Source organism: Bufo bufo, chromosome 4 (assembly GCF_905171765.1).
Source record: "Bufo bufo chromosome 4, aBufBuf1.1, whole genome shotgun sequence".
NCBI classification, from domain to species: domain Eukaryota; kingdom Metazoa; phylum Chordata; class Amphibia; order Anura; family Bufonidae; genus Bufo; species Bufo bufo.
Window position 1 is genome coordinate 15,924,125 of NC_053392.1, and position 144,179 is coordinate 16,068,303.

General features: G+C 45.4%; 1 protein-coding gene across 1 annotated transcript; it reads left to right on the forward strand.

Annotated features, from left to right (window-relative positions):
- Positions 1 to 45,392: 45,392 nt before the first annotated feature.
- On the forward strand, positions 45,393 to 115,021 carry LOC120997743 (vomeronasal type-2 receptor 26-like). The gene is made up of 6 exons (XM_040428009.1): positions 45,393 to 45,512; positions 50,017 to 50,838; positions 73,246 to 73,461; positions 107,012 to 107,135; positions 113,706 to 114,601; positions 114,941 to 115,021. Exons 1-6 carry the CDS (start codon positions 45,393 to 45,395, stop codon positions 115,019 to 115,021), a joined length of 2,259 nt encoding a protein of 752 aa, XP_040283943.1.
- The last annotated feature ends 29,158 nt before the right edge of the window (positions 115,022 to 144,179 follow it).

A 144,179-nucleotide genomic window follows, 5' to 3' on the forward strand; every position in this document is an offset into this window, starting at 1 on the left:
GTGACCTACCTATATTTTGGGTAGAAAAAACGCTGTACTTGCCATCGTCAAAAGGATATACACTCACCTAAAGAATTATTAGGAACACCTGTTCTATTTCTCATTAATGCAATTATCTAGTCAACCAATCACATGGCAGTTGCTTCAATGCATTTAGGGGGGTGGATATGTAGAGAGAATCTCTAAATCGCACATCCTCATACCTATGCTTCTGATATACAACTGTTTTCAATTATCAGCATTTCTTATGATAAAACATGGCTATACAGCGATGCTATCAATCATTTGCTGTGCACTATATAGAGGCAATTAGTATACAGTTTGATCAAAGCGCATAGGCCCACTTACCGCGACAAGGATGCCTCTTGTTTAAGTGGGAACCTACTCTAACCATGGCGCAGAGCCGTGCGGCGACCGACACGCCTCCACACCGCTCCAGCAGGCAATGGGATCCAGCAGCCGCACAGCGACCCCACTGTACAGTGAGGCCACATGGGCCCCGGGTCCCATCACTCCACCAGCACGGCACAGAAGCAGAGACGGCCGCCGTCCAGCGCCGCATGTGAACTGGTGCAAATGGCTCACCTGTTCACAGCCTCTCAGGAACTCCAACTGAGATGTGGTAGGAATATATAAACCCTTTGCAGACTTCTGCTAATTAAAAAGCACCTGAGCCACATGGGGAGGAGTGCTGATTCAGGGGAGGGGGGAAAAAGAAGTTTATAGCATAAATTGTGTGGATATGTAGAGAGAATCTCTAAATCGCACATCCTCATACCTATGCTTCTGATATACAACTGTTTTCAATTATCAGCATTTCTTATGATAAAACATGGCTATACAGCGATGCTATCAATCATTTGCTGTGCACTATATAGAGGCAATTAGTATACAGTTTGATCAAAGCGCATAGGCCCACTTACCGCGACAAGGATGCCTCTTGTTTAAGTGGGAACCTACTCTAACCATGGCGCAGAGCCGTGCGGCGACCGACACGCCTCCACACCGCTCCAGCAGGCAATGGGATCCAGCAGCCGCACAGCGACCCCACTGTACAGTGAGGCCACATGGGCCCCGGGTCCCATCACTCCACCAGCACGGCACAGAAGCAGAGACGGCCGCCGTCCAGCGCCGCATGTGAACTGGTGCAAATGGCTCACCTGTTCACAGCCTCTCAGGAACTCCAACTGAGATGTGGTAGGAATATATAAACCCTTTGCAGACTTCTGCTAATTAAAAAGCACCTGAGCCACATGGGGAGGAGTGCTGATTCAGGGGAGGGGGGAAAAAGAAGTTTATAGCATAAATTGTGTGGATATGTAGAGAGAATCTCTAAATCGCACATCCTCATACCTATGCTTCTGATATACAACTGTTTTCAATTATCAGCATTTCTTATGATAAAACATGGCTATACAGCGATGCTATCAATCATTTGCTGTGCACTATATAGAGGCAATTAGTATACAGTTTGATCAAAGCGCATAGGCCCACTTACCGCGACAAGGATGCCTCTTGTTTAAGTGGGAACCTACTCTAACCATGGCGCAGAGCCGTGCGGCGACCGACACGCCTCCACACCGCTCCAGCAGGCAATGGGATCCAGCAGCCGCACAGCGACCCCACTGTACAGTGAGGCCACATGGGCCCCGGGTCCCATCACTCCACCAGCACGGCACAGAAGCAGAGACGGCCGCCGTCCAGCGCCGCATGTGAACTGGTGCAAATGGCTCACCTGTTCACAGCCTCTCAGGAACTCCAACTGAGATGTGGTAGGAATATATAAACCCTTTGCAGACTTCTGCTAATTAAAAAGCACCTGAGCCACATGGGGAGGAGTGCTGATTCAGGGGAGGGGGGAAAAAGAAGTTTATAGCATAAATTGTGTGGATATGTAGAGAGAATCTCTAAATCGCACATCCTCATACCTATGCTTCTGATATACAACTGTTTTCAATTATCAGCATTTCTTATGATAAAACATGGCTATACAGCGATGCTATCAATCATTTGCTGTGCACTATATAGAGGCAATTAGTATACAGTTTGATCAAAGCGCATAGGCCCACTTACCGCGACAAGGATGCCTCTTGTTTAAGTGGGAACCTACTCTAACCATGGCGCAGAGCCGTGCGGCGACCGACACGCCTCCACACCGCTCCAGCAGGCAATGGGATCCAGCAGCCGCACAGCGACCCCACTGTACAGTGAGGCCACATGGGCCCCGGGTCCCATCACTCCACCAGCACGGCACAGAAGCAGAGACGGCCGCCGTCCAGCGCCGCATGTGAACTGGTGCAAATGGCTCACCTGTTCACAGCCTCTCAGGAACTCCAACTGAGATGTGGTAGGAATATATAAACCCTTTGCAGACTTCTGCTAATTAAAAAGCACCTGAGCCACATGGGGAGGAGTGCTGATTCAGGGGAGGGGGGAAAAAGAAGTTTATAGCATAAATTGTATGGATATGTAGAGAGAATCTCTAAATCGCACATCCTCATACCTATGCTTCTGATATACAACTGTTTTCAATTATCAGCATTTCTTATGATAAAACATGGCTATACAGCGATGCTATCAATCATTTGCTGTGCACTATATAGAGGCAATTAGTATACAGTTTGATCAAAGCGCATAGGCCCACTTACCGCGACAAGGATGCCTCTTGTTTAAGTGGGAACCTACTCTAACCATGGCGCAGAGCCGTGCGGCGACCGACACGCCTCCACACCGCTCCAGCAGGCAATGGGATCCAGCAGCCGCACAGCGACCCCACTGTACAGTGAGGCCACATGGGCCCCGGGTCCCATCACTCCACCAGCACGGCACAGAAGCAGAGACGGCCGCCGTCCAGCGCCGCATGTGAACTGGTGCAAATGGCTCACCTGTTCACAGCCTCTCAGGAACTCCAACTGAGATGTGGTAGGAATATATAAACCCTTTGCAGACTTCTGCTAATTAAAAAGCACCTGAGCCACATGGGGAGGAGTGCTGATTCAGGGGAGGGGGGAAAAAGAAGTTTATAGCATAAATTGTGTGGATATGTAGAGAGAATCTCTAAATCGCACATCCTCATACCTATGCTTCTGATATACAACTGTTTTCAATTATCAGCATTTCTTATGATAAAACATGGCTATACAGCGATGCTATCAATCATTTGCTGTGCACTATATAGAGGCAATTAGTATACAGTTTGATCAAAGCGCATAGGCCCACTTACCGCGACAAGGATGCCTCTTGTTTAAGTGGGAACCTACTCTAACCATGGCGCAGAGCCGTGCGGCGACCGACACGCCTCCACACCGCTCCAGCAGGCAATGGGATCCAGCAGCCGCACAGCGACCCCACTGTACAGTGAGGCCACATGGGCCCCGGGTCCCATCACTCCACCAGCACGGCACAGAAGCAGAGACGGCCGCCGTCCAGCGCCGCATGTGAACTGGTGCAAATGGCTCACCTGTTCACAGCCTCTCAGGAACTCCAACTGAGATGTGGTAGGAATATATAAACCCTTTGCAGACTTCTGCTAATTAAAAAGCACCTGAGCCACATGGGGAGGAGTGCTGATTCAGGGGAGGGGGGAAAAAGAAGTTTATAGCATAAATTGTGTGGATATGTAGAGAGAATCTCTAAATCGCACATCCTCATACCTATGCTTCTGATATACAACTGTTTTCAATTATCAGCATTTCTTATGATAAAACATGGCTATACAGCGATGCTATCAATCATTTGCTGTGCACTATATAGAGGCAATTAGTATACAGTTTGATCAAAGCGCATAGGCCCACTTACCGCGACAAGGATGCCTCTTGTTTAAGTGGGAACCTACTCTAACCATGGCGCAGAGCCGTGCGGCGACCGACACGCCTCCACACCGCTCCAGCAGGCAATGGGATCCAGCAGCCGCACAGCGACCCCACTGTACAGTGAGGCCACATGGGCCCCGGGTCCCATCACTCCACCAGCACGGCACAGAAGCAGAGACGGCCGCCGTCCAGCGCCGCATGTGAACTGGTGCAAATGGGGGGGTGCTCCTAGTCAAGACAATCTCCTGAACTCCAAACTGAATGTCAGAATGGGAAAGAAAGGTGATTTAAGCAATTTTGAGCGTGGCATGGTTGTTGGTGCCAGACGGGCCGGTCTGAGTATTTCACAATCTGCTCAGTTACTAGGATTTTCACGCACAACCATTTCTAGGGTTTACAAAGAATGGTGTGAAAAGGGAAAAACATGCAGTATGCGGCAGTCCTGTGGGCGAAAATGCCTTGTGGATGCTAGAGGTCAGAGGAGAATGGGCCGACTGATTCAAGCTGATAGAAGAGCAACGTTGACTGAAATAACCACTCGTTACAACCAAGATATGCAGCAAAGCATTTGTGAAGCCACAATACGCACAACCTTGAGGCGGATGGGCTACAACAGCAGAAGACCCCACCAGGTACCACTCATCTCCACTACAAATAGGAAAAAGAGGCTACAATTTGTATGAGCTCACCAAAATTGGACTGTTGAAGACTGGAAAAATGTTGCCTGGTCTGATGAGTCTCGATTTCTGTTGAGACATTCAAATGGTAGAGTCCAAATTTGGCGTAAACAGAATGAGAACATGTATCCATCCTCTGATGGCTACTTCCAGCAGGATAATGCACCATGTCACAAAGCTCGAATCATTTCACATTGGTTTCTTGAACATGACAATGAGTTCACTGTACTAAAATGGCCCCCACAGTCACCAGATCTCAACCCAATAGAGCATCTTTGGGATGTGGTGGAACGGGAGCTTCGTGCCCTGGATGTGCATCCCTCAAATCTCCATCAACTGCAAGATGCTATCCTATCAATATGGGCCAACATTTCTAAAGAATGCTATCAGCACCTTGTTGAATCAATGCCACGTAGAATTAAGGCAGTTCTGAAGGCAAAAGGGGGTCCAACACCGTATTAGTATGGGGGCACTAATAATTCTTTAGGTGAGTGTATAACAGTTATTCAGCCAGTTAATTGGGTCGGTATGACCTACCTATATTTTGGTTTGAAAAAACACTGTACTTGCCACCGTCACAGGGATATATAATAGTTATTCAGCCGGTTAATTTGGTCAGTGTGACCTACCTTTTTTTGGGGGGTTGAAAATACAATGTACTTGCCACCATCAAAGGGAATATATAATAGTTATTCAGACGGTTAATTGGGTTGGTGTGTCCTACCTATTATTTTTTTTCCAAACACCTCTTTTGTATCTGTGACATGGATATACAGGGAGTGCAGAATTATTAGGCAAGTTGTATTTTTGAGGATTAATTTTATTATTGAACAACAACCATGTTCTCAATGAACCCAAAAAACTCATTAATATCAAAGCTGAATATTTTTGGAAGTAGTTTTTTGTTTGTTTTTAGTTTTAGCTATTTTAGGGGGATATCTGTGTGTGCAGGTGACTATTACTGTGCATAATTATTAGGCAACTTAACAAAAAACAAATATATACCCATTTCAATTATTTATTTTTACCAGTGAAACAAATATAACATCTCAACATTCACAAATATACATTTCTGACATTCAAAAACAAAACAAAAACAAATCAGTGACCAATATAGCCACCTTTCTTTGTAAGGACACTCAAAAGCCTGCCATCCATGGATTCTGTCAGTGTTTTGATCTGTTCACCATCAACATTGTGTGCAGCAGCAACCACAGCCTCCCAGACACTGTTCAGAGAGGTGTACTGTTTTCCCTCCTTGTAAATCTCACATTTGATGATGGACCACAGGTTCTCAATGGGGTTCAGATCAGGTGAACAAGGAGGCCATGTCATTAGATTTTCTTCTTTTATACCCTTTCTTGCCAGCCACGCTGTGGAGTACTTGGACGCGTGTGATGGAGCATTGTCCTGCATGAAAATCATGTTTTTCTTGAAGGATGCAGACTTCTTCCTGTACCACTGCTTGAAGAAGGTGTCTTCCAGAAACTGGCAGTAGGACTGGGAGTTGAGCTTGACTACATCCTCAACCCGAAAAGGCCCCACAAGCTCATCTTTGATGATACCAGCCCAAACCAGTACTCCCCCTCCACCTTGCTGGCGTCTGAGTCGGACTGTAGCTCTCTGCCCTTTACCAATCCAGCCACGTGCCCATCCATCTGGCCCATCAAGAGTCACTCTCATTTCATCAGTCCATAAAACCTTAGAAAAATCAGTCTTGAGATATTTCTTGGCCCAGTCTTGACGTTTCAGCTTGTGTGTCTTGTTCAGTGGTGGTCGTCTTTCAGCCTTTCTTACCTTGGCCATGTCTCTGAGTATTGCGCACCTTGAGCTTTTGGGCACTCCAGTGATGTTGCAGCTCTGAAATATGGCCAAACTGGTGTCAAGTGGCATCTTGGCAGCTGCACGCTTGACTTTTCTCAGTTCATGGGCAGTTATTTTGCGCCTTGGTTTTTCCACACGCTTCTTGCGACCCTGTTGACTATTTTGAATGAAACGCTTGATTGTTCGATGATCACGCTTCAGAAGCTTTGCAATTTTAAGAGTGCTGCATGCCTCTGCAAGATATCTCACTATTTTTGACTTTTATGAGCCTGTCAAGTCCTTCTTTTGACCCATTTTGCCAAAGGAAAGGAAGTTGCCTAATAATTATGCACACCTAATATAGGGTGTTGATGTCATTAGACCACACCCCTTCTCATTACAGAGATGCACATCACCTAATATGCTTAATTGGTAGTAGGCTTTCGAGCCTATACAGCTTGGAGTAAGACAACATGCATAAAGAGGATGATGTGGTCAAAATACTCATTTGCCTAATAATTCTGCATGCAGTGTACAATTGTTCATCTGTCAGGCAATTTTGTGGGTGACTGTAACAAAATGAGGAGAGCATCAACTAGGGGACATGGTGCCGGAATATTTATACTGTCTCCGATTAACAGTCTATATTATTTATGTAAATAAATTAGAATCTGTAATGAAGGAGATTCTTATCTATTATCATAAATACCAAGCTAAAACGAGCTCGTGATCTGCGCTAAGTTAGACGACAAAAAGAAGGCGGTGGTAAATCAAAATATATATTTATTAAATAACAATAATACGGTGCAAACTAATATATATGAGAAAATTGGTGACAATTGAAATTCAATCAATGAAATGCAAAATTTTAAGAAAGTCTAAATAATCTAGAGTATATATATATATATATATATATATATATATCCACTACTATGCCTTATTATGACAATTCCCTTCAATAATGTTTTTAAATCAATTTGATACCTAATTTCTCTCAGCCGACAAATGTCTGATTAAATCCAAATCTGGTCTATTTCAGATTTCCTCTTTTATTGATACAAATATATATATATATACATAATTAACTATACCGGCCTAGAACTGAATTCAGTACTTTGGAGATGATACCGTGTTTCCAACAGTACATATAAATCAGATCAAGTTTTAGGATGATGCAGCAGGTACACCCACAATCTTATTCAAAAACAGATACTATACACAAAGTATGGTTAATTGAATATATATAGATATATACTATATTAATTAATTTTCCTATAAAATATAGGTAAGGTTATACTATAATAAATTGTCAGCTAGCAGAAATCAGTTTCAGTGGTTCTAAGGTGGCTGCCTCCAATGGCTGAAAAGATGGTCAAGTGGCTGGATCCGATGGATCAAGATATCTTCAGGTCTCAAGATGTTTCAAGATGTTTTCTTCAAGATGACCATCCCAAGCGGATTCAAGAAGATCATCCTCATTGTTAGTTCACCCAACCTTTTTAACCCATCTAAAATGGGACTGGCCTGGTTCGATCATTTACTTAGTGACATCACTTTATAACTAATAGGACCTCCCCTAGTGATTTCACAATTTAAGCTTTAATTTTATCCTAACACTAGGTGGCATTAAGGCTCTATATAAAAGTCTTAGCAATTAATTCGTATTTTACTTATTAACAGATTTTCAAAACAGGATTTGGAATGTCTAACAGGGAAACAATAGAATGTTGACTCATACCAACCAATCATATATACACTTTTTTAACTTCCAGTCTAGTCACACAATCCAAAGTCCTACTCTATTCACACAGACACCTTAGTATACAACTCCACCAGACATCCATTCTATTTCTAAATCCAGGATTAAACCTTATCTAATTAAGGCCTCATGCACACGACAGTATTTTTTCACGGTCCGCAAAACGGGGTTCCGTTGGTCCGTGACCTATGACCGTTTTTTCGTTCATGGGCCTTCCGTGATTTTTGGAGGATCCACGGACATGAAAAAAACTTCGTTTTGGTGTCCGCCTGGCCGTGCGGAGCCAAACGGATCCGTCCTGAATTACAATGCAAGTCAATGGGGACGGATCCGTTGGACGTTGACACAATATGGTGCAATTGCAAACGGATCCGTCCCCCATTGACTTTCAATGTAAAGTCAGGAGTCCCTATTATACCATCGGATCGGAGTTTTCTCCAATCCGATGGTATATTTTAACTTGAAGCGTCCCCATCACCATGGGAACGCCTCTATGTTAGAATATACCATCGGATTTGAGTTACATCGTGAAAACTCATATCCGACAGTATATTCTAACACAGAGGCGTTCCCATGGTGATGGGGACGCTTCAAGTTAGAATATACTCTGAACTGTGTACATGACTGCCCCCTGCTGCCTGGCAGCACCCGATCTCTTACAGGGGGCTGTGATAAGCACAATTAACCCCTCAGGTGCCGCACCTGAAGGCGTTAATTGTGCGTATCATAGCCCCCTGTAAGAGATCAGGTGACCCCCTTCCCTCCCCAGTTTGAATATCATTGGTGGCCAGTGTGCGCCCCCCCGGCCCCCCCCTCTATTGTATTATCATTGGTGGCCAGTGTGCGGCCCCCCCTCCCTCCCTCTATTGTATTATCATTGGTGGCCAGTGTGCGGCCCCCCCGGCCCCCCCTCCCTCCCTCTATTGTATTATCATTGGTGGCCAGTGTGCGCCCCCGCCCCCCCCTCCCTCCCTCTATTGTATTATCATTGGTGGCCAGTGTGCGCCCCCCTCGGGCCCCCCCTCTATTGTATTAATATCATTGGTGGCCAGTGTGCGGCCTCCCCCCCCGCCCCCCCGATCATTGGTGGCAGCGGAGAGTTCCGATCGGAGTCCCAGTTTAATCGCTGGGGCTCCGATCGGTAACCATGGCTACCAGGACGCTACTGCAGTCCTGGTTGCCATGGTTACTTAGCAATATTAGAAGCATCATACTTACCTGCTGTGCTGTCTGTGACCGGCCGGGAGCTCCTCCTACTGGTAAGTGACAGGTCTGTGCGGCGCATTGCTTAATGATTTGTCACTTACCAGTAGGAGCAGGTGGAAAAAAGGCCCCTATTTTGGACCGCTAGTGCTGGTCTAACAAGGTGGAGAGCCAGTAGTCATCCCTCTTCTGAATGGTGATAATGCGGCAATCACTACACAAGTAACTCAGCATTGTATATCACTCTATTTTGTGCATATCACATTGTATATATGTATTTATTGATCTAATAATCATATATATGCCATCATATATATGCCGCCATGACAGATTCTTTGTATAATGGTGAACGTAATAACTATTAGAATCCAGTTTTTCCCCCCTAGTATTTGGGTTGTACCTGATTTCCACGCATACATATGAATAGGTGAGATGTGCTGGTGTTGTCTGTCCGCCGGCCGCTTGTATGTGGTTGCCTGGCAACCGTGGGCGCTGGGCTTGGGTCACGCGGTTAGCAGGGGAGCGTCCTGCCCGCTTCCGGTCACGCGCCCGGCCTTCTGTGCAGGTCTGGTGTGACGCGGGCCGGGGGCGGGGCTGGCTTATCCCCGTGACTGGTGATCCAGCCAATGCGCGCGGGCGGCTATGACGGCGCGCATGCTGGGGGCTGGCGGAGGGACAACGTCAGCATTCTGCAGGTGCGGCACGTTAGGTGGGATGTCCGCACCTGATTGGGTTAGAGAGTGAGGGCTTGGATATAAGGGTTGGGACGTATGGCAGGCTCATTGTGCCCTGTGAAAAAGCCAGAGAGCCAGTGGCGTAACTACCGGGGAAGCAGGGGAAGCAGCTGCTTCGGGGCCCGGGCTGCCAAGGGGGCCCGGCGTCGGCAGCGTGTGTGTGTTTATTTTCAAGTTCTATCGATGTCTTAACTGTTCAGGGCCCCTTCACAGCAGCTGACCAGGCTCCCTCGCTAATATGATCTAATCTTTCTCCTAAAGTCTGCTGATGTGTCTGGGATTCGAACCCACAACCTCCAAAGTTTGAGTGTATCAGAGGCAAAGCATTAACCCTCACAACCATAAAGGCTGCATTACAACTGACTGAAAAAAAATGAGACTTCTACTGTTATAGCTGGCTAAGTGTACAGCTATACACATGACAGCTGCCCCAACACACCCAGCACTGCTATATCTCTATATGACAGCTGTCCCAGCACACTCAGCTCTGCTATATCTCTATAAATGAGCAGCTGTCATGTGTATAGATGTACACTTAGCCAGCTATAACAGTAGAAGTCTCAAATTTTTTTCAGTCAGCAGTAAGGTGTCTCCTATGGTCTAGTGGTTAGATGCTTTGCCTCTGATACAGAAGGTTGTGGGTTCGAATCCCAGCAGAAACCTTTTCTGAAATATAAGCACTGTCTCCATATATGGACATACAGGGCGGGACACAATACAGAGCGGGACACAGGAAGAGGCTGCATCGCATCGCTGACATGGAGGAGGTAAGTAGAAGTGTTTATTTTATTTTTTTTAATACCCGACTGTTACTGCCATGGGGGGAGCGGGGGGGCACTTGATACTGGCACATGGGGGAAGGGGGGGGGGGGGGGAAAGAGGCACCTGACACTGGCACCTGGGGGGGAGGGGGGGTTGGCACCTGATACTGGCACATGGGGGGAGGCACCTGATACTGGCACCTGGGGGGGAGGAGGGGGGGGGTTGGCACCTGATACTGGCACCTGGGGGGAGGGGGGGGGTTGGCACCTGATACCGGCACATGGGGGGGGAGAGAGGCACCTGATACTGGCACCTGGGGGGGGGGGGGAGAGGGGTTGGCACCTGATACTGGCACCTGGGGGGGGGGGGTTGGCATCTGATACTGGCACATGGGGGGGGGGAAGAGAGGCACCTGATACTGGCACATGGGGGGGGGAGAGGGGTTGGCACCTGATACTGGCACCTGGGGGGGGAGGGGGGGTTGGCACCTGATACTGGCACATGGGGGGGAGAGAGGCACCTGATACTGGCACCTGGGGGGGGGAGAGAGGCACCTGATACTGGCACATGGGGGGGGGGGGGGGAGAGGGGTTGGCACCTGATACTGGCACCTGGGGGGGGAAAGGGGGTTGGCACCTGATACTGGCACATGGGGGGATGCACCTGATGCTGGCACATGGGGGGAGGCACCTGATACTGGCACCTGGGGGGGGAGGGGGGGGTTGGCACCTGATACTGGCACATGGGGGGGGGAGAGGCATCTGATACTGGCACATGGGGGGGAGAGGGGTTGGCACCTGATACTGGCACCTGGGGGGGAAGGGGGGGTTAGCACCTGATACTGGCACATGGGGGGGGGGGGGAGAGGCACTTGATACTGGCACTTTTTTTGTGGGGGGGGGAGATGGCACTATGATACTGGGACATGTGGGGGGGGGGAGAGGCACTTGATACTGGCACATGATGGGGGGGCATTATGGGGGACACTAGGCCGGCAGCCTATCAGAGGCCGGACACTGAGGGGCATCTACTGGGGCCCTATATATGGGGCATTTTATACTGGTACATTATGGGGGGCACTAGCAGGAAGGGGGGAGAGGAGCACTAAGGGGCATTTACTGGGGGAACTATATAGGGGTATTTTATACTGGGACATTATGGGGGCACTATGGGGACATTAGCTCAACTGGGGGCATTACAAGGGGGTATTTTTTGCACTGTCACATTATAAGGAGAATTATTACTACTGGGGGGGGGCATTATGGTGGGCTTTATTACTCCCACATGGTATGACCCCCTAGTAGCAGCACCAGCCTCTCCCTGCTCTGCTATCCCTCTGCCCCTTCTCCAAATCCTTATTATGAAATCTTTCTCATTAGGATAAAACAACATCAGCCCCACCGAGCCCCTGGCCAAAGTGTTGAAGTGGCGTCCGAGATCCCCAAGGGCCAAGCCAAGTAACTGTAAGTTTTCATGTGAAATATGTTTGTTATACACATATTGCCTACACTGTGCCACACAATTTACAGTATACCGCTACACTGTGCCCCACAATATACAGTATACCGCTACACTGTGCCACACAATATACAGTATACCTCTACACTGTGCCCCACAATATACAGTATACCGCTACACTGTGCCCCACAATATACAGTATACCGCTACACTGTGCCCCACAATATACAGTATACCGCTACACTGTGCCCCACAATATACCGCTACACTGTGCCCCACAATATACAGTATACCGCTACACTGTGCCCCACAATATACAGTATACCGCTACACTGTGCCCCACAATATACAGTATACCTCTACACTGTGCCACACAATATACAGTATACCGCTACACTGTGCCCCACAATATACAGTATACCGCTACACTGTGCCCCACAATATACAGTATACCGCTACACTGTGCCCCACAATATACAGTATACCGCTACACTGTGCCACACAATATACATTATACCTCTACACTGTGCCCCACAATATACAGTATACCTCTACACTGTGCCAAAGGAGTGGGGTTTACACAGGAGGAGGAAGGTGCGAAGCGCGCTGGGGGGGGGGGGGGCCCTTACAAATATTTGCTGTGGGGCCCAGTCACTTCTAGTTACGCCCCTGCAGAGAGCGAAACGGTCGTTGGGTTGTTCCCCCTAGCCAGGTTGGTTACTGCACTGTCATGTACTTTATATGCCTCTAATCCTGTTTGTGAGGCCGCCAGGTGCCCTAACTCTGCTGCATATTATCTATGCTCCAGGGTCTCCTCAGCCTCCCAGATTGATATTCCTTACCTGGGATAAGATGATGTCTCCACTGAGGTGATCCAATTTGGAGTTCCTTGACATTTTTGATATGCTTACTGACATATTTATTGATATATTTATTATTTATTTTTATATATTTTCTTGATTGGATTGTTTGCAATCTGCAGCATGCTTGTTACGGTCTCCGGTGCACCACACGAGCAGTGGCAATTTGTTACAATTATGCATTGATATATATATTTATTGTATTGTATTTTCTGCATATATGTTTAATAAAATATTTTTGTATGAACATCACCGCTGGCATTCTGTGCATCTATAGCAGTTGTAAATTTGTGGCCGTGCGGTGCACATTTTGGCTGGCGACAGCTATTTTTTGGAGCTCAATGGCATGCATCTGGCCATTTTTGCACGGGATTTAGAGGGACTTCCTGCCTCCATCTCCACTGCATACGGCCATCTTGTGTCAGTGCCATCTGCCTGGCCTTCATCATCACCCTCCAGCTCCTCATGCTCCTTCTGCTCCTTTCCTGTCACTTGTGTAAATAAAACACCCATTTCTGTATACATTTATTGTGCGTGAATGTCCTCCTCCTCTGCCAGTTCAGCCCCCACAGGGCTCAGGTGGCCGAGAGATGTAGGCAACATGTCTCCTGTTCCCTGGCCAGTCAGATTTATCACCATCTACTCCAGGACGTGAAGGAGTGGAATGACGTTGTTCATCCCGCAGTCCTGGCACCACAGTCCTGGCAACTGAAGTGGCCTCCGCAAAGGGCCTGAGAAAACGGCAGGTGTCATGGATAAGCTGCCACTGGCTAACGTCAAAGTTACACAGGGGAGTGCTCCTGTCTACCTGCATCATCAACAAATTGTTCACAGCGTTCCTCTGCTCATATAGTTGGTCTAACATGTGGAGGGTGGAGTTCCAATGGGTGGAAACATCGCATATGAGGTGATGTTAGGGAACACTATTCTGCCTTGGCAGCTTAAAAAGGGCGTGTTTTGAAGTGTATGAGTGGCTGAAGTGCATGAACAGTTTACTGCCCATTTTTAAGATGTCTTGCAGTTGGGTGGAAGACTTCAAGAACCACTTTACAACCAGATTAAAGGGGTTATCCAAAAGTATAAAAATCTCGGGGTAAGTATATTCACTGTGAGGAGCCCGGCATATAGGGGACATTTTTATAGTATAGAAACAAAGAAACATAGAATGTGTCGGCAGATAAGAACCATTTGGCCCATCTAGTCTGCCCAATATATCTGAATCCTATGAATAGTACCTGGCCCTATCTTATATGAAGGATAGCCTTATGCCTATCCCATGCATGCTTAAACCCCTTCACTGTATTTGCAGCTACCACTTCTGCAGGAAGGCTATTCCATGCATCCACTACTCTCTCAGTAAAGTAATACTTCCTTATATTACTTTTAAACCTTTGCCCCTCTAATTTAAAACTGTGTCCTCTTGTGGTAGTTTTTCTTCTTTTAAATATGCTCTCCTCCTTTACCGAGTTGATTCCCTTTATGTATTTAAAAGTTTCTATCATATCCCCTCTGTCTCTTCTTTCTTCCAAGCAGCGATGGACTGGCCATCGGGAGTACCGGGAGAATCCCGGTGGGCCGATCGAATTATGGGCCGGCCAGGGCCGCCATCAGGGGGCCCTGGCCGCACGACCCCCCTGCACGCACAGTACACTCAGCGGCGGCATCACTACCAGACGGGGGCGGGGCGGTTATCAGCGAGGCCCTGATAGACTGAAGAGAGATGTTAGCCCCGCCCCCGGCTCAGCTGAATAGATGGATGTGAGCCCCGCCTCCTGCTTCGCCCTCCAGCGCAGCTGAATGAATGTGAGCCCCTCCCCTACTGCTGCTCCGCCCCCCGTTTAGCAGAATGGATGGCTGTGAGCACCGCCACCACCCCTCCTGCCGCTCCGCCCCCGGCTCTGCTGAATGGATGGATGTGAGCCACGCCTCTCTTGTTTCCCCACCCCTCTATTTGCTCCGCCCCCGGCTCTGCTGAATGGATGTATGTGAGCCCCGCCCCTTTATTTGCTCCGCCCCCGGTGGGCCGGTCAGTGGGCCGGTCTGGCTGAAGTCCAGGGCCACTTTATTGTCCCAGTCCATCCCTGCTTCCAAGCTATACATATTAAGGTCCTTTAACCTTTCCTGGTAAGTTTTATCCTGCAATCCATGTACTAGTTTAGTAGCTCTTCTCTGAACTCTCTCTAGAGTATCTATATCCTTCTGGAGATATGGCCTCCAGTACTGCGCACAATACTCCAAGTGAGGTCTCACCAGTGTTCTGTACAGCGGCATAAGCACTTCACTCTTTCTACTGCTTATACCTCTCCCTATACATCCAAGCATTCTGCTGGCATTTCGTGCTGCTCTATTACATTGTCTTCCCACCTTTAAGTCTTCTGAAATAATTACTCCTAAATCCCTTTCCTCAGATACTGAGGTCAGGACTGTGTCAAATATTCTATATTCTGCCCTTGGGTTTTTACGCCCCAGGTGCATTATCTTGCACTTATCCACATTAAATTTCAGTTGCCAGAGTTCTGACCATTCTTCTAGTTTTCCTAAATCCTTTTCCATTTGGCGTTTCCCTCCAGGAACATCAACCCTGTTACATATCTTTGTGTCATCAGCAAAAAGACAAACCTTACCATCGAGGCCTTTTACAATATCACTTATGAAGATATTAAACAAAATTGGTCCCAGTACAGATCCCTGTGGAACCCCACTGGTAACATGACCTTGTTTTGAATGTTCTCCATTGACTACAACCCTCTGTTGTCTGTCACTCAGCCACTGCCTAATCCACTCAACAATATGGGAGTCCATGCTCAATGACTGCAGTTTATTGATAAGTCTTCTATGTGGGACAGTGACAAAAGCCTTACTAAAATCTAGATATGCGATGTCTACTGCACCTCAACCGTCTATTATTTTAGTCACCCAGTCAAAAAAATCTATAAGATTTGTTTGACATGATCTCCCTGAAGTAAACCCATGTTGTTTTTCATCTTGCAATCCATGGGATTTTAGATGTTCCACAATCCTATCCTTTAATAGGGTTTCCATTAATTTGCCTACTATTGATGTCAGACTCACTGGTCTATAGTTGCTCGATTCCTCCCTACTACCTTTCTTGTGAATGGGCACGACATTTGCCAATTTCCAATCTTCCGGGACGACTCCTGTTACTAATGATTGGTTAAATAAATCTGTTAACTGTTTTGCCAGCTCACCACTAAGCTCTTTTAATAATTTTGGGTGTATCTCATCAGGCCCCTGTGACTTATTTGTCTTCACCTTAGACAGCAAACTTAGAACATCTTCCTCTGTAAAGATACATGCATCAAATGATTTATTAGTCATCCTTTCTAGTGGAGGTCCTTCTCCTTTTTCTTTTGTAAAAACTGAACAGAAGTATTCATTAAGGCAGTCGGCTAGCCCTTTATTCTCTTATACATACCTTCCGTCCTTTGTTTTTAATTTAGTTATTCCTTGTTTTAATTTCCTTTTTTCATTTATATATCTGAAGAATGTCTTATCCCCTTTTTTCATAGACTGAGCTAGTTTTTCTTCTGCCTGCGCTTTAGAAGTTCTTATAACTTGCTTGGCCTCTCTCTGCCTAATCTTGTAGATTTCCTTATCTTCATTGCGCTGTTTTTTTTTATAATTACATAATGCTAGCTTTTTATTTTTAATGATTTGGGCCACTTCTGCTGAGTACCACAGTGGTCTCTTCTTTTTTTTGCTTTTACTGACAAGTCTAATGCAATTTTCTGTTGCCTTCAATAATGCACCTTTTAAGTAGTCTCATTTCTCCTGGACTCCATGTAATCCGTTCCAGTCTGATAAGGACTCATTTATGACTAATTTCATTTTTGAAAAGTCTGTTTTTCTAAAATCTAAAACTTTTGTTTTTGTGTGGTGGGACTCTTTCACAGTTCTTATATTAAACCACACTGACTGGTGATCACTAGATCCCAAGGTTTCGCCTACAATGACATCATATACCGAATCCCCATTTGTGAATACCAAATCCAAAATGGCCTCCCTCCGGGTTGGCTCCTCAACCACTTGTTGTAGAGATAACCCCAGTAGGGAATTTAGAATATCTGTACTCCTGGTAGAACTTGCTATTTTGGTTTTCCAGTTTATATCTGGAAGATTGAAATCTCCCATAATGATAACTTCTCCTTTCATTGTCATTTTAGCTATTTCTTCAACTAGTAGATCATCTAGTTCTTTAACTTGACCAGGTGGTCTATATATCACACCTACACGAGTTACTGCATGGTTAGCAAATTGCAACGTAACCCAAACTGACTCTATGTTGGCCTCACCAACTTGTATTAGGTTAGATTTAATGCTATCTTTCACATACAGGGCCACTCCTCCTCCTTTCTTGCCTTCTCTGTCTCTTCTGTATAAAGAGTACCCTGGTATGGTTATGTCCCAGTCATTTCTTTCCTTAAACCATGTCTCTGTAACAGCCACTAAATCTACATTCTCAGATGCCATTATTGACCCAAGTTCATTGATTTTTTTACCTAAACTGCGAGCATTTGTAGACAGGACTCTGAGCTTATCATTTCTTAACCTCTGTGCTTCTGACCTGTTATGGCATTGTTTCGGGGGGCCATTGGACTCTTTTATTTTCACTCTTTTGCCCCCCCTTCCTAGTTTAAATACTCTTTCGCAAATTCTGACACCACCCCCCTGTTAAAGATGTTCACCATGCAGGGTGCATGGGTCAGTCCTTCTTGACGCAGGGCCGACAGAATGTTCTTCCTGTTATCGGTGACCATGGTTTCAATCTTCAGTTGGTGAGGAGATAGCCAGCATTCGATTTCCTATTGAAGGACGCGGAGCAGTTCCTCTCCAGTCTGACTCAGTTCGCCCAAATAAACTAGGTGCAGAACAGCATGACAACGCCATGCTCTGCATAGGTGGTATGCTGGAGGAGCACTCTGAATTGTGCATGCAGTGGAGGCTGAGGACAGGGTGGAGGATAAGGAAGCAGGGGAGGACGGTGGCGCAGGACTCAACTTGAGAATGCAGAGGCGGCATTGCCATCACCTGGCCAAGTTGCTGGTTTGGCTGGGCAGGAACCACATTTACCCAGTGGGCCGTAAAGGACATATATTGTCCTTGACAATAGTTAGAGCTACACACATTGGCGCTGCCTTGAACCTTCTGCTCAACGTATGTGTGCAGGGCTGGTACAGCCTTTTTGGAGAAGTAATGACAGTTTGGGCCTCTCCACCTTGGCTTGACACAAGCCATCAGTTCTCTGAAAGGTGCAAAGTCCACCACATGGACTTTGGCCACCACATGGCCAGGAGCATGTTCAGTTTCTGTGCCGTTGGATGAATGCACACATACTGTTGTGTTTTTGCAATCACCTCAATGATCAATTGCTGGCAAAATGAGTGACAAGGAGTAGGAGGGACATCAGGACCAGTAGATGATGGGAAGGAATCACAGCTCCCTTCTGCTGAGGTGGTGGAGCCTTGACTGCTGGTGAAGAGGTACGGGCCACTGGAAGATGCAGGGGTTGCTATGTCAGGCTGTACAACAACATTAGCACCACGTTTTTCCCAGGCTATTTTATGGTGATGCTGCATGTGTTGATGCATGGCCATGGTTCCAACATTAGCATCCTGGCCATGCTTCACCTTCTGCTCACAGATTCTACACACAGCCATGCTGGCGTCCTCCGGCGACTTAGTGAAAAATACTTAAACCTCCCAGTTTGGCATTTTCCCTCCACCGCTAGTTGTTCCTGGACATGTAGGCTCCTGAGTAGCAAATGGTTTACACCAGGCACGTTTAGCTCCAGACCTCACACTGCTGCCACCCTGTTAACTCACTGCCACGCTACCACCCTGCTGGCTCAGGTGCTGTCTCATTGGCAGGCTGTTACCCTCATCCCTGACTCTCATCAGTCTCAGGGCCACATGCTTGACCTCTCGAAACACCTGCTCCAACCCAACTCTCATTGTCGCTACTTGCCCGCTTACAGGAGGAAGCAACAGATTTCTCCTCTACCTTTTGGCTGGACAGTAGCTGCTGACTGTCCTCAATAAGCTTGTCCTCACTGAAAAGCGGAGCAGAGCCGACGGCATACAATACTTCCTAAGCAGAAGGATCAGAAAATGAAAGAGGCAGTTTCAGGATAGCTGGGGGCACAGAGTTTGTTCCTGGGCCATGTCAACTAAGCGTGGTGTCAGAGGAACCCACAACTCCTGGCTGGGGGTGTCTGGTATTAGTTGAGATGATGTTGAATACCGAGTCATCCATTCATGGACAGCTGGGTTACTGGTCAAAACACAACCGCTGGATGTAGTGTTGAGCGAGCACCAAAGTGCTCGTGTGCTCTGGCCGAACACATCGGTATGCTCGTGTGTTCTACCGAGCACCCGAGCACAATGGAAGTCAATCGGAGAACCCCCAGGCACCCCTGCTCGTAAGTGAAGAGGGTGTCTGGTTCATAAAAAAAGATTAGAAATTGATGGAAACCCCATCAAAATGGTTTGGAAACATTTGGATCATTTTGAAAATGACATTTTATTTTTTGGGGACGTTAGAAGGCTTAGAAGTTTGGAAGCAAATCTTGAAATTTTTCCGGAAATTTCCAAAACCCACTTTTTAAGGACCAGTTCAGGTCTGAAGTCACTTTGTGAGGCTTACATAATAGAAACCACCCAAAAATGACCCCATTTTAGAAACTACATCCCTCAAGGTATACAAAACTGATTTTACAAACTTTCTTAACCCTTTATGTGTTCCACAAGAATTAATGGAAAATGGAGATTAAATTTCCGAATTTCACTTTTTTGGCAGATTTTACATTATAATCCATTTTTTCCAGTAGCAAAGCAAGGGTTAACAGCCAAATAAAACTCAATATTTATTACCCTGATTCTGCGGTTTACAGAAACACCCCACATGTGATCGTAAACTGCTGTACGGGCACACTGCAGGGCACAGTAGGAAAGGAACGCCATATGGTTTTTGGAAGGCAAATTTAGCTGAACTGGTTTTTAGATGCCATGTCCCATTTGAAGCCCCCCTGATGCCCCCCTACAGTAGAAACTCATTTCCATTTTGGAAACTACAGGATAAGGTGCCAGTTTTATTGGTACTATTTTGGGGGTACATATGATTTTTAATTGCTCTATATTAAGTTTTTTGTGAGGCAAGGTAACTAAAAAATTTATGTTTTGCCACCATTTTTATTTTTAATTTTACAGTGTTTACCTGAGAGATTAGGTCATGTGACTTATTTATAGAGTAGATCGTTACACACGTGGCAATACTTAATATGTCTACTTTTTCTTATTTATTTAAGTTTTACACAATAATAGCATCTTTGAAACCGAAATAATGATATTTTAGTGTCTCCATAGTCTGAGAGCCATAGCTTTTTTATTTCTTGACCAATTCTCTTAGGTAGGGTCTCATTTTTCGAGGGATAAGGTGATGGTCTGATTGGTACTATTTTGGGGGGCATATGCCTTTTTGATCACTTGCTGTTGCAATTTTTGTGATATAATGTGACAAAAATGGCTTTTTTTTTACAGTGTTCATCTGAGTGGTTAGGTCATGTGATATTTTTATAGAGCTGGTTGTTACGGACGTGGCGATACCTAATATGTATTTTTTTTTTATGTGTTTCACTTTAGCACAATAATAGCAGTTTTAGTGTCTCCATGTTCTGAGAGCTATAGTTTTTTTTATTTTTTGGGCGATTGTCTTAGGTATGGCTCATTTTTTGCGGGATGAGGTGACAGTTTTATTGATACCATTTTGTGGGACATACGCCTTTTTGATCGCTTGGTGTTGCACTTTTTGTGATGTAAGGTGACAAAAATTGCTTTTTTTTTACACTGTTTTTATTTTTTATTTTTATGGTGTTTATCGGACAGGGTGGATCATGTGATATATTTATAGAGCCAATCATTACGGACGCGGTGATACCTAATATGTGTGGATTTTTTTTTCTTTTCTGTTTTTTATTATAAAATAAAGGGAAAGGGGCGTTTTTTTCTTTTTTACTTTATTAATTTTATTACTTTATGAATTTTATTAAAAACACTTTTTTTAAACTTTTTTTCTTTACCTTATTTATGATGTTCACTTTTGGGGGTCTGATCCCCTCTGTAATGCATTACAATACATCTGTATTGTAATGCCTCGCCTATTCGTGTACTACAGTGAGTAGTACACAAACAGGTTGCCTAGGAAACCCAGCCTGATGCTGGATCTCCTCAGCACCCGTAGAAGGCAGTTCCTGATGCCGTGCAAGGCATTGGACAGCCTCTGCACGGCATCGGGCTGCCTTGTGACGCATTGGGTCCCCGCCACAGCAGTGCTGGGACTCAATGCGATAACTCACCCGACACAAACCCCTTTTATGTCGCGGTCAGCGCGGCATAGAAGGAGTTAATCCGCCGGCATTGGCTTTTACAGCGATGCCGGCGGATACAGCAGGGGCCCGGCTACCAGGGACTGCCGGACCCCTGCAGTGTTCGCGGAACGCAGTGGTTCCCATTACGTAGTAGTGCGTCATAGGTCAGGAAGGGGTTAAGAGGATAGCTGGATGTGTCTTGAGCTCCTATTATGTATGACATACAATAGACAACCACACAAAGGCTATAGGCCAAAAGCCAGGTATGTGGAAGCTAACAATCTATCCATGAGACAGATAACAGCCAGCATACCTTACAATGGCAGCCTTGTGCACTATGAGATATTCCAAACCACCTCTCATCTGACTGAGAACCAGTAAACCTCAAAGTTATTTTGCATCTGTTGGATGGCTTGGGTGGACCTTATCAATATCATTAGGGTGACAAAAAAACGGATTGTCCTAACATAATATTCAATAACCTTTCTATACAGTTTTGTCATGTAAAAACTCATTTGCATAAACATGGGCATATGGGAAAGACATGCAAATGTGCAGAATCTGCCTTGTTTTTCAGCTGTCATAAGACTATGAAAACCAATAGATGGCGCTATTGAGTTATAAACACCGCCATCTATTGGTTTCACAGTCTTATCACAAGAGTAGACTAATAGTTTTGTCCAAAGACTGTGAAACCAATAGATGGCGCTGTTCACAACTCAATAGCGCCATCTATTGGTTTCCTAGTCTTCTGACAAGAATATTAGACTATAAGTCTTATGACAAGCTTATTAGTGTAACCTTTTGCCTGGAAAATTCGCAATAAAAATTTGCGATTAGAATATTCGCGATCTCCACTGAGTTATTACCCAGCTTTCCCAGTGTCAGATATCTTCACTGAGTTATTACCCAACTTTCCCAGTGTCAGATTTTATCACTAAGTTATTACACAGCTATCCCGGTGTCAGATTTTATCCCTGAGTTATTACCCAGCTTTTACAGTGTCAGATTTTATCACTGAGTTATTACCCAGCTTTCCCATTGTCAGATATCATCCTAGTGTAGATCGCGAATATTCTAATCGTAATTATTATTTTTTTCTGACCTTTTTTATGAACCAGACACCCTCTTCTCTTCCGAGCAGGGGGTGCCTGGGGTTCTCCCATTGACTTCCATTGTATTAAATTGTACTCGGTCACCCGAAGTATTCGACCAAGCACTCGGATCTGCCGAGCATAGAGATGCCTAAGCCGAACAGCAGTTCGGCCGAGCATGCTCGCTCAACACTAGCTGGATGACACTGGCAGCTCTGGCCTGTTGCTGTGACATTTGCTACCACCCCCCCCCATTCTTCTGTTGCTACTTCTGCCAGCTCTACAAACATTTCTGCCACTGCCTGTTCTCTTAGAAGGCCTTGGCACCTGTCTGTCACACATATTGTACTGTAACAGTAACTGTAAATGTAAGGGTAAAGTAGCAGATATATCAAGCTGCAATTTCACACCAGAATTAAGGATGAATGGATTTACTTATGTATTAAAGCAGTGGTGCCCAACCATTTTTCGTCTGAGGGCCGCACTAGACTTGGTATAAATTTTGCGGGCCGGAACCAGGTAGCTTTGCCAGAAAGAAATGCAAATGCTGTGAGGGGGCACGTCTGAGCATTACTACTGTGAAGAGGGCACATATCTGGCATAACTACTGTGAGGTGGCACATATCTGGGCATAACTACTGTGAGGGGGCACATATCAAGGCATAACTACTGTGAGGAGGGCACATATTAGGGCATAACTACTGTGAGGAGGGCACATATCAGGGCATAACTACTGTGAAGAGGGCACATATCTGGGCATAACTACTGTGAGGGGGCACATATCTGGGCATAACTACTGTGAGGGGGCATGTGCGAGCATTACATCTGTGAAGAGGGCACATATCTTGGCATTATTACTGTGATGGGGCACATATCTGGGCATAACTACTGTGAGGAGGGCACATATTAGGGCATAACTACTGTGAATAGGGCACATATCAGGGCATAACTACTGTGAGGGCACGAGTGAGCATTACTACTGTGAAGAGGGCACATATCTTGGCATTATTACTGTGAGGGGGCACATATCTGGGCATAACTACTGTGAGGGGGCATGTGTGAGCATTATGTCTGTGAAGAGGGCACATATCTGGGCATAACTACTGTGATGGGGCATGTGTGAGCATTACTACTGTGAAGAGGGCACATAACTTGGCCTTATTACTGTGAGGGGGCATGTGATGTATACATGTGTGTAATGTATGTAGTGCAGTATGTGATGATCACACACTGCACTACATACATTACACACATGTATACATCACATACTGCGCTGTCACCTTCTTCTGCAGGTCTACCTTGATGTCTGATCTTTAGGCTTCAGTCAGATCCTCCACCGCCATGCTTGCGCTGTGTGCCCGACATCACCAGGAGCTGGCCCCTCCTCCTTTCATCTCCCGCCAGCTTCTCCTACAGCAGGGTGCTCTATCGCTCCAGTGCCCGCCCAATCTTACCAATCAGGGGCGCAGCTAGAAATGACTGGGCCCTATAGCAAAAAAAATTATGGGCCCCCCCTCCCGGATCTCCCACCCCCACATACCCATCGGACCTCCCACCCCTTCCAGAGCTCCCACCCCAACATCCCCACACCCCTCCCTAGATCCCCCTCAGTGTCATCCACAGATACACCCCCCCTCAGTGTCATCCACAGATACACCCCCCCTCAGTGTCATCCACAGATATCCCCCCCTCAGTGTCATCCACAGATCCCCCCCTCAGTGTCATCCACAGATCCCCCCCTCAGTGTCATCCACAGATATCCCCCCCTCAGTGTCATCCACAGATCTCCTCCCCACCCAGAACCGCTTCCTAGCTAATTTATTCACTGCACTTGCCTCTGTGAAATTGAAGAGAAGCGCCGTAATCTTGCACAGGCGCACTGGCAGAGGCCAGGAAGACGGTGCATGCGCACTTCAATGCCTCTGCCAGTGCGCCTGTGCAAGATTACGGCGCTTCTCTTCAATTTCACAGAGGCAAGTGCAGTGAATAAATTAGCTAGGAGGCGGCGCTGGGCGGGGAGATTGCAGGCACAGGCAGCATCGCTTTGCTGCCTGTGCCGTTCGCAGCGCTCCCTGCGCTGATAAAGTCCGGTCACTGCGCGGCATTTGGCCCGCGGGCCGTAGGTTGGGCATCACTGTATTAAAGAAAGTGAACCCCAAAATTTTAGGTATCAGGTCGCAATTTCACCCTATTTACACAATTAAGGATTAACAGATTTACTTATGTATAAAAAATGTGATTACCCTAAAATCTGTAGTAATACATCAATTTTTTACTCCAATTAGTGCAGCAAGGTGTAATAGAATCGCTCCTATCACCCAGGCTTTACCCTCCCCTATTGGTCTCTGCTCTATCTGCATAGTGTAGATGATGCCTCCCTATCCTTTTCCTACACTATCGTTTTTTTTTTTATAAAATATTTCCTAATCACTGTCCCTAGCGCCTGTCATGTCTCTCCCTGCACTAAGTTCACTGTAAAATGGTGGAGACCGGCAGGAGGAGGCTTTTTATAGTTTTGTGACCTCACAGGGGCTGGCTATCTGCTGATTGGCTGGCTGCACAGCATTATGGGTGATCCCTCATTCCCAGGCTTCTGACTTCCTCTTTGCAATATGTGCAGCTGCCATTTTAGAAAATATCTGATTCGTTACCACGAAAGGCGAGGAAATTTGGCTTTGTGACAAACCGAATATATCGTGAAATTTGGATCGAATTCCACTTTGAACTCAACTTTGATTGGCTTAATATTACTTTAAGTAACATAGACTTGGATTATATAGATATAGGAAGGCGTAACCTTCCTGGAGGAGTGTCAGCTTTTGAAACAACCCTTAATGGTGGCAGTGTTGAGGTATTGCTGGAGAATATTAAAGGGGTTGTTCGGGTTCAGAGCTGAACCCGGACATAACCTTATTTTCACCAAGGCAGCCCCCCCTGAGGCTAGCATCAGAGCATCTCATGCTCCGATGCGCTTCCTTGCCCTGCGCTAGATCGCACAGGGCATGGGCTTTTTTTGCTTATCATAACATACTTCCGCCCGGCAGTGTGTTCGGTGATGTCACCGGCTCTGATGGGCGGGCTTTAGCGCTGCCCCAGCTGTTTTACTGGCTAGGGCAGCGCTAAATCCCGCCCATCAGTGCCGGTTACGTCACCGGGCTTCCTTGCAGCCCCATGGAGAGCCCTGGTACGTCACCGGATCTCCAAAAAATGTGTGATTTAGCGCAGGGCAAAGGAGAGCATCAGAGCATGAACTGCTCCGATGCTCAAGTCAGGGGGGCTGCCGGGGTGAAAATGGAGGTATGTCCGGGTTCAGCTCTGAACCCGGACAACCCCTTTAATAATTTGGATAGATTCATTGTTTTTGTATTGGCGGTCCAATCACACCTACACATCGGAACACCGTATATCTACTCATTACATCCTCAACTTTTTTATACAGCTCTGTGCATCCTTTGTACATTTGCCGTCCAGTTGTGATGGATGTTAACAAACTTTTATTTTAAATCTAGAAAGTAAAGATTTATTTTGCATTTTTAAAAATAAATGAGAAAGGAGGTAATTGCTGCTCTCCTGGAGATGATCTGTATTTTAAGACCACGAGGAACGTGTCAGTCAGAGAACAGCTGAGCCTCCAGCTAAATCCAGAGCACATTGAGATGTATGACACTGAACTGTATAAAGGAGGGGGAGATGCTGACATCTAGTGCATTGTCCTCTGTCTACACCATGCCTCATGACCCTGAGCTCTACAGCCACCTGATCCTGCTCTGTCTTATATTGGGGTGCACAGCCTTATCTGGGGGAGCCATGCAGAGACCTCTACTCTCAGCACACACCTGGACGGCCCTGTTACTTGTCCTGATTCTGTGTGTGACACATTGTAGATCCCAGAAGCCACCACCGCTCTGTCATTTGAATTTTATTAAGTTTTTGGAGGATTATGAATATTTCCAGGATGGAGAAGCCATTATTGGAGGAGTTTTCACTGTTAATTATTTTATGAATCAGCTTATGTTTTATAGGAGTGAAACTACTTACATTTGTTTGAGGTAAGTGTGAAGGTCTCGGGGTCAATGTCGAGGAGCTTTCAGGTCCACATCTCCATGGCTTGGTCAGATGTTTTGTCCCCACTGACATGAGGCTTCCTCATGGAGTTTACAGGTCATGTCAGGTCTACATGTGATGTTGATCATGAATTCTTTTTTTATTGAGGTCTTCTTTACAATGTCAGCAGTGACAGTTCTTCCTACTGTGTGTGGTGGTTGGGGCTATTATATTCTTATAGAGTGTTCTTCTCTATGTATCAGTGTCTCTTGGAGAGTGAATCGTGGCTGGAAACACAGAATTGACATTATCCATCCATAGATCCCAGTCCTAATGAATTATCTGTAACTGACTCTAGAAATATTAACCTCCCGGACTTTATCTTTTATAATGTACGAGCAGTGGATTCAGTACCCAATATACATTACATCTATACAACCAAATATAATACAGGGTGGATTCATGTCCAACAAGAAAGGGATGTAAATGAGCTTTTAACAAGTTCTGCCTCTGATGCCACCAGATGTAAGGCAGCAATCCTATAAGTCAGCGTTCGATCCTTTAACCCCTTCAAGACCAAGCCAGTTTTCACCATAAGGACCAAGCCACATTTTTCAAATCTGACATGTTTCACTTTATGTGGTAAAGACTCTGGAACGCTTCTACTTATCCAAGCCATTCTGAGACATATTGTACTTGTATGTTAGGGTGGGTTCACACTAGCGTTAGGGATTCCGTTATGGCTTTCCGTTATGATATGGTTCTAACGGAATAAAACAGAATCCATAAGATGGAAGGACGGATCCGTTCTTCTGCCCATAGACTTGCATTATGACGGAATGCAAAACGGAAGCCTTTAAAAGGCATTCCTTTTGCTTTCCATCCTAATAGAAGTCTATGGGAAAGCATAACGGATCCGTCTGGGTCCCGTTATGCAAGACGGATAACAAAGTCCTGTCGACAGTCTGTCATAATACAAGTCTGTGGGCAGAAGAACGGATCCGTACTTCCGTCTTATAGATTCCGTTATTTTCCGTTATAACGGAAAGCCATAACGGAATCCCAAACGCTAGTGTGAATCCACCCTTAGTTGAGTCAATATGTTACATCTTTAGGCCCCTTTCACACAAGCGAGTTTTTAGCGCAGGTGCAATGCATGAATCCGGACCCATTTATTTTCAATGATTCTGTGTACATCAGTGTTGTTTTTCACGCAACACTTGTGCGTTGCGTGAAAATCACAGCATGTTCTATATTCTGCGTTTTTCACGCGAGGGAAAAACGCATCAATGCGCATTGCACACGCGTAAAAAAAACTGAACAACTGAACGCAATCGCGGACAAAACTGACTGAACTTGCTTTGCGAAATCGTGCATTTTTCACTGAACGCATCCAGAACGCATCCGGACCTAATCCGCCACGCTCGTCTGCAAGGGGCCTTATTTATGAAAAATTCCAAAATTTACTGAAAATTTGGAAAAAATTCTCAATTTTTGAAAATTTCATGTCTCTTCTTTTAAAGCAGATTGTGACCTCATAAAATAGTTATTACTTTACATTTCACAGATGTCTGCTTCATGTTGGCATCATTTTGAAAATGTCATTTTATTTTTCAGGAAGTTATAAGGCTTAGAATTTTAAAAGCAATTCTTAAAATTTTTAAGAAAATTTTAAAAACCCACTTTTCAAGGGCCAGTTCAGTTATGAAATCACTTTTTAGGGCTTACATAGAAGAAATCCCCCCATAAAGGACCCTAGTTTAGAACTACACCCTTCAAGTTATTCAAAACTGATTTTACAAACTTTGTTAACCCTTTAGGTGTTCCACAAGAATGAAAGGAAAATGGAGGTGAAATTTCAAAATGTCACAAATTTTTGCAGATTTTCCATTTTATTCTATTTTTCTCTGTAACACAGCAAGGGTTAACAGCTAAAGAAAACTCAATATTTATTTACAGGATAACCCCACATGTGGCCGTAAACTGCTGTACGGGCACACGGCAGGGCGCAGAAGGGAAGGAGCAACATATGGTTTTGGGAGGGCAGATTTCACTGGGATAATTTTAAGTTGCCATGTCACATTTGAAGACCCCCTGATGCACCCGTAGAGTAGAAACTCCCAAAAAGTGACCCCATTTTGTAAACTATGGAATGAAGTGATAGTTTTATTGGTACTATTTTGGGTTACATATGATTTTTGATTGCTCTATATTATGCTTTTTGTGAGGTATTGGGTAAGATAACAAAAAATGGCTGTTGTGGCACAGGTTTCATTTTAGTTTTTTATGGCGTTCTCCTGACAGGACAGGTCATGTGTTATTTTTATAGAGCAGGTTGATACGGATGCGACAATACCAAACATGTGTATTTTTGTTGTTGTTTCAGTTTTACATAATAAAGCATTTTTGATAACAAAAATAATGTTTTTGCGTCTTAATCTTCTGAAAGCTACATTTCTTTTATTTTTCTGCCGATTGTCTTGTGCAGAGGCTCTTTTTCTGCAGGAAGAGCTGACATTTGTATTGGTACTATTTTAAGGTACATAGGATTTTTTGATCATTCAATACAAAAAATTTTGGGGTCAAGGTGACCAAAAAATTGCTATTTTGGCACACTTGTTATTAATTTATTTTTAACAGCGTTCACCTGAGGGGGTAGATCAGGTGATATTTTTTATAGAGCAGATCATTACGGACGTAGCAATACCTAATATGTCTATTTTTTATTTTTTATTTCAGTTTTATACAATAAAAGCATTTGTGTGTCGCAATGGAAATCATATTAACTCCCACATAAGCTTCTTATACTAAGAATGTTCTTCGTTGGCTATAGCAACCGATCAGAGCTCGTATTAATGACCTGTAGTAAAATAGAAGCTGAGCTGTGATTGGTTGCTATATGCAACCTGATGAATATCCAGGCTAACTGCCACAACAGCCAACAGACAATGGCTCCCGGAGTTCGTCGGTTAGGTTACTAAGCCTATTTTTTGGCAAATAATTGGGAAGCGTGGGGTTAAAATTTCCACTCAAAACATAGTCTATGACGTTTCCCGAGTCACAGGAGGCGGCTGTGCAAAATTTCGTGATTGCAAATGCGAAGGTGTGGATTAGCGGACATACATACTGTGAGGATTCGCTCTGGTAGTTTGTACTGCGCCCGCTTATCCTGAGGCAAAATACAAGTTCGTAATTCAAACTTCAGTGTTTATTCACACATGGTGCCAAAAACAAAACATCACTTTTGCAGTGTCGGTGTTTCTTCACACCCAATATAACAAAAAGTCACCTTGGTGGCAGTTCTGCCTCAGAAAGTCCAAATACAGGCTTTAGGCGGCCTGTTCCCCTGACACACGGGTCTCAGCTCTCCAGCCCCTGCACAGGCCTCAGATCCCAGCACACAGACATGATTTCTGAGCCCAGCTGCCAATTTAAGGACAGCCAGGTGCTGCCAAAACCTTGACCGGCACTTAAAATCCGGTCCGGTATTTGACCTCACCTGGCTGTAAATCAGCCCAGCAGCACATGCTGGGAGGAAAATACCTGTTTTCCCAAACCAAACCTTTCACTGTGTCACAATACACACACACACATACACACACATACACACATACATACATCCAGCTTTATAGATCTACTAAATACACCCCAAAACTGTTTGTATCAGACTGCACTTTCACCCCAATAACAGAAGCAAGGATTACTGGAATTACTGATGGATCAAAGAATGCAAACAGCCTAAATTCTGTAGTAATAGATCACTTTTAGTAACCCCAATTAGTGCGGCAAGGTGTAATAGAATAGCTACCCAAGCTTTACCCTCTCCTATTGGTCCCTGCTCTCTCCCTATAGTGTGGATAATGCCTCCCTATTATATCCCTACACTATGAATAATCTTTCCCTGAACCTCTCAATAGTTTTATTTGGGGGGAAAAAAGTCCCTAATCACTGTCCCTAGCGCCTGTTATGTCTCTCCCTGCACTAAGTTCACTGTAAAATGGCTGAGACTGGGCAGGAGGAGACTTTTTAGAGGGCTGTGACATCACAGGGGCTGGCTATCTGCTGATTCACTAGCTGCATGGCATTATGGGTGCTCCCTCATTCTCGGGCTTCTTGTTTCCTCATTCTAACATGTGCAGCAGCCATTTTAGAAAAAAAATGTGCTTCGTTACCACGAAGTGTGAGGAAATTTGACTTCGGGACGAATCAAATTTTTCCTGAAATTCTGATCGAATTCCACTTCATCAACTTCTATTCACTCATCTCTACTTGTAATGGGTGTTTTGGGCGGTGATGGGTCCCAAAGAAACATTGATCGCATGGCTAACAACTCAAATACCCCTATTATGATCCATTATTGGTCACCATGTAATTTACCATATTTTGTATTGAAAACAGGGAAACAAATCTTTGCCAGGTGAACCCCCCCCCCCAAAAAAAAAAAACATGATTTCCCCCACTGTGGATTAAAAATGAGTTGACAAGATTATTCTTCGGATCATACAATTACAGCGATGCCAAATTTATGTAGATTTCATTATGTTTACTATTAAACAAATAAAAAGCTTGAAACAATAAAAATTGGTTTGCATCACCATAATCTGTCACCCATACATTTTTTTTATGTTCTTGACTGCAGAGAGTGTAGGGGTGATTTCAGTTTTCAATATGTAGTCTTCTAATCAATTGTACCATAGTCGGCATAGAATACTATTGCAGTCTATGGTATTTTGTAGCTGTCTGTCAAGCCCTGCCACAGACACATGTTAACAGGCAGGTTAGATGTAGCATGCTTGGTAGCCTTCACGAGACCTAAGGCTGCCATAGCAACCAATCGAAGGAGAGAGGGAGTACCCTTAATCTCTCTGACTGTTCAGATGCGCTGGTGCTATTGTCCATAGCATATGAGAGATTGAATTACTATATATATAGTGACACTCTTACTGCTAAATGACTAATGTTGCTGCAGGAATGTTACCCATGTCTGTTATTTTAATGCTATTTTATGCTGTGATTTATGAACTCTGTCATCCATTAAGGCCATGTATGGGAGAAAATAGTTAACTGGCAGCCCTGGTTTCAGTTGCTAGGTGGTGGGCTGGTCCTACCTCCTGGTTAACAATCTTCTGGTGAACCAGGCAGAGAGAAAAGCGGTATGTGCATACTACTGCCTTGTGCAGGGAAACACTATCCCTATCAGATAGCACATTACAAAAAGGCAACTGACCTCTAAGGGAAAGCAGAACACACATTTACAGATGGTTGAGGACCATTAAAGTCATGCTGGACTGGACAGTAGACTGTACGTGGTCTGGTTTAATTTCTTCTGGTGCCCACCACACTTCTGAGATGGACTGGCAATCGGATCTAGGTCTACTCTGCACTCTGAAACCGAGAACTGCAAAAAGTATATTGAGAGTTTGCATACTGCACCTGTGGTCATTTGGAAATATTGCATGGGATGTTTAGAAAGAGACTTAGAGGGGATTATTACACTGCTGACCCCTAATACAGAATCTTCTGAAGAATTACTGCCTTGTGAAATATTTAAAACAGTGTCTATTACTTATATCTGTACTGCAACCCTCATCATTAATTCAGTAAAGAGGGATGTTATCTATTGTAATTGTGGGCCTGGTCATTGCCTCCACCATTTTACTTGCTCCTGTCTTCCTCCCTTGCACTCTGCCAACCATCCACCATCAATTTCCTTCAGCCACCACTAGGCAGGAGCCCCAAGCCAAGGGTGTACCCTGAGGGGAAGAAGGATTATGCCCCTCATTCACTGCCCACACAACCTGGGAGAGCACTAGAGCCGGGGTTAACCACTGTGAGGACTACAACCACCTTTGTTACCTCACCACCCTTCCTGCATCTCACCCCCACTGGCCAGCATCTGGCATATATATGTACGTGTCTGTGTGAAATTAGGGTTTTTGTATTTTTAATCTTTTGTTTCTTTTTTCAGTTATTTTTGAAAACTTTATTCAAGAGTTTTTCACAATTTTTAGTCTTTTTAGGGAAGTCCAATCTGCGATCGTTTGACCACTTGTACAGTACACTATAATACTTCTTCTGTGTTCTGGGAGGCTTCAGAAGGTCAATGACTGCCATGACAAGTACTTGACATCCCACCCATTGCATTTGCAGGAGGACAGAGGGAGCTTTGTTAACCCGTAAGATGCAGCAGTTGCTAATTAATCTTAATAAAATTTGTGGAAAGGTAAGGGCAGACACATCTGTACTTATATCTGCTGCTAAATGTTTTATTGTCCCTCCTACAGTACATTGCTCACCTTCCCGAGCTTCATTTTGGGTGTGGAGAGATACAAGGGGAAGCTGCGTGGTACAGAGGCCGTTGCAGCCATATAATGGCTGGGGGGAATTCAAGTTTAAAGTTGTTGAGAAATTAATTGAACAGAAAATTGTGAGCACACACAGGGGACACTTAGATCTCAGAAGACTGGGTAGTGAGTTCTAGGCTCAAAAGGAAAACTCAAAAAGATACTGCAAGGTATGTCTGGTCAGGTTTGGCTATTATTTGAAGAAACTGCAAAGGTTTTTTTAAATAAAAAATGCACAATTGAGCAGAGTCCAAGTGCAGTTAGTGCATAATAACAGGTCAGCCAGTGCATTCATGCATTTTTGGGATGTAAATTGGGCTGCTAGCTGGCTCCTACACAATAAAATTGACTTCTGTAGCTTTAAATATTGCTGTGCAGTGCAGAATCCTCACTACATACATTAGATAACTGGCAGCCTTGGTTTCCGTTGCTAGGTGGTGGGCTGGTCCTACCTGCTGGTTAACAATCTTCTGATGAACCAGGCAGAGAGAAAAGCGGTATGTGCATACTACTGCCTTGTGCAGGGAAACACTATCCCTATCAGATAGCACATTACAAAAAGGCAACTGACCTCTAAGGGAAAGCAGAACACACATTTACAGATGGTTGAGGACCATTAAAGTCATGCTGGACTAGACAGTAGACTGTACGTGGTCTGGTTTAATTTCTTCTGGTGCCCACCACACTTCTGAGATGGACTGGCAATCTTAACTTAACTGACCCAATCCTGTCCCCTAATCCTTTCTCTCTATTTATGAATTTCTCTCTATTTATGAATTCAATCTATCTATAATCTTCCCTAACACTGTCTCTGAGGCTAAACCAACTGTATTGAGAGTCTTTGCTCTCTCTTTCTGACAGAGATCCTATCTCACGCATGTACAAGCTCAGAAATTAAGATAGATTGCCTGGTTGGGATTTATATGGTGCCTATTACACGGGCACACACATGGCAGCTATAGTCCCACATTATTGTCTGACTTCCAAGGCATTGTGGGTAAGCTCATTGGCCACAGACACCTTCCAGAGTCATGTGATTTTCCCTTTTCATCTTCCCTGTGACTGTGTTTTGATGTTTAAAATGGCGGACAGCATTTTCAGCAATTTTTCCAAATTGAATCTGTCGGGGATATAAAGCAAATGCTTTATATAAAAGAAAGGTACAAAGGAAAAATTTCAAAGGGAATTGATCCTAGAGTTGGATATATAAAACACCTCAAAAAGAGTTAGTCATTAATTTTATTATATTGTGCAATCAGTAAAACATTGTACAAGCGTCTATGCAAAAATATAAATGATTTATTATACAATAACTTAAAATACAATCAAAGTTTAATCAATAGAAAAAACTCAATAATATGCAATAATATACAGTTATATGCAGTGCCCTAAATTCACCACTAGATGGCTCTAACACAAATACCAGCGTTTCTTATTACTTCTCAAACATAAGAATGTAATACAACGTCCCGACCACAATGATGAGATATAAAACTCAATAGTGATAAGGACAGATACGAACCCTTGAATATTCCAATCAGAGAGTTTCTACGATATCAATATTAGATCTTTTATTCAGTAATATGCATCTTTACTGAATAGTGATAATATTGATGTAGCACTTTTAACATTATACATCCGCATTAAAATAGGGAGTTACTAAATATCAGGCCAATTAATTCAATCAATACTACACATAATAAAGTTATACGTTACCCGAGAATGCAGATGATATGCAGAGTCTAAGGGAAGTCAGCTCTAAAGTCCGTTTTGACCATTGGGATTTTTCTCCTGGGGTCTCTCTTTTCTTTATTTGTTTTTCTGTGTTCCCCTTCTTTCCATGTGTGTGTTGTTTATGATCACAAACTTATAAGTTAGACACACTTTCCTAACTTGGAGTTTTTCAATCATTTTCGGTTAGGCGTGTACATATGATAATGACTGTGAAGTCACTATATCACCCAGAATGCATTTCAACTGTTGGCGCAATTTTACCTATTCATACCTAGGTGTCACTATTGCATAAGCTAATAGCATCATACTAGTAAAGGGTTTAATGTCCAGGTCTGACTTCATCTTACATTCCATACACATAACATGTGGAATCCTAAATCAGAGCTAAGGGATTATCTTTGACACATATACCAATTAAAGCATAGACGTTTAGGTACCATTTGAGACATTTCCCAAGCTACCAAATTTATGGTACCAATAAGAATACAATAAACCTTGTACTCTCACAGACATGTGTGTCTCCTCTGTTACTCCAACGGTTGATTGATTGTTAGTTAAAATAACACTTATCTTACTAACAAAGTTTACACTTAAAATTCTTCATCATATTTTAGGAGTACATGCGTTCCTAGTGAGAAATATATAAGATAATAGATGCATTGACGTCCTTTATAATATTTAACATAAATAAAATGATACATATGTCCTTTTTATCATCTTATACAAAAAAAACTAAGGTTCATTATACATGTATACAGATATCACAGATTTTCTGCTTCATCAATAGACATTAAACCGTAGGGATAATTAGTACCAGATGCGTCTAGAGAATATCCTTATCTCAGTCATAAATCTATAAGGAGACAAGAATGACTCTTCTCAGACTGGTACATCTGCAGAGAAGAAATTATATGAACTGTTTCCTCTCCATGAACCTCTTTCGGCCTACTTTAAAATACATACAAAATGGTTAATATGTCACAATATGGCCTCTTATATATAATCAAATCCACTATAATGATGATATTTAGATATAAATGTTATATACCTAGAAAAAAAAGCACAACAAATTGCAAAAGATTTGTTTGGAAACCAAATTTTTATGAAATTCAAATTGAATTTGATTTGTTTAGAATTGATTCGCTCATCTCTAGTAGTTACACTATAAGTCAATGTCCAACATTTTATACAGGCCTTAATATAACAGGATTATAGCTAAACCTAAACCCCATGTCAGACAATAATTTCAGGTTGATTGTGAGCATGCCCAGGAGAGCAGAGCGCATAGGAGGAGACAATAATTTCAGGTCGATTGTGAGCATGAAAGCAAGGAGGAGACAATAATTTCAGGTCGATTGTGAGCATGCCCAGGAGAGCGGAGAGGATGGGAGAGATAGTAACAATGATGGTGGCTAGGCTTGAGTGAATCGAGCTTCGGATCATAGACCCGAAATCAATTCCTTCAAACACTTCGTTTTAATGCTGTACAGAGACCTGTCTCCGTAAGGCATTAAAATGTATTGCCTCTGTGGAGGCAAAATTAATTTCACCTGAAGTTGCGCAAGACTTCGGTGAATGAATTCGGTATTCATTTCTACATCTTTAATAAACATTTCAAGTTCGGAACCTGAAGTCGAGTTTGGAACCGGCTGGTACCTTGGCCCCAAACCTGACTTCAGATTGCTAATTTGAAATGTTTTAAAGTTGTATAAATTAATTCCGAATTCACTCACCGAAGTCTTGTGTGACTTCGGGTGAAACAAATTATACCTCCACGGAGGCAATACATTTTAATACTGTACAGAGACAGGTCTCCATACGGCATCTGAAGCTCGATTTGCTCAACACTAATGGTGGCCATAGTAGTTGCTCCCTCCAATGCTCCTCTGGGATGTGAAGTGATGTAAGGGTGTACCCTTTCTTACGTCGGGGCACACTCTCATTTTGTGGCCTTTTCCTGATGGTAGTGGAAGGGGTTTGTGGGTGCAAGGCAGGGGTCCCATGGACAGGCTGGTACCACAGTCTGTTGGTGATGTAGACGGCAGCGTGGTACAATAAGAAGGTAGCATTTTAGTGCCACAGGTTTGCTGTACTTTACTTCACACAGTTACTGAATATGTTGGTGCAGCTACTGTCACATAATAATACAGAGGATAAATGGGAGAGCTTTAAATCCACATTGAGTAATTGCGCTAAAAATGTATTCCTTTAGGTAACAAGTTTAAACGACTAAAATTAAACCCCCCATGGCTTATAGCTACTGTAAAAAGGGCAATAAAAGACAAAAAAGGGCATTTAAAAAATAAAAATATGAGGGGTCAGCTGTAGCGTTTGAAGATTACAAAGGGCTTATTAAAATCTGTAAAAAGGAGATAAAATTAGCAAAAATACAAAACGAACAGCAGGTAGCAAAAGAAAGCAAAACAAATCCCCAAAAAATCTTTGAATATATAGATGCTAAAAAATGTAGCTCTGAGCAGGTAGGAGCCCTAAATAATAGTAAAGGTGGAGGGGGGGGGTAGTCACTGAAGATAAGGAAAAGGCAGAGTTACTAAATGGTTTTTAGCTCAGTATATACACTGCGTCCAGAATTATTAGGCAAATGAGTATTTTGACCACATCATCCTCTTTATGCATGTTGTCTTACTCCAAGCTGTATAGGCTCGAAAGCCTTCTACCAATTAAGCATATTAGGTGATGTGCATCTCTGTAATGAGAAGGGGTGTGGTCTAATGACATCAACACCCTATATTAGGTGTGCATAATTATTAGGCAACTTCCTTTCCTTTGGCAAAATGGGTCAAAAGAAGGACTTGACAGGCTCAGAAAAGTCAAAAATAGTGAGATATCTTGCAGAGGGATGCAGCACTCTTAAAATTGCAAAGCTTCTGAAGCGTGATCATCGAACAATCAAGCGTTTCATTCAAAATAGTCAACAGGGTCGCAAGAAGCGTGTGGAAAAACCAAGGCGCAAAATAACTGCCCATGAACTGAGAAAAGTCAAGCGTGCAGCTGCCAAGATGCCACTTGCCACCAGTTTGGCCATATTTCAGAGCTGCAACATCACTGGAGTGCCCAAAAGCACAAGGTGTGCAATACTCAGAGACATGGCCAAGGTAAGAAATGCTGAAAGACGACCACCACTGAACAAGACACACAAGCTGAAACATCAAGACTGGGCCAAGAAATATCTCAAGACTGATTTTTCTAAGGTTTTATGGACTGATGAAATGAGAGTGAGTCTTGATGGGACAGATGGATGGGCCCTTGGCTGGATTGGTAAAGGGCAGAGAGCTCCAGTCCGACTCAGACGCCAGCAAGGTGGAGGTGGAGTACTGGTTTGGGCTGGTATCATCAAAGATGAGCTTGTTGGGCCTTTTCGGGTTGAGGATGGAGTCAAGCTCAACTCCCAGTCCTACTGCCAGTTTCTGGAAGACACCTTCTTCAAGCAGTGGTACAGGAAGAAGTCTGCATCCTTTAAGAAAAACATGATTTTCATGCAGGACAATGCTCCATCACACGCGTCCAAGTACTCCACAGCGTGGCGGCAAGAAAGGGTATAAAAGAAGAAAATCTAATGACATGGCCTCCTTGTTCACCTGATCTGAACCCCATTGAGAACCTGTGGTCCATCATCAAATGTGAGATTTACAAGGAGGGAAAACAGTACACCTCTCTGAACAGTGTCTGGGAGGCTGTGGTTGCTGCTGCACGCAATGTTGATGGTGAACAGATCAAAACACTGACAGAATCCATGGATGGCAGGCTTTTGAGTGTCCTTGCAAAGAAAGGTGGCTATATTGGTCACTGATTTGTTTTTGTTTTGTTTTTGAATGTCAGAAATGTATATTTGTGAATGTTGAGATGTTATATTGGGTTCACTGGTAAAAATAAATAATTGAAATGGGTATATATTTGTTTTTTGTTAAGTTGCCTAATAATTATGCACAGTAATAGTCACCTGCACATACAGATATCCCCCTAAAATAGCTAAAACTAAAAACAAACTAAAAACTACTTCCAAAAATATTCAGCTTTGATATTAATGAGTTTTTTGGGTTCATTGAGAACATGGTTGTTGTTCAATAATAAAATTAATCCTCAAAAATACAACTTGCCTAATAATTATGCACTCCCTGTACAAAAGAAGAGAAAGGATCTGATATCTGTGGTGCTGGGGCTGTTAGTACATCCAGTAATATACTCACTTGGCTAACGGTATATATGGTCCAAGACAAGTTAAATAGGGTAAATGTGAACAAGGCTCTGGGTCCAGATGGATTTCACCCAAGAGTGCTTAAAGAGCTCAGTTCAGTTACTGCTTTGCCCCTGTTTATATTTTTTAAAGATACTCTAGGTACTGGTACAGTGCCAAGTTAGGGTCCATTCACATGTCAGTAGTGTATTTTGCGGACCGCACTAATAGAATATGCCTATTCTTGTCCGCAATTGCGGACAAGAATAGGACATGTTCTATTTTTTTCGGGATCGGAAATGTGGACCCGGAAATGCGGAATGAAATTGCGGATGTGTGAATGGGGCCTTAGTTTAACTTCTGTTGTGGGAAAAATGTTTGAAGGACTCTTAAGGGACTATATACAGGAGTATGTGACTATAAATAATATTATATGTGATAACCAGCATGGGTTTACCAAGGACAGAAGTTGTCAGACTAACCTGATTTGTTTTTATGAGGAGGTGAGTAGTAGCCTGGACAGAGGGGTAGCTGTGGATGTAGTGTTTCTGGATTTTGCAAAGGCTTTTGATACTGTCCCTCATAGATGTTTAATAGGTAAAGAAAGGTCTTGTCACGGATGTAATAGGGGAGAACACCAAAAGACAACAAGGAGGAAGGGAAAAGACACTAGGCCTCACCGCTAGGGAAGGAAAAGGCTCACCACCTATAAAACCCTGCTCCTGGCCCTAACTTCTATCTGTATGGGCACCTCTCGATGGTAGAGATGCCCATACACAGGAACCTAGAAAACCCTGATGGCCCTCGAATGCCCTAAAGGTAATGACAGGGCATAGACAACCCGCTCCTTCCCTGGTGAAGGAACCAGCGTCTCGCTGAGGCCTAGTAAACAACAAAGGGGGAGGGGGGAATACAAAACACAACAAGTGTAACACTTAACTTCTAAGGATGATGGACGATCAGGACTTCAACAAGAACCACACTCCAGCTCTTCCCAAGCCAAATTAAGCTATCCAGAGCAAGGAGTGATGGGTAAAGTCAGACTAAATAGGGGGAGGTAAAGGTCACATGATCCACACCTGAACAGGAGGTGTGAACATACAAGCAACACACAGACAACGTGAAACCAAAAGAGGCTGTCAGATAACTAATGTGCAGATAATCTTTCAGACCTTCTAAAACCTGTCACCGGTGTGACAGGTCTATAGGCTTTGAAAGTAGAGTTTGTAATTGGATTTAAAACTGGCTGAAGGACCGTGTCCAGAGAGTTGTGGTCAATGATTCCTATTCAGAATGGTCCCGGGTTATAAGTGGTGTACTGCAAGGTTCAGTGCTGGGCCCTTTATTATTTAATTTATTTATTAATGATATTGGGGACGGGATTAATAGCACCATATCTATTTTTGCAGATGACACTAAGCTGTGTAGTACTGTGCAGTCTATGGAAGATGTCCACAAACTACAAGCTGATTTGAACACTCAACTTGGCAAATGAGGTTCAATGTGGACAAATGTAAAGTTCTGCATCTTGGTAGTAATAATCTCCATGCTTCATATGTCCTAGGTGATGTAACACTGGGAGAGTCACTTATAGAGAAGGATTTGGGTGTCCTTGTAGATGGTAGATTAAATTACAGCATACAATGTCAATCAGCTGCTTCTAAGGCCACCAGGATATTGTCATGCATTAAATGAGGCATAGACTCGTGGGGCAGGGATGTAATATTACCACTTTACAAAGTGTTGGTTTAACCTTATCTGGAATACGCAGTCCATTTCTCGGCACCAGTCCATAGAAAGGATGCCCTGGAGCTGGAGAGAGTACAGAGGAGAGCGACTAAACTGATAAGGGGAATGGAGGGTCTTAGTTATGAAGAAAGATTAAAATAATTGAATTTATTTAGTCTTTAGAAGAGACGTCTAAGGGGGACATGATTAACCTATACAAATATATAAATGGGCCATACAAAAAATACGGTGAAATGCTGTTCCATGTAAAATGCGCTCAAAACACAAGGGGGCGCTGCCTCCGACTGGAGAGGAAAAAGTTCAGTCTCCAGAAGCATCAAAGCTTCTTTACTGTAAGAACTGTGAATCTGTGGAATAGACTTCCTCAGGACGTGGTCACAGCAGGAACAGTGGGCAGTTCTAAAAAGGGTTTAGATGATTTCTTAAAAGTAAACAACATTAATGCTTATGAAAACGTGTAGAAATCACTTCTTTCTGGGATTCACGTCCCCACCGATCCCTTGGTTGAACTTGATGGACTTATGTCTTTTTTCAACCGTATTAACTATGTTACTCTGTCAGGCACAGCTTTTTCAGTCACCATGTACAGTTTCCCAAGACTATGTATAGGAGGCAGGGGGTTAAGTCTATTTCTTATTATCTTAGTCTTCCCAGAGTGACTAAGAGTTTCAACTTGATTATCTCACTATTACAGTACTCTAACTCTCACCGCCTATAAACAGGTGATCAGGAGGTTCCCTTAGTATGATGGGGGACTTGAAGCCTATTAGATCTCACAAACATGCAGGGAAGTCAGAAGCCAAGATGCAGACACTCTAACTTGTGGAATCACCACACTCTCTTTATAACCCAATAACTTCTTCCCTGAAGAGCTTGCACATATACTGTCAATTTGCTTCCTTTTGCAATCTATAGGGTAAGAGTATTCCCTGTACAGTTCTCTTCCTAGTTGTTTACACACTCACTATCTACATCAGGCCAACCTCATTTACTGCAGAGGAAGAGGTGGTGCCAGCCCATGCCTAGCAATAGTAACTAGGACCCACCAGTCTCTCCATACACAGCCTATGAGACATACTGTACATAAAGTACAATCACAGTGACACTTGCTGTGGAGATACTGCAATTGCCCTTACATAGAGAACTAGCTTAGCTGGGTGAGATACCTTTATAAGGAATCAGGAAGTACTATCTGTCCTTGTGAAGAGCATTTAGTAGGTGTTAGGACTGCTATAGATCATACAATGCTCCTCTTGGATAAAAAAGTATGCAAAAATGCTGTATTTTGCAATTGATTTGCCCTGTATCTGACACAACCCCCAAAAGCTTAATTTGGCTTTATTGTATTTAATCATCTTTCTGAAATTGGATTTTATGTTGAATTAATTAGTAGCTTTTTAGAGGAATTGCAGGAAAAAGTCCTTTTTGTTTATCCTCTACATTGCACCTTCTTTCCACCATTGGATCCTGTCAAGCTCCTTGTCACCGCCACTTCTGTGAGAAGGTCTGACAGACGTCCTTTTCTACCTCTTGCATGATGTTCTTCGCTTTGGTTTCACTTTGTCATCTCATTTCCTTCTCCCAGGTGTCACCTATTTAGACTAATCCTCTTTCCTTTATATTCCCTCCCATACTGCCTCACTTTGTGGTTTATACTACTTCCTGGATTGAAGTGTTCACTGCTGGAGACTTCTGTTGCTGCTTGTTCAGATAAGTCCTTTCATGTATTGTGTTTTCCTTGCTGGCTTGATTCTAGGTGACCCTGACTCCCTCCGTATTAAGTGCAGGGAGCCGGTGGTCGTGTCCCCTCACTATTATAGGGTTTTCAGGTGTCACACAGTCTAGGTACGAGGGCATGCAATCGTCTACCTCTGAGACCCTTGTATGTGCTTAGCAGTCAGGGTGAGCTCTAAGGCCTCTTTCACACGGGCGTTGCAGGAAAAGGTGCGGGTGCGTTGCGTGAACACCCAAAATTTTTCCGCGCGAGTGCAAAACATTGTAATGCGTTTTGCACTCGCGTGAGAAAAATCACGCATGTTTGGTACCCAAACTATCGGCTAGGACCTGTGGTGACGTCAGATCACATGCTCCAATCACATGGTCCATCACCACGGTGATGTACCATGTGATTGGAGCATGTGATCTGACGTCACCAAAGGTCCTTTAGCCGATAGTTCATCTTTTGAGAAGTAAAGAAGAGACCGGGAGCTACGCGAACAAGAGGAGAAGGTGAGTTAATTTTTTTTATTTTTTTTTAACCCTCAATTGATCACCTACTATGCATTCTGTATTCAGAATGCTATTATTTTCCCTTATAACCATGTTATAAGGGAAAATAATACAGTTTATAGCAACCATGCGTGAAAATCGCACCGCATCCGCACTTGCTTGCGGATGCTTGCGATTTTCACGCAACCCCATTCACTTCTATGGGGCCTGCGTTGCGTGAAAAACGCAGAATATAGAGCATGCTGCGATTTTCACGCAACGCATAAGTGATGCGTGAAAATCACCGCTCATCTGAACAGCCCCATAGAAATGAATGGGTCGGGATTCAGTGTGGGTGCAATGCGTTCACCTCACGCATCGCATCCGCGTGGAATACTCGCCCGTGTGAAAGGGGCCTTAGGGTTTTATTGGGGTCACCTTTATGCTCCTTAGTTTGGTATCAAGCCAGTCGGATGTTTATCCATAACTTCCAGCTATCTGCAACATCATCCGTGACACTCCTCCTATGATGTGGATGACCAAGTCCAGATAGCAAGCCTCACACGTCATGCTACAGTATATAGTATATGTGCCTTATGGGTGTTGGGACCAATCATGACACAAGTAGGTGAGTGACCTATTGTCTTCTCAAATTCTATGTATGTTCACCCTATATTTGCACTCTAACTTTTTTAAGTAATGGTAAAGAGACAGACGCGCTTGGCTGGCCCTTAGGGCGCTTCAGAACAGCCGCGGATCATGTGTCCTCCAATGCCACTTCCAGATTTGCTGTCCTCGAGCTTTGTTGGAAAAACAAGCATCTTTGAGTCAGAAGTCCAGTGTAGTTTTAGATTTCGTAAAGATTGACCATTATATGTATTGAATTGCCTTGTATGTTATCTACTGTCTTAAATACTGTATGTGTGGGACCTTTTCACATATGTTTTAGTCTTACTGGTCATGGATGTGTAACGCCACTAGAGGTGCATTACCACCTTCTACACCTTCCCACTGTCTCCCATGGTTCATCTAGTGTCATTCCTTGTATTTATTTCTAAGGCCTGCAAATTGTGTATTTGTATTTCTTGTTTTGTGACTGTTTAAGTGTAATGTACCTGGTTAACCAGCAGGTGGCAGCGAGCTTGGCAGAGCTATGTTAGCTAGGATGGAACCTTCTTGCCATTCCAGCTCCCTCTCTAGAGAGGGAGGAGGTTATTTAGCGAGGAGGGAGTTGAGAGTACCCCCTCAAAGGGAAAGGAAGCAGGCCCTCGTCCCTGCTGGACGAGCCCTGAAAAAGCCAGCCAGAGCACCATCAGCTCTGCTAGATTAGGAGGCCAAAGCTGAGAGCCTCGGCAACCAGGAGTAAAAGTCCCCTGGATAAAGATAAAGACAGACCAGACTACAGAAAGCTAAGTTCAGTAGAAAGGAAAAGTTTCAATTGAATCCTGTTAGCACAGCAGAGCCAGAGAGCAATAGATGTAGAAGAGCCTAGTGTGTTTGGCTGCCATAATTAATGCCAAAGCCTACTGGTAACCAAGACAAAGTAGAAAGATTGTTTCCTGAGGAAAGTTTCTTCAAGTAAAGCTGTTATCAACTTCAATACATGCCTGGACTCAATTTATTTCATCATCCCCTTCACCAACTATTTCTCCTATTTGCTCTGCTTCGCCCGACGACGACTGGGGTTCCAGCGTATCCAGGTAGGAGCACCATGACACTAGCACAGCCACATCTAAAAGGACATTATAGGCTACCTTACCCTACTCTGGCATTCCTACACCTGGGTACCCCCAACACCATCTATTTAAGGGGACTCTGTCTCTTGTTGCTTCAATGCAACTGGCGTCACGACCAATTTACTTAAAAACAACCCCAGTAGCAAAAATCGAACAGGAAAAATCCAGCTTCCCAGGAATAAAATAATCTAGCCAGGTGAGCACTGCAATCTGACTTTGTTTAAAAACAACCCCAGACGCATGTCGGCCGCTGCAGATGTAGTTTACACTAATATGGGTCAATGTAAGTTGGGGTGCAAGAATATAGTTACAGGTGAGTGTGAAAGCAGCAGAGAACAGCTGGCCTACACAGTCCGCACAGCCAGGGGCCATGTAGGTGTTCTGCCCGGGCACAAACAACCTCTGACTCTCTGTCTGGACAGATATTTTAAACTGAGGGAAGTGCCAGTAATTGGGGACTGACTGAATCTTGGACAAATGTTGGTCATGGAGTTGAGTAATCAGAGAAGCCTCTGGGTTCAAGGTCATGTGGTGATTTGCCAGGATTTAGCTGCACTGTAAAGTCCATGTCTAGGTGTCTGTGGTCATTTCTACTGTTCTACAATCAGTGTGTCAAAGCTTCTCTAATTTACATTATTTCATCACCAATGAAAATGTATCCACAGACCCGTGCCTCAGTATTACAAGGACCTTCTGACTTTCCGTTTTGCCATTGAGGAAATTAACCGAGATCAGACAATTTTACCTAATGTCTCTCTGGGATATCATGTATATGACTCGTGCTCCGACAGTAACAAAGCTGTGAGAAGTGTCCTACAGATTCTATCAGGACCAGGAATGACCGTCCCCAATTATTCCTGTAGAGGAATGAGGAACGTGGCTGGTTTTATTGGAGATCAGAGTTCATCAACCACAGTGTCCATCGCTGAGGTCCTGGCATTATACCGATACTCACAAGTAGGCGGCATTCTCTTATTGACTATAATAACCAGTAGTCACACATTTGTTGATACTAAGGGCCTCGTTTAATCAAAAACTGATTAAATAGCTGAAGTGTGAACAATGTTAGTGTCAGGTATAATGGACTTAACCGTGCAGTGGCCCAAGATTGTATTACAGTGCCTTGCAAAAGTATTCACCCCCCTTGACCTTTTCATGTTGTGGTGCCTCACAACCTGGAATTAACATGGGTTGTTTGAGGACTTGAATAATTTAATTTACAGAACATGCCCACAACTTTTAAGATGTTTTTTTTTTATTATTGTGAAGCAAACAACAAATAGGACAAAATAACAGAAAAAGTCAATGTGCATAACTATTCACCCCCCTAAAGTCAATACTTAGTAGAGCCACCTTTTGCGGCAATCACAGCCGCAAGTCGTTTTGGATAAGTCTCTATGAGCTCGCCACATCTTACCACTGGGATTTTTGCCCATTCCTCCTTGCAGAACTGCTCCAGCTCCTTCAGGTTGGATGAGTTGCGCTTGTGAACAGCAATCTCTAAGTCTGACCACAGGTCTTCTATTGGATTGAGATCTGGGCTGTGACTCGGCCATTACAACACATTTACATGTTTCCCCTTAAACCCCTCAAGTGTAGCTTTAGCAGTGTGTTTGGGGTCATTGTCCTGCTGGAAGGTGAACCTCCGTCCTAGCCTCAGATCACGCACAGAGTGGGACAGGTTCTGCTGAAGAATATCCCTGTATTTAGCACCATCCATCTTTCCCTCAACTCTGACCAGTTTCCGAGTCCCATCTCCCCAGTATGATGCTGCCACCACCATGTCTCACTGTGGGGATGGTGTTCTTTGGGTGATGTGATGTGTTGGGTTTGCGCCAGACATAGCGTTTCTTTGATGGCTGAAAAGTTCAATTTTAGTCTCATCAGACCAGAGCACCTTCCTCCATACATTTTGGGAGTCGCCCACATGCCTTTTTACAAACTCATAACGTGCCTTTTTGTTTTTAGCTGAAAGTAATGGCTTTCTTCTGGCCACTGCCATAAAGCCCAACTCTTTGGAGCGTACAGCTGATTGTCGTCCTATGTACAGATACTCCAGTCTCTGCTGTGGAAATCTGCAGCTCCTCCAGGGTTACCTTAGGTCTCTGTGCAGCCTCTCTGGTTATTGCCCTCCTTGCCCGGTCCTTGAGTTTTGGTGGGCAGCCGTCTCTTGGCAGGTTTGCTGTTGCGCCATGTTCTTTCCATTTGGTTATGGTAGATTTGATGGTGCCCCTGGGGATCATCAAAGATTTGGATATTATTCTATAACCTAACCCTGACTTGTACTTCTCAACAACATTGTCCCTTACTTGTTTGGAGAGTTCCTTGGTCTTCATGGCATTGTTTGGTTAGGTGTTGCAGCCTCTGGGTCCTTTAAAAAAAGGTGTGTATATGTAATGACAGATCATGTGACACTTAGATTGCACACAGGTGGGCATTATTACACTAATTATGTGACTTCTGAAGGTAATTGGTTGCACCAGAGCTTTTTATGGGCTTCCTAACAAAGGGGGTGAATACATACACACATGCCAATTTTCTGTTTTCTATTTCTAAACAATAGTTTTATTTATATCTTTTTCTCATTTCACTTCACCGACTTAGACTATTGTGTTCTGATCCATCACATAAAATTCAGATTAACAAAACATTGAACTTAAGGCTGTAATGTAACAAAACATGAAAAAAGTCAAGGGGGTGAATACTTTTGCAAGGCACTGTATAGAGTGAAAGAGCGCACTCCTTTTACACCATCTGCTGATTACACATAGATTGCTAGAGAACATGTTCTGGTACACACTGATCCAGGTAGTGGCCCATGACAGAGTGTCAGCAATAAATTTGTGTTGACATCACTGTTTATTTTGCCCTTCTTCTGGTCCATCAGAAGATTAACCGCAAAACAAACGGATCCTGTCTTTTGAGCATCTGCCTTCACACGGTCAGTATTTGGTCAGTAATTGATCAGTATTAGTAAGGCCCAAAACTGTAGTCGGTCCAAAACAGAGATGACACGTGATTGGAATGTTTGCATGTCTTCTGTGTTTTGGACCGACTCTTGCTTCCAAATCATGATCAAATCCTGATGCAAAATGCTGACCTGCGATAGAGGTCTCAAGCTCAATTTGCATGAGTTTTTGCAATTTACCTCTCAAAATCGGTTTTATTCAGATGGAAAAAAAAGTCCTGCATGCAGGACTATAATGGCCTATATCACACAGTCAGTATTTGGTCAGTTTCTTGCACCAGTATTTCATCAGTATTGGTAAGACAAAAACAGGAGAATAAAGGCCAAATGGAACTGCTTAACTGTGAAATCAGGTGGACACCACTATAATGGTTATATTACACAGGATATTTACTCCAATTTGAGAATCAAGGTGTAATAGAATTGATTATCTATTAAACAAGGTGGACACTGTTCAATTATATAGTTCTGTGCCCTCGACAGGGAATTGATGCAAACGGCGCTGTCTCCTATCAAGGATCCCCTTTAGCTTACAGAGCCTGCACTGTCCCTGTAGTCTCCCTATGCTCTCCCTACAGTGTCTAAAAACTCCCTACACTGATCCTATCCCAGATTATACTATCAAACGTTCTGTAAAACACTTTCTATCTGCTGACTGGCTGGCTGCACGGCATTATGGGTGATCCCTCGTTCCCGTGCTTCTTACTTTTCCTTCCTAATATGTGCAGCAGCCATTTTTGAAAAAATCCTATTTGTTACTACGAAGCGCAAGGACTTGATTTCTTTTTGTGGCGGATCAAATTTTTCCTGAAATTCTGATCGGATTTCACTTTTATAGCTTCGATTCGCTCAACACTACTGAAGATTCATGAAGTAACGCTGTTTCCACTGTGTGTCACTGAACAGATTTGACATATGGCTACTCTTAAGAGCATTGTCTAGGTGGACTTCACCTAGACTCTGATGTAGGGGAGCAATCGTGTCTTTACATCTTGCAGCAGGGTCTGTTCAATGACAGCTGACACAGGTGGGTTAAGAGACAGTGGTGTGTAGCACCAAGGTACCATACAAGAGCGAGGACAGGTGATAACCCGAGGTCAGGGTAGACAGAGTTACTGTAGTAAAGACCCATAAATAGGGAGAAGGTCAGCACAGGCTCAGTATGGAAATCAGGTAGAAGACAGGGCAGGCAGCACAGGGTCAATCCGGTAAACAGGCAAAGGTTGGGCACTTGACAGGAGCTCAGGACAAAGCAATGACTTTGCAGGACTAGACAAGTTAAAAACCTTTTGCTCAGACAATTCTCCATAGGGAAAGACACCTTAAAGAGGTTATGCCACACATGTTACCAGAGATCAACCCAATCATTGCTCCAGTTGTCTGGTAGATTTATTTCAGGCTGGCAGCTTGGGGGGCATATCCTTTCTCAGGGATGTGTCCTTTCTGCTGTAGATCTTACCCTGTAACTGCCACAGCTTCTAATAGACAATATGGTTGGTGAAAGCTGAAGATTTAAACTAACTGCTTGCGACCACCTCCGTGAGGTGGACAAAAAATAAGGAAAATAACAAACAGTAGTTGGCAATTGCAATTACAAAAGTATTCAGATAAAGGTGCAGATCTAAAAAATGTGTAATATTTTTTATGCACAACCCCTTAAAGGGGTTATCAAATACTATAAGCTGCCCCCCCTATATGCCGGGCCCCTCACTGGGAATATACTTACCCCACTCCCTGCTTCACTCCTGGTCCCCGCACCGCCACTACTTCTTCTCCTTGTGTGCTGATTAAAACATCCAGTGTCGGGGGCGCGCAAGCCAATGGCAGGCAGGGACGAGAACGAGCCTCCCTAGCATCACCCGCAATGCAAGAAAGGCTCGTCCCCCTCCCTGCCTACCATTGGCTGCTCCCCCCCCCCCCCGACACTGGATGTTTTAATCAGCGCACAGGGAGAAGTAGTGCGGGTGCATGGACCAGGAGTGGCGCAGGAAGTGGGGTAAGTATATTCCCAGGGAGGGGCCCGGCATATGGGGGGGAAGTTTATAGTATTGGATAACCCCTTTAAAATAAACCACATTATGTAGCCATTGGCTAGGGAAACATCAGGAGTGAAAGAACATTAAGAGCCTGGGAGAGTATGCAAGCCTTAGACAGCAGAGCAGGAACTGGCAGGTAGTGATGGCCTGGAGAAGCCTAGAATGTGGAAAAAGACTCCAGCAGCTATGCCCGCCAGGGGAGGGAAGCGAGACACAGGCAGCCTTGATCCGCCAGGAACACAGAGCTGCAGGAGGGGTGATTGCTCTGGTGCATCTAGGATTAGAGAAATGATCTGCATCTAGTCTGATAAGGGGTCATTACAAGATTTCATTTATTAGAACCCTTTACCATTTAGAAATTCTGTTTTTTCTTCTAAGTTTTTTCAAAATATAATTTAGATGTTGTATAAGATAAGATAATTTTACTTGTTTTCTATTGTTATCTCTATTTTTGTAGATCAGCTACGGTGCTACAAGTTCTGTTTTGAACAATCGGAATCGCTACCCAACATTTTACCGCACTAGTCAAAGTGTCAAAATCAGTTATTTGGTGTTATCCAAGATGATCAAGTTCTTTAGATGGACGTGGGTTGGGATTTTATCTTCAGATGATGAGAGTGGGAATGAGGAGGTTCAAATTTTGACACAGTATCTGACCATGAATGAAATCTGTGTGGCCTACACCATAAAAATAAAGTATGTTCCCCTACGTTTTCTGGATGCCATTGAAAAAATGAACTCTGAGATCATCAGAAAGTCCTCAGCCCAGGTTATAATACTCTGTGGGACATATTCTACATTCCTTGGAGATCAGCTAAACATAATACAAGATGTGCTCCATGATAAGACCCTGGTCCTCGGTCCTGCATTTGCATCAATCACTAGTCTTATGGAGCATCACAAAGAAACATTTAATGGGAGTCTGGCTCTTGAACCTTCTGAATTTCCTGTACCAGACATGACAAGTTTCTATGAAAGGTTCCAGACGATAAATCATCCAGAAGACATGTTACTGGCTCATATTTGGTTGGCATACCAGAACTGTTTATCAAGAGATCATCGTATGAATGAGTTCCATCAGTTCGCATACAACAAAACTCTACATAACTGTACCGGGACAGAACGGGTCACCGATTTTTACAACTTTAAAGGCATAGGACTCTCTGACCGAGTGTATAAAGCTGTTTACTTATTGGCTCAGGCTCTACATGATCTGCACATGTCTACAGACAGATGGTCTACTGATAAGACTGCTCTTCTTCATAGCTATAGACATCAGGTAATTACATTGATGGACAACTTGCAAAATGATTGTTTTGAAAAGTGATACCATTAATGAGCACAACCCTCGATGTTCTCAATAGGATCTGTGGCATCTAAGTGGTTAGACAGGAGGAAGGGGCCCCTTTGGTGCTCCATGATGCCCTTGTGTTCTTTTGGTAGCTGTGTGCCTAATGAAGGCCCCAAGGTCTACCATCTTTGTACACCTATTAGGCCCTGCCAAAGTCCTTTATTATGAGTAGAGATGAGCAAAGTTTTCAAAAATTCAATTCGGACGCTTTGCCAAATTTTTCCCCAAAAATTGCATTGATCCAAATTAATTCATTACAAAGCACATAAAAAATCATCTATTTTCCATCCTGCAGGGAACATGTATCTCGGTGTACATCTGTCAGAGGTAATGGGGAGGGGAAAACACCAGATAAAACACAGAAGGAAATAGACCGGAGTCTAGGCCTCATAGCTAAGGGAGAGGGATGGTCACCTCCTAGGAATCCCTAGACCTCTCCATGACTTCTGCCAATATGAGTAGACCCTGAATGTGGAAATACTAATACACTGTAATCTTAGCCCTGGAGACCCTAGAAAGCTCTAAGAGTGGTGACAGGGGATGAGACTACTGTTTACTTCCTAGATGAAGGAACCAGCGTCTCCCTGAGGCCTAGAAAATAACAAACACAAGCGAACAACAAAATGCAAAACAAAATGCACTTAGTTCAAAGAAGAATGGAGGAGCGGGAGATCCAAAGGAACAACACACCAGCTCAACCAACTCCAGCGGGAAATATCAACCGCATGGTAAGCAGTGCGAGTCAGAACTAAATAGAGCCTCAGTAATGACCACAAGCTGCACCTGACAAGAGGTGTGGTCATTACCAAACAACAATGCTGCAAGGAGAAAACAGAAAGACTGTCAGATACCCTCACGTGCCGCCAGTCTCTCAGATCTTCTCACCTCTGTCATGGGAGGGACCGTGACAGTACTCTTCCCCCTATACAGGTTACCTCCGGACACCCAGGGGCTACTTTATCAGGATGCGCCCTGTGAAAGTCCTTCACAAGACGACTGGAATTAACGTCGGTCGCAGGAACCCACATTCTTTCCTCTGGACAGTAACCTTTCCAGTGCACAAGATACTGAAGAGATCGACAGAGAATTCGTGAGTTTCAGATTTCTGCAAATCTGAAATTCAATATTACCGTCCACCAAGACAGGAGCAGAAAGTAAGGAGGAGCAGGTTCGACATATCTTTTCAGTAATGATTTGTGAAAAACATTATGAATTTTTAAAGCCTGCAAAGTTCAAGACGAAAAGCAACCAGATTAATAATGGCAGAGATCTTCTATGGCCCAATAAACCTTGGCCCCAACTTCCAAGAAGGTGCCTTCAACTTAATGTTTCTTGTGGACAGCCACACAGAATCACCCACTCTTAGGTCCGGACCACTCATACGTCTCTTGTCAGCCATAGGTTTATACTTTTTGCCCATTTTTTTAAATTGTTTTGAATTTTCCGCCAAATAGATGACAACGAAGAGGAAATTCTTTCCTCTTCCGGTATACCAGAAGTCTCAGTACCAGAAAATGTGCCAAACTGCGGATGGAACCAATATGCTTCGAAAATGGTGACTTATCAGTGGATTCCTGCCTACGGTTATATATGGCAAACTCGGCCAACGACAAAAATGAAGACCACTCCTCCTGATTCTCCGAGACAAAACATCTCAAATAAGTCTCCAGATTCTGGTTAGTGCACTCAGTCTGTCTGTTCGACTAAGGATGAAAAGCCGAAGAGAAGGACAATTTGACCTCCAGGCGAGTACAGAACGCCTTCCAGAATCTGGAAACAAACTAAATCCCCCTATCAGACACCACATCAGAGGGGATACCGTGCAGTTTCACGAAATTATCAACAAACACTTGTGCAAGAGTTTTAGCATTAGGTGGACCTGATAATGCGACATCTTGCTGAAGCGATCAACAACCACCAGAATCACAGTCCTCCCTGAGAAATTAGGTAAATCTGTGATAAAGTCCATGGACAAATGAGTCAACGGTCGGGAGGGGATAGACAAGGGAAGTAGAGATCCTGAAGGCCGAGTATGTGTCACCTTGGCACGTGCACAAGTCTCACAAGCTGACACATAGCCCTCAATACATTTACTCAATCCTGGCCACCAGAATCTCCGGGAAATAAGATCAACCGTGGATCTGCTCCCAGGGTGTCCCATAAGAACAGTACTGTGATGTTCTTGAAACACCTTGTGCCGTAGTTCCGAAGAAACAAACAACTTCCCTGGAGGACAAGAATCAGGTGCATCTCCATGGGCGTCCAACACCTCTGACTCAAGTTCAGGATAAAGGGCAGATACAACACCCCATCAGCTAATATTGGGCCAGAATCCTCCGAATCACCCCCCCCAGGAAATCTATGCGACAAAGCACCCAATCCCCTCCCTCCCGTTGACTCATTTGTCCATGGAATTTATCACAGATTTACCTAATTTCTCAGGGAGGACTGTGATTCTGGTGGTTGTTGATCGCTTCAGCAAGATGTCGCTCTTAACCCCAGGGCGATAGGTGACAACGAAATTAAATCTGATAAAAGACAACGACCATCTGGCCTGCCTTGGGTTATGTCACGGCTGAGGATGGGGGAAACCCTCAGCCGTGCGATGCCAGAAGATGTTTGGTCGCTGCTTGGCCAGGACCACAGGATCAGGGAGCAGGTCACCTCCTATCGCGTCCCTAATACTGACCCTGACTCCTAGCTGTATGAGCCGACCCTGATGGTAGGAGGGCTCATACTCCGTAACCTTGGGGTCCCTACTAGACCTCAGGGTGGCCCTGAACTAGGAGCAGGGTAAGACGACCTGTTCCTCCTAGGCACGGACGAACAGGAGTCTCACTGGCCAAGCTGCAAGAAGATGGGGAACCTAAACAGACATATGGATATGACAGGTGAACCAAGCAGTTAAACAACAACCTGCCACAGCCTTGCTGAGTGGAACCCGTGCTCAAATACGCTGTCCACACAAACACAAGGGAGACAGCACACACATCAGAACACACAAGTAACCAGGACATCCATAGCTGCAATAAATATCAAGAGTAGAGTTGAGCGAACACCTGGATGTTCGGGTTCGAGAAGTTCGGCCGAACTTCCCGGAAATGTTCGGGTTCGGGATCCGAACCCGACCCGAACTTCGTCCCGAACCCGAACCCCATTGAAGTCAATGGGGACCCAAACTTTTCGGCACTAAAAAGGCTGTAAAACAGCCCAGGAAAGAGCTAGAGGGCTGCAAAAGGCAGCAACATGTAGGTAAATCCCCTGCAAACAAATGTGGATAGGGAAATGAATAAAAAAAAAAATAACCAATATCAATTGGACAGAGGTCCCATAGCAGAGAATCGGGCTTCACGTCAGCAGAGAATCAGTCTCTTCATGCCATAGCAGAGAATCTGGCTTCATGTCAGCAGAGAATCAGTCTTCAAGTCATAGCAGAGAATCAGGCTTCACGTCACCCACCACTGGAACAGGCCACTGTCACATATTTAGGCCCCGGCACCCACGCAGAGGAGAGAGGTCCCATAACAGAGATTCAGGCTTCATGTCAGCACAGAATCAGTCTTCATGTCATAGCAGAGAATCAGGCTTCACGTCACCCACCACTGGAACAGGCCACTGTCACATATTTAGGCCCCGGCACCCACGAAGAGGAGAGAGGTCCCATAACAGAGATTCAGGCTTCATGTCAGCACAGAATCAGTCTTCATGTCATAGCAGAGAATAAGGCTTCACGTCACCCACCACTGGAAGAGGCCACTGTCACATATTTAGGCCCAGGCACCCAGGCAGAGGAGAGAGGTCCCATAACAGAGATTCAGGCTTCATGTCAGCACAGAATCAGTCTTCATGTCATAGCAGAGAATCAGGCTTCACATCACCCACCACTGGAACAGGCCACTGTCACATATTTAGGCCCCGGCACCCAGACAGAGGAGAGAGGTCCCATAACAGAGATTCAGGCTTCATGTCAGCACAGAATCAGTCTTCATGTCATAGCAGAGAATCAGGCTTCACGTCACCCACCACTGGAACAGGCCACTGTCACATATTTAGGCCCAGGCACCCAGGCAGAGGAGAGAGGTCCCATAACAGAGATTCAGGCTTCATGTCAGCACAGAATCAGTCTTCATGTCATAGCAGAGAATTAGGCTTCACGTCACCCACCACTGGAACAGGCCACTGTCACATATTTAGGCCCAGGCACCCAGGCAGAGGAGAGAGGTCCCATAACAGAGATTCAGGCTTCATGTCAGCACAGAATCAGTCTTCATGTCATAACAGAGAATAAGGCTTCACGTCACCCACCATAGGAACAGGCCACTGTCACATATTTAGGCCCCGGCACCCAGACAGAGGAGAGAGGTCCCGTAACAGAGATTCAGGCTTCATGTCAGCAGAGAATCAGTCTTCATGTCATAGCAGAGAATCAGGCTTCACGTAACCCACCACAGGAACAGGCCACTGTCACATATTTAGGCCCCGGCACCCAGACAGAGGAGAGAGGTCCCGTAACAGAGATTCAGGCTTCATGTCAGCACAGAATCAGTTTTCATGTCATAGCAGAGAATCAGGCTTCACGTCACCCACCACTGGAACAGGCCACTGTCACATATTTAGGCCCAGGCACCCAGGCAGAGGAGAGAGGTCCCATAACAGAGATTCAGGCTTCATGTCAGCACAGAATCAGTCTTCATTTCATAGCAGAGAATTAGGCTTCACGTCACCCACCACTGGAACAGGCCACTGTCACATATTTAGGCCCAGGCACCCAGGCAGAGGAGAGAGGTCCCATAACAGAGATTCAGGCTTCATGTCAGCACAGAATCAGTCTTCATGTCATAACAGAGAATAAGGCTTCACGTAACCCACCACAGGAACAGGCCACTGTCACATATTTAGGCCCAGGCACCCAGACAGAGGAGAGAGGTCCCATAACAGAGATTCAGGCTTCATGTCAGCAGAGAATCAGTCTTCATGTCATAGCAGAGAATCAGGCTTCACGTAACCCACCACTGGAACAGGCCACTGTCACATATTTAGGCCCCGGCACCCAGACAGAGGAGAGAGGTCCCGTAACAGAGATTCAGGCTTCATGTCAGCACAGAATCAGTTTTCATGTCATAGCAGAGAATCAGGCTTCACGTCACCCACCACTGGAACAGGCCACTGTCACATATTTAGGCCCAGGCACCCAGGCAGAGGAGAGAGGTCCCATAACAGAGATTCAGGCTTCATGTCAGCACAGAATCAGTCTTCATGTCATAGCAGAGAATCAGGCTTCACGTCACCCACCACTGGAACAGGCCACTGTCACATATTTAGGCCCAGGCACCCAGGCAGAGGAGAGAGGTCCCATAACAGAGATTCAGGCTTCATGTCAGCACAGAATCAGTCTTCATGTCATAACAGAGAATAAGGCTTCACGTCACCCACCATAGGAACAGGCCACTGTCACATATTTAGGCCCCGGCACCCAGACAGAGGAGAGAGGTCCCGTAACAGAGATTCAGGCTTCATGTCAGCAGAGAATCAGTCTTCATGTCATAGCAGAGAATCAGGCTTCACGTAACCCACCACAGGAACAGGCCACAGTCACAAATTTAGGCCCCGGCACCCAGACAGAGGAGAGAGGTCCCGTAACAGAGATTCAGGCTTTATGTCAGCACAGAATCAGTTTTCATGTCATAGCAGAGAATCAGGCTTCACGTCACCCAACACTGGAACAGGCCACTGTCACATATTTAGGCCCAGGCACCCAGGCAGAGGAGAGAGGTCCCATAACAGAGATTCAGGCTTCATGTCAGCACAGAATCAGTCTTCATTTCATAGCAGAGAATCAGGCTTCACGTCACCCACCACTGGAACAGGCCACTGTCACATATTTAGGCCCCGGCACCCAGGCAGAGGAGAGAGGTCCCATAACAGAGATTCAGGCTTCATGTCAGCACAGAATCAGTCTTCATGTCATAGCAGAGAATCAGGCTTCACGTCACCCACCACAGGAACAGGCCACTATCACATATTTAGGCCCCGGGACCCAGACAGAGGAGAGAGGTCCAGTAACAGAGATTCAGGCTTCATGTCAGCACAGAATCAGTCTTCATGTCATAGCAGAGAATCAGGGTTCACGTCACCCACCACAGGAACAGGCCACTGTCACATATTTAGGCCCCGGCACCCAGACAGAGGAGAGAGGTCCCGTAACAGAGATTCAGGCTTCATGTCAGCACAGAATCAGTCTTCATGTCATAGCAGAGAATCAGGCTTCACATCACCCACCACTGGAACAGGCCACTGTCACATATTTAGGCCCCGGCACCCAGGCAGAGGAGAGAGGTCCCGTAACAGAGAATCTGGCTTCATGTCAGCACAGAATCAGTCTTCATGTCATAGCAGAGAATCAGGCTTCACGTCACCCACCACTGGAACAGGCCACTGTCACATATTTAGGCCCCGGCACCCAGACAGAGGAGAGAGGTCCCATAACAGAGATTCAGGCTTCATGTCAGCACAGTATCAGTCTTCATGTCATAGCAGAGAATCAGGCTTCACGTCACCCACCACTGGAACAGGCCACTGTCACATATTTAGGCCCAGGCACCCAGGCATAGGAGAGAGGTCCCATAACAGAGATTCAGGCTTCATGTCAGCACAGAATCAGTCTTCATGTCATAGCAGAGAATCAGGCTTCACGTCACCCACCACTGGAACAGGCCACTGTCACATATTTAGGCCCATGCACCCAGGCAGAGGAGAGAGGTCCCATAACAGAGATTCAGGCTTCATGTCAGCACAGAATCAGTCTTCATGTCATAGCAGAGAATAAGGCTTCACGTCACCCACCACAGGAACAGGCCACTGTCACATATTTAGGCCCCGCCATCCAGACAGAGGAGAGAGGTCCCGTAACAGAGATTCAGGCTTCATGTCAGCACAGAATCAGTCTTCATGTCATAGCAGAGAATCAGGCTTCACGTCACCCACCACTGGAACAGGCCACTGTCACATATTTAGGCCCCGGCACCCAGACAGAGGAGAGAGGTCCCATAACAGAGATTCAGGCTTCATGTCAGCACAGAATCAGTCTTCATGTCATAGCAGAGAATCAGGCTTCACGTCACCCACCACTGGAACAGGCCACTGTCACATATTTAGGCCCAGGCACCCAGGCAGAGGAGAGAGGTCCCATAACAGAGATTCAGGCTTCATGTCAGCACAGAATCAGTCTTCATGTCATAGCAGAGAATTAGGCTTCACGTCACCCACCACTGGAACAGGCCACTGTCACATATTTAGGCCCAGGCACCCAGGCAGAGGAGAGAGGTCCCATAACAGAGATTCAGGCTTCATGTCAGCACAGAATCAGTCTTCATGTCATAACAGAGAATAAGGCTTCACGTCACCCACCATAGGAACAGGCCACTGTCACATATTTAGGCCCCGGCACCCAGACAGATGAGAGAGGTCCCGTAACAGAGATTCAGGCTTCATGTCAGCACAGAATCAGTTTTCATGTCATAGCAGAGAATCAGGCTTCACGTCACCCACCACTGGAACAGGCCACTGTCACATATTTAGGCTCAGGCACCCAGGCAGAGGAGAGAGGTCCCATAACAGAGATTCAGGCTTCATGTCAGCACAGAATCAGTCTTCATGTCATAGCAGAGAATCAGGCTTCACGTCACCCACCACTGGAACAGGCCACTGTCACATATTTAGGCCCCGGCACCCAGGCAGAGGAGAGAGGTCCCGTAACAGAGAATCTGGCTTCATGTCAGCACAGAATCAGTCTTCATGTCATAGCAGAGAATCAGGCTTCACGTCACCCACCACTGGAACAGGCAACTGTCACATATTTAGGCCCCGGCACCCAGACAGAGGAGAGAGGTCCCATAACAGAGATTCAGGCTTCATGTCAGCACAGTATCAGTCTTCATGTCATAGCAGAGAATCAGGCTTCACGTCACCCACCACTGGAACAGGCCACTGTCACATATTTAGGCCCAGGCACCCAGGCAGAGGAGAGAGGTCCCATAACAGAGATTCAGGCTTCATGTCAGCACAGAATCAGTCTTCATGTCATAGCAGAGAATCAGGCTTCACGTCACCCACCACTGGAACAGGCCACTGTCACATATTTAGGCCCATGCACCCAGGCAGAGGAGAGAGGTCCCATAACAGAGATTCAGGCTTCATGTCAGCACAGAATCAGTCTTCATGTCATAGCAGAGAATAAGGCTTCACGTCACCCACCACTGGAACAGGCCACTGTCACATATTTAGGCCCAGGCACCCAGGCAGAGGAGAGAGGTCCCATAACAGAGATTCAGGCTTCATGTCAGCACAGAATCAGTCTTCATGTCATAGCAGAGAATTAGGCTTCACGTCACCCACCACTGGAACAGGCCACTGTCACATATTTAGGCCCAGGCACCCAGGCAGAGGAGAGAGGTCCCATAACAGAGATTCAGGCTTCATGTCAGCACAGAATCAGTCTTCATGTCATAACAGAGAATAAGGCTTCACGTCACCCACCATAGGAACAGGCCACTGTCACATATTTAGGCCCCGGCACCCAGACAGATGAGAGAGGTCCCGTAACAGAGATTCAGGCTTCATGTCAGCACAGAATCAGTTTTCATGTCATAGCAGAGAATCAGGCTTCACGTCACCCACCACAGGAACAGGCCACTGTCACATATTTAGGCCCAGGCACCCAGGCAGAGGAGAGAGGTCCCGTAACAGAGATTCAGGCTTCATGTCAGCAGAGAATCAGTCTTCATGTCATAGCAGAGAATCAGGCTTCACGTCACCCACCACTGGAACAGGCCACTGTCACACATTTAGGCCCCGGCACCCAGACAGAGGAGAGGTTCATTCAACTTTGGGTTGCCCCGCAATATAATGGTAAAATGAAAATAAAAATAGGATTGAATGAGGAAGGGCCCTGGAGTACAATAATATATTGTTAAGGGGAGGTAGTTAATGTCTAATCTGCACAAGGGATGGACAGGTCCTGTGGGATCCATGCCTGGTTCATTTTTATGAACGTCAGCTTGTCCACATTGGCTGTAGACAGGCGGCTGCGTTTGTCTGTAATGACGCCCCCTGCCGTGCTGAATACACGTTCAGACAAAATGCTGGCCGCCGGGCAGGCCAGCACCTCCAAGGCATAAAAGGCTAGCTCTGGCCACGTGGACAATTTGGAGACCCAGAAGTTGAATGGGGCCGAACCATCAGTCAGTACGTGGAGGGGTGTGCACAGGTACTGTTCCACCATGTTAGTGAAATGTTGCCTCCTGCTAACACGTTCCGTATCAGGTGGTGGTGCAGTTAGCTGTGGCGTGGTGACAAAACTTTTCCATATCTCTGCCATGCTAACCTTGCCCTCAGAGGAGCTGGCCGTGACACAGCTGCGTTGGCGACCTCTTGCTCCTCCTCTGCCTTGGGCTTCCACTGGTTCCCCTGTGACATTTGGGAATGCTCTCAGTAGCGCGTCTACCAACGTGCGCTTGTACTCGCGAATCTTCCTATCACGCGCCAGTGTAGGAAGTAATGTGGGCACATTGTCTTTGTACCGGGGATCCAGCAGGGTGGCAACCCAGTAGTCCGCACACGTTAAAATGTGGGCAACTCTGCTGTCGTCGCACAGGCACTGCAGCATGTAGTCGCTCATGTGTGCCAGGCTGCCCAGACATAAGGACAAGCTGTCCTCTGTGGGAGGCGTATCGTCATCGTCCTGTGTTTCCCCCCAGCCACGCACCAGTGATGGGCCCGAGCTGCTTTGGGTGCCACCCCGCTGTGAACATGCTTCATCCTCATCCTCCTCCACCTCCTCGTCATCCTCGTCCTCCTCGTCCTCCAGTAGTGGGCCCTGTCTGGCCACATTTGTACCTGGCCTCTGCTGTTGCAAAAAACCTCCCTCTGAGTCACTTCGAAGAGACTGGCCTGAAAGTGCTAAAAATGACCCCTCTTCCTCATCTTCCTCCTGGGCCACCTCCTCTTCCATCATCGCCCTAAGTGTTTTCTCAAGGAGACATAGAAGTGGTATTGTAACGCTGATAACGGCGTCATCGCCACTGGCCATGTTGGTGGAGTACTCGAAACAGCGCAACAGGGCACACAGGTCTCGCATGGAGGCCCAGTCATTGGTGGTGAAGTGGTGCTGTTCCGCAGTGCGACTGACCCGTGCGTGCAGCAGCTGAAAATCCACTATGGCCTGCTGCTGCTCGCACAGTCTGTCCAGCATGTGCAAGGTGGAGTTCCACCTGGTGGGCACATCGCATATGAGGCGGTGAGCGGGAAGGCCGAAGTTACGCTGTAGCGCAGACAGGCGTGCAGCAGCAGGGTGTGAACGCCGGAAGCGCGAACAGACGGCCCGCACTTTATGCAGCAGCTCTGACATGTCGGGGTAGTTGCGAATGAACTTCTGCACCACCAAATTCAGCACATGCGCCAGGCAAGGGATGTGCGTCAAACCGGCTAGTCCCAGAGCTGCAACGAGATTTCGCCCATTATCGCACACCACCAGGCCAGGCTTGAGGCTCACCGCCAGCAACCACTCGTCGGTCTGTTGTTCTATACCCCGCCACAACCCCTGTGCGGTGTGGGACCTGGCCCCCAAACATATGAGTTTCAGAACGGCCTGCTGACGTTTACCCCGGGCTGTGCTGAAGTTGGTGGTGAAGGTGTGTGGCTGACTGGATGAGCAGGTGGAAGAAGAGGAGGAGGAAGCTGAGTAGGAGGAGGAGGAGACAGGAGGCAAAGAATGTTGCCCTGCGATCCTTGGCGGCGGAAGGACGTGCGCCAAACAGCTCTCCGCCTGGGGCCCAGCCGCCACTACATTTACCCAGTGTGCAGTTAGGGAGATATAGCGTCCCTGGCCGTGATTACTGGTCCACGTATCTGTGGTTAGGTGGACCTTGCCACAGATGGCGTTGCGCAGTGCACACTCGATTTTATCGGACACTTGGTTGTGCAGGGAAGGCACGGCTCTCTTGGAGAAGTAGTGGCGGCTGGGAACAACATACTGTGGGACAGCAAGCGACATGAGCTGTTTGAAGCTGTGTGTGTCCACCAGCCTAAATGACAGCATTTCATAGGCCAGTAGTTTAGAAATGCTGGCATTCAGGGCCAGGGATCGAGGGTGGCTAGGTGGGAATTTACGCTTTCTCTCAAATGTTTGTGAGATGGAGAGCTGAACGCTGCCGTGTGACATGGTTGAGATGCTTGGTGACGCAGGTGGTGGTGTTGGTGGTACATCCCATGTTTGCTGTGCGGCAGGTGCCAACGTTCCTCCAGAGGCGGAGTAAGAGGCCGAGGCGGCGGCAGCAGCAGAAGAGGCCGAGGCGGCAGCAGCAGAAGAGGTAGCAGGGGAAGCCTGAGTGACTTCTTTGTTTTTAAGGTGTTTACTCCACTGCAGTTCATGCTTTGCATGCAGGTGCCTGGTCATGCAGGTTGTGCTAAGGTTCAGAACGTTAATGCCTCGCTTCAGGCTCTGATGGCACAGCATGCAAACCACTCGGGTCTTGTCGTCAGCACATTGTGTGAAGAAGTGCCATGCCAGGGAACTCCTTGAAGCTGCCTTTGGGGTGCTCGGTCCCAGATGGCGGCGGTCAGTAGCAGGCGGAGTCTCTTGGCGGCGGGTGTTCTGATTTTGCCCACTGCTCCCTCTTTTGCTACGCTGTTGGCTCGGTCTCACCACTGCCTCTTCCTCCTAACTGTGAAAGTCAGTGGCACGACCTTCATTCCATGTGGGGGTCTAGGACCTCATCGTCCCCTGCATCGTCTTCCACCCAGTCTTGATCCCTGACCTCCTGTTCAGTCTGCACACTGCATAAAGACGCAGCAGTTGGCACCTCTGTTTCGTCATCATCAGAGACGTGCTGAGGTGGTATTCCCATGTCCTCATCATCAGGAAACATAAGTGGTTGTGCGTTAGTGCATTCTATCTCTTCCACCCCTGGGGAAGGGCTAGGTGGATGCCCTTGGGAAACCCTGGCAGCAGAGTCTTCAAACAGCATAAGAGACTGCTGCATAACTTGAGGCTCAGACAGTTTCCCTGATATGCATGGGGGTGATGTGACAGACTGATGGGCTTGGTTTTCATGCGCCATCTGTGCGCTTTCTGCAGAAGACTGGGTGGGAGATAATGTGAACGTGCTGGATCCACTGTCGGCCACCCAATTGACTAATGCCTGTACCTGCTCAGGCCTTACCATCCTTAGAACGGCATTGGGCCCCACCAAATATCGCTGTAAATTCTGCTGGCTACTGGGACCTGAGGTAGTTGGTTCACTAGGACGTGTGGCTGTGGCAGAACGGCCACGTCCTCTCCCAGCACCAGAGGGTTCACTAACACCACCACGACCATGTCCACGTCCGCGTCCGCGTCCCTTATTAGATGTTTTCCTCATTGTTCCCGTTCACCACAATTTTGAAAATGGCAAATTTTGGAATAGTTTTTCAACCCAGAACAAAAACTGTGCTTTTACGGTCACTACAAATAACTTGACCAGCTAAAACAGTACAGATTTGGTTGAATAGAAATGTGAGGCCTATTTTTTTTTGCGCTGTGTGACAGGTATACGTTTAATCACAGAATTAGACTTGTATCTGCACGGTAGCGTGTGTGTTAAGTTTTTCTGAATGACACTATCAGCACCTTGAATCTAAGATATCCTTTTTGGGATAGATTTAAAGTAGGCCTGATATAGCAGAAACTACTTATTTTGAGAATGGCAAATCTGGGAATAGTTTTTCAAACCAGAACAAAAACTGTGCTTTTACGGTCACTACAAATAACTTGACCAGCTAAAACAGTACAGATTTGGAGGAATATAAATGTCAGGTCTATTTTTTAGGCGCTGTGTGACAGGCTCAACTTGCCCCAGATGTAGTATATGGCCAAAAAATAACCACACTGTTGATGGTTAAATGCACTTGGGTGACACAGGCTCAGCCTGCAGCTGATGTAGTATATGGCCAAAAAATAACCACACTATTGATGGTTAAATGCACTTGGTGGTAGCTTGTGCTGGCGCACCACAAGCCACAAAATGGCCGCAGATCACCCCAGAAAAAAGTGATATAAAAACGCTCTGGGCAGCCTAAAAAAAGTGAGCAATTCGATATTAGCACTTCAATGATCCACAGCTGGAGATCGATCACAGAATGAAGTCTTTTGGAGGAGTTAATCTGCCTAATCTCGCCCTAACGTCGCAGCAGCAACCTCTCCCTATGCTTCAATCATCAGAGTGACGTGCAGCGCTACGTGACCCAAGCTTATATAGAGGCTGGGTCACATGCTGCACTAGCCAATCACAGCCATGCCAATAGTAGGCAAGGCTGTGATGGCCTCTTGGGGCAAGTAGTATGACGCTTGTTGATTGGCTGCTTTGCAGCCTTTCAAAAAGCGCCAAGAAAGCGCCGAACACCGAACCCGAACCCGGACTTTTACGAAAATGTTCGGGTTCGGGTCCGTGTCACGGACACCCCAAAATTCGGTACGAACCCGAACTATACAGTTCGGGTTCGCTCATCCCTACTCTCCATCCGTTCAGTACCTCTCCTAGGAAATCCAGGACAATCCCACCGCTGCCATCCAAATGTTACGGTTACTCCCAGGCTAGCTGGAAGCTGGACCGCTTGGATAGTCTGGATCTCTGTTTAGGGAGAGAGAGAGGAGCAGCTTCGTCTCGATATCCAGAAGGATCCTGTAAATGTAGAACAATCCCGCTAGCTATTTTACAGCTAGGATAATCTTTCCCCCCCACAAAACAAGGCGAGGCTGCGATTTGAAGGTCAAGCTAGGACTGCCTGTCCTGGGGCATACAGCCTCTTTTATTTACAATCCACAAACATAGTACTGCCCACAGGGGTTTGAAATACAACCAATCAATCCGTACAATAAACACAGACACTCCCACACAAAATCCTCCTCTCTGCCTGTGATAAGATTACTGAATACAATGGCTAATATAATTATCACAGGCAGAGAAATACAGTTTTATAAAACATATCACAGGAACCCCAAACCATGCAATAACCCCATAACAAGTATATCCTCGGAACCGGGGGATCTGGGTGAACCACATATCCGAAATTCACCCAGATCCGTTCAGTAGTTTGGAAGATACAGTTTTATGCCAGTTACACCGAAAATATACAAATTATACAGAAAATAGTCACTAATAAATGTGTCCCCTGTTTGGTAGTTTCAAACTACTGAATGATGTCTCTGTGCACCAAATACCGGCGAGATGGCACCGTGTTGAAAAGTCAGAACAGTGTCTGTGAGTTAAAATGGCCGCCATCCATTGTTCTCACCATGTGCTTCATCCATTCAGACTAACAGGGTAAATAACAGTTTTGTAACACAAACATTGCCACAAAAACATAAAGAAGTTTTAAAAATACATATGGAGGGCAATATAGTGTTTGGGGCTAAGGGTATACTATCACTACTTGTCAGTAGGTCAGATGATATTATAACTTATATCTCTGACAATGGAGTGCAGATAGTTTGTGTCTGTAATGTCATCCGACACCAGGCACTCTGTGACTTATACTGCACTCAATCCGATTGTTACCCTACCTAGAGTGCTGTTTGTCCAAGTGTCTGATCTCTGCTCAGGCACTCTTAGCGGAAACTACCACCCGCACTTAATCCTTCAATCTGCCCCTATGATATACAGATGTACACGGCGTCTGCAGATCGCCGTGTGGTTATTCATTCATTTGCCCTGCCATCATTTTTAAAAGGCTAAAGATGCAGCTCCTCCGACATGTTTCACCGCTAGGTGTGGCTTCTTCAGGGGGATAAGGAGCTACTATCAACACGAGTGTTACGTTTGCAAGATCTTTTATACCTATAGGGCGGTTCTCACCCTTTGATGTCCTATGAGATTCTAGCTCATGTTGATATAATTGCAAATGGGCCAATCCAGTGCGGTTTATTCAGTTACGATGGGCTGGTTGTAGGCTAATCACTTTGTTACTCGTACGCTTGCGTCCGATACTTAGTCTCTTTCTACTACAATTATTCAATGCGCATGCGCCAGCACTTTGGATTTTTCGCCTCTCAACCTAAGAGGCGCGAGTGAGCATGTGTAAATACTTAGAATTTTCTCACGGGCTCCAGTGGTTAGGTGCGCATGCGTCAGGACTTCGGCTTTTTTTTTGCCTCTCTACTTGAGAGGTGTAGGTGCGCATGGGTAAATACTTTGAACTTTCTCCCGGGCTCCAGTACGCCAGGGTGCATGCGTCAGGACTTCGATTTTTTTGCCTTTCTGCCTCAGAGATATATATGCGCATGCGTAAGTACTTAAAGCTTTCTCCCAAGCTCTAGTGATCAAGTTCGCATGCGTCGGGACTTTAATTTGAACCATCTAAGTCTGAGGATCATCAACCCGCATGTGCTACTACTTTGAATGTTCCTATCTAGACTTTATACTGAAAGGTGTATGCTTGATTTTGCCAAGTAGGCGCGCATGCGCCCATAGTTTAAAGAATGCAGCCCTAGTCCGATTCGAGTAGCCAAAGTGCTGGGTGGGTGGCTACTCCCCGCGTTCCAGGCCGGGTCTTGGGAGGCTTATTAAAGCAGTCGGCACTGTCAGGTGGTGTGGATTATCCTCCATCTCACAGTGAAGCTATGGAGTCTCTGTGTTTTGGGATCTATAGATGTGTGCCGTGCTAAAGGGCTGAGAGCCGCATGCTAGAAAACAGGCCCCTAAAGCTTGCTGGGGACCGCTGTTGAAAAACTGCTAACAAGGTGAATGTTTTGTTCTGTGAACTTTCCATGCTGTGAACGAACACCAAGACTGCAAACTATCATTTTCTTTTGCCTACTGTGTGAATAAACACTGAACTGTTTAAGTTAAAGAGTTTGTGGTTGACTCTATACTGTGTCCGCTAACCTGCCTACCAGAGCGAATGCCCACAGGGTGTACAACGCCTTTTTATCTCTTCCAAACAGCAGCAACACGTGGTGACACCTAAATGGTGTCCGGGAAACCCAGTGTAGCGTTGGGGCCACCCCAAACCCGGCACTGTATGTATAGTATTCCAACTTCTAAATTTCTCATGTCCATGAAAAAGTCCAGCTCCATTGGCTTCTAATCTCTATCAATGATGAGCCTCATATATGGATAATGAAAACCCACTGGCTTCTTCATTGTCTAGTGATTTAAAGGGGTTTTCCATGAACTATAATGCTCCCCATATGGCCAGGCCCCTCACAGAGGTTGTATTTACCTCACTTGTGTATTTACCGCGGTGCTACTGATGCCGGCACGGCCACCGCTGCATCTCCCCATCACACGGATGAAAACATCCAGTGACGGGGGTGGGGGGGTGGGGAACATCCAATAGCATGCCCACACCTATCTCTAGAACAGAGCCTACAAAGTGTAGGACAACAGACAGCGTGTGCACGGCTAGCCCTCATTTGTGGCAGGCGCAGCACTATGAAGTGTCTTTTGCGCTGTGGCATTAGAAGAATTTTGATATCTCTGACCTTTAGTCCAACCAGACTGTCTATTACTATGTAATTCCTCTGGCGCCGTTCTATGGAAACAGTAGGTTTAAAGAGCACACCAAATGCTTTAAATACCTTCTTCATGTACATAACATGTGTTGAAAAGATATCACAAAATGGCGGTATGCATAAGATGGTTCAACTGTTCAATATTGTCATTCAACATTAAACGGTGGATATATTTCTACAATAGAAAACAAATTCAGCTCACCCTGCATATCGAAACTTCCGTGCACGGACCGAACCAGATAAGTTCTCCAATCAGCAATGGTAGAAAAGGTAGTCCAGCACTTCAGAGGGGGATGTCAAAGCTCCGTCTTTATTGGTTAAAATACAATAACATATAGTGGACCCCACAGCACACTTGCTCTGCCAACAACTGGTCTTAGTCGTAACTCTATGCCCCACCATAACTCCGGGCTTATATACACACCTCCTCACCTGTATGACGGGGGAGGGGATCCAGCCACAGAGCAGGGTGGGGCATTAACTCTGTTTCAGGCAATCACCGTTAACCCTATGTGTAAAAATGAAAAAATATTTTTTCTAAAAATAAATACAATGACTACATTGAAAAATTTAAAATTGCTTCAAAATATGGTCACCTTTCGATAAGGAGAAAAATATGGGATATATTTCCTCTATTTTTACAATTTTAGCGGTATATATAATTCTCCTAAAAAAATTGCATCATGTGAACAGGTTGTAACCCATAGTAAAAGCAATACAATAATAAAAGGAAAAAGGAAAAAATCACAGGACAGGAGACAAAAAAAGCACATAAATTAGGAAAAATAAAAATAAAATATCATTCCCAATTTGTCACAAGTCCTGTGATGGCTTTAACTATAGATGTTAGCATGCGGATATCACAGAAACATTTTTAATAAATGCACATCCACTCCTTCCTTAGATTGAGTCCGGACATATGTCTGGTGCCCAATCTAAAGATCCAATAAGCTTCACGTACCAAGATCTTTGCCTTAATATTTCCTCCTCTATGTGGGACTGTTACTTTTTCAAAAGCGAAAGTACTGAAGCTACAGTATTTAAATTGCGGTTATGATCTCTGATGAAATGGTTGGCCGCATTGGATATACCTGTAGCAGATGGATTGGTAATGTAGTTTAGATGTTCCCGTAATCTTGTTTTAAATGTTCTACTAGTACTTCCTACATAAAGTAGATTACAGTTGGTGCACTTAATAATATAAATGACACCTGTCGTATTGGGAATTAATGTGTTGTTTTATTTGAAATGTTTTGTTGTTTTGTGCATTTTGAAAGCACTTGGTGACATGGACATATTTACAGGTTTTACAGGGATAAGTACTGCATTTAGTGAAACCCTGGTGCAAACTTTGTAGTTTGCAATTTAATTTGCAATTTGTAGTTTGCAATTGTAGCTTGCAATTTGCAGTCTGCACTTGTATTTGGTGGAACTGTAAGAAAACACATATATAACTGATTCAGTATACAGTTCTAATCACAATACTAACAATTTGAACATTATATTACTGTTCTAAATACCTATTTTGGCCTATTGTTCCCATAACACTGGACTCTGACTGGAACTGTGTGTCTGTTCAGCTCCTGTCTCTGGTGAGTAATGATTCTAGCAACTCCTGCAGGGGAATTCCCAGACAGGCTGTGTGTGAGGCTGGCTGTGATTGGTGAAAATTCTTGCTGTGTGAGAGGCTGGCTGTGATTGGTCTACACTTCTGCCCAGCAACAACAGATTAACACTATGCTTTCTGTTGTTTCTGCTGTGTCACTGAGCTTACCTTACACTATAAAATGAATCTTGAAGGCATATTATCTTTTTCTGCTTCTGTGAACACAAAATATAACAGTTATATGACATCAAAAACAGGATGTCACAGTAAATAACTCTGCTTTCTTTTTTAACACATAAACATAGGAACTGTATTAAGGTTATTGGCAGGTCTAGCTGTATACACACATAACCTATACTAGCAACCTAGGACAGGTCTTAGCTGGCCAGCTACACTCCCACCAAAATTACCTATAATTCTATGTTCTTAGTAGTAGGACTTGAACATGAATTTGAGGTATTTTCCATCAGGTTCTCAACTTCCAAGTGTCTTTTATCACTCTCAAGTAGAACAACTAACTTCTGTATAGGACGTTCTAACTTGAGTGGAGTAGGGAGACGTTTTCCTTTTTTGTCAAGTCTTGGTAATGTATAAATACTGGTAGGTGCAACTCTGGCCTTCCCTATAACCAGGGCACAGTGTATATTTTCTTCTCCTATCACTCTGATGTAGGAGCACTGACCATAAGCATAACTACTGGCATCTGAAAAGTGATGAAGTGAAGTTCTATTTTCTTGTACTTTCTAAAATCATGACGTACAAAACATCTGGGTACCCGAACCTCTCTCAAGTTTTGCAAGTCTCTTATCCAACTCTCCCACCTTGGCCTCAAATTTTCAGGTATGGGCTCATCCCATCCCAATTTCTGTCTGCATAATTCTTGCAGTATTTCTTTTGCTCTGAGGATTACTGGGGCCAAGAATCCCAATGGATCAAATATAGAAGCCACTGTGGAAAGAATTGTTTGTCTAGTTGCAACTTTCTCTTCAATAGATACTTCAAAGAAGAACTTGTCGTTCTCTACATTCCATCCCAATCCAAGTACGTTCTGACTTGGAAGATCATAATTGAGATCTACATTCTTCATTGTTGCTGCACATTCAGAGTCACTGATGGATTCCAGTACCTCTCTGTTGTTTGAGATGAATTTGTGAAGGCGCAGGTTTCCTCTTGCGCATAACTCTTGGCTTTTTTCACTAGTTTGATTGCAGATTCTGTAAACTTTATACTTATGAGACCATCATCTACATAAAAGTTTTTCTTCAGAAAATTTGCTGCTGATAGGCAATCCTTTTCATTCTGATTGGCCAGGTACTTCATACCATAATTGGCGCAACCTGGAGATGATGCTGCTCCAAACAAGTGTACTATCATTCTGTATTCTGCTGGCTCTATATCTGTACCTCCATCCTCCCACCATAGAAACCTCAGGAAGTCTCTATCTTCATTTTTCACATGAAACTGGTGGAACATCTTTTCAACATCACACATGACCGCTACGGGATATTTTCTGAATCTACAGAGTACTCCAGGCAGAGTGTTTGTAAGATCTGGTCCTTTTAGTAGATGATCATTCAATGCAACACCATTGTACTTTGCTGAGCAATTAAATACTACTCTAATCTTATCTGGTTTGTTTGAGTGGTAAACACCTTGATGTGGGATGTACCACACTTCTCCTTCTTTAGGCTGATTATTAACTTTCTCTGCCTTCCATGAATTTCAAATAATCCTGCTTGAATTTAGTATCTCTTCCCATCTTTTTTCTTCAAACATTTCAATCTTGCTAGGGCAAGGTCGTTCTCTAAAAGGTAAGAGCATTTCAAGATGACCTTGTTGATTCTGCTGAATATTTTCTTCTAGAGTGTGTACAAACTTTATATCTTCTTGGGATACACTCTTTCCTTTAGAACTTATGCCTGCAAAGTCAGATTCAAGGATCTTGATTACTTTTGTTGGACTTACAGTTGGTAACTATTGGACAGATATTCGATGATACAATCCTGTCACCTGTCTTGAGTTTGCGATCTGCTTTTTTCCTCCAACAACACCCCATCCTAGATCAGTTTGAACAGCGTAGGGTTCACCCTTCCCTCCTGTGATTACCTTTCGTGGTACCAAGGCTTCGAAACAATTGTAGCCTATCAACAGTCCAACAGCAAACTCCTTCAGCAGGGACTTTTCATGAGATATGACAGATAGGTGCTCCCATTCATTGGCTGTTTCACAGGTAGTTATGCGATCTTGATCTAGAGGTATATTGTCTTTTGTATAAGCTGGAGTTAGATCAAATGTGCAGTTTGAATGAAGTCCTCTAACTCTCAGTCCTTTGACCCGTTGTTCACTAATGTATCTTTTCCCGTCATTGTGGTGAGTTTGAGCGTCTCTGGTTCTGTAGCCACTTGTAATTTCTTGGAGATTTCTTGATCAATGAAGGTGACATCACTCTGGGCATCCAGTAGCGCATAGGCGTATACCTTCTTGTTCCTCCTTTTAGGATTTAATATGTACACTGGTACAACCATTGATGTGCCATTGCTTTCTCCTTCCCTCACTCTGCAAGAGAATACCGATACTTTCTTTCCTTCCTCAGTATCTTTAGGTATTAAGGATTTATCTTTCTTTGGACGTTCTTCATGTAGTGGTGTAGGATGGCATCCTTTGCAAACGCTGCATGTGGTTTTAGTGACATGGCCTTTTCTTAGACATCCAAAACACAGTTGGTTATCCAGTACAATTTTTTTCTTTTCATCTGGGGACTTCTTCTTTAATTGTTGGCACTTGTGTATGGACTGGTTCTCTCCACAGAACATACACTAAAAGGTAGTCTGAAGATTTGTTGGTTCTGTCTCTCTACTGATCCCAGTAGTGACTTTGAACTTGCTCTCGTAGGTATCTGGACCTTTAGCTGCTGTGTTGGTTGCAAAGCTAGTTGCTCTTGCACGTCTTATCTCTCTTGCAGGTCTTTCTTCTAAGGATTTTAAGACGTAAGATGATGTTACTGGATTACATGCTATCCGTGCTTCGTCATTGACAAACTTAGAAAACTTTTTAAAACTTGGGAAGATCTAACTGTTTAGTCACATAGCGATTCCATCTGGAAGCCACTTCTTCAGGTAGCTTAGTTAGCATCCTGTGGTTTTCTAGATAGTCGTTCAGTACTTCCAGTCCTTGAACAAGTGGAATGGCATTGCTGCATGCTTGCATGAAGTCACCATACTTTTGGAGTCTGAAGTGTTCTTTTCTTTAGGACCTATTTTAGGCCAGTTATTCAGTTTCTCTCTAAAGGCTCTTTGCACTAAGAAAGGATGACCATATCTTACATTCAATTTTTCCCAAGCTTGGTTGTAGGCTTCTTCGTCTTTTCTATAGAAATTACCTTCAAGAACTTTGTTGGCTTTTCCACCAACATATCTCTGAAGGTAGAATAACTTGTCAACTAGACTGAATCAATGGTGCTCAATAATCATTTCAAAACTTGCCTTCCACTCTATGAACTTCAGTACATCTCCTGAAAATACAGTAGGTTCCGGAACGGGAAGTCTAGCTAGGACTGTGACTCTGTGGTCTTGCTGGGACAATGGTTGTAACATTCCGCTGAGCATTTGCCGTGGCATCTAGGAATAGAATCATCTGGTTCTATTTTCTCACTTACTTTTGAATTCGGTGAGTCCTTTTCTTCATATTTTCCGGTAGAGATAGGAAAAAGGTGTGTGGATTTACCCTCTAACAGTAGACTAGGACTAGGCCTCTCTTTGTCTTTCTGAGCAGGGATTGAAGGGTAATGACTTATTTCCTCACTAAGTGCTGGAGATTTCCTTCCACCATTCATTTCTATTGAAGTGCCGAAAATAGCCAAGTGCGACTATTTTCTAAAGTCCCGCATAAATGAGTCGCAGGTGCCCCTCTCAAGTGCTACCAAAGCTCCATTCACTTCTATGGGGCTGACAGAAATTTTTGGCAGTATCATAGAAACAAATGGAAGCCCAGGGCTGGGACCTGCAGCTATCAGAAATAGGTGTCATATCCTAGTGATATGCCCTCAATGTAAGAGATAGGCCAAGCCCTCTAGAGTTCCCCTTTAGTTTGTTGGTGACTCCTTGTACTTCTTCAGTAGACATTACACATATATGAATGATTTTTTGAAAATAACCAGACACATTTCCTCCTTTCATTCTTCCAGCTTCACTGGTTCCTGGAAAAACAGAAGGATATTGCTGGAAATGACCTCTTCTATAAAAATGGAGAGTTCATCACTAAGTATTCAATAGTGAATTGGCTCAATTTAAAGAATGGATCACTTATCTTAAAATATGTTGGATCTACAAAAACAGTACAAAATCTTTTTACATTTAATATCATATTGAAGAGGATCATATGGAAGAACAAAGTCAACAAGGTGAGACAGAGGTTGCTCTGGGTCACATATGTAGGAGGATCTTGGAAAACAGAAGAGAAAAGCTTAAATGGTTTATGATTTGGGAAAGAAAATAGTGTTGAGCGAGCATGCTCGGCCGAATACCAATTCGGCTCGAGCAACGCTATGCTCGGTACAATGCGGTACTCGGCCAAGTACCACATGTGCTCGAGCGCCATGCTCGAATCTCCTCCCCGCACTTTTCGCGGCTGCTAAGCAGCCAATAAACGTGCAGATAAGTACTGCCATCACTGTAATGCCAGTAGCCATGTTGGTTACTGGCATTACAGTGATTGGCTGGCCGGAACATGTCATCGGGTGCTATATAGCACCCAATGACGCGTGTTCGGCTCATTCTAAGTCAGGGAGAGCTGAGCGTAGGAAGGGACAGACAGTGTAGGGAGTGTAATTAAATTTAATTTTTCAACAAAAACATTTCATAGACCCAAATGTCCTTGTAAGGACTATTGTGTGTGACAGCAGCAATATATGTTTGTAGCGCAACCTGCGCTCAATTGCTCAGTGTTAGGCCTCATGCACACGACCTTTGTGTGTTTTGGGGTCTGCAAATCCCGGATCCGCAAAACACGGATGGCGTCCGTGTGCGTTCTGCAATTTGCGGAATGGCACAGACAGCCATTGATATAACTGCCTATTCTTGTCCTCAAAACGGACAAGTACAGGACAGGTTATATTATTTTTGCGGACCACGGAACGGAGCAACGGATGCGGACAGCCAATCATACTGCTGCTCACTTCTTGTTTGAAAAAGGCACCTGTGAGTGCCGAAACGTGCGTCACCCTAATATGAGTGACCAATAAATCTATCACCAGCAAAGATTATTGGGAGTGCCGGTTTTCTTCCATTCTTCTGATTTTGGGATTACGTCCACACAAACCAAGCACCCCTTGACCAGCACGCTGTGCCGCCTAACTTCATTACACAGCACACAATGTGCTGTCCGCATCTTTTGCGACCCCATTGAAGTGAATGGGTCCGCATCCAAGCCGCAAAAACTGTGGTTCAGATGCGGACTAAAACAAAGGTCGTGTGCATGAGGTCATAGGGAGAGCTGTGCATAGGAAGGGACAGACAGTGTAGGGAGTGTAATAGGAAGATTTTTATACAAAAAACTTTTCAGAGACCCAAAAGTCCTTTCAAGGACTATTGTGTGTGACAGCAGCAATATATATTTTTAGCGCATCCTGCCCAAAATACTGTCTAATAGGCCGCTACGGACAGTTAAATTATTCGCGCCACATCTCATGTGTAAATTGTGCGCATCCCTAAAACATCTGTGACATCCAGTGCACTTTTTCCATAGACGCTGTCCGCTACGGACAGTTAAATTATCCGCGCCACATCTCCTGTTTAAAGTGTGCGCATCCCTAAAATATCAGTGACATCCAGTGCGTTTTTCCGTAGACGTGTCCCCTGCGGACAGTTAAATTTTCCGCGCCACATCTCCTGTTTAAAGTGTGCACATCCCTAAAATATAGTTGTGTTCAAAATTATTCAACCCCCAATGCTGTAAAGGGTTTTAGGGAATTTAGTGTACATTTGCAATTGTGTTCAGAATGAAATCTTACAAGGACTTTTTAAAGAACCAAATGCAACTAAAATGACATCAATTGTTTTTGTAATACAGTATTAAATGTTTTTTTTGTGATTTCTTCATTGACACAATTATTCAACCCCTTAAAGACTACCACTCTTAAGAACAGAGGTTCATTCAAGTGTTTTCGATCAGGTATTGAAAACACCTGTGGATGTCAAGGAGCAGCAATCAAGCATAATAAGCACCAATTAGGCAGATGTAAAAGGACTGTGATACTCAGCTCCTTCTAGACATTTACTGGTGTGTTTACAAACATGGTGAAGTCAAGAGAATGGTCCAGGGAGACAAGAGAAGAGGTGATTTCTCTTCACAGGAAGGGCAATGGCTATAAGAAGATTGCAAAGATGTTAAACATACCAAGAGACACCATAGGAAGCATCATTCGCAAATTCAAGGCAAAGGGCACTGTTGAAACGCTACCTGGTCATGACAGAAAGAAGATGCTGACTTCGACTGCTGTGCGCTACCTGAAGCGCAAAGTGGAGAAAAGTCCCCGTGTGACTGCTGAGGAACTGAAAAAAGATTTGTCAGATGTGGGTACTGAAGTTTCAGCTCAGACAATAAGGCGCACACTGCGTAAATGTAACGTGGTTCTGAAGGAGCACTCGGTCCCCCATTGCCCGCAGAACTGTTGCTTAGCTTTGGGAATGAGGATCTGTGTTTAACCTCATTCCCAGGGCGGCTTTACTGCTGGGTGGCTTCCTGCTCCTAAGTCTGCCTTGAGCGCCGAGCTGATCACTCGGTGCTCAACTGGTTGGTCTGTCGGTCATGTGACGCTGGCCACGTCACATGACCCTCACTCCCCACTATAAATACAGGCAGCCTGCTAGCCACAGGTTGCCTGTTAATTTCTAGGTTCCTGGCTATTTGTTGGACTCCTGAATACTCACCTGATTCCGTTCCCTGACGATCCTTTTGCCTGCTCCTCCTGTACTGCGCATCCGTCCTGGTATTGTGACCTCGGCTCCCACCTGACTACTCTCTTAGGACTCCTCTTGTACTTCTCTACTCTCCTGGTATTTGACCCCGGCTTCTCCTGACCATTCTTTGCTTAACCCTTTGTACTGCGTAGCTCTCTTGGTTCTGACCCGGTCCGTTCATGTTCCGTATTTTGTCTTGTCTGTCTTCCCTGCACGTATCCTAAGTTAGGGACTGTCGTCCAGTTGTCCCCTGTCATCAGGACTCGTGAGGCAAGTAGGCAGGGCCAGGGGTGAGGGTGGAGCGCAGTGGTCACTATCCTTCCCCCTGTGTGTGTGGACGTGACTTTTACAGATTAACAGGCCCAATAACCACTGTATCATGAATCCTCTTACAACCCTGACTGACCATGTCTCTAACTTGACACAGGTGGTGCAGGAGCTAGGAGGGAGACTCCGTTCTTGTGAGTTGGGGCAAGGTTCTTCCACTCCTCTGTCCTCCAGTCCACATTTTGAACCCCAGATCAAGCTCCCAGAACCCTTTTCTGGAGACCGGAAGAGGTTTCTCTCCTTTAAGGAGAATTGCAAACTCTACTTCCGTTTGCGCCCCGTGTCCTCCGGTCCCGAGAGCCAACGCGTGGGGATTATCATTTCTCTACTACAGGGTGATCCCCAGGGCTGGGCATTTTCGTTACCTCCTGGGGCCAGTTGTCTAACTTCTGTGGAGGGGTTTTTTCAGGCCCTGGGTACCCTCTATGACGAACCAGACAGGGCCCTGGTAGCCGAGACGGCTCTTAGGGCACTGGTTCAGGGCCATCTCCCTGCGGAGGAGTATTGCACCCAATTCAGATGGTGGTGTGTCCCCTCAGGATGGAATGAACCAGCCCTGAAGAGTCAGTTTAGGTCTGGTCTATCTGATAATTTAAAAGATCTATTAGTCAATTACCAAATTCCTGAGACCTTAGAGGAGATGATGACCCTAGTTGTCCTATTTGACAGACGAGTTAGAGAGAGACGACAAGAACGACAGTTCTGTTCTCAGATGGTGGTCCAGCCAGAGGCCTTTTCCAGGGACAACACTGAGGTCTCCACCGAGGGACCCATGCAGGTTGGAATGACCCGGGGTAATCTTCGTCGCAGACGCGGAGAGTGCTTCTACTGTGGAGATCCTGGCCATTGGATCAACAAGTGTCCTAAGAGGGTCCTCTCTGACAAGTCTCCTAAGGCAAGACAACCTAAAGACCAGGTACACCCTGATTTTTCTAAAGGTAAACTTTTGGTACCCATAACAATTTCTCTGGGGGTTAATAAGTGGCCGGGTAAGGCCTTTATTGATTCCGGTTCTGCGGCCAGCTTTATTGACTTTGAGTTTGCTAGTAAATTGGGTATTCCTATGTTTGCTTTACCTACACCTATCCATGTCATGGCTATTGATGCTACTCCCCTGATTGGTGGTACGGTGAGCTCATGTACCTCTGAAATTTCTCTGTCCGTGGTTGTGTGCCACTCTGAGAGATGTTCTCTTCTAGTCCTGAAGAACCTACCGGTTGAGGTGGTACTAGGGTTGCCTTGGCTCCGTTTACATAACCCCACAATTGATTGGTCCAAAGGAGAGTTGGTAAAATGGGGACCTAAGTGTGACTCATGCTTGTCCGTGGTCCAGGCTGGGGTTTCAGTAAGGTCTAATACATTACCCTCTGTTATTAAGGAATATTCTGATGTGTTCTCGTCCCTTACTCCAGAGTTTCTACCCCCCCATAGACCTTATGATTGCGCCATAGAGCTAATTGAGGGTGCCGAATTTCCTAAAGGTCGAATTTATAATCTTTCAGGGCCCGAACGCAAGGCTATGGAAGACTATATTAAGGAGAGCCTTGCTAAAGGGCATATTAGACCTTCAGTCTCTCCTATGGGAGCAGGGTTTTTCTTTGTTAAAAAGAAGGATGGTGGTCTTAGGCCTTGTATTGATTACCGGAGATTAAATAAGATCACTGTCCAAAATAGATACTCTCTCCCATTGATTCCGGATTTATTTAACCAGGTTTTGGGGGCAACCTGGTTTTCCAAGATTGACCTGAAAGGGGCATACAATCTAATCCGAATCAAGGAGGGAGACGAATGGAAGACAGCGTTCAATACTCCGATAGGACACTTTGAATATCAGGTGATGCCTTTTGGACTCAGCAATGCCCCAGCTGTGTTCCAAAACTTAATGAACGATATTCTTAGGGAGTTCTTAGGTAAATTTATTATTGTCTATCTTGACGACATTTTGATATTCTCTCCTGATTTCGAATCTCATGTGTCTCATGTCAAACAAGTATTAGAGGTGTTGAGGGAGAACCAGCTATCCGCTAAGCAAGAGAAATGTGTCTTTGGTGTACAGGAGATACTGTTTCTAGGGCATGTTTTGACTCCTCACGCCTTTAAGATGGATCCTGGTAAGGTTTTAGCAATTAAGGAATGGGTAAGGCCTTCATCCTTAAAGGCTTTACAACGGTTTTTGGGTTTCGCTAATTACTACCGTAAATTTATCATGAATTTTTCTGTAATTGCTAAGCCATTGACCGACCTTACTAAGAAAGGGGCGGATTTGGAGAATTGGTCTACCAAGGCCATTTCTTCATTTGAAACATTAAAAAAGGCATTCAGTAGCGCTCCAATTCTGATCCAGCCTGATCAGGAGAAACCTTTTATTGTGGAGGTGGATGCGTCCGAGGACGGCGCAGGAGCAGTCCTTTCACAAGGTCCTGCTAGCCTCACTAACCTGAGACCGTGTGCCTTCTTCTCTAGGAAATTCTCGCCCACGGAGAGAAACTACGACATAGGGAATAGGGAGCTGCTGGCTATTAAATGGGCATTTGAGGAGTGGAGACATTTTTTGGAGGGGGCAAGGCATCGAGTAACGGTTGTCACTGATCATAAAAACCTAATGTTTCTCGAGTCTGCTAAGAGGTTGAATCCCCGACAAGCCCGATGGGCTCTGTTTTTTACCCGTTTTGATTTCTCCATTACGTTCAGGCCGGGAAGTAAAAATGTGAAGGCAGACGCATTATCTCGGAGCTTCCATGCCTTTCAACCCACTGAGACGCCGCCTGAATCCATCCTACCAGCAAACATCTTCTTAGCGGCTCTAACCCAGGATATCTCGGCTCGCATTAGGTCTGAACAACATCTGGCACCGGCATCCACCCCAACAGATAAGTTGTTTGTTCCCGTACAATTTCGTCTCCAGCTGTTGGGTGAGTGTCACGATTCTGCCTTTTGTGGACATCCGGGTGTTGAGGGCACTAAGGATCTGGTTTCTAGATCTTATTAATGGCCCACTCTGACCAGGGATGTCAAGTCCTACGTGTCAGCCTGTGAGGTTTGTGCCAGGTCTAAGACACCTAGGACTCGCCCTGCTGGTAACCTACGACCCCTACCCATTCCCAGTAGACCCTGGTCCCATATCTCGATGGACTTTATAACTGACCTACCGCTGGCGAAGGGTAAGACTGTGGTTTGTGTAGTGGTCGATAGGTTTAGCAAGATGGTTCATTTCATTCCCTTTTCTAAACTTCCGAATGCTAAAACCCTGGCGTCTATTTTTGTGAGAGAGATTGTTCGTTTACATGGAATCCCGGAAAATATTGTTTCGGACAGGGGTGTGCAGTTTGTGTCCAAATTCTGGAGGGCCTTCTGTCAAAGATGTAAAATTTCGTTGTCTTTTTCTTCCGCCTACCATCCTGAGAGTAATGGGCAGACTGAACGCCTTAATCAGTCTGTGGAACAATACCTGAGGTTGTATATTGCTGATGACCAGCAATTATGGGTGAAATTTCTTCCATTGGCTGAATTTGCTTTGAATAACCGTGTCAATTCTTCTGCTGGGGTTTCACCTTTCTTTTGTAACCATGGTTTCCATCCCCGTTTTCATTCTGGGTCATCCGTCTCCTCCTCTAACCCTGAGGCGGATAGGCTCTCCTCTGAACTGTGCACAGTTTGGGCCCGGGTTCAATCGAACCTAGAAAAGGCTCAAAGTTCTCAAAAACTCAAGGCCGATAGGAGACGTTCAAGGGGGGTGAACTTTCAGGTTGGGGATAAAGTATGGTTGTCCTCCAAGAATCTATCTCTCAAGGTAGCTTCTAGAAAATTTGCTCCTCGTTTTATTGGACCATATAAGATCACGGAGGTGATTAACCCCGTATCATTTAGGTTGGAGCTGCCCGAGTCATTCCACATTCATAATGTGTTCCATAAATCTCTACTTAAAAAATATTTTGAACCGGTAGTACCATCAAAAGCCTCACCTCTGCCGGTTCTTGTTAAAGATGCTGTCGAGTATGTCGTGTCTAAAATAGTGGATGTCAGGAAGGTGCGTAACTCCTTGCAGTACCTGATTCACTGGAAGGGGTATGGACCCGAAGAGAGATCTTGGGTACCTGCCAGGGAGGTTCATGCTCCTAGACTGTTTCGTAAATTTCATTTAGAACACCCTGAAAAGCCATCGCCTGAAGTCTTGGGTCCGGTGGTCCCTTGTAAAAGGGGGGGTACTGTAACGGGGTTCCGAAGGTGCACTCGGTCCCCCATTGCCCGCAGAACTGTTGCTTAGCTTTGGGAATGAGGATCTGTGTTTGACCTCATTCCCAGGGCGGCTTTACTGCTGGGTGGCTTCCTGCTCTTAAGTCTGCCAAGAGCGCTGAGCTGATCACTCAGTGCTCAACTGGTTGGTCTGTCGGTCATGTGACGCTGGCCACGTCACATGACCCTCACTCCCCACTATAAATACAGGCAGCCTGCTAGCCACAGGTTGCCTGTTAATTTCTAGGTTCCTGGCTATTTGTTGGACTCCTGAATACTCACCTGATTCCGTTCCCTGACGATCCTTTTGCCTGCTCCTCCTGTACTGCGCATCCGTCCTGGTATTGTGACCTCGGCTCCCACCTGACTACTCTCTTAGGACTCCTCTTGTACTTCTCTACTCTTCTGGTATTTGACCCCGGCTTCTCCTGACCATTCTTTGCTTAACCCTTTGTACTGCGTAGCTCTCTTGGTTCTGACCCGGTCCGTTCATGTTCCGTATTTTGTCTTGTCTGTCTTCCCTGCACGTATCCTAAGTTAGGGACTGTCGTCCAGTTGTCCCCTGTCATCAGGACTCGTGAGGCAAGTAGGCAGGGCCAGGGGTGAGGGTGGAGTGCAGTGGTCACTATCCTTCCCCCTGTGTGTGTGTGGACGTGACCGTTACAGTAATGAAGGCCTCCATGCCAGAACATAATGGGGGGGCTGCTATTACTGGCACATAATGGGGGGCTGGTATTACTGGCACATAATGGGAGGCTGTTATTACTGGCACATAATGGGGGGGCTGTTATTACTGGCACATAATGGGGGGCTGTTATTACTGGCACATAATGGTGGCGGCTGGGCCCCAGGCGGAGAGCTGTTTGGCGCACGTCCTTCCGCCGCCAAGGATCGCAGGGCAACATTCTTTGCCTCCTGTTGCCTCCTCCTCCTCCTACTCGGCTTCCTCCTCCTCTTCTTCCACCTGCTCATCCAGTCAGCCACACACCTTCACCACCAACTTCAGCACAGCCCGGGGTAAACGTCAGCAGGCCATTCTGAAACTCATATGTTTGGGGGACAGGCCCCACACCGCACAGGAGTTCTGGCGGGGTATAGAACAACAGACCGACGAGTGGTTGCTGCCGGTGAGCCTCAAGCCCGGCCTGGTGGTGTGCGATAATGGGCGAAATCTCGTTGCAGCTCTGGGACTAGCCGGTTTGACGCACATCCCTTGCCTGGCGCATGTGCTGAATTTGATGGGGCAGAAGTTCATTCACAACTACCCCGACATGTCAGAGCTGCTGCATAAAGTGCGGGCCGTCTGTTCGTGCTTCCGGCGTTCACATCCTGCCGCTGCTCGCCTGTCTGCGCTACAGCATAACTTCGGCCTTCCCGCTCACCGCCTCATATGCGACGTGCCCACCAGGTGGAACTCCACCTTGCACATGCTGGACAGACTGTGCGAGCAGCAGCAGGCCATAGTGGAGTTTCAGCTGCAGCACGCACGGGTCAGTCACACTGCGGAACAGCACCACTTCACCACCAATGACTGGGCCTCCATGCGAGACCTATGTGCCCTGTTGCGCTGTTTCGAGTACTCCACCAACATGGCCAGTGGCGATGACGCCGTTATCAACGTTACAATACCACTTCTATGTCTCCTTGAGAAAACACTTAGGGCGATGATGGAAGAGGAGGTGGCCCAGGAGGAGGAGGAGGAGGAAGAGGGGTCATTTTTAGCACTTTCAGGCCAGTCTCTTCGAAGTGACTCAGAGGGAGGTTTTTTGCAACAGCAGAGGCCAGGTACAAATGTGGCCAGCCAGGGCCCACTACTGGAGGACGAGGAGGACGAGGATGAGGAGGAGGTGGAGGAGGATGAGGATGAAGCATGTTCACAGCGGGGTGGCACCCAACGCAGCTCGGGTCCATCACTGGTGCGTGGCTGGGGGGAAACGCAGGACGATGACGATACGCCTCCCACAGAGGACAGTTGCCCACATTTTAACGTGTGCGGACTACTGGGTTGCCACCCTGCTGGATCCCCGGTACAAAGACAATGTGCCCACCTTACTTCCTGCACTGGAGCGTGATAGGAAGATGCGCGAGTACAAGCGCACGTTGGTAGACGCGCTACTGAGAGCATTCCCAAATGTCACAGGGGAACAAGTGGAAGCCCAAGGCGAAGGCAGAGGAGGAGCAAGAGGTCGCCAACGCAGCTGTGTCACGGTCAGCTCCTCTGAGGGCAGGGTTAGCATGGCAGAGATGTGGAAAAGTTTTGTCAACACGCCACAGCTAACTGCACCACCACCTGATTACAGACAAACGCAGCCTTACAGCCATTGTGGACAAGCTGACGTTCATAAAAATGAACCAGGCATGGATCCCACAAGACCTGTCCATCCCTTGTGCAGATTAGACATTTATAAATACCTCCCCTAAACCATATATTATTGTACTCCAGGGCACTTTCTCATTCAATCCTCTTTTTATTTTCATTTTACCATTATATTGCAGGGCAACCCAAAGTTGAATGAACCTCTCCTCTGTCTGGGTGCCGGGGCCTAAAAATATCTGACCGTGGCCTGTTCCAGTGTTGGGTGACATGAAGCATGATTCTCTGCTATGACATGAAGCCTGATTCTCTGCTATGGGACCTCTCTCCTCTGTCTGGGTGCCGGGGCCTAAAAATATCTGACAGTGGCCTGTTCCAGTGGTGGGTGACATGAAGCCTGATTCTCTGCTATGACATGAAGCCTGATTCTCTGCTATGGGACCTCTCTCTTCTGTCTGGGTGCCGGGGCCTAAATATCTGACAATGGCCTGTTCCAATGGTGGGTGACGTGAAGCCTGATTCTCTGCTATGATATGAAGCCTGATTCTCTGCAATGGGACCTCTCTCCTCTGTCTGGGTGTCGGGGCCTAAATATCTGACAATGGCCTGTTCCAGTGGTGGGTGACGTGAAGCCTGATTCTCTGCTATGACATGAAGCCTGATTCTCTGCTATGACATGAAGCCTGATTCTCTGCTATGACATGAAGCCTGATTCTCTGCTATGACATGAAGCCTGATTCTCTGCTATGACATGAATCCTGATTCTCTGCTATGGGACCTCTCTCCTCTGTCTGGGTGCCGGGGCCTAAATATCTGACAATGGCCTGTTCCAGTGGTGGGTGACATGAAGCCTGATTCTCTGCTATGACATGAAGCCTGATTCTCTGCTATGACATGAAGCCTGAATCTCTGCAATGGGACCACTCTCCTCTGTCTGGGTGCCGGGGCCTAAAAATATCTGACAGTGGCCTGTTCCAGTGTTGGGTGACATGAAGCATGATTCTCTGCTATGACATGAAGCCTGAATCTCTGCTATGGGACCTCTCTCCTCTGTCTGGGTGCCGGGGCCTAAAAATATCTGACAATGGCCTGTTCCAGTGGTGGGTGACATGAAGCCTGATTCTCTGCTATGACATGAAGCCTGATTCTCTGCTATGACATGAAGCCTGATTCTCTGCTATGGGACCTCTCTCCTGTCTGGGTGCCGGGGCCTAAAAATATCTGACAGTGGCCTGTTCCAGTGGTGGGTGACATGAAGCCTGATTCTCTGCTATGACATGAAGCCTGATTCTCTGCTATGACATGAAGCCTGATTCTCTGCTATGGGACCTCTCTCTTCTGTCTGGGTGCCGGGGCCTAAATATCTGACAATGGCCTGTTCCAATGGTGGGTGACGTGAAGCCTGATTCTCTGCTATGACATGAAGCCTGATTCTCTGCAATGGGACCTCTCTCCTCTGTCTGGGTGTCGGGGCCTAAATATCTGACAATGGCCTGTTACAGTGGTGGGTGACGTGAAGCCTGATTCTCTGCTATGACATGAAGCCTGATTCTCTGCTATGACATGAAGCCTGATTCTCTGCTATGACATGAAGCCTGATTCTCTGCTATGGGACCTCTCTCCTCTGTCTGGGTGCCGGGGCCTAAATATCTGACAATGGCCTGTTCCAGTGGTGGGTGACATGAAGCCTGATTCTCTGCTATGACATGAAGCCTGATTCTCTGCTATGACATGAAGCCTGAATCTCTGCAATGGGACCTCTCTCCTCTGTCTGGGTGCCGGGGCCTAAAAATATCTGACAGTGGCCTGTTCCAGTGTTGGGTGACATGAAGCATGATTCTCTGCTATGACATGAAGCCTGATTCTCTGCTAAGGGACCTCTCTCTTCTGTTTGGGTGCCGGGGCCTAAAAATATCTGACAGTGGCCTGTTCCAGTGGTGGGTGACATGAAGCCTGATTCCCTGCTATGACATGAAGCCTGAATCTCTGCTATGGGACCTCTCTCCTCTGTCTGGGTGCCGAGGCCTAAAAATATCTGACAATGGCCTGTCCCAGTGGTGGGTGACATGAAGCCTGATTCTCTGCTATGATATGAAGCCTGATTCTCTGCTATGACATGAAGCCTGATTCTCTGCTATGACATGAAGCCTGATTCTCTGCTATGGGACCTCTCTCCTCTGTCTGGGTGCCGGGGCCTAAAAATATCTGACAGTGGCCTGTTCCAGTGTTGGGTGACATGAAGCCTGATTCTCTGCTATGACATGAAGCCTGAATCTCTGCTATGGGACCTCTTTCCTCTGTCTGGGTGCCGGGGCCTAAAAATATCTGACAATGGCCTGTTCCAGTGGTGGGTGACATGAAGCCTGATTCTCTGCTATGACATGAAGCCTGATTCTCTGCTATGACATGAAGCCTGATTCTCTGCTATGACATGAAGCCTGAATCTCTGCAATGGGACCTCTCTTCTCTGTCTGGGTGCCGGGGCCTAAAAATATCTGACAGTGGCCTGTTCCAGTGTTGGGTGACATGAAGCATGATTCTCTGCTATGACATGAAGCCTGATTCTCTGCTAAGGGACCTCTCTCCTCTGTCTGGGTGCCGGGGCCTAAAAATATCTGACAGTGGCCTGTTCCAGTGGTGGGTGACATGAAGCCTGATTCCCTGCTATGACATGAAGCCTGAATCTCTGCTATGGGACCTCTCTCCTCTGTCTGGGTGCCTGGGCCTAAAAATATCTGACAATTGCCTGTTCCAGTGGTGGGTGACATGAAGCCTGATTCTCTGCTATGATATGAAGCCTGATTCTCTGCTATGACATGAAGCCTGATTCTCTGCTATGACATGAAGCCTGATTCTCTGCTATGGGACCTCTCTCCTCTGTCTGGGTGCCGGGGCCTAAAAATATCTGACAGTGGCCTGTTCCAGTGTTGGGTGACATAAAGCATGATTCTCTGCTATGACATGAAGCCTGAATCTCTGCTATGGGACCTCTCTCCTCTGTCTGGGTGCCGGGGCCTAAAAATATCTGACAATGGCCTGTTCCAGTGGTGGGTGACATGAAGCCTGATTCTCTGCTATGACATGAAGCCTGATTCTCTGCTATGACATGAAGCCTGATTCTCTGCTATGACATGAAGCCTGAATCTCTGCAATGGGACCTCTCTCCTCTGTCTGGGTGTCGGGGCCAAAAAATATCTGATAATGGCCTGTTCGAGTGGTGGGTGACGTGAAGCCTGATTCTCTGCTATGACATGAAGACTGATTCTCTGCTGACATGAAGCCTGATTCTCTGCTATGGGACCTCTCTCCTCTGTCTGGGTGCCGGGGCCTAAATATCTGACAATGGCCTGTTCCAGTGGTGGGTGACATGAAGCCTGATTCTCTGCTATGACATGCAGACTGATTCTCTGCTATGGGACCTCTCTCCTCTGTCTGGGTGCCGGGGCCTAAATATCTGACAATGGCCTGTTCCAGTGGTGGGTGACATGAAGCCTGATTCTCTGCTATGACATGAAGCCTGATTCTCTGCTATGACATGCAGACTGATTCTCTGCTATGGGACCTCTCTCCTCTGTCTGGGTGCCGGGGCCTAAAAATATCTGACAGTGGCCTGTTCCAGTGTTGGGTGACATGAAGCCTGATTCTCTGCTATGACATGAAGCCTGAATCTCTGCTATGGGACCTCTCTCCTCTGTCTGGGTGCCGGGGCCTAAAAATATCTGACAATGGCCTGTTCCAGTGGTGGGTGACATGAAGCCTGATTTTCTGCTATGACATGAAGCCTGATTCTCTGCTATGACATGAATCCTGATTCTCTGCTATGGGACCTCTCTCCTCTGTCTGGGTGCCGGGGCCTAAATATCTGACAATGGCCTGTTCCAGTGGTGGGTGACATGAAGCCTGATTCTCTGCTATGACATGAAGCCTGATTCTCTGCTATGACATGAAGCCTGATTCTCTGCTATGGGACCTCTCTCTTCTGTCTGGGTGCCGGGGCCTAAATATCTGACAATGGCCTGTTCCAATGGTGGGTGACGTGAAGCCTGATTCTCTGCTATGACATGAAGCCTGATTCTCTGCAATGGGACCTCTCTCCTCTGTCTGGGTGTCGGGGCCTAAATATCTGACAATGGCCTGTTACAGTGGTGGGTGACGTGAAGCCTGATTCTCTGCTATGACATGAAGCCTGATTCTCTGCTATGACATGAAGCCTGATTCTCTGCTATGACATGAAGCCTGATTCTCTGCTATGGGACCTCTCTCCTCTGTCTGGGTGCCGGGGCCTAAATATCTGACAATGGCCTGTTCCAGTGGTGGGTGACATGAAGCCTGATTCTCTGCTATGACATGAAGCCTGATTCTCTGCTATGACATGAAGCCTGAATCTCTGCAATGGGACCTCTCTCCTCTGTCTGGGTGCCGGGGCCTAAAAATATCTGACAGTGGCCTGTTCCAGTGTTGGGTGACATGAAGCATGATTCTCTGCTATGACATGAAGCCTGATTCTCTGCTAAGGGACCTCTCTCTTCTGTCTGGGTGCCGGGGCCTAAAAATATCTGACAGTGGCCTGTTCCAGTGGTGGGTGACATGAAGCCTGATTCCCTGCTATGACATGAAGCCTGAATCTCTGCTATGGGACCTCTCTCCTCTGTCTGGGTGCCGGGGCCTAAAAATATCTGACAATGGCCTGTCCCAGTGGTGGGTGACATGAAGCCTGATTCTCTGCTATGATATGAAGCCTGATTCTCTGCTATGACATGAAGCCTGATTCTCTGCTATGACATGAAGCCTGATTCTCTGCTATGGGACCTCTCTCCTCTGTCTGGGTGCCGGGGCCTAAAAATATCTGACAGTGGCCTGTTCCAGTGTTGGGTGACATGAAGCCTGATTCTCTGCTATGACATGAAGCCTGAATCTCTGCTATGGGACCTCTTTCCTCTGTCTGGGTGCCGGGGCCTAAAAATATCTGACAATGGCCTGTTCCAGTGGTGGGTGACATGAAGCCTGATTCTCTGCTATGACATGAAGCCTGATTCTCTGCTATGACATGAAGCCTGATTCTCTGCTATGACATGAAGCCTGAATCTCTGCAATGGGACCTCTCTCCTCTGTCTGGGTGCCGGGGCCTAAAAATATCTGACAGTGGCCTGTTCCAGTGTTGGGTGACATGAAGCATGATTCTCTGCTATGACATGAAGCCTGATTCTCTGCTAAGGGACCTCTCTCCTCTGTCTGGGTGCCGGGGCCTAAAAATATCTGACAGTGGCCTGTTCCAGTGGTGGGTGACATGAAGCCTGATTCCCTGCTATGACATGAAGCCTGAATCTCTGCTATGGGACCTCTCTCCTCTGTCTGGGTGCCTGGGCCTAAAAATATCTGACAATGGCCTGTTCCAGTGGTGGGTGACATGAAGCCTGATTCTCTGCTATGATATGAAGCCTGATTCTCTGCTATGACATGAAGCCTGATTCTCTGCTATGACATGAAGCCTGATTCTCTGCTATGGGACCTCTCTCCTCTGTCTGGGTGCCGGGGCCTAAAAATATCTGACAGTGGCCTGTTCCAGTGTTGGGTGACATGAAGCATGATTCTCTGCTATGACATGAAGCCTGAATCTCTGCTATGGGACCTCTCTCCTCTGTCTGGGTGCCGGGGCCTAAAAATATCTGACAATGGCCTGTTCCAGTGGTGGGTGACATGAAGCCTGATTCTCTGCTATGACATGAAGCCTGATTCTCTGCTATGACATGAAGCCTAATTCTCTGCAATGGGACCTCTCTCCTCTGTCTGGGTGTCGGGGCCTAAAAATATCTGATAATGGCCTGTTCCAGTGGTGGGTGACGTGAAGCCTGATTCTCTGCTATGACATGAAGACTGATTCTCTGCTGACATGAAGCCTGATTCTCTGCTATGGGACCTCTCTCCTCTGTCTGGGTGCCGGGGCCTAAATATCTGACAATGGCCTGTTCCAGTGGTGGGTGACATGAAGCCTGATTCTCTGCTATGACATGCAGACTGATTCCCTGCTATGGGACCTCTCTCCTCTGTCTGGGTGCCGGGGCCTAAATATCTGACAATGGCCTGTTCCAGTGGTGGGTGACATGAAGCCTGATTCTCTGCTATGACATGAAGCCTGATTCTCTGCTAAGGGACCTCTCTCCTCTGTCTGGGTGCCGGGGCCTAAAAATATCTGACAGTGGCCTGTTCTAGTGTTGGGTGACATGAAGCCTGATTCTCTGCTATGACATGAAGCCTGAATCTCTGCTATGGGACCTCTCTCCTCTGTCTGGGTGCCGGGGCCTAAAAATATCTGACAATGGCCTGTTCCAGTGGTGGGTGACATGAAGCCTGATTTTCTGCTATGACATGAAGCCTGATTCTCTGCTATGACATGAAGCCTGATTCTCTGCTATGACATGAAGTCTGATTCTCTGCTATGGGACCTCTCTCTTCTGTCTGGGTGCCGGGGCCTAAATATCTGACAATGGCCTGTTCTATTGCTGGGTGACATGTACCCCTTTTGCTGTGAATGAACCCCTGCTCTGCATTGCTGACAGGGGCCTAAATCTCTCAAAATCCTCTGTTGTATTGCTGGGTGACATGAACCCCCTTTTGCCGTGAATGAACCCCTGCTGTGCCTGGGTGACAGGGTCCTAAATCTCTCCAAATCCTCTGTTCTATTGCTGGGTGACATGAACCCCCTTTTGCCGTGAATGAACCCCTGCTCTGCATTGCTGACAGGGAACTAAATTTAGTGAAAACATCTGTTAATGATCGGAAGATGCGTGACTACAAGCGCATGCTGCTGATGGCATACACACCTGACAGCGTGGGCACAGTAGAAGCACAAGGCGAAGGCAGAGGAGAGAGGAGGAGGAAGAGGTCGCCAACGCAGCTGGGGCACCGCCAGCACCTGAGAAGGCAGGGTTAGCATGGCCCAAATGTGGAAAAGCTTTGTCAGCCTTGGAGGTGCTGACCTGCAGCCAGTGTATAGTGTGAACGTGTGTTTAGCATGGTAGAGAGCATTATCACAGGCCGCAGCCAATGTGGACAAGCTTACGTTTATTAAAATGAACCAGGCATGGATCCCACAGGACTTGTCCGTACCTTGTGCAAAATAGACATTTATACCAGCCTCAACCATCCATTCTTGTACTCAAATGCACTTATTCTTAGTTTTATTTTGTTATATGTCCTAATATTTTGGGGGATACCCCAATTTAAAAATAAAAAATAACACAAATCAGTTCATTCAATCATGTTGGCTACCTATTCCTCCTTCACCGCTGCTTCCACCTACACCGCCATGTCAACCTACACCGCCACATCCACCCATCCACCGCCTCCTCAACCTCCTACTCCTAGATCCAGATTATTATTTTAAATTGTTCTGTATTTTATGTTATTTTAAGTCATTTCCCTATCCACATTTGTTTGCAGAACAGTTGCCATACTCTTAAGCACATTTTGATGCCTTTTGCAGCCCTCTAGCCCTTTCCAGGACTATTTTAGAGCCATTTTAGTGCCCAAAAGTTGACTTCAATGGGGTTCTGGGTCAAGTTCGGATCAAGTTCGGGTCCCGAACCCGAACTTTTTTTTCAAGTTTGGCCGAACCCGAACATCCAGGTGTCCGCTCAACTCTAGTCCTGTAACATCACACGTGCCCTGACCAACGCAGTTACTGGAAAGGCCAACTTAACCACGGACACGTGGAGAAGTTCATTCGGCCAGGGACGCTACATTTCCCTGACTGGGTGAACATTGTGGAGGCCGGGAGTGACTTGCACCCTGGGATGGCACAGGTTCTACCGACGGCAAGGATCGCGGGCCCTACGTCGATCAGGGTTTCCGCCAGCACCTATGTTAGTGGCTCCAACCCTTACTTCTCTTGCTCTGCCTCCTCCTTCTCCACTTCCACCTCTGAATTATCCGCATGCAGCACCAGTCAGTCATCAGTTTTTAGCTGGAAGCAGTGTAGCACTGCAGTGGGGAAGCGGCAACAGGCCGTGCTGAAGCTGATATGCTTAGGTCACAAACAGCACACCGCCGCTGAGCTGTGGCAGGGAATAAGAGACCAGACTGAGCTGTGGCTCTAGCCACTCAACCTAGAACCAGGCATGGTTGTGTCTGATAATGGCCGTAACTTGGTGGCGGCTTTGGAGCTCGGCAAGCTCACACACATCCCATGCCTAGCCCACATATTCAACTTTGTAGTTCAGCGGTTTCTCAAAACCTACCTCAATTTTCCTGAGCTAATGGTGAAGGTGCACCGTGTGTGTTCACATTTCCGCAAGTCACCGACAGCTTCAGCCGGTATGTCAAGCTGCAGCAGCACTTGAAATTGCCAGCTCACTGGCTGTTGTGCGACGTGAGCACGCACTAGAACTCCACTTTCCACATGTTGGCCAGGCTTTGTGAGCAGTAGAGGGCAGTTGTGGAATACCAGCTGCAACATGCACATCGCCTTTCCAGTTAGCTTCTGCTATTCACAAGCGAGGAGTAGGCATGGATGTCTGACCTCTGTGAGGTTTTACGATACTTTGAGGAATCAAAACAGATGGTGAGCAGCGATAACGCTATTATCAGCGTCACCATCCCTCTTCTGTGTCTACTCAAACGCTCGCTGCTCACAATTAAGGATGAAGTTTTGCATGTGGAAGAGGTGGAAATGGGGGAAGACATTACACAGGGTGATAGTCAGACCACTCTCAGTTCATCTTCTCAGCACAAATTGGACGATGAAGAGAAGGAGGAGCAGGAGACAGTTGCCACCGCTACAGAGGGTAGTTTAATTCCATCTGTTCTGCGTGGGTGGGCAGAAGAGGAGGAAGAGGATGAGGAGATTGAGAGTGATCCTCCTGATGATGACAGCGAAGTCTTGCCTGTTGGTACTCTGGCACACATGGCTGACATCATGTTAGGCTGCCTTTCCCGCAACCCGCACGTTATACGCATTTTAGACAACATGGATTACTGGTTGTTCACCCTTCTCGACCCCTGCTACAAAGAGCACTTCTCATCTCTTATTTCTCTGGTGTAGAGGACGAGCAAAACGGTGCAATACCAGAAGATCCTTGTTGAAAAGTTGCTCCACAAATTTCCATCTGACAACGCTGGTGGCAGAGTCCGTAGTTCCTGGCCAACCGAGGAGGGGAGACAAGGGGAACACACAGAAGTTCCAACAGAGGCAGGGCAATACTCTGGAAGATGGTGAAGGAGTACATAGCAGACCGTGTCAGCGTCCTCAATGATCCCTCAATGCCTTACAACTACTGGGTGTCCAAGCTGGACACGTGGCACGAACTGGCGCTCTACGCCAGCGTTTTGTCTGAGCGGGTATTTAGTGCTGCTGGTAGCATTTTAACAGATAAACGTTTTCGCCTGTCAACTAAAAGTGCTGACAGGTTGACTCTTATAAAAAAGAACAAGGACTGGATTGACCATGACTTCTCAACTCCACCAGAGGAAAGTGGCTGAACATAAAGGCACTTTAAATGTGTTGTTTATAATGTACTGAATACACTGTATTCCCATGCACCCCTTCCACCACATAGAAGGGTATATGGTTGAATCTTCCTTTTCCTATCCTCCTCCTCTTCCATCATTTCAACATGCTTATTCGTCACATACTGTATAATGCCCTCGCATATATGCCCTTCGCATATAATGTTTTATAGGGTCAGCTCACATGCAGGCCCTCACATATTATTTTTTAGAGGGTCAGCTCAGCTGCAGGCCCTCTCATATAATTTTTTATAGGGTCAGCTAAGCTGCAGGCCCTTGCATATCATTTTTTATAGGGTCAGCTCAGCTGCTGGTTCTCGCATATAATCTTATAGAGGGTCAGCTCAGCTGCAAGCCCTGGCATATAATTTTTTAGAGTGTCAGCTCACCAGAAGGCCTTCACCTACAATATTTTACTGGGTCTGCTCACCAGCAGGCCCGCACATAAAATCTTTTACAGGGTCAGCTCACCAGCAGGCCCGCACCTCAAATCTTTTCCAGGGACAGCTCACCAGCAGGCCCGCACCTCAAATCTTTTACAGGGTCAGCTCACCTGAAGGCCCTCGCATTTAATTTTTTAGAGAGTCAGCTCACCTTCAGGCGCACACATAAAATCTTTTACAGGGTCAGCTCACCAGCAGGCATGCACCTCAAATCTTTTACAGGGTCAGCTCACATGAAGGCCCTCGCATATAATGTTTTAGAGTGTCAGCTCACCTGCAGGCCCGGACATAAAATCTTTTTCAGGGTTAGCTCACCAGCAGGCCCGCACCTCAAATCTTTTACAGGGTCAGCTCTCCAGCAGGCCTGCACCTACAATCTTTTACAGGGCCAGCTTACCAGCAGGCCCACACCTAAAATCTTTTATAGGGTCAGCTCACCTGCAGGCCTGCACCTAAAATCTTTTATAGGGTCAGCTCACCTGCAGGCCCGCACCTAAAATATTTTACAGGGTCAGCTCACCTGCATACCCGCACCTAAAATCTTTTACAGGATCAGCTCACCTAATTATACCTAATAGGTAGTTTGTAGTGATGGACGAACATCTGCCGGGACGGTTCGCAAACGCGATCGTGCGAACGCAATTAAATGTTCGCGAACCACAAGTTTGTGGCGGGTCCCATTCATTTTAATGGCAGGCGAACCTGAAAAACCTTCAGCTCATATTTGCAGCCAAGAAATCATTACTAGAAGTGCACAAATAGTCCCACAACATGGAAAGTGACACCAGATGTATTATTCGAATTTGCGATCTCCATTTATTATTTTTTCCAATGCAAAATATCGGCAATATAATCTTCGCGTACGCTCATGCGCAAATGCACTATACAGTACCCAAATGCACTATAAAGAAATAATATTGGTATATAACACCGCACTTCAATCAGTTTTTTTGGGGGGCGACTGGTATATCACACCAGTAGAAATTATTTGTTCCAATAACGCTTGTCCCTCTATATACCTGCAGTATCGCAGCAGAACCGCACACAACTGCCGCACAATACAAATGCACTATAATATACTGTCTAACATAGAAAGTATATTATAACATTGTACAAACCGGATTCCCAAAAAGTTGGGACACTATACAAATCGTGAATAAAAACTGAATGCAATGATGTGGAGGTGCCAACTTCTAATATTTTATTCAGAATAGAACATAAATCACGGAACAAAAGTTTAAACTGAGAAAATGTACCATTTTAAGGGAAAAATATGTTGAATCAGAATTTCATGGTGTCAACAAATCCCCAAAAAGTTGGGACAAGGCCATTTTCACCACTGTGTGGCATCTCCCCTTCTTCTTACAACACTCAACAGACGTCTGGGGACCGAGGAGACCAGTTTCTCAAGTTTAGAAATAGGAATGCTCTCCCATTCTTGTCTAATACAGGCCTCTAACTGTTCGTCTTGGGCCTTCTTTGTTGCACCTTCCTCTTTATGATGCGCCAAATGTTCTCTATAGGTGAAAGATCTGGACTGCAGACTGGCCATTTCAGTACCCGGATCCTTCTCCTACGCAGCCATGATGTTGTGATTGATGCAGAATGTGGTCTGGCATTATCTTGTTGAAAAATGCAGGGTCTTCCCTGAAAGAGATGACGTCTGGATGGGAGCATATGTTGTTCTAGAACCTGAATATATTTTTCTGCATTGATGGTGCCTTTCCAGACATGCAAGCTGCCCATGCCACACGCACTCATGCAACCCCATACCATCAGAGATGCAGGCTTCTGAACTGAGCGTTGATAACAACTTGGGTTGTCCTTGTCCTCTTTGGTCCGGATGACATGGCGTCCCAGATTTCCAAAAAGAACTTCGAATCGTGACTCGTCTGACCACAGAACAGTCTTCCATTTTGCCACACTCCATTTTAAATGATCCCTGGCCCAGTGAAAACGCCTGAGCTTGTGGATCTTGCTTAGAAATGGCTTCTTCTTTGCACTGTAGAGTTTCAGCTGGCGGATGGCACGGTGGATTGTGTTCACTGACAATGGTTTCTGGAAGTATTCCTGAGCCCATTCTGTGATTTCCTTTACAGTAGCATTCCTGTTTGTGGTGCAGTGTCGTTTAAGGGCCCGGAGATCACGGGCATCCAGTATGGTTTTACCGCCTTGACCCTTACGCACAGAGATTGTTCCAGATTCTCTGAATCTTCGGATGATGTTATGCACAGTTGATGATGATAGATGCAAAGTCTTTGCAATTTTTCGCTGGGTAACACCTTTCTGATATTGCTCCACTATCTTTCTGCGCAACATTGTGGGAATTGGTGATCCTCTACCCATCTTGGCTTCTGAGAGACACTGCCACTCTGAGAAGCTCTTTTTATACCCAATCATGTTGCCAATTGACCTAATTAGTGTTAATTGGTCTTCCAGCTCTTCGCTATGCTCAAATTTACTTTTTCCAGCCTCTTATTGCTACTTGTCCCAACTTTTTGGGGATTTGTTGACACCGTGAAAATTTGAATCAACGTATTTTTCCTTTAAAATGATACATTTACTCGGATTAAACGTTTGATCTCTCATCTACGTTCTATTACAAATAAAATATTGACATTTGCCATCTCCACATCATTGCATTCAGTTTTTATTCACAATTTGTTTAGTGTCCCAACTTTTTTGGAATCCGGTTTGTACAAGGAAGGCAATCCATAAGAATATACATAGAGATAAAACATAACCTTTAATAATGTTACTATGAGGGTCCATTCACACGTCCGTAAGTGTTTTGCGGATCCTCAAAACACGGACACCGGCAATGTGCATTCCGCAATTTGCGGACCGCACATCGCCGGCACTATAATAGAAAATGCCTAATCTTGTCTGCAATTGCGGACAAGAATAGGACATGTTCAAGTTTTTTTGCGGAAACGGAAGCACAGATGCGGAAGTGCAGATCTGCAAATGCAGATGCAGACAGAACATTCCGCCCCCATTGAACATTAATGGGTCTGCCCCCGTTCCGCAAAATTGCGGAACGGATGCGGACCAATTTTGCGGATGTGTGAATGGAAAAGATATCCCTCAAAATGAAAGTAAATTAAGGGCTCTTTCACACTTGCGTTCTTTTCTTCCGGCATAGAGTTCCGTCGTCGGGACTCTATGCCGGAAGAATCCTGATCAGGATTATCCTAATGCATTCTGAATGGAGAGAAATCCGCTCAGGATGCATCAGGATGTCTTCAGTTCTGGAACGGAACGTTTTTTGGCCGGAGAAAATACTGCAGCATGCTGCGCTTTTTGCTCCGGCCAAAAATCCTGAACACTTGCCGCAAGGCTGGATCCGGAATTAATGCCCATTGAAAGGCATTAATCCGGATCCGGCCTTAAGCTGAACGTCGTTTCGGCGCATTGCCGGATCCGACGTTTAGCTTTTTCTGAATGGTTACCATGGCTGCCAAGACGCTAAAGTCCTGGCAGCCATGGTAAAGTGTAGCGGGGAGCGGGGGAGCAGCATACTTACTGTCCGTGCGGCTCCCGGGGCGCTCCAGAATGACGTCATTCTGGAGCGCCCCGGGAGCCGCACGGACGGTAAGTATACTGCTCCCCCGCTCCCCACTACTACTATGGCAACCAGGACTTTAATAGCGTCCTGGCTGCAATAGTAACACTGAACGCATTTTGAAAACGGATCCGTCTTCAAATGCTTTCAGTTCCCTTGCGTTTTTCCGGATCCGGCGTGTAATTCCGGCAAATGGAGTACACGCCGGATCCGGACAACGCAAGTGTGAAAGAGGCCTTAATTATTAAAGTTAAAGGGGTTCTGCACTTTGTTTTAACTGATGATCTATCCTCTGGCTAGATCATCAGCATCTGATCGGCGGGGGTCCGACACCCAGGACCCCCGTCGATCAGCTGTTTGAGAAGGCAGCGGCGCTCCAGCAGCGGCACGGCTTTCTCACTGTTTACCGCTGTCCCAGTGACGTCACGACTAGTATCAACTAGCGTGGGCGGGGCTAAGCTCCATTCAAGTGAACAGAACTTAGCCCCGCCCACGCTAGTTGATACTAGTCGTGATGACACTGGACCAGCGATAAACAGCGAGAAGGCCACGGCGCTCTTGAAGCGCCACTGCCTTCTCAAACAGCTGATCGGCGGGGGTCCCGGGTGTCGGACCCCCGCCGATCAGATGCTGATGATCTAACCAGTGGATAGATCATCAGTTATAAGAAAGTGCAGAACCCCTTTAAGCAAAAACCATAGATGTGGTCGGCAATAACAAGTGCTCGGAGGCACCAAATCAGAAACCATATGTCCTACCACAATCCGGGGGGTTCCAGTGCACATCCATGAATCCCGGAGGGAAAGCAAACACCATCTATCCCTGGGCTAGATGATGATGTGGTATTGAAGGACAGGGTGGGCAAAGAACTGTCCCTTATATTGCCCTACAGGGGGGGCTATTCTGGCCCTGATAGCCTAACCACAGACCACCCGCCCTGATAAGAGTGACCCCGTCCGGAACCTTACCATATATAAATATGGCCCTAGTAAGCCCCTAGGCCCCTGACTTCCAGGTGATCACTATATAGATCTATGTGTTTTTGACTCATTATAAAGTATATTATAAGTATATTACACCCCTCAGTATATCACACCTATCGATAGCACACCTATACCAGTCCTTATAATGACTTTTGTGGCCCTATTAGCTAGCGTTTGGGGTCCCTAACAGCCTGTCCGTGCTCCACACAGCAACCTCTCCCTACACTGGCAAAACACTGAATGTAAAATGGCGGCCAGGTCAGGTTTATTTATAAGGTAGGGGGTATGTCCATGTGCTGAAATGTCTCAATTGGCTGTCCTGTACCACCTGATGGATGTGTCATGGGTCAAAGTTCTTCATAATGTAAAAGAATATGGCGGGCGCGAATTTCTCCATATGTTCGCATGTTCGGCAAATTGCGAACACGCAAAGTTTGCCGCGAAACGACCGCAAGGCCATCTCTAGTAATTTGCACGCATGCTGCTTTGCTTGGATGTGGTTTCTGTAGCTGGTTCTCAGGCTCCCTCTCAGGAATCGAACCATGATTCCCCTGTTACTCATAGTCACCATGGTTTGGGCTGAAAATAACATTGAAAGTTGATAGGGCAGACATCCGAATGGATCGTCGCCGTCACGGTCACATGCGATCGGCCCCAAGTTATCTAGAGTCATTAAAGCGGCAGCAGGCCCTCACCCATAAGGTTTTAGATGGTCAGATCAGCAGGCCCTTGCTCCAAATGTTTTTGAGGGTCACCTGCAGGCCATCAATCATAATTTTTCAAGGCTGTGTATGATGCCCTCCTTTATGTGTAATAAAGGGTGTATTGTAGTGTCGGTTCCTTGTAATTTTTGGCAGCCCTTTCACTTAGTGCATAAGCTTTATGAGTGTAGGAGTCCCACTACCTGAACAATTGTAGCACTATGTGAATGAGGCCTCCTTTATGTGATATACAGGTTGTGCCTCTTCCTTGTAATTTTTGGCAGCACTTGCAATTTATATACAAGTAAATATACAGGAAAGAATGTTTCTTATCAATTTTTCCTCTAAAATCGATTTTTTTTCTTTGGTTTTGTGTGTATTATTGTCAGGGTCCATTCACATGTCCGTAAGTGTTTTGCGGATCCGGCCATGTGCACATCGGCACTATAATAGAAAATGCCTATTCTTGTCCGCTATTGCGGACAAGAATATGACATGTTCTATTTTTTGCGGAGCCGCGGACCGGAAGTGCGAATGCGGACAACACACTGTGTGTGCTCCGCATCTTTTCCGGCCCCATTGAAAATGAATGGGTCCGCACCCGTTCTGCATAATTGCGGAACGGATGCGGACCATTCCCACGGACGTCTGAATGGAGACTTAAAAGTGGCGTACTATTTGGACAACATCGTTCCCAGTAGCGACCTGCAAGTACAAGATGAATCCAGACATCCTCCCCATGCTGTTCCAGAACCATTTCAGTGGTGTTTCCATAAATTTCTGACATTTTCCTATGAACCAGGCACCCTCCCATCTTCAGAGCAGGTGGTACCTGGTTTAATGCATCCAGATGTGTTCCCCCGAGCACCCGAGCACTACGGTGCTCGATCATCACTAATAGAAAAAACTCATTAAAAGACTCATTGAAGGGGTTCACTGGCTGCTTGATATTGATGACCTATCCTCACCTGGTAGCCCCATGATCAACCATTTCCGACAGCCTCTGGTGCCAAAAATAAAACAGTAGATGAAGCAAGAGGAAAAAGTTCAGCAGCTCAGCTCCCATTCAACTGACTGGTGGGGAATCGGGATGCCAGGTGTTGGACCCTGACCGGTCTGATATTGATGACATATCCCAAGGAATTCATCAGTATCAAGACACTGGAAAAGACCCAGGGGCAAGAGGCCAGCAGCCAGTCCTCTCCAAAACCCAGTGGCGAGGTTGGTTTCACCACAGGGATCAACCACAAATCTACCACACACCATAAAGTTGACCCATGAATTGGCAAAAATGAGATAAGTACGAGTATCCTTATAGCAGTTTTTGCCCTTTTTGTGGCAGTCAATTGTGTGGTATATAGTTATTTTATAGTAATGTATTGCCATGACTGGTTAATTAGGATATCCAATATTCTTCAGCCCTAGTATCCTAGGGAGTTGTGTACTGGAGAGATAATTTTATCCTCTAAAGAGCCCAGAGACCAAGGTTTGAGGAAATCTACTGTAGTATACCACAGATCTAGAATACCTGAGAGCCAGCATATCAGAGAGCTAGTATACCGGAGACCTCGATGCTTAAGAGGGTGAGTATTCCTTAGAGATGGAAAACCTGAGATTCATAAAACATGGACGCGAATGAACAACCTCCTTGTTCCTTCCGGTCCATCTGCCTGGGAGGTAGTGTGATACTACAGTAAAGGAAAGCCTCTCCATGACCGTTACCAGAGAGATGGAATACTTGAAAGCTCTTATGGTGGAGAGATGGCATCACAGAGAACTGGATCAAAGGTTTCTAATACTGACCAATGGCAAAGTAAATACTGTTTAAATAGACCTGTGGTGCATATTAATCCATCACAGTCAAACACAATATAATCAGCAAAAAACACAGACAATATGTACTACAAGAAGTATATGGAAAATTGGGCCTATTTTTATTTAAAAACAAAAAGTACAATACTCCCCGATATCCTTACCCAACCCCTGCCGGAAACTTAGAGGAGCTGTAACCTCTTCAGACATTTCAGACATGTTTGTTTTACAAATACTTGCATTCCCCATGTAATAACAATACAGGGGAATCTATTCTCATGATATAACAGGCCTTTATTACTCCTGCTTGAAGTTTAGAAATAAATTGCCAGCAGTCTGCAGTAAAGGTACTGCTGTGTGTTACTAGTGATGAGCGGCAGGGGCAATATTCAAATTAACGATATTATTTTCGCGATTATTTTTACTCGATTGCGAAAATCAGCAATGTAATATTCGCGTAATGCGTGCACAATACAGACGTGGGTCACTGTTGCTGAATTTTTCAAGCTGGTAGAAGTTTCCTGAGACTGGAGAAAATGGTTGGCACGGCAGAACATTACAATAGCTTTATATGCAGATAGAGTCAAGTGTCCAATATATTCGCGATTGTGCAAATCGTCAATTAATGATTCGCATATTTTTGCGCAATAAACACAACTTCGCATTTTAGCAGGTCTGACTACATATTACTGATTGGTGCACTAAGTATTGATGTGAACTTGTGACATCACAGCACTATGTACTGTATATATACAGTACAGACCAAAAGTTTGGACACACCTTCTCATTCAAAGAGTTTTCTTTATTTTCATGACTATGAAAATTGTAGATTCACACTGAAAGCATCAAAACTATGAATTAACACATGTGGAATTATATACATAACAAACAAGTGTGAAACAACTGAAAATATGTCATATTCTAGGTTCTTCAAAGTAGCCACCTTTTGCTTTGATTACTGCTTTGCACACTCTTGGCATTCTCTTGATGAGCTTCAAGAGGTAGTCTCCTGAAATGGTCTTCACTTCACAGGTGTGCCCTGTCAGGTTTAATAAGTGGGATTTTTTGCCTTATAAATGGGGTTGGGACCATCAGTTGCGTTGAGGAGAAGTCAGGTGGATACACAGCTGATAGTCCTACTGAATAGACTGTTAGAATTTGTATTATGGCAAGAAAAAAGCAGCTAAGTAAAGAAAAACGAGTGGCCATCATTACTTTAAGAAATGAAGGTCAGTCAGTCAGCTGAAAAATTGGGAAAACTTTGAAAGTAAGGGCTATTTGACCATGAAGGAGAGTGATGGGGTGCTGCGCCAGATGACCTGGCCTCCACAGTCACCGGACCTGAACCCAATCGAGATGGTTTGGGGTGAGCTGGACCACAGAGTGAAGGCAAAAGGGCCAACAAGTGCTAAGCATCTCTGGGAACTCCTTCAAGACTGTTGGAAGACCATTTCAGGGGACTACCTCTTGAAGCTCATCAAGAGAATGCCAAGAGTGTGCAAAGCAGTAATCCAAGCAAAAGGTGGCTACTTTGAAGAACCTAGAATATGACATATTTTCAGTTGTTTCACACTTGTTTGTTATGTATATAATTCCACATGTGTTAATTCATAGTTTTGATGCCTTCATAGTCATGAAAATAAAGAAAACTCTTTGAATGAGAAGGTGTGTCCAAACTTTTGGTCTGTACTGTATATGTATGGACAGCAGAACCTATCAGCTCCACTATATCAGGATAGAACCTACACTGACTATCTCCAACTAACTATCTGTATTATATATATGTGCTAACTAACTATCTAATGTAATGACACAGCAAAGCACAGAGCACAGCAATAACACTGCTCTCTCTCTCTCAGATCTGCAAAATACTGCATATCACTATATTCTAAATCTTCGCGAATTCTCGAAGTGGCGATATTCGCGATTAAAATTCGCAATTCGAATATTCAAGCCCAACACTATGTGTTACCCACCCTTTCCAATGGAGCCTGAAACTTAAAGAGGACCTGTCACCTCTCCAGACATGTCAATTTTAGTAAATACTTGATACAACACGCAGAGTCATATGAGTAGAGGCTTCAGACTTGTTATTACATGGGGAATGCAAGTAGTTACTAAAACTGGCATGTCAGGAGAGGGGAGAGGTCCTCTTTAATGTTATTTGTCGTGTCCCCTTCCCCCAGCAATAGAACTATCTAAAACCTGCGTAAATGTTTGGTTTAGAGAATTTTCTATGAAAGCTCTAACTGAACGTTACTAAAGAGAGACTGTCTTCAGAGTTTTACTGAGCACTGAAGAGGCCTATGGGTAACCACTCAGATATGGAGGTAATGAGCAGTGATAGTAAGGCTGTGTGTCCATCGTCAGGGACTGAGGTAGCGACTAGAGGTGGCTGGAAGCTTCTGTCTGCCTCTAAGCCACCCTTTTCTATTTTCTGTAGGATTAATTCAATAAGGGCAAGGCCTGTCTTCTCACTCACTACGAAAATTCTATGAAACTTTCAACAATTTCAGGGCCACTCTGTAATTTTAATGTATCTAATGACTTCAGACATTTGTTCCAAATGACTTATATGTGGTGTACAGTCAAACACCACAGAAAAAAACCTACTGACAGTATTAAGGATCTGTTCCCTTACTTTGCTAGCAATGATGTCCAAAAAATGTTTTGAATGTCAGGTGATAAATAGCTCACTTGTCCTTTCCTATGGCGTGGCAGATGTTCACACAAAGAGATTTGACAGTGAAAAACATGTTCGATCATATTCAGAAATTTTCCACTTTTTCCTGTGAACCTCACAAAGCACTACCCTGTCTGGCCAAGTGCTTTATCACATCAACACTAACACGAAGAACTTCCCCCAAGTGATCCTCTTCCTGAACTATCTGGTGTTAAAGATCCCTGTCAATGCCACCCTTACCTAATGAGGCCTCAAGAATTTTTCAAGAACAAAAACACATTTTATGGTTCAAAGAATTTTCATGTTCAGGAATTCTCTCACTTAATTGTATCCACAATGTGAAACCTTCCTGTTTTGCCAAAACTAAGCAATTTTGTTCAGAATATACAGTCCTGATCAAAAGTTTAAGACCACTTGAAAAATGGCAAAAAATCATATTTAGCATGGCTGGATCTTAACAAGGTTACAAGTAGAGCTTCAACATGCAACAAGAAGAAATGGGAGTGAGACAAAACATTTTTTGAGCATTCAATTTAATGGAAACAACGAATAAACTGAAACAGGCTGTTTTTCAGCTGATCAAAAGTTTAGGACCACACCTCCAAAAAAAAACTAAACCCCCCCAAAACAGAAAACCAACTTCCAAACATGAACTCAGTAATGAGTAGCTCCGCTGTTATTGTTTATCATTTCAAAAATTTGTTTCGGCATGCTTGATGCAAGTGTTTCCATGAGGTGAGTGGGAACATTTCTCCAAGTGGTGAAGAGGGGCGCACGAAGGCCATCTACTGTCTGGAACTGTTGTCCATTTTTGTAAACTTCCCTTGCCATCCATCCCCAAAGGTTCTCAATTGGATTTAGATCAGGGGAACACGCAGGGTGGGCCAAAAGAGTGATGTTATTCTCCTGGAAGAAGTCCATTGTCCTGCGGGCATTGTGTACTGTAGCGTTGTCCTGTTGAAAAACCCAGTCGATACCACACAGACGAGGGCCCTCAGTCATGAGGAATGCTCTCTGCAACATCTGGACATAGCCAGCGGCCGTTTGACGCCCCTGCACTTCCTGAAGCTCCATTGTTCCACTGAAGGAAAAAGCACCCCAGACCATTATGGCGCCCCCTCCACTGTGGCGCGTAGAAAACATCTCAGGTGGGATCTGCTTGTCATGCCAGTAATGTTGGAAACCATCAGGACCATCAAGGTTAAATTTTTTCTCATCAGAGAATAAAACTTTTTTCCACCTTTGAATGTCCCATGTTTGGTGCTCTCTTGCAAAGTTCAAACGAGCAGTTCTGTGGCGTTCAAGGAGACAAGGTCTTTGAAGACGTTTTTAGTTTTTGAAGCCGTTCAGTCTCAGATGCCGTCTGATGGTTATGGGGCTGCAGTCAGCACCAGTAAATGCCTTAATTTGGGTCGAGGATCGTCGAGTGTCTTGATGGACAGCCAATTAGATCCTCTGGCTCAGTGCTGATGACATTTTTTTGGGTCTTCCACTTGACTTTTTTGTTTCATAACCCTCAGGATCATTTAAGAAATTCCAAATGACTGTCTTACTGCGTCCCACCTCAGCAGCGATGGCGTGCTGTGAGAGACCCTGCTTATGCAGTTCAACAACCCGACCACGTTCAAAAAAGGGAGAGTTTTTTGCCTTTGCCATCACAACGTGTGACTACCTGATAGAGAATGACAATGAATCCACATCTTTGCACAGATTTGGCCTTTTAAAGGCATGTGGTCCTAAAATTTGAATCAGCTGAAAAACAGCCTGTTTCAGTTTAATCGTTATTTTCAATTAATTGAATGCTCAAAAAATGTTTAGTCTCACTCTCATTTCTCCTTGTTGCATGTTGAAGTTCTACTTGGAACCTTGTTAATATCCAACAATGTAAAATATGATTTTTTGCCATTTTTCAAGTGGTCTTAAACTTTTGATCAGGACTGTACATGTAAAAACATTCTACAAGGTATGTAGTATGAAGCTCTTTTGACTTGCTATTTTTTAGCCATGACTGGGGTACTTGGCCATTTGGCAGTGACTGACAGCCTTCCCTCTATGAGGAGACAGTGCTATCAGTGACTGACATCCTTCCCTCTATGGGGAGGAGGACCTATCAGTGAGTGACAGCCTTCACTCTATGAGGGGACAGTCCTATCAATGACTGAGAGCCTTCCCTATATAAGCTAGAGGTCCTATCAGTGACTGACAGCCTTCCCTCTATGAGGAGGAGGTCCTATCAGTGACTGACATCCTTCCCTCTATGAGGAGGAGGTCCTATCACTGACTGACAGCCTTCCCTCTATGAGGAGGAGGTCCTATCAGTGACTGACATCCTTCCCTCTATGAGGAGGAGGTCCTATCACTGACTGACAGCCTTCCCTCTATGAGGAGGAGGTCCTATCAGTGACTGACAGCCTTCCCTCTATGAGAAGTCAGTCCTATCACTGACTGACAGCCTTCCCTCTATGAGGAGACAGTCCTATCAGTGACTGACAGCCTTCCATCTATGTGGAGGAGGTTCTATCAGTGACTGACAGTCTTCCCTCTATAAGGAGGAGGTCCTATCAGTGACTGACAGCCTTCCCTCTATGAGGAGGAGGTCCTATCAGTGACTGACAGCCTTCCCTCTATGAGGAGGAGGTCCTATCAGTGACTGACAGCCTGCCCTCTATGAGGAGGTCCTATCAGTGACTGACAGCCTTCCATCTATGTGGAGGAGGTCCTATCAGTGACTGACAGCCTGCCCTCTATGAGGAGGTCCTATCAGTGACTGACAGCCTTCCATCTATGTGGAGGAGGTTCTATCAGTGACTGACAGCCTTCCCTCTATAAGGAGGTAGTCCTATCAGTGATTTACAGCCTTACATCTATGAGAAGGAGGTTCTATCAGTGATTGACCGCCTTCCCTCTATAAAGAGAAGGTCCTATTGTAAAGCCCCAGAGAGGCATTACCACTTCTGCACCCTGTTACTATCTCTAATGGGCTAATATCATGTCATCTGTGTATTTATTGCAGGTCCTTCATAATGTTCATTTCCTACTTTGAAACTGTTGTGTTAACATGTAATGTGCCTGGTTCACCAGCAGGTGGCAGCAAACATAGCAGAGTTACAGTTAGGTAGAATGGAGGAGGAGGTCCTATCAGTGAGTGACAGCCTTCCCTATATGAGGAGACAGTCCTATCAGTCACTGACAGACTTCCCTCTATGAGGAGGAGGTCCCATCACTGACTGACAGCCTTCACTCTATGAGTAGGATGTCGTGTCAGTTTCTGACAGACTTCCCTCTATGAGTATGAGGTCCTATCAGTGTCTTACAGCCTTCCCTCTATAAGGAGGATGTCCTATCAGTGATTGACAGCCTTCCCTCTATGAGAAGTCGGTCCTATCAGTGACTGCCAGCCTTTACTCTATGAGGAGACAGTCCTATCAGTGAGTGACAGCCTTCCCTCTATAAGCCAGAGGTCCAATCAGTGACTGATAGCCTTCCCTCTATAAGGAGTAGGTCCTATCAGTGACTGACAGCCTTCCCTCTATAAGCTGGAGGTCCTATCAGTGACTGACAGCCTTCCCTCTATAAGGAGGAGGTCCTATCAGTGATTGACAGCCTTCCCTCTATGAGAAGTCAGTCCTATCAGTGACTGACAGCCTTCCCTCCATGAGGAGGAGGTCCTATCAGTGACTGACAGCCTTCCCTCTATAAGGAGGAGGTCCTATCAGTGATTGACAGCCTTCCCTGTATGAGGAGGAGGTCCTATCAGTGACTGACAGCCTTCCCTCTATGAGGAGGAGGTCCTATCAGTGACTGACAGCCTTCCCTCTATAAGGAGGAGGTCCTATCAGTAACTGACAACCTTCACTCTATGAGGAGGAGGTTCTATCAGTGACTGACAGCCTTCCATCTATAAGGAGAAGGTCCAATCAGTGACACAGCCTTCACTCTATGAGGAGGAGGTTCTATCAGTGACTGACAGCCTTCCATCTATGAGGAGGAGGTCGTATCAGTGACTGACAGCCTTCCCTCTATGACATTGTACACACAGATAGCTGTCAATCACTGATAGGACTACGTCCTTTAAAGTCCGATATGAGCAGGAATTTAAATCAATAAATTTCAAGTTTTAATGAATCTGATTGATACAGCACTGACCAACAACTGCAGAGGCTCTGAGGTGAAATAAACAAAAGAACATGTTCGTTCTGATGAAACGGGTGAGGGATGTCCCAGAGTGATCGAACATGTTTGGAAGATTCATGGATGGAACGTTACATTTTCATTGAATGAGTTTTTTGAGTCTCAACTTATTTTTAAAAACATACTGTACTTACCTATCGAGTGGGCTATTAGAAAAGATGCAGTAGGTCATAGATCAGAGTTTTGGATTATTCCAGAAGCTCACTCACCAACATGTTGTCACTGTTGTTTTCTTAGATCCCTAGATCTCAGTGTTCAGAGAACTGTTTACCAGGAACCCGGAAAGTCTCAAAGTCCAGAATCTATTCCTGCTGCTATGACTGTGTCCAGTGCTCCTCGGGAGAAATCTCTAACACCACTGGTATAAAGGCATTAGTACTTTCTCGTCAGCTTCAAGTTTTATTCCATTACACAAATTATATATTTTCTTATTTAGTGTTTTTTTGCTTTCTTATAATCATTCAGCTGCAGCAATTTGCTCTGCTATGTCTCTTAGAAGACACATTTTGAAGTCTCCATCCTCCTGCTAACAAAACCGAAGTTTCAATATTGTGAGAAAGCCAAAGCAGCTTAGCCTATGTTCCTAAACAATTAATTGTACTAGAAAAATCCTCCTCAGCCCATCCCATTCCTCTAACTTTAATGCTCAACCATTCCTCTACAATGTCGCACTCAAAAAGTAGATTGTAGTTTGACTATGTTGGCTGTGGTGATAGAAATTAGAGAATCGGTGTGAATCTGTTGTACCTGTGTACTTATGTATTTATATGTATCCTGAGAATAGGTCATTAATATAAAATTCCAGGAAACCCTTGTGTTGACAATGACAGATAATAAGAACGTTGTCCTAGAAATATTCACAAGAATACCATATTTTTCGCCCTATATGACGCACCAGCCCATAATATACACCTAGAGTTTAGAAGAGGACAATAAGAAAAAAATATTTTTCATTAGACTTCAGATAAGACCAGCAAACAGACCACCAATGTTAATCAGACCTCAGCTCACAGCCCCAATCAGACCGCAAATGGCAGCAAAATGTGGTTAAGAGCATGCGCAAATGCTCTGCAAACAAATGTGGATAGGGAAATAACTTCAAATAACATAAAATACATAAAAAATAATAATAATCTTGATCTTGGAGGACGAGGTCCATATGAAGTAGTAGTTGAGGAGGTGGTGGATGTGGCGGTGTAAGTAGATACGGCGGTGTAAGTGGAAGCGGCGCTGGAGGTTGAGGAGGTAGCCTACACAGTTTTTTTTTAAATTATGGTACACCCCAAAACATTGGGAAATATAACCTTTTATAACCCCCTCCAGCCATGCTGAACAAACGTTCAGACAGTACACTGGCTGTGGACAGGCCAGCACCTTCAAGGCATAAAGGGCAAGCTCAGGCCATGTGCCCAATTTGTAGACCCAGAAGTTGAAGGGGGCAGACCCATCAGTCAGTACGTGTAGGCGTGTGCACACATACTGCTCCACCACGTCCCTGTGATGTCCACGATCCAATTGCATATCTTCTCTATCAACATTCAATGTTCTTTTATGCGCCTACCATGGTGATCATGGGTAGCGGGAAATCAGGGTTTCAGTCCGGAGAGGGAGCCTGAGAAAGGGATACCACATCTAAGGGAGGTCAATGGATGAATTAAATGTGATTGAGCGGAAATGTGGGAGAAGTTGTCAAAGGGGAAGGATCGAATAAAAGTAGGGGGCGCACGGCAATTGCCCACTCCCAACTCGGGAGGTAGTGACGATAAATAACAATACAGGACTCTTAAGATGCCCTGTTATTCGAATGATTAATACAAATTATAGGGTATGTCACTGGGGTATTTTGGATTTGGAAACGTTAGACAGGAGAGGCCCTGCTGCCACTCTGTTAACTCTAGATAACTTCTGCCTGATCGCACGTCCCCGTGACGTCCACGATACAATTGGATATCTTCTCTATCAACTTTCGATGTTCTTTTCTGCGCCTACCATGTTGATCATGGTTAGGGGTGAATTAGGGTTCCACACCGGAGACGGAGCGTGAAAAAGGGAGACCACATCCAAGGGATGTCAATGGCTGCAATGTGATGGAGCGGAAATGTGGGACAAGTTATTAAAGCAGAAGGATCAAATGAAAGGGCCAATTAAAGACAAATTTTAGAAATTTAAGTCCCTGTCACCTATACAGAGCAGGGGTTTTTCATCGCCAGAAATGGGTTAATGTCACCCATCAATGGAACAGATGATTTTTTTAAATTTCGGTCCCTGTCACCTATGCAGAGCAGGGGTTTATTCACGGCAAGAATGTAACAGAAACATTTGTGAAATTTATTAACCTGTCTACTAGGTAGAGTAGGGGTATATCACAGCCAAAAATTGGTGAATGTCACCCAACTATGTAACAGAAAAATTTGTGAAATTTATTAACCTGTCAACTAGGTAGAGTATATCACAGCCAAAAATTGGTGAATGTCACCCAAAAATGTAACAGACAAATTTGTGAAATTTGTTTACCTGTCTACTAGGTAGAGCAGGGGTATATCACAGCCAAAAATTTGTGAATTTCACCCGAAAATGTAACAGACAAATTTGCGAAATTTGTTTACCTGTTTACTATGTAGAGCAGGGGTATATCACAGTCAAAAATTGGTGAATGTCAGCCGAAAATATAACAGACAAATTAGTAAAATTTGTTTACCTGTCTACTAGGTAGAGAAGGGGTATATCACAGCCAAAAATTGGTGAATTTCAACCAAAAATGTAAAAGACTAATTAGTGAAATTTGTTTACCTGTCTACTAGGTAGAGCAGGGGTATATCACAGCCCAAAATTGGTGAATTTCACCCGAAAAATGTAACAGACAAATTAGTGAAATTACATAAAATAAAATATGTAAAAATTTCAAAAAATTATCTTCATGTATGAGGTGGAGGTCCATATGGAGTAGGAGGTTGTATAGGCGGTGGATGTAGCGGTGTAGGTGGAAGCGACGGTGGAGGATGAGGTAGCCAACACAGTTTTTTTATTTTTTATTATTAGGGTACACCCCAAAAGAGTGGGAAATATAAAAAATACAACAATAAACTATTGCACTGTATTATAACAATGGCTGGGTAAGGCCGGTATACATGTCTATTCTGCACAAGGTACGGACAAGTCCTGTGAGATCAATGCCTGGTTCTTTTTAATGAATGTGAGCTTGTCCACATTGGCTGTGGACAGGCGGCTGTGCTTGTCTGTGATAACGCCCCCTGCCGTGCTAAACACACGTTCAGACTATACATTCAGTATGTGTAGGCGTGTGCACACATACTGCTCCACCATGTTGCTGAAAGACTGCCTCCTGCAAATACGTTCCATATCAGCTGGTGGTGCTGGTTGGTGTTAAGTGCTGACAAAGCTTTTCCACATTTTGTCCATGCTAACCCTGCCTTCTGAGGTGCTGGTGGTGCACCAGCTACGTTGGCGACCTCTTTCTCCTCCTCTGCCTTCGCCTTGTTCTTCCACTGTGCCCCCGCTGTCAGGTGGGAATGCCACCAGCAGCGCGTCTACCAGCGTGCGCCTGTACTTGCGCATCTTACAATCACGTTCCAGTGACGGAATTAAGGACGGTACGTTGTCCTTGTACGGGGATCCAGCAGCGTGGCCACCCAGTAATCAACACAAGTTAGAATGTGGGCAACTCGGCGGTCGGTGCGGAGACACTGCAGCATGTAATCGCTCATGTGTGCCAGGCTCCCCAGAGGCAACAAAAAGCTGTCCTCTGTGGGAGGTAAATTGTCAGTGTCCTCTGTATCCGCCCAGCCACGCACCAGTGATGGCCATGAGCTGGTTTTGAAATGATCCCTCTTCCTCCTCCTCCTCCTGTATCACATCTTCTTCCATCATCGCCAGAAGCGTTTTTCAAGGAGGCATAGAAGTGGGATAGTAACGATGAGAGTGGCGTTATTGGCACTGGCCATGTTGGTGGAGTACTCGAAACAGCGCAACAGGGCACACAGGTCTCGCATGGAGGCCCAGTCATTGGTAGTGAAGTGGTGCTGTTCCGCAGAGTGACTCACCCGTGCGTGCTGCAGCTGAAACTCCACTATCGCCTGCTGCTGCTCGCACACAGTCTGACCAGCATGTGAAAGGTGGAGTTCCACATTGTGGGCACGTCGCATATAAGGTGGTGAGCAGGAAGGCCAAAGTTACGCTGCAGCACTGACAGGCGAGCAGCAGCAGGGTGAGAATGCCGAAAATGCGCACAGATGGCCCGCACTTTCTACAGCAGCTCTGACATATTGGGGTAATTTTTAAGGAACTACTGCACCACCAAATTCAGCACATGCGTCAGGCAAGGAATGTGCATTAAACCGGCTACTCCCAGAGCTGCTAGGAGATTTCGCCCATTATCGCACACCACCAGGCCGTGCTTGAGTCTCACTGGCACCAACCACTTATCAGTCTGTTGTTCCATGCCCGTTCACAGCTCCTGCGCAAAACAGTTACGTTTTAAAACTGCCTGCTGTCGTTTACCCCTGGCTGTGCTAAAGTTGGTGGTGAAGGTGTTATGCTGACCGGATGAGGAGTCCGTAGAGGATGAGGAAGCGGAGTAGGAGGAGGAAGCAACAGGAGCCAAAGAGAAGCGCCCTGCAATCCTCGGTGGTGGAAGGACATGAGCCAAACTGCTATCCGCCTCAGGCCCAGCCGCCACTGCATTTACCCAGTGTGCTGTTAGGGAGATATAACATTCCTGACCGTGCTTACTGGTCCACGTACCTGTAGTTAGGTGGACCTTGCCACATATGGCATTGCGCAGTGCCAACCTGATTTTGTCCCTCACTTAGTTGTGCAGGGAAGGGTTGGCTCGCCTGGAAAAGTAGTGGCTGAGCACGTTGTACTGTGGGACAGCCACCGCCATAAGGCCTTTAAAACTCTCTGTCTCCACTAGATGGAATGACAACATTTCAAAGGCCAGTCATTTTTAAATGCTGTCTTTCAGGGCCAGGGATCGCAGGTGAATAGGGGGTTACTTCCTCTTCCGCTCCAGTGATTGGGAGATGGAGATCTGAACACTTCCGTGGGACATTGTGGAGATGCTTGGTGACCCAGGTGGTGGTGTTTCTGGCAGATCCTCTGTTTGCGGGGTGGCAGGTGGCACTGTCACTGCAGAGGTGGATGAAGAGGCCAAGACTGCAGCAGAAGAGGAAGCAGGAGGAGCCAGAGACCTTTCTTGGTTTTTGAGGTGTCTACTCCACTGCAGCTCCTGCTTTGCACTTAGATGCCTGGTCATGCAGATTGTGCTCAGGTTTAGAACGTTTATGCCTCGCTTCAGGCTCTGATTGCACAGCGTGCAAACCACTCGTGTTTTGTCGTCAGCACATTGTCTGAAGAACTGCCACGCCAGGGAACTCCTTGGAGCTGGCTTTGGTGTGCTCAGTCCCTTGCTGCGGTGGGCAGTAGCAGGCGTACAGTCTAAGGGACGGTCGCTCCGCTTTTGCACCCTGCTCCCTCTTCTGCTGTGCTGGTGGCTCTGTGCGACCACCGCCTCTTCCTCCGAACTACACAGGTTAATTGCATGACATTGATTCCATGTGGGGTCGAGGACCTCATCGTCCTTCACATCATCTTCCACCCAGTCTTCACCCCTGCCCTCCTTGTCGGCCTGCACACTTCCGAAAGCCCCAGCAGTTGGCACCTGTGTTTCGTCATCATCCGAGATGTGCTGCGGTGGTCCTCCCATGTACTCATCTCGAAACATAAGTGGTTGTGCATCTGTGCACTCAATCTCTTCCACTTCTGGGGCAGGGCTATTTGGATGGCCCTGGGAAATCCTGCTAGCAGAGTCATCAAAAAGCAGAAGAGACTGCTGCATGACTTGGGGCTCAGACTGCTTGGCTGATTTGCAAGGGGGTGAGGTGATAGACTGATGGACATTGGCTGAAGGTGCTAACTCTGATCTTTCAGCAGGAGACTGGGTGGGCGACAATGTGAAGGAACTGGAGGCACTGTCAGCCACCCAATCTAAAATCGCCTGTACTTGTTTTGGCTTCACCATTCATAGAGCCGCATTAGGCCCGACCAAATAACGCTGGAGGTTCTGTCGCCTACTCACACCTGAGGAAGGTGTTTCACTGGTGCGTGTAGCTGGCACAGATCGACCACGTCCTCTCCCTGCAACAGGAGCTCCACCAGCAGCACCAGACCGGGGCCACGTCCCTTATTCAACGCTCTCCTCATTATCCGCAAATTTTGGATATTGCCCAAAATGTTTTTTTTTTTTAAATAAGAGAATAGAACACCAGTATCTAACGCGTGTATTTCACACTGATAGATGCAGCCAATGCCGCAATTTTATTATTTGGCCCAAAATGTTTGTTTTTTTTTGTAACAGATTATAACAGCAGTATCTAACGTGTGTATTTCACACTGACAGATTCAGCCAAGGCCGCAAATTTAGCATTTGGCCCAAAATGGGTGTTTTTTAATAAAATAATAGAATACCAGTATATAACGCTTGTATTTCACACTGACAGATGCAGCAAGAGCTGTAAAATTTTGTGCACTGCACCCACAAAACAAAATCTAGGTAGATCGCTGAGTTAACATGCACTTCTGATAACAGATTCTTTCCTCATCTCTCCCTCACAGCAGCAGCATCCTCTCCCTACACTAATTAGAGCAGAGTGACATGCAGCGCTATGTGACTCCAGCTTATATATTACTGAAAAGTTCGGGTTTGGGGTCCAAAAATCCTAAAGTTTGGTACGAACCCGAACTTTACAGTTCGGATTCGCTTAACCCTACTCACTTTTGGGGGGGGGGGGGAGTGCATCTTATGGAGCGAAACATTTTTTTTTATAAGACTAACAAGAATAATGTATTTATATAGTTATTGGAGTTCTTCTTTGTGACATATCTGATAAATAATTGTAATTATCATTTCCAGACAGTGAAAAATGCAAGAAATGTTCAGACCTTGACTGGCCTAATGAGAAGAAGGATCATTGTGTTCCAAGGTTCCAGGATTTTCTTTCCTACACAGATGACCTCTTCCTGGTTATTTCCCTGGTTTCTACTCTACTTTCTTTCCTTACATTCATGATTCTTATTACTTTTATTTTGCACCAAGACACGGCCATCGTGAAGGCCAATAACAGATACCTGAGCTTCCTTCTCCTGGTCTCCATCATGCTGAGCTTCCTCTGTGTCTACTTGTTCCTCGGACATCCAGTGGACCTCACTTGCATGCTACGTCAGGTCTCATTTGGAATCCTCTTCTCAGTAGCTGTTTCTTGTGTCTTGGCCAAAACCATAATGGTTTGCATTGCTTTCAGAGCCACCAAGCCCGGCAGCTCCTGGAAACGCTGGATTGGAAGCAAGTGGTCTAATTCTCTGGTGTTGTTCTGCTCATCCATCCAAGTAATGATCTGTCTGGTTTGGTTGACTCTAGCACCTCCCTTCTCAGAGCTGGACACTCACTCCAGTCAGGGAAAGATTATTGTGCAGTGTAATGAAGGCTCTGTTATTGGTTTCTACTCAGTCCTGGGTTATATGGGGGTCTTGGCGATTATTAGTTTTTTTATGGCTTTTTTAGCTCGAACATTACCGGACAGTTTTAATGAGGCCAAGTACATCACCTTCAGCATGCTGGTGTTCTGCAGTGTCTGGATTGCCATGATCCCGGCTTATCTCAGCACCAAAGGGAAATACATGGTGGCTGTGGAGATATTTGCCATACTGACCTCAAGTGCTGGAGTCTTAGGGTGTATATTCTTCCCAAAATGTTACATTATCCTGTGGAGACCTGAACTCAACACCAGATCACATTTACTGGAGGGAAGAGTCAGATGAATCATAATACTACATTATAAAGAAGTACATGCTGCTTGTACAGTACACCTGTATTCACATAGGAGCATATAGTTTCTTTTATAGGCCTGGTATATGGTTTTCAGAAGTGTAGTGTATCATTATTCTTAAAACAGATTTAAGGGGAGTCAGTCACCAAACCTTCATGCATTAACCAGTTCCTGGTGCCCTGTAGATGACAAAGTCACCACAAACATACTTTCTGGTCCCTTTCCTCATTTTTATAGCCTCAATGATATTAAAATTAGTTGGAAAAAACAAGCCGTGTAACTGGTGTTTCCTGGTAATAACGTAATTTGACCTTTGTTTTAGCAGGAGGACAACATTCGCCTGTTTTGCTTTGATAACGAGAGTCTAAAAGCATGGCAATCCAGTCATCATCAGACTGCTTGATGTCTATGATACACCTCTCATTACATAAGCAAGCAAGCATACAGCTTGTCATACTGACCAGCATGCCAGAGGACTCTATTTTTTTCAACTCCACCACCACTTGGATGATTTGATGTCATAATCGTCCTCATCATCATCTGTCTTTTTTTTTTATTAGTACCCATTATCCCTCACTGCTTCTTGCTTGTGGGCCAATGAGAATGCTGCAATATCTTTGACTTTAGGAGTTGTAATATGTCTCCAAATGTAAAATATTTATGTATGAAAAATATATCAACCTGATTTGGTAATCCTCTCCAAATCTAGTGTATGCTTATTTGGAGTAAAGAACACGTGGAGGACTCATTACCAGGATTCAACAAAGAAAAAAAAATGAATAATGCAATTTATTATCGGTCATCATAAAAGATGATTACTTACAAAAATAGTTCAGGAAAGGTCTTAATCTATTGTCCATGAGTGAATGTTGAAAGTCCTTGAAGTATCATTGTTGAATGCCAGGAATCCTCTTTAAGCTCCATGTGTCTTCATCTTCTCCAGCAACAACAACCCCCAACAGACTTGAGAGTGAGTGTAAGAAGACCCCCCTTGTCTGTCCCTGTCAGTCATTTATACCATAGATACAGGCGTGTCTTACTAATGTATGGGCTTATACATTGTCATATATGGAGACTTCAAATATAGTTCTTGACGTCCTCATACAGACCTCCCATCACCCTTGTGTATCACTATAGATGGTGTCACTGTGTAGTGTAATACATACTTTATATTAAATACCAATTAATATTATATCACATTGTAACGGACCGTTTCAGCAGACAAGGGGTTAAAATCCGTTTAGGCGATAAGCCCCTTTTCTGAGAGACAGGCACAGCTATTGCAGGACACCAAGCAAGAGGCCAGCAACCAGTCCTCTCCAAAACCCAGTGGCGAGGTTGGTTTCGCCACACACATACTACTTAACATTTCCCACTCTTGAGGGTGAGATAAATCTTTTTGAAATCCACAAAATCTAATTTTACACTTATCTTGGATTCTTCTTTTCTTCTTTATAAATTAATTAATTGTCCATCAATTACTTATTTGACAACACAATAATAATATTTGCTGAACATATGGTAAACTGTGATTGAATACCAATGAAATAAATTTAGGAACTAATCTACTATCTTATTAGGCATCTTTTTCTCTTCATCATCTTCCTCTGGTCTCGTCATGATCTTGATACTGTAATTTCACTTATTTATCTTAAATTTGACTCACATAAAATAGTGGTAGGTTGTGGTGGCTCACCAGCAAGTAGTTAAGGTATGGTGCTGCAAGCTCATATAGAGGGAATCACCCCACCCTCTCTTAAAAGGCAAATGTATTAATAGGAAAATGAGTGAGCACTCATACACTTGGCAACCAGATTGACATGTGCAGAAAATATTTATTAAATCCCCATAAAATACATAAAGTAATAAAATTTATAAGAACAATGTAGCAATAATATACAACATTACAGTCACATATATTGTGGTAGATATGATCGATACTATATTCAATAAAAATATATTCGATAGAAATATTCGATAAATTGAATGGTAGAAAATTCAATGTTGAAATATTTGATAGAATATTCGATACCACTCAATAATGTCGATAAACTCAATAATATATATCACACAAAAAAACTTCAAGTATATGCTGTTATTTGGGAAAGAGGGGGTATTATCTTCTAGCGCTCTATCCCAATTTGGGAAACTGAATGTCACTGAAAATGTTGTAGGTGTATTCACTGGGAGCGCAATATGTTCATAAAGTGTCCACAGGAATCCTGATAATGTGAAAAGTCTCTTATAGCTGATCCTTTTAAGGTCGATATGAGCTTTGAATCGAAGAAAACTTTAAATCGATATTTGGCTTACCGTCTAGCGTCTGCTGTCTCCCTATTGCTTCAATGGAGCTTTAAATATTTGCCGGCTTATTCAGTCGCTCCATACAGCAAGCTGGTTTAAATTTCGCAGGAGTTCCAAAGATCGGATTGGAACTCCCGCGAAATGTAAACCAGCTTGCTGTATGGAACGACTGAATAAGCCGGCAAATATTTAAAGCTCCATTGAAGCAATAGGGAGACAGCAGACGCAAGTTTTCTTCGATTCAAAGCTCATATCGACCTTAAAAGGATATGCTATAAGAGACTTTTCACATTATCAGGATTCCTGTGGACACTTTATGAACATGTTGCGCTCCCAGTGAATACACCTACAACATTTTCAGTGACATTCAGTTTCCCAAATTGGGATAGAGCGCTAGAAGATAATACCCCCTCTTTCCCAAATAAAACTGGTATATGTGAAGAATATCATATGGATAATCTTCGGGCGTGAGACCTCACGTAAAGCACATGCTCTGAAAGAATGAAAAATGAAGATAAATAAATATAAATAGAATGTAGATAAAGTCTTATGCATGTTCTATGCAAATTGGGACATATGAAGAAAAATCATGGTGATAATACCTAAGTCCTCAGGCATGCGCTGTTGGAGCTAAAAGATAGGCACAATTTTGAAAGTGCCTGCGCACGCGCGGAGGTGTACTCCGACTGAAATGGGAGAGAGAAACCCTATAAGTATCAGAGCATGCGCAATTTCATGTTATGGAGGGTTGTCATCATACGACCTGGGACAAACGGAAAAGTTAGTGTGGAAAAATCTAAGTCCCAAGGCATGCGCCGTTGCGATTCAAGAGATAGGATCGGATATAAAGTAATTGCGCATGCGCAGAAGGCACCCGGAATAATACTGGAGAGAGGAAAATTTTCTAAGTATCGGGCATGCGCAGTCGGATTTATGAAACAGGATTGAATAGAAAGTATTTACGCATGCGCAGAAGGTAGTTGGACGAACATGGGAGAGAGAAAAATCTTCCAAGTATTGGGGCATGCGCAGTTGGAGGGACGACGCGAACATATGACGGAACAAATGCTCCCAAGGTATCGGAATGGTTTATTATACTGTCACACGAGCTCTAAGAAGGGATTGGGCAGAGGATGATCAATGACCCACCTCTAGCAGTTATAAACACTCACTTACAAAGCACTCGTGTTGACAGTAGCTCCATCCCCTGATGAAGCCACAGCTAGTGGTGAAACATGTTGGGGGAGCTCTATTTTGATTTTTAAATTAGGTGCATGAGGGATATAGTGTCTCAGCGGTGGGATCTGCAGACTCACCATACTTGGACACTCTAGCGGCAGTTAGTCGCACCTAATGTGGTGTTAATAGGGAATTATCCCAAAGCGACTTATAAGGCTATCCTCCAATGTGTGATATGCGGAGAGACACCTATCAGGATTGATAAAAGGAAATAAGGAGGCACTTATATGGGAATGATACCCCAATTTACTGCCGCCTGTATCCACATAGCACCTTTAAATTTTAAAAAGCACCTTTTCCTTTTTTCTCCTGTTTTGTATTAGTTTTAATGAAAGAAATAAACGTTACGCTTTATTTGACCAGAAACAGGAGCTTTGTAGCCTGAGGCTATTTGAACTATATAATTTTCAAAAATCCTGGGTCCAAAAGGGTCTATGAAAAATAATTATATATATACATTATTCATTCACATTAAGACCTATATATTACTATCATGCATAAAATATATCATATCTTCCTATATATGAGGATATTGTTCGGTATATAAGGATATAGTTGTGTTTGTGATTGTGCAATATCAATAATAAATCATCACTATAAATAAATAAAACCATAATAAAACAAACAGTCTTATAGAAAGTAAATCCCATAAAAATATTACCATGAAACATTTGTAAATTAAATTGAAAAAATTTACCTACGAATCTTTATCATTCTTTATACTGGATCATCAAATATTTAACTTGATATAACTTGATATATAATGGTTTACAGGGTGGGCCATTTATATGGATACACCTTAATAAAATGGGAATGGTTGGTGATATTAACTTCCTGTTTGTGGCACATTAGTATATGTGAGGGGGGAAACTTTTCAAGATGGGTGGTGACCATGGCGGCCATTTTGAAGGCGGCCATTTTGAATCGAACTTTTGTTTTTTCAATAGGAAGAGGGTCATGTGACACATCAAACTTATTGGGAATTTCTCAAGAAAAACAATGGTGTGCTTGGTTTTACCGTAACTTTATTCTTTCATGAGTTATTTACAAGTTTCTGACCACTTATAAAATGTGTTCAATGTGCTGCCCATTGTGTTGGATTGTCAATGCAACCCTCTTCTCCCACTCTTCACACACTGATAGCAACACCGCAGGAGAAATGCTAGCACAGGCTTCCAGTATCCGTAGTTTCAGGTGCTGCACATCTCGCATCTTCACAGCATATGCTCTATTTATAATGATTTAACATATATATAAGTAGGGTTACTATAGGTTAACTATAGCCATAGGTACGGGGACAGGGTATCTCTACCATCTGGGGATATCCCTGGGCTTAGGGCCTAGGTTATTAGGGACATCTAGGGAGAGTCATTCCCCTCCCTAAATATATACCCCCCCCCCCTATTCCCTGTCTGCAGATATAAATAATAATTATCTATATGACTATAGGTTTATTCCTATTAAGTACTTTTCATTTTTTGTGGTATCCTAATCACAGTAGAAGTTATAAAGACTTAACTAATCCTCTGTTAGGTCATGATCACCATATGAGCAGCTTTCTGCTCCATTTACCCAGTAATTTATAAATAAAGGTATTGTTTTTATGAACATGCTATATTCTTTCCTATACGCCTAATATTAATTGATGACGTGTCAACCATCCATACTATCAAATTTATTTTTCCTTAAATTGATTTATATATAGCATGGACAATTTTTTGTCCGGGACTTTGTTCACAGAGGAACTAATACAGGAGGCCAAAGACATCTTCTCTGACAAGGAATTACCAGGTTTGTCCTCCACCACATCCTGTAAGATAGCCTTCCGAGACCTATACTCCGGCTATAAAGAGAACATAAAATCATGGTGGGAAGTGAGGTCTCTGGAGAGCTACATTCAACACAGAATTGTTCCAAAGGGATTACGTATTCCCATTAAACCTGCAGCCCGAATTAATTCTGGGGATTTGCTGGTAAAATGGGAATTAGAATTAACTAATAGCTCTCTCCGTTTGATGACCCTTCTTCTCGAAGAAGAGAAAAAGGTCTTCGAACAGACTTCATCTAAACTAAAGGAGCTCATTGAAAACGCTCTTAAATACAAATCAGACACCAACTTCAATAAAAGGGAATCATCCCTACAGACATCGGTGGAACGTTTTCAGGGTCTCATAAAGGAGAGAAAACACAGACAATTTTCAAAAGACCTAACTGAATTCCGTGAAAATAAAGCATATAATTTTGAAAATAAGACAACAATTCAGTCCGAATCAGAGATATCCTCCTCAGAGGCCGAATTTTCGGATTCAGAAACCTCTGGGATACCCAAAAACATCTACAGTAACCGGGGCGGATATAATTCGGCCCGTAGACCCGGACGTAGATGGCAAAGATGGGGAAGACAACGGGGGTATGGAGGCCGAGCTGGAGGAGGTACATCACAACAACCTCCCCCCTCGTCCACTTCATCCTCTTCTTCCTCCTTTCCCATGTCCACACAACAACCTCAGGTCTCTTTTTTAACCAACAGTCAAGGCCCATATCAGCTCAGGGAACGCACGAAGACGGTCGACAATCACACATAACAGATAGCCTTCAGATTATTAACCTATCATCACGATCACTGACTAATACAGAAATCTAAATATTACAGAAAGGCCTTTCCTTTGTACCCACCACAGCCTTCAATAAATTCACATGGATTAAAGATCTTAATCTGTTTTGTAGGAGACTTAAGTGGCATAAGTTCTATCAAAATAGTAATAGACAAACTTGTATGGACCTGGGCATTAACCCTGAAGACTTCCCAGATCTCCAGAATCTGATGGACCTCTGGGAAGAGGGAACAAGAGTACCAGGGGATGGCCCCTTTACTGATCTACATCCGGTTAGTACCAATTTGCCCCCACCTATGAGTTCCGAGCATATTGATATCTTTTTACGATTGGTGAGCACTGACTTGGAACAGTTAAACGTCAGAAAAAACAGAGAGTACAATCTTTCAAGAGGTGAATTTACAAGCCTCAGACAACTCGAATCGGATAACTCTATAGTCATCAAACCATCAGATAAAGGAGACAATTTGGTAGTAATGGATCACACTAAATATCAGAAAATATGCTTTGATCTTCTAAAGGACTCAAACAGTTATCGCATTTTGTCTGGTGATCCCTCTGCAACTTTTCTTTCCCAACTGAGAATGATTCTCCAACTGGGCCTCGAACAAAGAGTCATCAATTAGTCTGAATACCAGTTTCTTTTCCCTAGGAACCCACAATTAGCGACCTTCTATTGTCTCCCAAAAGTCCATAAAGGGCTAAATCCCCTAAAGGGTCGCCCGATTGTGTCGGGAATAGACTCACTGACCCACCACTGTGGGATCTATCTCGACAAAGTACTGAGAGACTTTATATCCTGTTTACCATCACATACAAGAGATACAATGGACTTCTTAAGGAAAATTAAAACCATATCACTTGATCCACAATGTTATCTTGCCAGTATAGATGTGGAATCACTTTATACCTTGATACCACACGATAAGGGCCTGGCAGCTACAGCACACTTACTGAGATCAAGAGGCACCCAGTTTCAGAGCCATAACCAGTTCATTATGAGTCTCCTTGAGTATACACTTACTCATAACTATTTTCTGTATAACGGGTCCTTTTACCACCAGCTCAGGGGGACGGAGATGGGCAGTCCCTGTGCCCCGACCTACGCGAACCTCCTCCTGGGCTGGTGGGAAGACAAGTATGTGTTCCCCGACCGGACTACATGGTGGGGTGACATGGTCGTCTTCTGGACTCGTTACATAGACAACATTTTCCTGATCTGGAATGACAGCCAAGAGAAGTTCCATAACTTCGTCTCGGTCCTCAATGATAATGACGTTGGACTAAAGTTCACAAGCATGATTGAGTCTGATTGCATCACCTTCTTAGATGTAGAAGTGAAACTGATGAATGGTAATCTCACCACCACTGTTTTCCGCAAACCAACTGCCACAAATAACATCCTGCATTGGAGTAGCTACCACCCCCCTGCAGTGAAGAAAGGTATCCCGAAAGGACAATATTTGCGCATGCGCAGAAATTGTTCAGACAGGGAAAATTTCTACAAAGAATCAAAGAAACTGAAAAACAGATTAACACAAAGAGGCTACCCACAATCCATCTTAAGGGAGTCTTTTCACGTGGCTGAAAACAGTAAGAGAGGGGATCTCCTAATACCCAGATCAAGAGACAAAAATTATGCAAATCCTATCCGTTTAGTTCTACGTACGATGTAGCCAACAGAGAGGTTCTGACCATTTTGCAAACATATTGGCCAATCCTGACTATGGACAAAGATCTCTCAAAGGCAATCTCTTCCTTCCCACAAGTCACATACCGCAAGGGGAGGAGCCTGAAAGACAGACTTGTACATAGTCACTATACAGGAATAAAAAAATATGGCACTTGGCTTGACAGGCAACCTAAAGGAATTTTTAAATGCGGGACATGTAAGGCCTGCAAACATATTAATCCAACAAAAACGGTAACCTGCTCTATGACCGAATATGTACACACTATAAGTAATTTTATTAATTGTAAAACAAAAGGGGTTATATATATATATGCCAGTGCACCTGTCCAAAAGATTATACAGGAAAAATGTATAGAGAACTTGTAACTTGTCACGTCCACACACACACAGGGGGAAGGATAGTGACTACTGCGCTCCACCCTCACCCCTGGCCCTGCCTACTTGCCTCACGAGTCCTGATGACAGGGGACAACTGGACGACAGTCCCTAACTTAGGATATATGCAGGGAAGACAGACAAGACAGAATACCGAACATGAACGGACCGGGTCAGAACCAAGAGAGCTACGCAGTACAAAGGATTAAGCAAAGAATGGTTAGGAGAAGCCGGGGTCAAATACCAGGAGAGCAGAGAAGTACAAGAGGAGTCCTAAGAGAGTAGTTAGGTGGGAGCCGAGGTCACAATACCAGGACGTATGCGCAGTACAGGAGGAGCAGGCAAAAGGATGGTCAGGGAACAGGATCAGGTAAGTATTCAGCAGTCCAACAAATAGCCAGGAACCTAGAAATTAACAGGCAACCTGTAGCCAGCAGGGTGCCTGTATTTATAGTGGGGAGTGAGGGTCATGTGACGTGGCCAGCGTCACATGACCGACAGACCAACCAGTCGAGCACCGAGTGATCAGCTCGGCGCTCAAGGCAGACTAGGAGCAGGGAGCCACCCAGCTAGTAAAGCCGCCCTGGGAATGAGGTCAAACACAGATCCTCATTCCCAAAGCTAAGCAACAGGTCTGCGGGAAATGGGGGACCGAGTGCACCTTCGGAACCCTGTGACAGTACCCCCCCTTTTACTAGGGGCCACCGGACCCAAGACTTCAGGCGATGGCTTTTCAGGGTGTTCTAAATGAAATTTACAAACAAGTCTAGAAGCATGAACCTCCCTGGCAGGTACCCAAGATCTCTCTTCAGGTCCATGCCCCTTCCAGTGAATCAGGTACTGCAAGGAATTACGCACCTTCCTGACATCCACTATTTTAGACACCACATACTCGACAGCATCATTAACAAGAACCGGCGGAGGCGAGGCTTTTGATGGTACTACCGGTTCAAAATATTTTTTAAGCAGAGATTTATGGAACACATTATGAATGTGGAATGACTCGGGCAGCTCCAACCTAAAAGATACCGGGTTAATCACTTCCGTGATCTTATATGGTCCAATAAAACGAGGAGCAAATTTTTTAGAAGTTACCTTGAGAGATAGATTCTTGGAGGACAACCATACTTTATCCCCAACCTGAAATTTTACCCCGCTTGAACGTCTCCTGTCGGCCTTGAGTTTTTGAGAACATTGAGCCTTTTCTAGGTTCGATTGAACCCGGGCCCACACTGTGCACAGTTCGGAGGAGAGTTTATCCGCTTCAGGGTTAGAGGAGGAGACGGACGACCCAGAATGAAAATGGGGATGAAAACCATGGTTACAAAAGAAAGGGGAGACCCCAGCGGAAGAATTGACACGGTTATTCAAAGCAAATTCAGCCAACGGAAGGAATTTGACTCGTAATTGCTGGTCATCAGCAACATACAACCTCAAGAATTGTTCCACACACTGCGTTCAGTCTGCCCATTACTCTCAGGATGGTAGGCGGAAGAAAAAGACAATGAAATTTTACATCTTTGACAGAAGGCCCTCCAGAATTTGGACACAAACTGCACACCCCTGTCAGAAACAATATTTTCCGGGATGCCATGTAAACGAACAATCTCTCTCACAAAAATAGACGCCAGGGTTTTAGCATTCGGAAGTTTACACAGGGGAATGAAATGAACCATCTTGCTAAACCTATCGACCACTACACAAACCACAGTCTTACCCTCCGCCAGCGGTAGGTCAGTTATAAAGTCCATCGAGATATGGGACCAGAGTCTACTGGGAATGGGTAGGGGTCGTAAGTTACCAGCAGGGCGAGTCCTAGGTGTCTTAGACCTGGCACAAACCTCACAGGCTGACACGTAGGCCACCAATAAGATCTAGAAACCAGATCCTTAGTGCCCTCAACACCCGGATGTCCACAAAAGGCAGAATCGTGACACTCCCCCAACAGCTGGAGACGAAATTGTACGGGAACAAACAACTTATCTGTTGGGGTGGATGTCGGTGCCAGATGTTGTTCAGCCTTAATGCGAGCCGAGATATCCTGGGTTAGAGCTGCTAAGAAGATGTTTGTTGGTAGGATGGATTCAGGCGGCGTCTCAGTGGGTTGAAAAGCATGGAAGCTCCGAGATAATGCGTCTGCTTTCACATTTTTACTTCCCGGCCTGAACGTAATGGAGAAATCAAAACGGGTAAAAAACAGAGCCCATCGGGCTTGTCGGGGATTCAACCTCTTAGCTGACTCGAGAAACATTAGGTTTTTATGATCAGTGACAACAGTTACTTGATGCCTTGCCCCCTCCAAAAAATGCCTCCACTCCTCAAATGCCCATTTAATAGCCAGCAGCTCCCTATTCCCTATGTCGTAGTTTCTCTCCGTGGGAGAGAATTTCCTGGAGAAGAAGGCACACGGTCTTAGGTTAGTGAGGCTAGCAGGACTTTGTGAAAGGACTGCTCCTGCGCCATCCTCGGACGCATCCACCTCCACAATAAAAGGTTTCTCCTGATCAGGCTGGATCAGAATGGGAGCGCTACTAAATGCCTTTTTTAAGATTTCAAATGAAGAGATGGCCTTGGTAGACCAATTCTCCAAATCCGCCCCTTTCTTCGTAAGGTCGGTCAGAGGATTAGCAATTACAGAAAAATTCATGATAAATTTACGATAGTAATTAGCAAAACCCAAAAACCGTTGCAAAGCCTTTAAGGATGAAGGCCTTACCCATTCCTTAATTGCTAAAACCTTACCAGGATCCATCTTAAAGGCGTGAGGAGTCAAAACATGCCCTAGAAACAGTATCTCCTGTACACCAAAGACATATTTCTCTTGCTTAGCGGATAGCTGGTTCTCCCTCAACATGTCTAATGCTTGTTTGACATGAGACACATGAGATTCGAAATCTGGAGAGAATATCAAAATGTCGTCAAGATAGACAATAATAAATTTACCTAAGAACTCCCTGAGAATATCATTCATTTAGTTTTGGAACACAGCTGGGGCATTGCTGAGTCCAAAAGGCATCACCTGATATTCAAAGTGTCCTATCGGAGTATTGAACGCTGTCTTCCATTTGTCTCCCTCCTTGATTCGGATTAGATTGTATGCCCCTTTCAGGTCAATCTTGGAAAACCAGGTTGCCCCCAGAACCTGGTTAAATAAATCCGGAATCAATGGGAGAGAGTATCTATTTTGGACAGTGATCTTATTCAATCTCCGGTAATCAATACAAGGCCTAAGACCACCATCATTCTTTTTAACAAAGAAAAACCCTGCTCCCATAGGAGAGACTGAAGGTCTAATATGCCCTTTAGCAAGGCTCTCCTTAATATAATCTTCCATAGCCTTGCGTTCGGGCCCTGAAAGATTATAAATTCGCCCTTTAGGAAATTCGGCACCCTCTATTAGCTCTATGGAGCAATCATAAGGTCTATGGGGGGGTAGAACCTCTGGAGTAGGGAATAAGAATACATCAGAAAATTCTATAATAACTGAGGGTAATGTATTAGACCTTACTGAAACCCCAGCCTGGACCACGGACAAGCATGAGTCACACTTAGGTCCCCATTTCACCAACTCTCCTTTGGACCAATCAATTGTGGGGTTATGTAAACGGAGCCAAGGCAACCCTAGTACCACCTCAACCGGTAGGTTCTCCAGGACTAAAAGAGAACATCTTTCAGAGTGGCACACACCCACGGTCAGAGAAATTTCAGAGGTACATGACCTCACCGTACCACCCATCAGGGGAGTAGCATCAATAGCCATGACATGGATAGGTGTAGGTAAAGCAAACATTGGAATACCCAATTTACTAGCAAATTCAAAGTCAATAAAGCTGGCCGCTGAACCGGAATCAATAAAGGCCTTACCCGGCCACTTATTAACCCCCAGAGAAATTGTTATGGGTATCAAAAGCTTATATTTAGAAAAATCAGGGTGTACCTGGTCTTTAGGTTGTCTTGCCTTAGGAGATTTGTCAGAGAGGACCCTCTTAGGACACTTGTTGATCCAATGGCCAGGATCTCCACAGTAGAAGCACTCTCCGCGTCTGCGACGAAGATTACCCCAGGTCATTGTAGTGTCCCACTAGGTAGGCGTGGGCACTACACAAGGGTCAATTGGGTGACGTGTTACTCCTGCTCACAAGGGACAGTAATATTATATTTAACTGTGCACTTTAATGTATTTTACATGCAATGTTTTCCCCTGTGTTATGTATAGCAGGCCTATTAGGGTGTAGTTAGGCATCCTAGACACTAGAGGGAGATAGGGAGCCCCTAGTATAAATGTTCAGGCCCAGACAGGGAGGAGTTAGTTCATAGTCAGGAGTCTGTGGAGACAGAAGTGAGAAGGCACCAGCCAGAGATATGCTGAGGGCCTCTTCCTGACATGCAGCTTGATAGCCCTGGCTGCTAGCTATGACCAGGAGGCTATTGAAGAACCCTAGCCTGCCTGTAGATCAAGTGAGCCTTAGTTAGCTCCGAAGATACCCCAGTAGTAGGACAGGACCTCCTGGGAGAAACCTGCAGTTACCCTCAAGCCAAGCAGAGACAGTGCAACCAGCTAAGATAAGTAAGCTAATGGCAGAGGATCTATAAAGTAAGAGCAAGAGTCAATACAGGAGGAAGATATATTTACCAAGGATTAAAGCCAGCATTTAGGCATCCGGGCCTTGGGATAGAAACCAGACAGGAGTTCTAAAGAACAGCGTACACTATTTCTGAGGAGAAGGTACAACCTGATTCTGAGTGTGTTGTTGATTACCCTCTGAGTATCTTGCACAGAATTATACCTGCCAGTATTTGAAATGAGCCTGCTTGTGAAGCTTACAATATAAGGGACTGCATTACCATCTTGTTGTACAAAGTTGGACTGTTTTAAGTAAAGCAACGTTTGGTTCACTATACCACCTGTGTACCTCACTTATTGCTACTGGAAACCGGTGTGCCACCGTTACAGGCACTGGCGTCACGAATCTCAAAAGGGACCTTGCTTCAGCCACTCTAAACACCTGCAACATCCAGGGCACCTCACACAACATCAGGCCAGGTCTCTACATACCGAGTGTGCCCCAGAGGAACTTGTGTGTACCTCTCATTCACTGCCGCATGCCTGCCCAGGGTTCCCCTCCAAAAAGTGAGTAACCCTCGATTGCCCATACCGTGACCTCACTGTCGCTATACCCTGCAGGTCTGGCGTGCTGCATAAAGCCAACCTGCATGGGTTCCTTGGTGGAGGCCGCAGTGTTGTCCCTGGAAAAGGCCTCTGCCTGGAACACCATCTGAGAACAGAACTGTCGTTCTTGTCGTCTCTCTCTAACTCGTCGGTCAAGTCGGACAACTAGGGTCATCATCTCCTCTAAGGTCTCTGGAATTTGATAACTGACTAATAGATCTTTTAAATTATCAGACAGACCAGACCTCAACTGACTCTTCAGGGCTGGTTCATTCCATCCTGAGGGGACACACCACCGTCTGAATTGTGTGCAATACTCCTCTGCAGGGAGATGGCCCTGAATTAGTGCCCTAAGAGCCGTCTCGGCTACCAGGGCCCTGTCTGGTTCGTCATAGAGGGTACCCAGGGCTTGAAAAAAAACCTCCACAGAAGTCAGACAACTGGCCCCAGGAGGTAACGAGAATGCCCAGGCCTGGGGATCACCCTGTAGAAGAGAAATGATAATCCCCACGCGTTGGCTCTCGGGACCTGAGGACATGGGGCGCAAACGGAAGTAGAGTTTGCAACTCTCCTTAAAGGAGAGAAACCTCTTCCGGTCTCCAGAAAAGGGTTCTGGGAGCTTGATCTGGGGTTCAAAATGTGGACTGGAGGGCAGAGGAGAGGAAGAACCTTGCCCTAACTCAAAAGAACGGAGTTTCTCTCCTAGCTCCTGCACCACCTGTGTCAAGCTAGAGACATGGTCAGTCAGGGTAGTAAGCGAATTCATGATACAGTGGTTATTGGACCTGTTAATCTGTAACGGTCACGTCCACACACACACACAGGGGGAAGGATAGTGACCACTGCGCTCCACCCTCACCCCTGGCCCTGCCTACTTGCCTCACGAGTCCTGATGACAGGGGACAACTGGACGACAGTCCCTAACTTAGGATATGTGCAGGGAAGACAGACAAGACAAAATACGGAACATGAACGGACCGGGTCAGAACCAAGAGAGCTACGCAGTACAAAGGATTAAGCAAAGAATGGTCAGGAGAAGCCGGGGGTCAAATACCAGGAGAGCAGAGAAGTACAAGAGGAGTCCTAAGAGAGTAGTCAGGTGGGAGCCGAGGTCACAATACCAGGACGGATGCGCAGTACAGGAGGAGCAGGCAAAAGGATGGTCAGGGAACAGGATCAGGTAAGTATTCAGTAGTCCAACAAATAGCCAGGAACCTAGAAATTAACAGGCAACCTGTAGCCAGCAGGCTGCCTGTATTTATAGTGGGGAGTGAGGGTCATGTGACGTGGCCAGCGTCACATGACCGACAGACCAACCAGTCGAGGACCGAGTGATCAGCTCGGCGCTCAAGGCAGACTAGGAGCAGGGAGCCACCCAGCTAGTAAAGCCGCTCTGGGAATGAGGTCAAACACAGATCTTCATTCCCAAAGCTAAGCAACAGGTCTGCGGGCAATTGGGGACTGAGTGCACCTTTGGAACCCCGTGACAGAACTAAGACGTAGAATTTGTGAACATGTCAACGACATTGTCAGAAAGAATGACACATCTGTGGCCAACCATGTGAATAACTGTCACAATGGTGACCTCAGATCCATTTATTTTGCGGCACTTGAGGCTGTCCCTATGCCAGCCAGGAGGGGTGACTGGGACCGGAAGATACTCCAGAAGGAAACCGAATGGATTTATCGGTTCCGGTCGCAGTCACCAGGAGGACTGAACGAGAGGCTTACATACACTTGTTTCATTTAACTGGTTTTTCTTTGTCTGTTTAATCTGACCTTCCTCTGTCTCGGTAATGTCCCCCTCACTAGTGTACCATGCAGATACGAGAAGTATCTTTGACTAATAGGGACTTGATATAGCAGCAGCCCCTTATCCTTTTCTGACTTCCTTATGGGTCACCCATATAGTCTGAGGTGTCCCATAAGGTATATGTGTGGCGTTAATATAGGGCTACACTTTGCGTATATCTCCCTGTGACTACTAGAATAAAGAGGGCCGGTCTAATGGTTCATAATAAAACAAACTAATAGAGCTTTATCATACATTTGTCTATTTATTAATATATCTATGTTACCTCTTCAAATGAGTAAAATTAGACCTTTCTCCGGTCTATGCATCAGACATGCCTGCACAAGTATCCATTTAACTATAAAGGACGCATGGGCGATCGATCTTTAGCCCTATGCGTTCCAACTTGCGTTCCAGAGATCGGAACTTCCGGTAATATGCATTTCACTGTGCGTGTCATATACCGGAAGTCACGCGCCGCAACCGCGCCATGCGTCTCACAAACCGGAAATGCCTAATACTGGCGTCCGGAAGTGTCAGATAAGACCAGCGTTTATATACTGGACACTGGCACGTATAGACCGGCCACATCAGCTCCCCCTTAACATCTACCAAGTCAGACAGTGGGCCGATCCTGATCAGTAAGTACATGAATTAGAAACCTGTGGACTTTGCTCTGATAGTATTCATATCGATCCCTTCTTTCCTTCTTCACAGGCTATCCATCAACTGACAGGATTCAACATCTTCATCTATTCCCGACTGACTAGACATAGGAGCTAAGTATCACTTATTTTTATATTTTTGGTATCCTTTGTTCGCCCTACAAATTAGGGATTATCCATCACCCCCTGATGATCTGCCAGGCGCAGATGAAACGCGTCGGGATTTTTTTCATATCTCTATTTATAATGATTTAACATATATATAAGTAGGGTTACTATAGGTTAACTATAGGTACGGGGACAGGGTATCTCTACCATCTGGGGATATCCCTGGGCTTAGGGCCTAGGTTATTAGGGACATCTAGGGAGAGTCATTCCCATCCCTAAATATATACCCCCCTTATTCCCTGTCCGTGGATATAAATACATAATTATCTATATGACTATAGGTTTATTCCTATTAAGTACTTTTCATTTTTTGTGGTATCCTAATCACAGTAGAAGTTATAAAGACTTAACTAATCCTCTGTTAGGTCATGATCACCATATGAGCAGCTTTCTGCTCCATTTACCCGGTAATTTATAAATAAAGGTATTGTTTTTATGAACACGCTATATTCTTTCCTATACACCTAATATTAATTGATGACGTGTCAACCATCCATACTATCAAATTTATTTTTCCTTATTTGGATGTAAATACCCTCAAATTAAAGCTGACAGTCTACAGGTAAAGCTCATCTTGTTAGTTTCACTTCAAATCCATTGTGGTGGTGTATAGAGCCAGAAATGTTAGAATTGTGTCCATGTCCCAATATTTATGGACCTGACTGTATGTGTCACATTACTATTATAAGGCCTCAAAATTATCCTTATTCTTAACACAATTTAGATAAATTTCCTTTATCTAATTTCCAGTATAAATGTTAGATATATAATTGTAAACACAAATAATGAAATATGTTGTATAATCCTACAATATATCTGACATGTCATTATAACTAATATAATCATCTTTTAACTAATAATTGCTTATTCATTTCTAAAGAAAAAGTATTTTATGTTTAGTCTTAGAATAGCATTCATACATACTCACATGGCACCTACTCACATCACACAGCAGCTGCTCACATCACTCTTACATCATCACATGCTCATATAGCCAATTAGAAACATAGAAACCTAGAATGTGTCGGCAGATAAGAACCATTTGGCCCATCTAGTCTGCCCAATATACTGAATACTATGGATAGCCCCCGGCCCTATCTTATATGAAGGATGGCCTTATGCCTATCCCATGCATGCTTAAACCCCTTCACTGTATTTGCAGCTACCACTTCTGCAGGAAGGCTATTCCATGCATCCACTACTCTCTCAGTAAAGTAATACTTCCTGATATTACTTTTAAACCTTTGCCCCTCTAATTTAAAACTATGTCCTCTTGTAGCAGTTTTTCTTCTTTTAAATATTCTCTCCTCTTTTACCTTGTTGATTCCCTTTATGTATTTAAAAGTTTCTATCATATCCCCTCTGTCTCGTCTTTCTTCCAAGCTATACATATTAAGGTCCTTTAATCTTTCCTGGTAAGTTTTATCCTGCAATCCATGTATTGCATCAATTAATAAAATGATGTAATAGAACCCATATGTATGTATATTTTGTAATGTGCATTAAAAAAGAAATTTCAGTTATAAACCAGCAATACTTAATTTCTGGACCACAAATAAAAACTATTTAGTATTTTGCATAAACTTAAAAACCTTGAATTTCTAGAATTTTGGTCTTTCCATACCAGTAACCTATTCTTAGACAACACAAATGTCATCATGTGTTAATATCAATCAACTGATGGAGACTGCTTCATAATTTTCCTCATAATGTCCAGAAAATTTGCAGCCTGAAATAATGTTTGTTTCTCTGATGCCAACACTAATATACATTGTCTGTCCAAAACAAAAATCACCACCTGGATTTAACTAAGCTGATAGTTCTGAGCCTCCTATTGGATAATTACTGCCGGGCGATTATCTTTCAGCTGGCAACAAGTTATTTAACCCCGACTGGTGCAATGAGTTTCTTCTCATTTCTTAAACAACCATGTCGAAAGACACATCTTGTGGTCGTGGAAAAGATGTTTGTCTGTTTGAGAAGGGTCAAATCATTGGCATGCATCAAGCAGAGAAAACATCTAAGGAGATTGCAGAAACTACTAAAATTGGGTTAAGAACTGTCCAACGCATTATTAAAAACTGAAAGGATAGTGGGGACCCATCGTATTCGAGGAAGAAATGTGGCGGGAAAAATATCCTGAATGATCGTGATCGGCGATCACTTAAACGTTTGGTGAAATCAAATCGAAGAAAAACAACAGCAGAACTCAGGGCTATGTTTAATAGTGAAAGTAAGAGCATCTCCACACGCATAATGTGAAGGGAACTCAAGGGATTGGGACTGATCAGCTGTGTAGCCATAAGAAAACCACTAATCAGTGAGGGAAACCAGAAAAAAAGGCTTCAATTTGCTACAGAGCATAAAGATTAGACTCTGGAGCAATGGAAGAAGGTGATGTGGTCTGATGAGTCCAGATTTACCCTGTTCCAGAGTGATGGGCGCATCAGAGTAAGAAGAGAGGCAGATGAAGTGAGGCACCCATCATGCCTAGTGCCTACTATACAAGACTGTGGGGGCAGTGCTATCATCTGGGGTTGCTGCAGTTGGTCAGGTCTAGGTTCAGCAATAGTATGTGCTCCAAGAATGAGGTCAGCGACCACCTGAACATACTGAATGACCAGGTTATTCCATGAATGGATGTGTTCTTCCCTGATGGCACGGGCATATTCCAAGATCACAATGCCAGGATTCATCAGGCTCAAATTGTGAAAGAGTGGTTCAGGGAGCATGAGACATCATTGTCACACATGTATTGGCCACCACAGAATCCAGACCTTAACCCCATTGAGAATCTTTGGGATGTGCTGGAGAAGGCTTTGCGCAGCGGTCAGACTCTACCATCATCAATGCAAGATTTTGGTGAAAAATTAATGCAACACTGGATGGAAATAAATCTTGTGACATTGCAGAAGCTTATCGAAACAATGCCATAGCCGTAATGCCGTAATCAAGGCTAAAGTTTTTTTTTTGTGCCAACTTTTTTTGGGGACAGGCAGTGCAAAAGGCTAAAAAAAATTGAACTTTGTTACAAACATGTGAATGATATGTGAAAGTTTGGCATTCTCAATAACCATTTTGTATGTCTGTTCAAACATGGACATAAATCCAAATGTAGATTCATTTCTTTAGAATTTCATATCAGCTCTTTTAATATTTGTACATCATTATGAAAAATCTATTCTTTTGAATCATTATCATCAACCTGTTTCATTGCTAGACTCCTAGAAAAATTCACAGGAAGCCACAATCTAAATAATCTATTCCTTTGTTCATTCGATAATTCAAATCTGTCTGCATGGCTCTCAAAAATCTCAGAATTCCTGCACACATGAAGGTTTGCATCATATGTGGGGATTTCTTTGCATATTTTCATTAATTGCTCCTGCAATTTTAATTGTAAGCTGGCCTCTTTAATATGCAATGTCTGCTGGTGTATAGACTTGTCATTGTCTACTGACACAAAGTCACCTTCACCAGAGATCTGCAATGTCTTCTCTTGTTGTACTGACCCTTCCTCATCTATAAGGTATGGTCACTTTCAGCAGAGATCATACATATTAGTTTCATCTCCTCCTGCTGAGTTCTCAAATCCTCATTATTCTTACTTTCCTCTACTTTATTGCCATTTCCACCCTCAGTTGATGCATCTTTACAGATCACAGCATCTGTGGTTGGATCTTCACTAGTACAATTATACATGTCTGTGAAAGACCTTCAGCATATGGAAAATATTTCTTATTTTCTCTGTCTTTTTTCTGACTAAAATACGCTTACAGTCTATCTTCTTGTTTTCCTTTTCACATTCTGCATATACATCAAACCATATCTTCTGCAAATCTGACTTTTTACTAGGAAAAAATGCAAATTGTAATCTACTTTTATCAGCAAAAGAATGTACTATTTCCATACTCATCAGCATGTCTTGGTACGTCTGGCACTTGTTGTCCTCCTTCAGAAGATTATTCTTAGATTCTCCGACTTATTAAAGCTTGATAATTATTTTTTTGAGTTCACTCTTCACCCTCTTCAAGCTTGAATATATATCGGTATGGTAGCTAGCCAATTGTAATATGTCTCCAAATGTAAAATATTTATGTATAAAAAATATATCAACCTGATTTGGTAATCCTATTTTCTTGATGTATCATTGTTGAAGGTTCGCAATCTTCAGGCTTCATGTGTCTTCATCTCTCCAGCAATAACAACCCCCAACAGAGTTGAGAGTGAGTTTAAGAAGACCCCCCTTGTCTGTCCCTGTCAGTCATTTATACCATAGATACAGGCGTGTCTTACTAATGTATGGGCTTATACCTTGTCATTTATAGAGACTTCAAATATAGTTCTTGACGTCCTCATACAGACCTCCCATCGCCCTTGTGTATCACTATAAATGGTGTCACTGTGTAGTGTAATACATACTTTATATTAAATACCAATCAATATTATATCACATATTATTTAACACTATCACAGGATCAAATGTGAAATTATTAGTTTATTCCTACTTCTCGTGTACGGAAGGAGCGATTTAAAAGTTCCTTTCCGTATTTAGAGAAGTGCGAGACTGAGAACAGCGAACCACGTCACCATGTCTGCTGTCCCCTCTATATGTGGGAGGACTGAAGGACCTTGAACACATTATGCAGGTACTGTCGGTGGGATTTTCTGCCCTTTAATGTTTGGGGGAGAAAAGAAACGAAGAGCAGTGTTTTATCGGAAGGACCATAGAGAGCACTCGCTAGCTCCGATATCTCAGCTTTGCACCTGATTCTGTTGCGCTGGGAGTGCAACACCTCATGTAGGCCTACAGGATAAATGTGGGTGCGGCGAATACGGAGAGAAGAGTGCGGGACGCAGCAGCCGGGTACGCCAGGATTAGGGATGAACGAATCCACTTTGGATGCTTCATCTGAAGTCGATTCACATAAAACTTTGTTTCAATACTGTACGGCGCAGGAGCTCTGTACAGTATTAGAATGTATTGGCTCCTATGCGCCAAAGTTATTGCTTTGCGAAGTCTCACAAGACTTTGCATAATAACTTTATAAATGTATTTCTACTGCAAAATAACTTTTTCCGAACTCGGGTTCAGTTCTAAGTGGTAACTTGGAACAAAGTTTTATGTGAATCGACTTTAGATGAAGCATCCAAAGTCGATTCACTCATCCCTAGTCAGGATCGCTTGCATCTTTACAATGTTTCTTTATTGAAGTTTAGTTTTACAGATGACGCGTTTCGGGGGCTGTATTGGCCCCATCGTAAGATTAGAAAACATCATGGTCACATCAAGGTGTGGGCTCATGCACACAAACATATTCTTTTTATGTTTTATTTTGTGCCCTGTATGCAGAATCATTCACTTTAATAGGCCCACAAAATAACGTATGTCCGCATGGCCGTTCTGCAAAATGATAGAACATGTCCTATTCTTGTCCGCATTACAGGATAGGACATGTTCTATTAGAGGCCGGCTGTTCCACAAAATGCGGAATGTACACAGCCGACATCTGTGTTTTTCGGATCTGCAATTTGCGCACCGCAAACATCCAATGGTCGTGTGCATGAGCCCTGAGTATGTGAAACACTTCAAAAAGCTTCAGGGAGGGGGGGATATTTAAATAAAAGCCCAGCATACAAGGGAATAAATACAATAAATACAATTCAGAGATTCAGGATTTGGAAAAAACCACAAGAGTAAAATACATCATTTCAAATAATGACAGATCCCAGTTTCTACATCCAATAAACTACTCTACATTTAAGTGTCTCAAAGCGTAGCGTTGTCGTCCCCCCCCCGCCAATCCCGGCCACTGCAAGACCCTCAGTTCGGGAAAATACTTCTCAATCACTTTTAGGAGGGCCCCAACTATTAAAATTATTTTAGCTCCGGGGCGGGGGGACAGGGTGCCTCTGCTGACAAATGATACCTTCAGGTCCACCACCCACAACACGTCCTTCCAGACTAAATTTCATCTCCATTGTAAAATGGATTATGCCATTTATCTTGTCTAGTGCCAATGTAGAATGCAATAGTTAACCTGTGTAGTACCGCAGAGCGGCACTATTATTCCTACACCCTGCTACTGTCTCTAATGCCCAACCAATGTGTGACACCTCTATGCCTTTGTTTCCAGGTCTGTTCAGAAAGTGCTATCTAACTATGTATTGTATGCACTGTGCCTGGTTTACCAGCAGGTGGCAGTGTGTCTGGCAGTGAGCTATAGGTAGAATGGAACTAACCCTTCCATTCTTTCCCCTTCCTCGGAGCAGTGGGCTCGTCCAGATCTTCCAAGGTGATGGGTGTCTTCCCTGTTGAGAGGGAATTGTTGTTGAGTTTTGGTCCTAGCTGCAGGCTAGAGAAGTAGTGCAGTGCAGCCCTGGCCTGGAAGCCTGACAGGGAGCACAGCAGGCGATCGGAATCCAGAGTCACGTCAGCCCTAACCCAGGGGTTGTGAGAGTTGCAACTGAGACCCTACAGTCTATGAAAGTGTGGTCAGAAGCCCACTGGGCACTCAGCCTGCTATCAGTGGCCTGTAGCCCAGATGTAAGAGGCCACTTACAAGATGCCAGACAAGAGGGAGAGTCCAGCACAGCGGTAATAGAGAAAATAACCCAGTGCACCTGCCAGTGCACCCTCAAACCTGCTGGAGCCAAGAGCTACTGGTGTTCTGTATGAGCTGCTACCCATTTATGCCAGTATCGAGTAAATCAACTCAACTGGCATCAGAGTCTGGACCTTACTCATTTCAGCTCTTACCAATTACGAACTTTCTGTACAGCCGTTATGCGGCCTGACCTCGGAGCGCCGGATCCAAGTAGGAGCACCGTGACACCCCCATAGTCACACCACCACTCGCCATCCTAACCCTGGAATCACTGCGCACTGCAGCCGCATCACATAAATCAGCATGGGCACAACATTACAGAAGACAACACGAAACAAGGGTCTTTCCTAGCATTGCAGGAATCGGGCTGTATAACTGTCACCCCCTCTGATCGTGATCGCCCAGACATGTACAATCACTTCAAGGTACTTAAAGTAGATCTCCCATAAAAAGTGTTATTCTCTGACCTGCTAGAATGTTATGTAACGCCCTGCCCCTCTTTCTACCCCTCCACTATCCTTTATGGTGTACCCCGTAACATCACGTGTATTTATACCAGGTCCTGCACAATGTGTGAATGTATTTATGATTTTGTAACTGTTTAATATGTGGTGTGCCTGGTTCACCAGCAGATGGCGGCACTTCTGGCAGAGCCAGTTTAGCTGGAATGGAGCCCTTCTTCCATTCTAGCCCCCTCTCTATAGTGCGAGGAGTTAGTTTGTTAGGAGTGAGTTGAGAGCAGCTCGTGCAAGGGGAAGACTGTGTGTCAGCCAGCAGAGCACTGTCTGTTCTGCTGGGCATGGAGACCCCGGTTACAAGCCTCAGAAGCCAGGAGGAAAGTTTCCCTGGACAAGACACAGAACAAGAGAAAGAGAGAAGGTACAGCTGAAAGCAGTCTAGGAAATGTTCCTATTAAATCCAGTCACTATAGCAGAGCTGAAAGAGTTCTTATGTAGCAGAGCTGAGAGTGATTTCCTGCCAGAACCTCATGCCAAAACTTCCAAGATAAAGTTGGAAGATTGTTCCCTAATGGAAGTTAATGTCAAGTAAAGCTTTTAACTACTTCAATACCAGTCTGGACTCGAGTTCTTTCACCCTCATCTTTACCACCTATCCATTTCAATTACCTATTGAATTTGCAAATATACCGTTAAAAATGACTGTGATGCGTTTACTGCGGAGCGACCAGAGCAAAACGCTGCATGCAAGCGTCCAAAGGGTTAATCCACAATTTTTCTATGCTATGGCGCAGCTTCTTTATGCCCCAGTAGAGCAGGAAAATTCAGCAACGCCCCCAGTTGGAGCGGGAAAGCCTAGCCCTGCCTACAGGGAACATCTTTGTAATATGGAGAGAGATAGTGGAAGCTCCACCTCTCAAGTCCCGCCCCATTCTCCAGTCCAGACAAGCACATTGGAGAGTAAGATTGCGGCACCTAACCCGAGCGGGGAAAATAAGCTCCCTGAAACAAGAGCCCCTTGTCATGGTCTTACCTTCTTGCTGTTCTCCCTCGTTTGACATGTGCTGGCGGCCATCTTGGTTTCTGGGTTTCTTGTAGCCTTCCACCCCGCGGCTCCTCCTTCCCACTGGGAGGAGCTGGATGCCTAGCTCATATATATAGGAGGTCTGTGGCGTCAGTTCCTTGCTTGGTCCTCCTGTGTTCACATGCTTCTAAGACTGCTGCTGCTTCTGGTTCCCAATCCTGGCTTCGTCTGACTTCCCTGCTGGTTCCTGATCCTGGCTTCGTCTGACTACCCTGCTGGTCCCTGATCCTGGCTTCGTCTGACTACCCTTCCGGTCTCCTGACCTCTGGCTACGCAAAGACTCTGCTTCGGTTTTACCATCCGTTTGGACTTTTGCTTTATAGCTTGATTTGCAATAAAGCCTTCTTATTTTCACTTATCTCTTGTTGTACGTCTGGTTCATGGTTCCGTGACATTAGGACCAAGCCATGAATTCTGATGGTACAGGGCCATCCTCGCTACCCACGCTGGTTGCCAGACTTGATCAGCAGGATCACCTGTTGGGTCGGTTCGCTGTGGCGTTGCAAACCCTGCTTGAACGCACGGCTCATTTCGCTCCTACTGCCGCTCCGGTTGTTGCGCCAGAGTCTACCCCGACACCTGTTGTTGCGCCTGCGGTGTTTCGGGGTATGTCCGGTTCTGCCCCTCTTCCACAGCGCTTTGGGGGAGAGCCAACTCAGTGCCGAGGTTTCCTTAACCAGGTGGGCATTTATTTCGAGTTGCTGCCACATGCCTTTCCTACTGAGAGATCAAAGGTGGGCTTCTTGATCTCGCTGCTCGCAGACAAGGCCTTGGCCTGGGCCAGCCCTTTATGGGAGAACAACGATCCGGTGGTTGCCGAGTTTTCCGGTTTCATTGCTTCTCTTCGGAAGGTATTCGATGTGCCGGCTCGTGCTGCCTCTGCTGCGAAGCTCCTTATGTCCATCAGACAGGGTTCATGATCCGTAGCCGAATACGCCATTGAGTTTCGTACCCTGGCAGCAGAGGTGGGCTGGAATAATGAGGCTCTGGTCGCTGCTTTCTCTAATGCTCTCTCGGATGCCTTGAAGGATGAGGTTGCAGCTAAGGACCTACCAGTGGAGCTCGAGGCTCTTATTTCTTTCCTGATTTTGATTGACACCAGACTCAGGGAGAGACCTTCCTTTAAGGAGAGCCTGCGGAGGTCTTCTAACAGATTGGCGCCTACGTTTGCTATCCCACCCGTGCCTCCCTCTCCTCCCACGCCTCCTGGGGATGACTTGTCTGGGGGTGAACCCATGCAGCTGGGGTTTGCTCGCCTGTCCGAGGGGGAGAGGGCACTCCGGAGACGCGAGGGCCGATGCATGTACTGTGGTCTCGGTGGGCATTTTCGGTTGGCATGTCCGAACCGTCCGGGAAACGCTCGTACCTGAGATCCTGTCGGGGGCAGATCTTGGGTGGAGTCTCCTCGTCCCCGGTTTCCCGTGTTGACAAACCACTGATCACTGTTGTCCTCTCCTGGGTCGGGGGCTCGGTGACGACCCAGGCGTTGGTGGACTCTGGTGCTGGTGGTTTGTTCATTGATAGTATGTTCGCTGCCGCCAATTCCATTCCTCTGCAAGCTCGAGGTTCCCCACTGGCTCTTGAGGCGATAGACGGCAGACCCCTTCTGCCGCCACACGTGACTCATGAGACCCTTCCAGTGGGGATAGCCATTGGTGCCGTTCACAGAGAGTCGGTCTGCCTCCAGGTTATTTCGTCTCCACACTACTCGGTGGTCTTGGGGTACCCCTGGCTCCTGAAGCATAATCCGACTTTCGATTGGTGATCGGCCGAGATCCTCTCGTGGTCACCGCAGTGTGGGGCTAGTTGCATCCATGGGCCTGCCAAGTTGCTGTGTACCTTCCTCGGACTCTCTGTTGCCTCCTGAATACGAGGAGTACCGGGATGTATTCGATAAGGTGCGTGCGGTTGCCCTACCTCCGCACCGCCCATACGATTGTGCCATAGAGTTACAATCTGGTGCCGTTCCTCCCCGTGGCAAGGTCTATCCACTGTCGGTAGCGGAGAATGAGGCCATGGAGGAGTACGTGAGGGAGGCGCTTTCACGCGGACACATTCGCAAATCCTCGTCCCCGGCAGGGGCTGGATTTTTCTTTGTGAAAAAGAAGGGCGGTGAGTTGAGGCCTTGCATCGATTACAGGGGTCTCAATCGCATCACGATCAAGAACGCTTACCCGATACCCTTGATTTCCGAGCTGTTCGATCGCCTTAAAGGGGCCACGGTCTTTACCAAACTCGACCTGAGGGCGGCATATAACCTGGTAAGGATCAAGGCGGGCGATGAGTGGAAGACCGCGTTTAACACCAGGACCGGTCATTATGAATCCTTGGTTATGCCCTTTGGGTTGTGCAATGCGCCCGCAGTCTTTCAGGAATTCATCAACGATGTTTTCCGTGACCTGTTGCAGCAGTGTGTGGTGGTCTATTTGGATGACATCTTGGTATATTCTGAATCCATGGAGGCCCACATTCTGGATGTCAGACGAGTGTTGCAACGGTTACGAGAGAACAAGTTGTTCGGTAAGCTTGAGAAATGCGAATTTCACCGATCCCAGGTAACCTTCTTAGGGTACATCATTTCCGCTGGGGGGTTCTCCATGGATCCTGAGAAGGTTTCGGCTGTCTTACAGTGGCCCCAGCCCAGTGGTCTTCGTTCCCTGCAGCGCTTTTTGGGATTCGCCAATTATTATCGGAAGTTCATCAGGGACTTTTCCTTGCTGGCCAAGCCTCTCACGGATCTGACCAGGAAGGGCAGTAATTCCCAGGTGTGGCCGCTCGAGGCCATCCGAGCTTTTGAGACCCTAAAATCCGCCTTTGTGTCGGCTCCCATTCTGTCGCATCCCAACCCTGGGTTGCCCTTTGTCCTCGAGGTGGACGCGTCTGAGACGGGAGTAGGCGCCCTTCTGTCTCAGCGTAGAACACCAGAGGGTCCTCTGCTTCCTTGTGGGTTTTACTCCCGGAAACTGTCTCCCGCGGAGTGCAACTATCAGATTGGTGACAGGGAGTTATTGGCCATCGTGCAGGCCCTTAAAGAATGGAGGCACTTGCTCGAGGGTTCGGTGGTTCCGGTTCTCATCCTGACGGACCACAAGAATCTGACCTACCTTTCTGAGGCCAAGAGATTGACACCACGTCAGGCCAGATGGGCTCTGTTCTTGTCACGTTTTAATTACGTGGTCTCCTACCTACCCGGTTCCAAGAACATCAGGGCGGATGCCTTATCATGGCAGTACTCCGAGCTGTCCAGGGAGGAGTCGATTCCGACCTCGGTCATACCTCCGAATCAGATCTTGGCCGCCATTCGCACCAGCCTGACCTCTCCTCTGGGTGAGCAGATTTTGGCGGCTCAATCTGGTGCTCCCTCTGGGAGACCCAACGGCAGATGTTTTGTGCCTGAGGAGTTGCGCACTCGGTTGTTGCGAACCTACCATAACTCCAAGACCGCGGGGCATCCTGGAAAGAATCAGCTGTTCTGGGCTGTTTCACGTCTGTTCTGGTGGCCTTCCCTACGTTCCGACATCGCCGCATATGTAGCGGCATGCTCCGTTTGTGCCCAGAGTAAGTCCCCTCGGCACCTTCCGTTGGGGCTTCTGCAACCCATAGCTACCGGGGAGCGCCCATGGTCACACCTGGGGATGGATTTCATTGTGGACCTCCCTGCATCCCGAGGCCATACGGTCATTCTCATGATTGTGGATCGGTTTTCCAAAATGTGCCACTGTGTTCCTCTCAAGAAGTTACCCTCTGCACAAGAGTTGGCCACGATTTTTGCCAGGGAGGTCTTCCGGTTGCACGGTTTGCCCAAGGAGATTGTGTCGGATCGGGGGAGTCAGTTTGTGTCCAGGTTCTGGCGCGCCTTTTGCTCCCAGTTGGGGATTCATCTCTCCTTCTCCTCGGCCTACCACCCTCAGTCCAATGGGGCCGCAGAACGATCCAATCAGGCCTTGGAGCAATTCCTTCGTTGCTATGTCTCCGATCACCAAGACAATTGGGTTGACCTCCTGCCTTGGGCTGAGTTTGCCAGGAACACGGCGGTGAACTCTTCCTCTGGGACGTCTCCCTTCTTGGCCAATTATGGGTTCCAACCTGCCGTCTTACCGGAGGTATTCTCTCCCCAGGATATTCCTGCTGTGGAGGATCACCTTTCTGTCCTACGTGCTTCTTGGGTACAGATCCAGAAGTCCCTTGAGGTCTCTGCGCAGCGCCAGAAACTCCAGGCTGATCACAGACGAGCGCCTGTTCCTTCCTACCAGGTCGCAGACCGTGTATGGTTGTCCACCCGCAACCTTAACCTTCGAGTGCCCACTCCCAAGCTGGCTCCTCGCTTTGTTGGTCCCTTCCGAGTGCTTCGCAGGGTAAACCCGGTAGCCTATGCCCTTGCGCTTCCTCCTGGCATGCGGATCTCCAACGTGTTTCATGTCTCCCTGTTGAAGCCACTGGTGTGTAATCGTTTCACTTCCTCGGTTCCTCGGCCTCGTCCGGTCCAAGTGGGCAATCGTGAGGAGTATGAGGTGAGCAATATCCTGGACTCACGCCTGGTCCGCGGTCGGGTGCAGTTTTTGGTCCATTGGCGTGGTTATGGTCCAGAGGAGCGTTCCTGGGTTCCCTCCGCAGATGTCCATGCTCCTGCCTTGCTCCGAGCCTTCCACGCACGCTTCCCTCAGAAACCGTTTTTTGCTCCGCGGAGGAGGGGCCCTTGAGGGGGAGGTACTGTCATGGTCTTACCTTCTTGCTGTTCTCCCTCGTTTGACATGTGCTGGCGGCCATCTTGGTTTCTGGGTTTCTTGTAGCCTTCCACCCCGCGGCTCTTCCTTCCCACTGGGAGGAGCTGGATGCCTAGCTCATATATATAGGAGGTCTGTGGCGTCAGTTCCTTGCTTGGTCCTCCTGTGTTCACATGCTTCTAAGACTGCTGCTGCTTCTGGTTCCCAATCCTGGCTTCGTCTGACTTCCCTGCTGGTTCCTGATCCTGGCTTCGTCTGACTACCCTGCTGGTCCCTGATCCTGGCTTCGTCTGACTACCCTTCCGGTTTCCTGACCTCTGGCTACGCAAAGACTCTGCTTCGGTTTTACTATCCGTTTGGACTTTTGCTTTATAGCTTGATTTGCAATAAAGCCTTCTTATTTTCACTTATCTCTTGTTGTACGTCTGGTTCATGGTTCCGTGACACCCCTCTGTCGTCCCCGGTGTTTGCTAGGGAGAGGTAAAACAATATGGGGGTACCTAAGTCAAACTGGAGAGGTGAGGTGCCCGAAGTGCAGGAGGCCCTGTGGGAGGTTCGGGTCCCGCAGCGCTAGCGATACCTGGAGAAGGAGCCGCAGGCTGTTTCCATGCCAGCTGGTGTAGCAGGAGGGACCACTCCGCCGCTCAAGAGGAGCGGGATGTATGA

Bases quoted from the DNA above. Each gene is read 5' to 3' on its own strand.
- LOC120997743 (XM_040428009.1), top strand. From the start codon at position 45,393: ATGACCGTCCCCAATTATTCCTGTAGAGGAATGAGGAACGTGGCTGGT. The intron at 50,839-73,245 runs GTAATTACATTG...TCATTCTTCCAG, and splicing joins TTCATAGCTATAGACATCAG to CTTCACTGGTTCCTGGAAAA. The intron at 114,602-114,940 runs GTCAGATGAATC...CCTTTGTTTTAG, and splicing joins CACATTTACTGGAGGGAAGA to CAGGAGGACAACATTCGCCT.